The 121896-nt window shown below is 44.2% G+C and overlaps 2 protein-coding genes across 4 annotated transcripts in view; one reads left to right on the forward strand and one right to left on the reverse strand.

The window, feature by feature from the left end:
• The window catches only part of LETM2 (leucine zipper and EF-hand containing transmembrane protein 2), a 26209-nt gene extending 8177 nt beyond the window's left edge, over nucleotides 1-18032 (reverse strand). Inside the window, exons 1-8 of the mRNA XM_066639461.1 lie at nucleotides 18002-18032; nucleotides 14749-14838; nucleotides 12129-12564; nucleotides 8601-8744; nucleotides 7872-8006; nucleotides 6333-6536; nucleotides 4251-4370; nucleotides 3171-3281 (exon numbers count right to left, since the gene is read on the reverse strand). Of these exons, the coding sequence (XP_066495558.1) occupies nucleotides 3171-3281; nucleotides 4251-4370; nucleotides 6333-6536; nucleotides 7872-8006; nucleotides 8601-8744; nucleotides 12129-12564; nucleotides 14749-14795 (1197 nt within the window). The 5' untranslated portion in view covers nucleotides 14796-14838; nucleotides 18002-18032. The remainder of the gene's footprint in view (nucleotides 1-3170; nucleotides 3282-4250; nucleotides 4371-6332; nucleotides 6537-7871; nucleotides 8007-8600; nucleotides 8745-12128; nucleotides 12565-14748; nucleotides 14839-18001) is intronic.
• Nucleotides 18033-24886: 6854 nt separating this feature from the next.
• Nucleotides 24887-120928, forward strand: NSD3 (nuclear receptor binding SET domain protein 3). Of its 3 annotated transcripts, XM_066639210.1 has the most exons (24): nucleotides 24887-25199; nucleotides 45301-46022; nucleotides 49650-49721; nucleotides 51705-51864; nucleotides 52630-52781; nucleotides 57697-58221; nucleotides 62460-62583; nucleotides 66679-66779; nucleotides 69212-69257; nucleotides 71201-71331; nucleotides 72407-72535; nucleotides 74727-74853; nucleotides 75187-75384; nucleotides 77559-77732; nucleotides 85206-85355; nucleotides 89498-89654; nucleotides 93828-94030; nucleotides 94767-94879; nucleotides 105048-105317; nucleotides 110126-110242; nucleotides 111461-111602; nucleotides 113244-113350; nucleotides 113695-113899; nucleotides 115770-120928. In XM_066639210.1, the coding sequence occupies exons 2-24, from the start codon at nucleotides 45345-45347 to the stop codon at nucleotides 116009-116011; spliced, it is 4323 nt and encodes a 1440-aa protein (XP_066495307.1). In that variant the 5' UTR covers nucleotides 24887-25199; nucleotides 45301-45344; the 3' UTR covers nucleotides 116012-120928. The 3 variants fall into 3 exon arrangements, with proteins under 3 accessions (XP_066495307.1, XP_066495308.1, XP_066495309.1); XM_066639211.1 differs by lacking the exon at nucleotides 85206-85355 and having other exon boundaries at nucleotides 115770-120927; XM_066639212.1 differs by lacking the exons at nucleotides 85206-85355; nucleotides 89498-89654; nucleotides 93828-94030; ... (5 more) ...; nucleotides 113695-113899; nucleotides 115770-120928 and adding an exon at nucleotides 81346-81419.
• The last annotated feature ends 968 nt before the right edge of the window (nucleotides 120929-121896 follow it).

Here is a 121896-nt window from a genome sequence, read left to right on the forward strand (position 1 = left end):
AAGGAGACTTAGAGATGGCAGAGAAATTGAATGAATTCTTTGCATCTGTCCTCACGGCAGAAGACCTCAGGCAGAAACCGCTGCCCGAACAGCTCCTCCTGACCGAGGAATTAAGTCAGACAGAGGTTGAAAGAGAAGATGTTTCAGACCTTATTGATAAATTAAAGATCAATAAGTCACCGGGCCCTGATGGCATCCACCCAAGAGTTAATAAGGAATTAAAGAATGAAGTTGCTGATCTCTTGAATAAAATATGCAACTTGTCCCTCAAAACGGCCACAGTGCCAGAGGATTGGAGGATAGCAAATGTCACGCCAATCTTTAAAAAGGGAAAGAGGGGGGACCCAGGAAACTATAGGCCAGTCGGCCTAACATCTATACCAGGTAAGATGGTGGAATGCCTCATCAAAGATAGAAACTCAAAACACATAGACGAACAGGCCTTGCTGAGGGAGAATCAGCATGGCTTCTGTAAGGGTAAGTCTTGCCTCACAAACTTTATAGAATTCTTTGAAAAGGTCAACAGGCATGTGGATGCAGCAGAATCCATGGACATTATATATCTGGACTTTCAGAAGGCGTTCGACGTGGTCCCTCACCAAAGGCTACTGAAAAAACTCCACAGTCAGGGAATTAGAGGACAGGTCCTCTCCTGGATTGAGACCCAGTTGAAGACCAGGAAACAGAGAGTGGGTGTTAATGGGCAATTTTCACAATGGAGAGAGGTGAAAAGCAGTGTGCCCCAAGGATCTGTCCTGGGACCAGAGCTCTTCAACCTCTTCATAAATGACCTGGAGACAGGGTTGAGCGATGGTATCAAATAATCGATGGTAAGGCCACACCTGGAGTATTGTGTCTAGTTCTGGCTGCGACATCCAGAGATAGTGGAAATGGAAAAGGTGCAAAAGAGAGCGACTAAGTTGATTACGGTGCTGGGGCACCTTCCTTATGAGGAAAGGCTATGGCGTTTGGGCCTCTTCAGCCTAGAAAAGAGGTGCCTGAGGGGGGGCATGATTGAGACATACAAAATTATGCATGGGAAGGATAAAGTGGATAGAGAGATGCTCTTTACACTCTCATGTAACACCAGTACCAGGGGACATCCACTAAAATTGAGTGTTGGGAGGGTTAGGACAGACAAAAGAAAATATTTCTTTAGTCGGCGTGTGGTTGGTCTGTGGAACTCCTTGCCACAGGATGTGGCGATGGCATCTAGCCTAGATGCCTTTAAAAGGGGATTGGACAAGTTTCTGGAGGAAAAATCCATTATGGGTTACAAGCCATGATGTGTATGCGCAACCTCCTGATTTTAGAAATGGGCATGTCAGATGCAAGAGAGGGCACCAGGATGAGGTCTCTTGTTATCTGGTGTGCTCCCCGGGGCATTTGGTGGGCCGCTGTGAGATACAGGAAGCTGGACTAGATGGGCCAATTTCCTGATCCAGTGGGGCTGTTCTTATGTTCTTAACAAAGAGTTTGGTGTCACTATCAAGCTCGCAGATCCTGCAGAAATTAAGTAGTTTCACCCCAGTATCTGGGGAAAACGGCTGAGCTCTACAGCCACGCTAATCTGGGTTTGCAGCATCACCCTCTAAGGTCTTGGACACAAGTGGGGACTGTGTGGCTTTGTGCAATGTGCACCTATCATCAAGGAGGACCAGATCAGGGAAGCATTTATGCATGCCTAGGTTAGGAAAGGCAGCAGCATCTCAGCTGCTACAGTAACAGGTATATGTTACTGGGGGGATCTTCGATTCTTGGGGGTACTGGGAAAATTGCAAAGCAGCCTGCATTCTCTAGATAAGTGTCATTTCAGACTGAGGGGGAATACACAGCAAGATACAAAGAACTGTTGTTTGATATATTTAGCATTAGGGTTTCAATCTTATGTATGCTTCCCACATTGAATTTAATGAGTCACTTTTAAAGCCCTTTTTTGGGGACCTCCATTCATGAGGCCAGGCAAGGGAATTGGTATGGACACCTCATCCTGAGAACACCTCCCCAAACAGATGAAGAAGGCACTTTCACTGATGACATCTAAGCACCAGGTTAAAACCTGTCCTTGTAATCAGGTTTTCAGTTGCCTGGTCTGCCATTTTAATGATTTTAAGGCATTTTTGCTGCTCTTCCAATGTTGAATTTTAGTATTTCAAACTGTTGACATTTACTGGTCTGCTGTTTGAGAATGTCAGTTTGGGCACTAGTACAGAAAAGCAGACATGTCATACAGACATCAATTAATGTCTTGGCCTGCAATCTTACACACACCTGAAGGTAAGTCTCATTGAATTCAATGAGACTTAGTAGACATGCATAGGATTGTGCTATTGAAAACACAGGAAGCTGCCCTATACTGAGTCAGCCCCTTGACCCATACAGTTCAATGTTGTCAACACTGATTGGCAACCAGATTTTCAGGCAAGGAACTGTTCTCTGCCCTACTGGAGACTGAACCTGGGACCTGCTGCATACAAAGCAGGAGCTCTACCCCAGTCCCTGGAGGGACTGAGGCTACAATCCTATGCACACTTTCTTGGGAGTAGGCCCCTTTGAAAACAATGGGACTTACTTCTGAGCAGATCTGCATGGGATTGGGCTGTAAGTCTAGAAGGGAACTTAGAACTAAGGACGCATGTATAAGAGTGAGCTGCATATGGCAAGATAAATGTTTTAAAAATATACTGTGTTGTGGTTACAACTTCAGACCTTTCATGGTAGCCAGAAATCGAAGTGTTCCTGAGTGCGGGGAGGGGTAGACGTGAGCCAACCTTCCTTAAATGGTGGCCTTGCTCCTTGGATAAGAGCTGCTGTAGTACAGTGGGTCCCCCTTATCCTTAGGGGCCTGTGCCAAGCCTGTGGTTGGAGGCCTTCAGGATGTGACCAGAAGTTGCTGGTGCAAATTGGAAATGACTTTCAGTGAAGGCCTGAAGCCTTCTGAGGAAGCCTCAGGGGGACTGGGTGTGGCCCCCAGATAAGTAATTGCAGTGCTCCTCCCCTGGCAGATTTCGGAGTGGGGGGGGGGACAGACCTGGAATGGATGCCCCACAGATACTGAGGGCCCACCGTATTTCTAATATATCCCTCTTGGTCTTCCAATATTGCTTTCCTATTCGGAAACCAGACAGGGTTGGATCAGTTTCAAAGTTCCTGCTATGGTTCTCACTCACCTCAGCTGGAGTCACTGGTATCGGTTTGGGTTTCATCTCTGTCAAATATAAGGCACGAGAAAGCAGCAAGAGGGAAGGAGGAACATTTTCTTTTAAGTGAAGGTCCAGCCACTGTGCAAGAGAGAAGAAGGGGAGAGAGACGGGCTAGGGAATCGGAGACTTTGACTTCTGAGAAATCCTGATGCAGTGCTGGAACTTGACTACCATTCTGCTTAAGCAACCCTCATCCTTTACAAGCCTCTATCCTTGTGCACTAGCTGCCCGTTCCTGCTTGACAGCCTGATCTATTCCCCCCCCCCCCGAAGATTCTTGGTCAGTTTAAGTTGAAAAGCACACCCTACTTCATTGCCAACTTCTGATCTCGAAATGCCTTGGAGAGCAGCAGTGAGACAGAGGATAACCCTGCTGATGCAAGACAGCAGAAACTTGCCCCAGCTGAAGACCAGTCCACGGAGAAGTGCTCTGCAAGGCAGCTGGTTGGGACACCTGACCCTACTCTTGTGGCCAGGTGTTTGGCCTTTTCACATGAGGAACCGGAACCCACAGCTCCACCCACTCAAGACTCCTCACTCTTAAGGAGGCTCCCAGCAGAGAAGACACTGGGCACATCTGGAGACCATCCAGCAATGCTCCAAGCGTAGCACTCTAAATTCCTGCTAGATCTCAGCTAAGAGGTGGGCCTTCAACAGGTCTGCTTTGCTTTGACCGCAGCCTGAGCTCAATCAAGCACCTCTTAAATAGCAATGCCCATCCTGCATGGAGGTGTCCTCAGAGCCTTTGGAATGCAGCCTGCTACTTGCTGTTCCCACTCAAGCCTTGCTCAGTGCTCCTTGAAGCAGTTTCAATACTCTGACCTCCTGTAACCAACAAGGCGGGATGCATTGATAAAACAAAACCAGTCCTAGCTGGGATTTGGTGCCACCATCAAATCTGAAGGCAGAGAGGAAGAGAAAAGCTTGAGAGTGCTAAGCCCCTTTGTCTTTTGCACAGAACTATGAAAAGGGGAAACTGTCCAGGGTAACGAATGCCTTCGGCTCTCAACAGACCTGTTTTCAAGGGCCCCTCCTGTCTGCAACTTGCCTGACTCAGTTGCTCTTTCAGCTGTTCCTCCGTGAGGCCCAGTGACCTCATTCCTCTCGTCCGGCTTGCACCTTGCAGCTCTGATACGCTCAAGCCATTAACACCTTCCTTGGCAATCATCTGTGTGCAAGCAAACAGTGATCAAATGAACATCGCCTTGTTTTTTGGGCAATCAAATGCCCTCATCCCATTCAAGCAAGCATTGTGCATTCCTGAAGGAAGTGAAACTACATAACAGAGGCGTCACGAGAGGGGGGCTGTGCACTACGTTTTGCAGAGAGCCTCCCTGCAGCGTGCAAGGGACTCCCCCCCTCCCTTTTGGAGCCATGTGAGGGGGGTGGGGGAAACGGAGGCGAATGGCTCCCGAGGGGAGGGGGAGGAGCTGCTTGCAAGCTGCAGGGAGGCTCTCTGCAAAACTTAGTGCACCGCCCCCCTCTAGCTGCTACATATATAAAATAACAGAGAGAGAGAGAGAGAGAGAGATGCTAAGAATGCAAAAAATAGCTTTTTCTGGCTATATCATTGCTTGACTGGATCTTTGGCCTTCCTCAATGCAGCTTGCTTAGGTTGAACCCAAATCTGCCCTAAATGTTGCATACAAAGAACTCACATAAGAAGAACCCTACTGGATCAGGCCAAAGGCCCATCTAGTCCAGCTCACAGTAGCCCATACCAAATGCCACAGAGAGCACAAAAGACACCTGCATCCTGTTGTCATTCCCTTGAATCTGGCATTCTGCTTACTTTTAAAACCAAGAAGTTGCACATAACCATTATGGCTTGTAACCTGTGATGAACTTTTCCTCCAGGAATATCTCCAATTCCCTTTTTAAAGGCATCTAGGCCAGATATCACCACATCCTGAGGCAAAGAGTTCCACCGGCTAATTACACGCTGGGTAAAGAAATATTTTCTTTTCTCTGTTCTATCTCTCCCAACCCTCAATTTAAGTGGCTGTCCCCTGGTTCTGGTTTATCTGGTGACAATATCAACATTTTTAGGGCAGCAAACTCTCATCAATAGATCTGTCAGTGCTTGCAGCTGAATAGTAGGCAAGGAGTGATTTTAATGGGTGGTCCGAGAGTTAGCAGGCTGGTTTAGTTTTTGCTTTGTTATGTTAGTTATGCATTTCTGATCCATTACTGTACTGGAGAAAGACAGAATTTTTACAGGTGACCTAACCATGAGTAGTAGCTTGTGTTTGTTAAGCTTTAAAAGTCTCTCAAAAAGTCAAAAGTGTCAGACATTTTAATACTATGGAAGTCCAAATCAATGAACTGGTTGCAAGCCTGCAATTAATGCATTAAATATTCTTCAGGCTGTTGACGGACTTAGCTTTAATTTTAAATGTTTAATCCCCAAAAGAAGCAGCATGAAAACTGAATCTGCACAAGTTCACACACAAGCTTGAGCAGCCAGGGACTGAGGGAGGATGTGTGACCCAAGCGGTTAGACAAAATCCATTCCCGAGACAGACACGGGCAGACTATGGCTGCAATCCTAAACATCCTTACTTAAAGAATAACCCTCACTGACCTCAATAGGACTTGCTTCTGAGTATACCTGCATAGAATTACACTGGTAATTTTGTCCTCGTGTAAATTCTTTGTCTTGACATTAGACATTCTTGCAAGATCCTCCTGGACCTTGAACCTCTGCCTGGCCTGCCTCTTAAAGCCACTGTCTGATCTGCCTGCTCTTACAGAGGACAGGGGGAAGTTTCAGGAAAATGACCAGTCAAGCTGTGTCACCAGGTCTTTCAGGAATGGCAATGAATTCAAGGATTCTCAGAGAAGCAACTCTTCCAGCAGGATTCTCACGGGTATTTTTTGAGATGCTGAGGCATCACAGGAGGCTCCAAAATAGGGGGAAAATAATCAGCAATTTTCACCACAATTATCCTCGCAACAGCGCTATGAAGCACACAATCTAGCAGTCAAAAGCACTATGTCTCCATCCCTGAGACTTGAGCAGAGCTATACCTCTTAAACCAGGGGAGTACATGGCAGATCAGAAGAAGAGAACTGGTGCAATCAGAGCCATGGCACTAGCCAATCCACACCAAGCCAACATGTTCCTTACCTCATCATCAGCTTTGATAGACCGGAGCTTCATCAAAAGCTGGAAGCGAAGGAGGTTGTTGGTGCCAATGGGCTGAAGCTCAAGCAGTTTGCAGAGGATGACCAGCTGTGGCCGCTCCAAGTGCTCAAGGGTCAGCTCATCCTCAAACAGCTTGGAAAACCGCACAATCTCCTTGGTGCTGGGCTGCTGTCCGCTGTGCCGCACCTGTATCGAGCAATGCGCAGGATTCCCATGAGAAGACCCTCACCTCCCTACCCTTGACAAGCAATACAGCAAGAAAGATGCCTCTGAAGCACACCAGAGGCCCACCTAGCCCAGTATCCTGTCCCACACCAGCCCACTAGTTGCCCCCGTGTTCTCTGCAAGCAAGAGATGAAAGCAGACCCAGCCAGAGTTTCCAGGAAATTTTTGGAACCTCCTTACACAAGTGACTCAGAGGCCTTGCTAGCACTAACCTCTATGGCAGTGGTTCCCAAACCTTTCTGACTGGTGGCTCCCTTGACCTTTTGGGCCATTGGCCACAGCTCCCCATTAGGGCTATAGCTGTATAGGGCAGTGTTTCCCAAACTGTGGGTTGGGACTCACTAGGTGGGCTGCGAGCCAATTTCAGGTGGGTTGCATTGCATCTAACTCAGCCACCATTGAAAAGATAGAGCTGAAAATACAGAGCTGCTAGGCAGAGGAGGCTTCCAGTGGGAGAGAGGCATGTGCTTTGCCATGAATAGGTGGGAAGATGAGACACTGGAAAGGGGGAGGGCTGTGTGATTGGAGAAGGATCCGAGACCGTGTTCAGTTTTGACTTTTGAGGCTGAATGTTTGAATTCTGAGCTATGCAAAATAACAGCACGAGCGCAGTGTAATGAGACCTTTGGCTGATGGCGGCTTAGGTTTGAAGCCTAAACTGATGACATCGCTTCCAGGTTAAGAACATAAGAACAGCCCCACTGGATCAGGCCATAGGCCCATCTAGTCCAGCTTCCTGTATCTCACAGCGGCCCACCAAATGCCCCAGGGAGCACACCAGATAACAAGAGACCTCATCCTGGTGCCCTCCCTTGCATCTGGCATTCTGACATAGCCCATTTCTAAAATCAGGAGGTTGCGCATACACATCATGGCTTGGACCCCATAATGGATTTTTCCTCCAGAAACTTGTCCAATCCCCTCTTAAAGGCATCTAGGGTAGACGCCAGCACCACATCCTGCGGCAAGGAGTTCCACAGACCGACCACATGCTGAGTAAAGAAATATTTTCTTTTGTCTGTCCTAACCCGCCCAACACTCAATTTTAGTGGATGTCCCCTGGTTCTGGTATTATGTGAGAGTGTAAAGAGCATCAAGGTTAATGACATCGCTCGAAGTAGGTTCCAACACACTGTCATTCTAAAAAGTGGGTCCTGGTGCTAAAACTTTTGAGAACCACTGGTCTAGTGCAGTGGGTTGTTCATGCGGATTCCATTGCTCCGCTGGCTGGTTTCCACGGCTCCCTGGAGAGCCATGGCCTACAGTTTGGGAACCACTGCATTACGCGGTTTATACCTGTTGAACATACGAAGAGAACTTGGTGGCTTCTCCAGCGCTGGCTTTATTCCTTCTGGCCAGCTCTGCAATGGTCTCTTGCAAGAATTTGGCCAGTTCCAACTTGGCACTCAGCTTTTTTCTCTGCTTTTCTTCCTGAAAAGGACAACAGCACAATATTAAGTGTTTGTCTGGTGCTCTCTCTCAGTAAGTGAACAGTGCAATCCTGTGTGTCTACTCAGAAGAAAGAACCTTTGTGTTCACTGGGGCTTGCACCCAGGGAATACTTTCTTGGGAGTAAGTCCCATTGAAGAGAGTGGGGTTTATTTCTGAGTCAAAAAGGCATAGGATTCTGCCACAAATCATATTCTCCCCTTATCTCTTGCAGCTAGTCAGTTTCATCACATCCTTTCAGTCATGAAGGTTATTTTGCATACTCTGAATTTACAGGAAATCTGTCTCTGATGTTCCCAAAAGGCACTCCTGTTGGCCTTGATTAGCTTGAACCCTTGCACTGGAAAAGCCCAGTTCCTGTGCTGAAACAACAACCCATATCTAGCTACTGTTCTTGTCAATTTCCACAACCATCCCTCCCCATGCAGCTTAGGAAAACAAATCACCCTGATCATAAATGCTTTCGATGCAGCCTAGGCAGACAATCCCTGGCAGCATATGTTGGCCCTGTTGTGGTTTGCTATGTCCTGGGGGCAGCAAAGCTCAAGACTGGCTTCCATCATTTTCAATACTGACCTTTTTAGATTCTGTTTCAAAGGTCGAGGGCAGCATATCAGGAAACAGTTTCAAAAATACAGGCAGGAGAAATTCCATGAAGGGTACAATGATGAACACCAAGAAAGGAACCAGTCGGAAGAGATCAGCACACGTTCTCAACAGCTGCAGGGGCAGGAGACACAAAGCAAATGTTACGTGGCTTTTCCACCTGTTAAGAGAGTCGGGCAAGGCCCTGCTCCAAAGCACTGACTTGCAGGGAAGCTACATCGGCAGACGTGAGGAGCAGGGCCTTTACGCAGGTGGCTCCGGCGTGCTGGAATTCTGTTTCCAGATGAGCTTGCCAGTGTGCATTCCTGCTTGTTTTAAGGACACCAGTAATATGTTGTTGTGCCAGGCTCTTGATCTCCTATAGCTGCGGTTTTCAAACTCTCCGGGAGTTTGAAACCCACGGTAAGTCTTTCTGGGGCAGGGGGGGAGGCAGCTCAGGGGGCTGCAGGGACTGGGGTGCACGATCGCTCCACTCTCCATTTCCCTGACCTGGGGCGCCCTGCAGGCGCTCACGCAGGGTTCCCCGCACACAGGGACGGCTGCTGCAGGGACTGGAGGGTGCACCCCAGTCCCTGCAGAAGGGAAAGCGGAGCAATCATGCTACGCTTCCGGTTTTGCGGAGCGGGGCACGATTGCTCCGCTTTCACTTTTCCTGACCTGGGGAGCCCTGCCGAAGATTGCGCAGGGCTCCCCGCACCCCCGGGAGGCTGCAGGAGGCTTGGGCAAGTGCACCCAAGCCCCTGCAGCCCCCCCCCGCTGCCTTCCCCCTGTTTCCTGGCTGCCCCCGCCCCTTAAGGGGACAGAGGCCAGGACCCACAGGCTGGGGCATTGCGATGCCCCAGTTTAAATACCACTGTCCTATAGGACTGGAGGGTTTTAACTGGTTTTCCTGTTTTCTCGAATATGAAGTGCCTGGTCTTATTAATTTCTGCATATTGTGTTGGAAACTGGCCTGATTCTGCAACGAAATCATTTCTGCAATTAGATAGATAAGATTGGGGGAAAAGCAAATCTGAGACAAAAATAAGCATCTAACAGTAATATCCTATACTTGTCTACTCAAAAGTCCTAATGCAGTGGTTCTAAAACTGTGGGTTGGGACTGGATTTTGGGGGGGTCTCATTGCAGCTGAACAGAGCCTCCAATAAAAAACGGGTGATGTAAAGATCAGATAACTAATTGTCCCAAGCCCTGAGGCTATTCAAAAATCATATAGCTGCTGATTGCCTTGCAGAGAGCTCAGCTCCTCGCAGACTGAGCTCCTGCAATTTACAAGCATGCGTAAATATAGGGAGATAAATGTTTGAGCATCTTTTTTGGGGTTATTGTTAAATAAATAACGTCTTTCTAGATCTCCTTTTTTAAAAGTCTCATAAACCTAGATGGGCCCCGATAGAGTGTCGCTTTAAAAAGTGAGTCCTGGTGCTAAAAAGTTTGGGAACCACTGTCCTACTGTGTTCAGCGAGGGACTGAAGCCTAAAACATTATCTCCATATTATGGACTTCCCAAATGTGATTGAATGAAAGTGTGGAATACAGAAAACACTTTCTCTCAGGGCTTTATGGAAGGAGAAACGGTTGATAAGTAATGGCCCAATCCTATCCAATTTTCCAGTGCCGGTACAGCTGTGCCAAGGGGTCACGCATTGCATCTTGTGGTGGGGCAGCAGTCACAGAGGCCCCCTAAAAATATGGGAACATTTGTTCCCTTACCTTGGGGCTGCATTGCGGCTACACCGCAATGTGCTGGAAAATTGGATAGGATTGGGCCCTAAGGTGTTCACAGTGAATAATTGATAGCACTGCATGTAACAGTAGACATATTCTTGTGACATCACACTTATTGATCTTTCTATGGGTGGGGGGAAACCTGATTTAATATAAGGTATGAAGTTACAAAGAGAACAGCCTGATGAACAAGTATGATGGAATTTTTCATTAGTGGTTTTCTACAAAAAGCTATTATCAGACCTGCAGGGCAGAAGGACAAACTTCTGTTGTTCATGGTTGATAAGCTTTTCCAGAACCACCATTCAGAGCGGGATACCATAGTCTTTTGAGACTGAAGGTTGCCAACACACAGTGCTTTTCATTGTTCCGTTTTAAAGAATGGGGTTTTGCTTGGAAGCAGGTGTCAGTGCTTTGGTCATTCACATCCAACTTTTGGAAAATGTTAGGGGAGTTTGGTAGAAACAGATGACCATGCATTTTAGCAGCTAATTTTGCACGCTCTGCTGTGAGGTGCAATGGCATCATAGTGCACTGGGGGTAGGGCTACATAGCTGGACTGTCTGAAAAGCCTTCTTCTTAGCAGAAAACAGAACAAAGACACTGCCTTGGGATTCTTTACACGACAATGAATATTCTGCATGCACACACACGCGCCCCCAAAGCGGCATCAGTGTTTTGCTGACCATCTGAGAATCTACCCATCTCTCACGTTTCATAGCAGATAAACTTTTTCCTTAGATACATGTGCGTCAAGAAAGGGCTACATTGCCACTGAAAGGGCAGGGGGCAATGACAAGGCAAGGTTGCCCAAGGGTCCCATTGCATCTTGGAACTAGCAGCAAACACTAACTGCTAGAAATGGCTAAAGAGTGACTGTACCCATCATGACCTGCTTACAAGGCAGCAGCCAGGCCATGATGAGAAACAGACTGCTGGACCATCCCACCCAATCCAGCATGACTTCATCACAGAGGTGTCAAACATAAGGCCCGTGGGCCAAATGTGGCCCCTAGGAGCTCTTTAGCTGCCCCTGTGATAATTGGGATGTCCCAGCACTGCCATTTCAGCAGCAATGCTTCTGCTGAGGCTCTGGGGAGGGAAAGAGAGACAGAAGGAGGCCTCAAAAGGTGAGGAACACGATGGGGGTGGGGGAAAGGCAGACCAAGAGGGGTGAGAGAAGGAGATGCTGCCAAAGTGCTGAGAGAGCCCAATTATCACAAGGGGTGCCCTTTCAGCAGCGCCACTTCTACTTTGGTGTCACTTTGCAGGCCACCTTTCAGCTACTGAACCGCGAAGTGATGTTGTGGCAGAAGCAGCGCTGCTGAAAGAGTGGCCCTGCATCATAATTGGCTCTCCCGTATCTTGAAAATATGATCAAGATGTGCACATTTTCTCTTCTGTCATTTGCAGCTAATGAGTTTCTATGTGCAAGCAAAGTGCTTCTTTCTGGTCATCATCTGCCTAATGACATGATTTCCTGTTTAATCATGTCACTTTTGGCCCTCTGCAGGTGGTGTGAATGCTATTTGGCCCATGATACGAAAGACGTTTGACCCCTGCTTTATCAGACTAGTGAGCGAGACCTGGTGAGAGCCTGAAATTGGGATGTTCGGGGGGATGAGTCCCTCCTGCTGAAGAAGACTCCAGAAAACCATCTGCCTGCTTTGTTCACCATCCAGGGATGAAGAGGGTCCGTTAAGGAGGGAGGAACTGGCCTGATGTGCTGGTTACTGCGCTTGCCTTCCCCAAAAGCCAGCCTATGCTCACCCTTCGCCTTTCCCTCCTGGTGAGGACCTGTCCATGCAACAGTCTCCACACCATCCTAGCAGCAACTTGTGTATCAATCCAAAGCAAGTGGAATCCATTGTAATAGTGTCTCAATTCATCCACAATCCTCTGGCGTAACGATTTCTTGGCCTCTGTAACTGGGGCTGCCGGAACTTTGGTCAGTTTTGTGTCCGTTTTTACAGTACTTTGGTCAGGAAGAGGTTTGTCCTTCAGCTCCTGGTGCCAGCAAGCTGACGTGTGAAGCATGCGTAGGGGCTTTGTTTGCGAGTGAGGTAGTCCAATGCCCTGCTGCAGGCCAAAGGGCAGTTGCTGGCTTTCAGAGTCCTTCAGGTACGTTCGGTTAAGGTGGGAATCCATCAGCTGGACAAATGCAACTGACGGGGAGCAGCTGGAGTGTACAAGCAGATGAGGTCCCCTGGAAGAGGGAAAGAGACAACAGTTACTGCTGCAACAAAATAAAGGTGCTCGAGTTAAAAGGATGCATATCTCAATTGGTCTAGGTAATTGGCCAACATTTGCCAGTTGGCCAATATTTGCAATTGGCACTGAATTTGCCCTCACTCTGTTTCAGCAGTTGGGCTCCTGCCTGCGATGCTGTTTTGTTAGACTTTAGAGAAGTGTTTCTCAAACTGTGGGTTGGGACCCACTAGGTGAGTCGTGACCAATTTCAGGTGGGTCCCCATTCATATCAATATTTCATTTTTAATCTATTAGACTTGATCCTATCATGGGATGTGACTGCATTTGGGGATATGTTACAGACCTGTATTTTTAACAAGTTACTATGTATAATCTTTTAACAATGATAGTCAATGGGACTTACTCCTGGTAAGTGTGGGTAGGATTGTTAACAATTTTGTCTGCTTGATGATGTCACTTCCGGTCATGACATCACTTCCAGTGGGTCCTGACGGATTCTTATGCTAAAAAGTGGGTCTCAGTGCCAAAAGTTTGAGAACCACTGGTTTAGAGAGCAGGGATTTCCAGCCTTTAGGAACTCGTGGACCACTAAGGCAAAAAAAGGAATTGTTGTGGATACATGCAACCCCCACCCACAAACAAAAAATACCATTAAATTTGTAAATAATTAGATAATATTTATTAGAGATTTATTGATATATTATTTATAGAGATTTTGTTGCCAGCTATGGCTGAGAGCGGTCTGTTCAAAGCCCTCTCTGGTGGTCTTTGGGAAAGTGCCCCCCAAGCAAGTAGTCCCCTATGGACTACCAAAGAGGGCAAAGAACAGAATGACCACAGCCGCAGCCATGATATTTCAGAACTCTCTGGTGGTCCAAGGAGGAACGCTTGCTTGATGACACGCTGGTCATGACAGAAGATAATCTTTTTTTTCCTGAGACCTCACAGATCACTTCTCAGGAACTCACGGACCACAGTTTGGGAACCAGTGCTTTAGAGCAGGGGTGCTCAAACTTTCAACTTTAGGGATGCTGGACCTTTAACAAGTGTATAGAAGAGAGAATTTCAGCAGGTGCAACTTGTCATCCCACAGATGACAAGTTGCACCTGCTGAAATTCTCTCTTCTATACACTTGTTAAAGGTCCAGCATCCCTAAAGTTGAAAGTTTGAGCACCCCTGCTTTAGAGACACTCAGAAGCCTTGAGGCTCTCGTGTGTTTTGGAACACCAACACAACTGCAGAGATGGGATCCTACCCTTGTCCAATGTCTGGGAGAAGCACGGAGGCTTATTTCAGAAGTTCTGCTGGGCTACACTGAACATGGAAGCCTGCTTACTGAAGTTAGGTATATACAGCACAGGTCACGAACCCTGGCACATAGTTGAACTCTGGCAGGCAAGCATGGGGTTAAAACCTAGGCTTTGAGCAGTGGATGTGCTGCACAGCTGCAGCTAGTAGAGGTAGCCAGGTCATTACAGGGATAAAAGCAGCACCTGGAGCAGTGAGTGTGTGGGTATAAATAGAAGGAAGTTGGCAAGTGGAAGGAAGGAGTTTGGAGGAAAGAGGATGGACTGAATGAACAGAGACTGGTGTGTGGCTGCCATGCCCAGGAGCTGCTGGGAGCCAAGGTATTGCTGCAGTGGGCAGAAGAGTGGAGGAAGGAGGAACTCTGCAGGTTGAACAGGTGAGCTACCCTAGAGGTGGTGTCCAGCAGAGCTTTCTGAAGGATCAGGGCTATTTTGAGGGAAGAGGGGAACTAATTAGTTTAAAGTGGGCATACATTCTCTAGACCAAGTTTAGAAGGAGAATTTGGCAAATTGCCTTTCTGCTTCAACACTGTTAACAGTGATGGGCTCTAGAATTTCAGAGGAGAATCTTTCCCTACTGTACCCTACCCACAGATGCCAGAGACTGAACCTGGGACTTCCAGCACACAAGGTATATGTTCTACCACTGACCTACAACCCCTTCCCCAACAAATTCCATCTCTGTGAGTGGGATATAAATATACTGAATAAATAAAATTAATGCTAGTCTTCCATAAGGCTGATGGTTGATTTTTAAAGCTGAATCCCTTGCTATGATGCTATTTTCATTGCCGGAGTAGGAAAATACTGCTTCTCTAAGCCTTCAATGACTGAAAACTGGGCCATGCTATAATCCAAGTCTTTTTCTTACCTGGACCTGGCCACTGCAAGGAGAATGTTACAGCTGTAGAAGGCCATGTTGTTGCCTTGGAGATGAGTGAGTCTGTTTGGTGTCTATGGCCTGACACAGAGAAACACAGCGTTTTAAACACACATTCCCTTGAGAAAAAATAATCCACACAATTTAAGAGAGCAATAAACAATGTATATAGAAGATTGTTAAACAGATCTGTACCTCTGTAGTCTTCAGCTATAAATATCACAGTAAAACATAATTTAAAGGATGACTTAAGTGTTGTAAGCATTTTGGATACAGCTGGATAAACTTTTTTAAAATAAACCAAACAATAATTCAATTACAGATACGGTTTTTGTCTGCTGGTGTCCTTGTACATAGAATTAAAAGCCACCAGACACTATACAGCAGCAAATACTCAAGATACACATCTCAAAAACATAACATGCAAAAGGTCCTTAAGTAACCTTCCTGATCAATGAGCTTCTATTCATTGAAATATTTTGATTTTCATCCACTTGACTTTCATCTGCTTTGCTCTTTCAGCCATTTTAAATTATGAACACATTTCAAATTTCATCCATGTGTTTTCCTCTTTCATGCAGCTTCCCATGAGGATTATTGACGTTCTGGTGTTCCCCATTTTGGTTTATTTGGGTTTCACATGTATTTGCTTGTTTATATAGTAATTTACTTTTCGCTGGCCAAAATAAATTTGCAAGCTAAAGAAGGTTAAATTTTGATAGTCATCCATATTTGACTTGCACCCATGCTCTGGTTTCTAACCAGATGGAACTGCAAGGCTCTGCACCCAGAAATTCAGCTCATAACGACCAATTTCTGCCTTTCCTTGAAGGACCCAAAGGCTGCTTACAAAGGTAAGCTAAATCTTAGCAATGCTCTTGGCATCAGTGTTTTGCGCTGTTAAATGCATTTTCTCTAGCATCTGGACTAGACTGCTATAGTAGGCAGTCTACATAGTAATTTCTGTGCTACTACCTGGCCCCATGCTGTACAAAGCGCGGCTAGAGGGGGTGCAAAGCACTAAGTTTTGCAGGGAGCCTCACTGCATTGTGCAAGTGGCCCCTTCAGAGACTTGAAGGGGAGTCATGAGGGGTCAGTAGGTGTCACCAGAGGTAGTATAAGAGCCTCCTGACAAATAGCTTGTTGTTGTCCCCCCTTGCTGGACTTTTATGGTTAATTGAAGGAAAAGAACTTTTTGCATAACAGCGCAATACTATGCATGTTTGCTCAGAAGTAGGTCCCACTGTATTCAATGGGACAAACACCCAGGTAAGTGCATATGGGATTGCAGCATCAGAATGCTTTTTCTTTGTCAACAATTCCATTATTAATCACTATCCAGAGACATACTTATTCTGCCAGAACCTGGAAATTGTAAGAGGAAAATTAAATGACAGCCCTAAATCATGATGACTTGAGAGTTAAGCCCAGCAAAATAATGGAACCTCCCTTAGAGAAGATATATTTTGAGAGCTTCCCTCTCAAAATATATCTTCTCTAAGGAAAGTTCTGTTCATTTGGCTGGACAGCTCCATAACAAAGCACCTTCTCTGCTCATAGATTCAATACCTAGCAGTACCTCCAAGTAGGGCAGAGGAAAAGAGTGCTATCTGAAAATGGGGAGAGGGGTCCTTGCAGTGCTTTTGTCCTGGGGCCCTCCCATAATTAAAATCACCAGTGGTTATGCCTAGAAGTGGTTTTTTCAGTTATAGCGAAATAAAAACATGACACTGCTTTTGTCACTTCTCATTTTTGTTTTTTAAAAAACTGCAATATATAAAACCATTTTCTAACATCTCTACATGCAAGTGGTTGCATCTGCTGACACTATACCACCTATATCACCTACCTGGTACACTTTTAAAGCCACTATAATTTCTAAAAACGCATTCTTGGAATAAAAACACAACACTGTTTTCTACACTTCTAACTCTGGAAAACACCAAAATCCACGAAAAAATAAAACTGCCTTCACCCCCCTCTCTGTTTGGAATGGAAAACAAACTTGCTGCCCTAGGCATGCTGGGGTTGCCATTTTTTTTCTTAAACCACCCTTTGCTGCCTTGTCTTCTCCAACTGCAAACATCAGCAGGCAAGTATGCACAGAACAATGTTGTGGAGAATATAGCCTTCTCCTATTAGCTTCTCTTTGATCCAACTTTAAAGACCCAAGAGCACACCTTTTTGGGTCATCTGGCAACCCCAGTTATCACTGGAGCAGCACCAGCACTTAGAACAAAATTAAAGTGGCATTATACCAGGCAAGGAAGAACCCCTAGTCTTAAACCCCTGGAGAGCAGCTGGCAATCACAAGAACATAAGAACCCACCCACCCCACTGGATCAGGCCCAAAGCCCATCCAATCCAGCTTCCTGTATCTCATGGTGGCCCACCAGGTGCCCCAGGGAGCACACAAGACATCAAGAGACCTGCACCCTGGTGCCACCCTTTGCACCTGGCATTCTGAGGCAGCCTACTTCTAGAACCAAGAGGTCCCACATACCCATCATGACTTATAACCTGTGCTGATGGACATTTTCCCCCAGCCCAGTGCACTAACTCAGTGCAGTAGTGGCAGGTAGGCAGTGTGGAGTAGTGGTTAAGGTGACCAGATACAATGGAAGGCAGAGTACCTGTCCCTTTAGCCATCCTATAGAAAAGACAATGCTGACAGGTGCAGCTTTTAAAACCTTCCCTGTTGAGCTGCACCTGCCAACCTCCCTCTTCTATGCAAGGGTTGAAGGCAGAGGTACTCTGCCCCCCCCCTTTGTACCTGGGCTTCCTAACCACTGCCCACCTGCCCCCTTTTGTACCTGGGCTCCCTAACCACTACCCCACACTGCCTCCCTTTGTGCCTGGGCTCCCTAACCACTACCCCACAATGCCTCCCTTTGTACCTGGGCTCCCTAACCACTGCCCCCCTTTGTACCTGGGCTCCCTAAGCACTACCCCACACTGCCTCCCTTTGTACCTGGGCTCCCTAAGCACTACCCCACACTGCCTCCCTTTGTACCTGGGCTCCCTAACCACTACCCCACACTGCCTCCCTTTGTACCTGGGCTCCCTAACCACTACCCCACACTGCCTCCCTTTGTACCTGGGCTCCCTAACCACTACCCCACACTGCCCACCTGCCAATACCCCCAGGCACACCTACCCCTCCCTCTGCGCACTGCAGACAGACCCAGTCCCTTCGAGGAGTCGCGCTGGGGGAGGATCGAGGCGGATTCAGGCTCTCGCTCACCTTCTGCCCGGAGCTCAGCCGAGCCGCCCCTCGCTCGCCCGCCCTCCCCCCACAACAGGCCGCTTCAGCCCCCCACCCAGACTCTGTCCGGACTACAGGCCCTTCCCATCGGCCCCTGCGTCCTTAGGAAACTCAGCCGCCGCTCCGCCTTCCCAAAGCTTCAACTCTATCGTCTGCCCTGCCCGCTGTCCCACCTCTCTCCAAGGCTGCGAGAGAGAGACTTGGAACGCAATCTAGAGTGAAACGCGCAGACGGAGCTTCCGGGATGAAGGTTGAAAAGGCTGAACAGGTCATGATTTCCTTTGGGTGCTTCTGTGCGTGTGAGAATATACCATATCCTATTAATAACAATTTATTGTTACTAATTATTAATTTATTGCAATATATTATATTAATTTAACTCTTTATTATTATTTATCAATAATGTTAGTAATACAGTGATTATTAATATACTGTTAATATAGTTATAAATATAGTATATTGTCACTATAGTAATAAGTATATAATACTATGTTATTGTTGTTGGCATCCTTCAGTCTTGGAAGACTCTGGTGTCACGCTCTGAATGGTGGTTCTGGAACAGAGTGTCCTCTCCAGTGCGCGAAGCCTGGGTAAAGTAGGTTTGGAGGATATACTGTTTCCCGTGCAGCAAATCCCCCCTCTCCACGTTGCTGAAATGGTCCAATGGAAAGGCAGAGGCCAATACGGGTGGTTCCAGCGGCATCGCAGGAGTTGCCAGAAGGTGACTGTGTTCAGCCACGAACTGCCGCAGGGACTCCGGCTCCGGATTTTGCCTCGAGGTTGACTCCTGAAGCCTTTTCCATAACTGGATGTAGCCACAAGGCAGTGGAGGTTTGGGATCAGAGTTGTCCTTCTCTTCCCAGGCTGACTAGTCCCATCTACCCGGTGGCTGTTTAGTCACCTCTTACGACAAGTACAGCCAAACCGAGGGTCTATTCTTATCCCCAGCCCCCAGGGGTTAAAATATATAATATTATAATTATAATATAGTTATAATATTATATTATAGAAGATATTATATTATAGTTATAATATAGTTAATAAAATGCTATTATATTTTATTAATATTAATATAATATTAATAATTACCAATACCAATATATCATTAATATTAATTATTTATTGATATGATGTTGATATATTAATATTAATGGCAGTGATATTGGTTAATATTAGTGGTATTAATATTAATATAAATATTGGTATTAATCAATCAATTAATTAATATATTTTATATATAATATAAACTGTATATTATACGATATATTAATCCCAGGTATACTAACATCCATTGGTTTCTATGCGTAGTAAAGGGACTTCCGGTTTGGATGATTTGTCGTGACCCAGAAGCGTCCTATCCAGATTATCAGATTAATCACTCTAGTCTTTTTACGTCTGTGTTACACATCCACTCAATCACCTTTAACCATCGCGCGCGAGGGTTGGAAGATGGATTTTTTTAGATGCGAACCAATCAAATACGCATGAGGAGGGAAGTGGGCGGAGCCTGGGCTTCGAGGCTGGCGAATGGAAACGGGAGACAAAAAAATGCCAGCCACGAATGGGCGAGGCGCGACCCTCCAGAGAGGTCTTAAAAGGAGGGGTGTGATTGGTTCGCTACGTTGTCGACTCTGATAGATAGGAGAGAGGCGGAGAAGAAGAGGGGCGTGGCGTGTCAGGTTTGCCACGCCCCCAAGATGTAAGACTTCTTTTTGCGGGGGTGGGACATGCTGTTGTCATGGAAACTTGGGCGGAGCAACGATTCTGTCTAAAAGGTATTAAAACAAATGCAGCCTAAGGGCACTGGGTTCCTGAGCATGTGCAGAGTGTTATATGTATTTTTATTTTTTATTATTTTTATATTTATTTATGTTATTTATATATAAATTATTTCTTTATTATTTATTGAATGAATTTTTTCCCACCTTTCTACCACCCACTGGTGCATCCGAGGCAACTTAGAACACAATGCAATAAAACAGTGTTTCACAAGCTGTGGGTCAGGACCCACTAGGTGGGTCGCGAGACAATTTCAGATGGGTTTCAGATTCGTTACAATGTGTATTTTATTTTTTATATTAGGCTTGATGCCACCACGGGATGTGACTGCATTTGGGGAAATGTTACAGACCTGTACTTTGAACAAGCTGCTATGTATATTCTTTTAACAATGCTAGTCAATGGGACTTACTCCTGGGTTTGGGTAGGATTGCAGCCTAGGATTGTTAAAAATTTCCTGCTTGAAGATGTCACTTCTGGTCATGACGTCACTTCCTGTGGGTCCTGACAGATTCTCATTCTAAAAAGTGAGTCCCGTGCTAAATGTGTGAGAACCACTGGCACAGAGAAAAAGGGAGCATCTGCAAGTTGGTTGGTTGTATTTGTATATTTCATGAAGACATTAATTTTTTTTTGCACTTTTTTGCAGTGCAGTGCTGGGGAAGAGGAAACCCACTCTTCACTTCCTCTTTCACAGATGGTAGGCAAGGGTTGCCCAGAATGTTAAGAGTAAGTGGGTTACCTCAGGCTGCTTTCAGCCTGGAGCCTGCTGGTGCAGACTGTAGTAGTTGGCAACCTTCAGTCTCGAAAGACTCTGGTATCGCGCTCTGAAAGGTGGTTCTGGAACAGCGTCTAGTGTGGCTGAAAAGGCCAATCCGGGAGTGACAATCCCTTCCACACTGGGAGCAAGTGCAGTCTGTCCCTGGTCTGTCTCCCTGGCTATGGGCCTTCCTTCTTTGCCTCTTAGCCTCAGACTGTTGGCCAAGTGTCTCTTCAAACTGGGAAAGGCCATGTTGCACAGCCTGCCTCCAAGCGGGCCGCTCAGAGGCCAGGGTTTCCCACTTGTTGAGGTCCACTCCTAAGGCCTTCAGATCCCTCTTGTAGATGTCCTTGTATCACAGCTGTGGTCTACCTGTAGGGCGCTTTCCTTGCACGAGTTCTCCATAGAGGAGATCCTTTGGGATCCGGCCATCATCCATTCTCACCACATGACCGAGCCAACGCAGGCGTCTCTGTTTCAGTAGTGCATACATGCTAGGGATTCCAGCACGTTCCAGGACTGTGTTGTTTGGAACTTTGTCCTGCCAGGTGATGCCGAGAATACGTCGGAGGCAGCGCATGTGGAAAGCATTCAGTTTCCTCTCCTGTTGTGAGTGAAGAGTCCATGACTCGCTGCAGTACAGAAGTGTACTCAGGACGCAAGCTCTGTAGACCTGGATCTTGGTATGTTCTGTCAGCTTCTTGTTGGACCAGACTCTCTTTGTGAGTCTGGAAAACGTGGTAGCTGCTTTACCAATGTGTTTGTTTAGCTCGGTATCGAGAGAAAGAGTGTCGGAGATCGTTGAGCCAAGGTACACACAGAGCCCATTCCAGAAGACTGCATAACCTCTTCATTTGTACACACTGCATGGACCCATGATGCAGCCCCCATCCCCTTAAGCATGAGGCACTCTTGGAATGACTGCATGAATTGCGATCGCATGGGGTGTTGCTGCAGTGTGGCAAACTGTTGCAGAATTGAACCACTCTTTCAAAATATAGAATGAGAAATTGCAGGGCCAAGCTAATGCGACGTGGGATGCAAGCTAAACTGTGGTGTGGAAATTAGACCATACAAGCTGCAAACGGAAGGATATCATTGCTTCAGATAAGAGATGGTCTGAAGCAAGCAGGAGGCCATTAGAAGGCCCCCCCGAAGCAAGGGGAGCAAGCAGATCAAGACTGCAATCCCTGTTGCCCCTCTTGCAAAAACCGCCATTTTTCCAGCACTTTTTGCAAGAGGAACAAATGACTATTGCGGCGGGGGGGGGGGGTTAGACTGTCCTGAGGCAAAGGGGGACACACATTTGGCTTGCCACTTTGGGCACTGGGACATCTTGGGATAACCTGATTCTTTTTCTCCACAACTAATATAAACCTTTTTATACCCAAGAGGTGGCACGGCAATCCCACAATATTGGCTTGTACCTCCAGGACAGTATAAAAACCCCTCGTACATATTTCTGCCCCATTTCCTACAGAGTACGGAATCTCTGAAGGGAAAGTAGAGCAAGCCCTGGCTTGTTCACAATTATCATCCTGCAATATCTTGGCTGAACCCTGAACTGAAAAAGATAATGCACAAATATTAACATATGCAATAGACCTACTCCTGTACTGTACATTCCCATTATATAATTGTTAGCGTTATGCTTTGTCTTTCCGTCTTGCACTAAAATGCATCCCATCACCACCTTGGCTCAGAAGAACTACAGTCTGAGAACACACTGTGCTTGTAATCCAATAATGTAGTCTTTAGATTAGATACCTATTGCGACATACTTACAGCCCAATCCTGAGCTGCCAGGAGCTGTGGGACTTGGTGGCTCCCTGGCAGGCTCCTGCCGGATCCAGAACCTCCCGTGTTACCGCAGGGGGCTCCTCCAGAGAAGGGGACTTTTGTCCCCTTCCCCCGGGTAAGGGAAGCAGCCCCGCAATGGGGCTACACACTTTAGCGGCGACTGTTTGGTCGCCACTAAAGTGAAGGGGCTTGTGTAGGGCGCGCAGCCCTCCAGGAGCGCCTAGGATCCTGTGGAGCTTGGCTCCGCGGATCCGCCTCCCCCAGCCCCCTGGAAAGCCCCCAACCGCACCTCCCCCCTCCCCAGAATGCCTCCCCCACGCCCCCAACCACGCCCCCATTCCACAGCCTGGTGGTCACAAGCACCGCCGAGCTGCGGAATGTGGGTGACCACTGGGCAGTGGTAAGCCCACTGTGGACCGCTGGACCGCTGGAGCCCGGTGGTAAGCCCCATAAACGTGCCTTATGGCATGCTTGCGACTGTGGTCCATGCCGCGGAGGCACAGTGTGGACCACAGGATTCGGCTCTGAGTTATTTAAGACCTTTTGTTGAAAAGCAGGCTGAGCTTGTTTCAGGTGGGCCTTATGATAACAGACCTCTACACCTATGCTGTGCTCAGTGGCGTCACTAGGGTTGCAGACCACACCAGGTGACACACTCGGGGGGGGAGGGGTGACATCACTACTGCCCCAAATTGTGAAATCTTGGTATTTTTAAATAATACCATCATGTTATATATCATTTGATGTATAATTTAATGCACAGTGCAGTGAAACAAGCCACACTGAAATATCTGCATTCTACCAAATGTTATAGCCTAACACCAGAAAAGAAAAGCATAGCTGCCTTTTGTAACAAAAGTAGATTTCCTCAACTCAAAACTGATCAATAAGACCGAGGGCACAAGCCTAACCAGGTCTACTCAGAAGTAAGTCCTATTTTGTTCAAAGGGGTTTACTCTCAGCAAAGTGTGGTTAGGATTGCAGCCTGATTGTTCTGAGAGCCAATGAGGAGTTAGGATGACACAGCAGGGAACCAATAAAGTGTTGGTATGAGTCAGCTCTCATTTCCATGTATCAGTGCTCATACTAGAACTCTGATCCAGTTGTGTGAGTGTCATCAAGATCGCCACTGGTTTTTCTTTGTTGGTTAGTGATTTGTTGGGTGACCTGTCCTGTTGTTTATTTAAATAAATTCAGTTAGTTACAACCTTGTGATGCCACTGCATTTGGCTGTGCGAATGAGATTGTAATTTATTCTGTCTGGTCTGGTACAGGAGGAGATTCATCATGGGGGTGACAAAAAGAGCTCTTGTACCGGATGATGTAAACCCTAGTGATGCCTTAGGCTGGGCTGTCAGCAGGGAAACCTCCTGTACTTCATATGCATGTTTAACAGCTAACTTGGCTACAGAACATATCAGTCTTGTATGAGAACACAGAGTCCTTGTGGAGGCTTGTGCCTGGGAGCATGCAACTCCAATTCCGTTATATTTGTGCTGGCTCCTATTTTGTTTCCATGTTCAGCTCACAGTGTTCTTTATTACCCTGCTAATACCCTGTAAGATATCCCTGCTAATTGGATAAGAGGCACTTTTTCAAGTGGGTGCTCCTTTTTTTTTTAGCAGGGGGAGAGTAACTGGCCCACTTCACCCCAGCAGTGTCTGTTCTGGTGGCTGTCTGCTGGTATTCATTTGCATCTTTTTAGATTGTGAGCCCTTTTGGGACAGGAAGCCATTCAGTTATTTGATTTTTCTCTGTAAACCGCTTTGTGAACTTTTAGTTGAAAAGCGGTATATAAATACTGTTAATAATAATAATTACAGTATCTTTAAAGCTCTCAATAGCTTGAGACCAGGATATCTGAGGGACACTTCTTCCCCATACAAAGTGGTCTGCCCACTTCCTGTCCCCCTCTCCCCTTTTTCAGAGGGATGTTTGGGGAAGGAACACTGGACATGATCTTCTCAACTGCAGCCTCCAAATATTAGAATTCCTTGCCCCAGGAGGTCTGCCTGGTTTCCTCTTTGAGTTGTTCTTAGTACCTAGTTAAAACCATTTTTTTTTTCTATCAGGCATTTCAGTTGGTATAACTTCTCACTGAATTGGTGTGTATTTTTCTGCCTTTCTGCTATTAAGATTGTTTTTGTGCTTCATAATAAAGCAATCTCACAGCCCGCTCCTTATGTGCCCTGGAGCTGGCAGGCCTGCCCCACATCCAAAGCAGAGATGAGGCTGAAAGTGGCTCAGCTGGGGGCAAGGAAAATAGCAAAACACTGCATTTGTTACCTATAAGTTCTACAGTGTTTAAATGAGCCACCTGCAGTCAACACACCAGCGTTCTCAGCTCCTGCCTGTCCCGCATTCTCCTCCCCCTGGGGCGCCTGGTCCTCCTGCCACTCACCCTGCCCCCCTCACATCCTGCCTTCTAGCCAGGACTACAACTCCCAGAGAGCCGCGGGGCGTGACGCGGCGCAGCCGGCCAATGGGAAGGCGGCTTTCATCCGGCGCTGACTCGTGTGGGGGAGCTTTGTGTGCGCGAGGAGAAAGGCGGAGGCGGCGCGGGAACGAGCGGGCCGAGGCCGGCCGGGACTGCGCGACGAGCGGAGCGCCAGCGCCCCTTCCCCCCTCACGCCCCGCGGCGCTGGGGCCACCCAGGACAGCGGCGGGCGCGGGGACTGTGCGGAAATCGAGGCCGGGGATCGAGCGCGGCCTACTGCGGGGCCTGGCCGGCCGCCCCCTCCTCGCCCAGGCTGGCCGGCCCGGCTGCTCCCCGCCCCCCGTGTTGCTGCTGCGGTCGGTCCGAGACGGCGGGGGGAGTTAGAATGGAACAGACTGACGGTGAGCAGGAGAGGGAGGGCGCGCCCGAAGGGAGGGCGGGGCCTGACGCCTGGGGGCGGGGCCAAGCCTCTCCGGGAGGCACTGCTGACAAGGCTCCTCCCCTCTCCCAGCCTCTTTCCAAGCAGGGCTGCCAAAGTTTCTAGTCCTCAAGGATCCTGCACCCCATCCTATGCAGGGATGGATCCTATGCAGAAGGAAGTCCCATTGAGTCAAAGGGACTTACTCTCAGGGAAGTGTGGATAGGATTGCAGCCCCATCCTATGCAGGGCTACTCAGAAGGAAGTCCCATTATAGCCAGTGGGGCTTACTCCCAGGAAAGTGTGCATAGGATTTTAGCCCAATCCTATTCAGGTCTACTCAGAAGTCAGTCTCACTGATTTAAATGGATCTTACTCCCAGGTAAGTATGCATAGGATTTTAGCCCTGGCAACCTGCTCTTTCTCTCTTTTTATTTAAATCTATAAGAACTATAAGAGATAGATAGATAGATAGAAGTATAAGAAATCTATATATTTTATCTGTATGATTTCTCTAAATGTATGTAATATTGTTTATGTGTATGTAAACTATATGTAATATATATGGAAATCTGTAACAATTCTGTATATAGAAATTAGAAATTTAATCTATGAATCTATAAGAAAATATTTCTTTATTCAGTATGTAATTAGTCTGTGGAACTCCTTGCCACAAGATGCGATGATGGCATCTGGCCTAAATGTCTTGAAAAGGAGATTGAATAGATTTCTGGGGGGAAAGTCCATCACAGGTTACAAGCCAAGATGGGTATGTGCAGCCTCCTGGTTTAGAAGTAGGCTACCTCAGAATGCCAGATGGAAGGGAGGGCACCAGGATTCAGGTCTCTTGTTGTCTTGTGTGCTTCCTGTGAGATACAGGGAGCTGGACTAGATGAGCATTTGGCCTGATCCAGCTGGGCACTTCTTATGTTCTTATATACCTATGTATTCAAACGTCTCCCATCTCTCACCCTTCTTCCAAGTGAGTCTGCCTGAGTTTCCAGTGATCCCACCAGCCTGCTCTTTTTTCCCCCCTTCAATTTATACCAGTGTTTCTCAACCAGTGATACTGGTACCACTAGTAGTACTTGAAGTGGTGTCTGGTGGCAGTCACAGGACCCCTACTGCCTAGTAGTGAAGTGAGACCAGGAATGAGACACAAACAGTGGTAGAAGGTTCAGCTCAGCAGGCAGAGCTCCAAAGCATGCTTTTCCATGCTCAGAAAAGCCCTCACCTTTCTTCCAAGCAAGTCTGCCAAAGTTTCTAGTCCTCAATGCTCCTACCAGCCTGCTGTTTTGTTTTTTTAAATGTATACCAGTAGTTCCCAAAACTGTGGGTTGCCAAAGGGTGATGGAAAGATCAGATAACTAATTGCCTCAAACCTCTAGGTGATTGGAAAGTCTGATGCTGTAGCTGCTAACTGCCCTTCAAGGAGCTGAGCTCCTGCAGTTTGCAAGCATATGTAAATACAGAGAGATAAAGTCTGACGGTCTTTTTTCCTGGTCGTTATTACTTATAAATAAAAAAATTATTTCTTTCTAGCTCTCCTTTTTATAAAGTCTGGTAAACCTAAGTGGGTCCCAATAGAGTGTCGTTTTAAAAAGTGGGTCATGGTGCTAAAATGTTTGGTAACCACTGATCTATACCAGTGTATTCAAAAGTAACCCAGCAGCACTACAGACAAGGAAGCACTGCACCTCTTAAGGCAGTGGTCCTCAAACTTTTTAGCACTGGGATCCACATTCTTTAGAATGACAGTCTGTCCTGGACCCACTGGAAGTGATGCCATTAACCTGAGGGTGATGTCATGGCGAGAAGTGACATCATTAAGCAGGAAAATGTTTAACACCCCCCATACGGCCAAATCAATCAAGTAAATTACTTATTTTTGTAACTTTACTTATTGTAAACTTATAAATATTAGTTGAAAAATTTGTTTAAAATACAGAAGAACCCTCCTAATTCTAACAAGCAGTTGTTCATCTGTTTAAAATACACTTCCCAAACATCCCAAAGGCTCTAATCCTATCCACACTTACCCAGGAGTAAGCCTTCCATTGATTACCATTTTTAAAAGCATTTATAGTAGTGTGTTAAAAGTATACATCTGTAACATTTCCTCAAATGCAGTCACAGACTGTAGGAATATCAAGTCTAATATATTAAAAATTAAATGCACATTGAAATGAATGGGGACCCACCTGAAATTGGCTCATGACCCACTTAGTTGGTCCCGACCCTCACTTTGAGAAATACTGCTCTAAAGAATTCAGTCAAACATTAAAACAGTAGCATCTTAATTACTAGATATCTTATTTACTAGAATCTTATTTATTTATTTATTATTTAGAGTAGATAGAGGGATGTTCTTTTTCCTTGCACACAGCGCCAAAGCCAGGGGACATCCACTAAAATTAAGTGTCAGGGAGAGTTAGAACAGTCAAAAGGAAACATTTCTTTACCCCGGCACGTAATTAGTTTTTGGAACTCCTTGCTGCAAGATGTCATTATGGCATCTGGTCTAGAAAAAGACCTTGAAAAAGGAGACTGGACAGATTTTTAGAAGAAAAGTTCATCACAGGTTGCAAATGGTATGTGCAACTTCCTGATTTTAGCAGTAGGCTGCCTCTGAATGCTAGGTGCAAGCGACACCACGACACAGGTCTCTTGTTGTCTTGAGTACTCCCTGAGGTATCTGGTGGGCTCACTGTGAAATACAGTGGGCCACTAGACTAGACGGGCCTTTGGCCTGATCCAGCGGGGCTCATCTTATGTTTTTATCTAAATGATTGGTTGACCAAAGAATATTTAAAATTTTTGTGTTAAACATTTCAGTGCTCACCAGTAACATGGTTATAATTCAATGTAAGTCAAGGGGAGTGTGTGTGTTGATGCTACCCATAAATTAGGCAGTCAGTTGGGAACCTTGAATGGTGCTTTAAAAAAAATAAAGGAAAATCTCTTAGTTTGTAAATGCCTTGCTACCATGGAGCAAATTTTACTTACCACTGGCAGTGAGGCACAAGTTGTTATTTTATTAGTTATTTGCAAGCCGGCAGTGCTTTAGAGCAGTGGTTCTCAGATGTTTAGCACTGGGACCCACTTTTTAAGAATGAGAATCTGTCAGGGCCCACCGGAAGTGACATCATCAAGCAAGAAAATTTTTAACAATCCTAGGCTGCAATCCTGCCCACACTTACCCAGGAGTAAGACCCATTTACTATCATTGTTAAAAGCATATAGCCTGTTAAAAGTACAGAGCTGTAACATTTCCCCAGATGCAGTCACATACCATGGTAGCATCAAGTCTAATATATTAAAATAAAATATTTAAATGAATGGGGACCCACCTGAATTTGGCTCGCAACCCACCTAGTGGGTCCCAACCCACAGTTTGAGAAACACTGCTTTAGAGTGCTTGAAGTGTTTCATATGTATCGTTATTGAGACTATTTATATTCCACTTTTCAAGGGAAACAGTATTCCCACTGCAGCTTACATGAGAAACTGAATATATGTGTTTCAATATTCCCTTATAAGTAGTCATCGGTGATGGTGTGGTGGCGCGTTGAATTATGTGGGTTCAAATCCCCACCCAGGCAGAAAGTTCAGTGCGACTGGTCCCAGGTCACAGAATCTGTCAATCTGACCTACCTCGCAGGGTGGTGTGCATCAGTTAAATGGGAAAAAACCTACACTTTTTGGAGGAAAGGCAAGATACAAATGTGTCAAATAGCCCTTTACGCATCATGATCCTAATATGGAGGTGGTGCTGTTATCCCAGTATTGCAGATGCATTGCTGAGGCTTAAGTGAGAATGGCTTCATTAAGACTCTCCTAATGATTTCATGGCAAAGGTAAGATTTGAACCTGGGATTTTTGACTCTCAGCCACTGTTCTGCAGTTCAATATGCCAGGTTGCTACTGGTGGAGGGGAAGATCTGAAGGGTTAGGTGGGTGGTTATGTAGGAGGGAAGGGGTTTGTGTATGTTTGCTGATGGTAAAAGCTCCAAAATTTGACAATGTAGCAGAACAGGATGTGTGTGAATACGTGCCGTAATCCCCTCCCACTGGCTTAATCACTGCCAGTATGTGGTGGGCAGTGCTATGAGAAGGAAAGATTAACACAGGAGTTTGGAGGGCAAGTGGGTTTGATTGAGGCTTTGAAAGAACCCGGATAGGTAGAGATGTAATGTGAATGGGCAGTGTAAGAGAATCTGGAGCAAGTGGAGTGGGGGTGGGATGGTGACAGGTTCAGCAATAGGCAAAAAGCTTCCTGGGGTGTGTTGTGGGAATGCCACAATAAGTGCGAGATTGGAAGGGGGTTGAAGACAAAGAAGACAGTTGATGAATAAGATTGCCATGGCCATACTTTCAGGGTTGGGATGTTCTGAGGTGAGAGGGCCATTAGTGATGAGGTGCACATGGTGACAGAAGCATAGAATTGTTTAATACATAGGGTGGAGTGTTTCCATCTTCTGTTTTGGAACCCCCAAATCCACTGGTAACAGGGTCCAAATTTAAATGCCTTTAAAAACAAAAAAGGTGAGAAAATTGTGGTTCCTATCTTTTTGTGGCTAAACTGTCCCATTTCCAAGCCCAAGGAGCATTTTTAGCACTGAAAGACCCAATTCTGGGTCACAGAGAGAGTCCTTCCTTTTCCCAGGTTTGTCCCAGAATGCATTGCTATAAATTCTGGGGCAAGCCTGGCTGAAGGAAGGAACCTCTGCGTGACCTATAAGTGGAACTTTCAGTGCTTAAAAAAAGTTCCTTGGACTTAGAAACAGCATGGTTTGGCCGTGAAAAGGTAGGAACCCCAATTTTAGTGTCTTTTATTTTGTTTGTTTTTAAAAGCATTTAAACTTGGACCCTGGTATCTGGGGTGAGTCAGATCTGCAGATGCTAGATCTGTGAATACCGGCGTCCGACTCTGTAGACATCTGAGGTTTGTGTGGGGTGACCCATGCACCTATATAAGTTTAGTAGTGTGTGTGGGAATCTGGAGAGATGGTCTCAAGGAAGAGCAGTTTAGTAGAGGAAGTGTGAGATTTTTGACTCTGAATATTGACTAAGATGTGTAGTGTGTCAGGGGTTGGTGTTGACATGACATGTTGAGTGCAGAAAAGTCACGAGACATTGCTGGCCTTAGACTTGGGGAAGTCTAAACTGGAACTGGTGATGAAATCGCCTTTTCCGTATCTCGTTATAGTGTGTTTTCGCATATACCCATTTGCACAAATATTCTACTGTGGCAAGAGCTCAGCATTTTAAAATTTGTTCTGTTGTTGCCATTGGGAGAGGCTTCCTCTGTTTTTCCGAAGAGGGGATGAGGGATAATTGAGGAAAGATCATAGTTTTCAATGTGATGGAGGAGGAAGAGGAGGGCCATTCTGATTTAAAGGGGCAGAGGCAGCCATGTTTGCTGCTAGATACTGCAGTGCAAATCTCTTTCCCACCACCCACCAACCTCTTCTCCCCCCACCAAAAGAAACCAGCTCTTGTTGGGGATAACAAATGATGTTTCAGTTCTTTCTCTAGCTCCTTATTCTCGCTCCTTCCATCATAACCATTTTGAAATTTATCACAACCAAGCTGGGGAAGCGACATTTTCCCTTCATCCCCTTTCCTTTCTGCGGCCAGGACTGCTAGGGGACTGCGGTGCAGAAATTAACCCTTTTCAACACAAATCTGCAGAGGGATTATACAGAAACATTTTTTGCCTCTCCATTTTCATGAAGAATTAAACAGACATAGGTAGAGGGCTGTCTGTGTTGTAAATGGCAGAGGGAGCTGCAGTCGTCTTCTGCAATTTCTTTAAGTAAACAAGGAAATTGCATTGCCTGCTGCTGACAAAAGGCACTCTTGTTTGTGCACAGCTAGCTCAAACTTATTTACTGATTATGTTTTAAATTGAATACACAGAGGGATTCCCCCCCCCCAGGTTTTGTCTTTTTAATTGTTTTTCTGGTATGCAAATAACCGGGTTCTCCTGTGTTTTAACCGTCATTGAACTGTGCAAAAGGCTGTTGTTTGAATTTCACGTGCAACAGAGACGTGAGACAAATTGCTGTTCAGGTATCTGATTAGTGGGAAGCAGGTATGCTTGTCTGATGCTTTGATCATATATTTCCTTTTTATAACATTCCAATGTGGAGGGAGGCTCCATGTTCTGAAAGAGTCTTTAATGTTTTCTGTACTTAATTCTGTTTTTACTATGTTGATATGATTGAAACATACATGAGAATGCCTTGTAAATAAGCCACAGCTTTGTATGGGCTTTTGGATCCTGTAGGTTGATAGAAACTGCTCCATTCTGTTTTAAAACCAAAGTTGAATGTTTTGGTATGTTTGCTTCATGTTTTTGCACCAATTTATGGATTTTCCAGTGGTTCTGTTGAAGCCTTTAAAAAAAAATAAAAATAAACTAATAGTCTTTGTTGGTGAAAGATAGAATTTGATATTATGATTGACTGCAATGGTCCAGTTAAATATGATGTTTCTTTAACGTTGTACTGCTCCATCATGTTTTATGTTGGACTGGTAATAACTGAAGCAGTAGTGCCATCTTTCTGGTTACTATTTCTCCTTAAGTGGGTCATAGTAAAATATGATCAATGGATGGCACAAGATGTTCTTGAACTGCTTAAACTGGTGATGTTTGGCTCCAGCGAACAGATATAATGAAAATAAAAACGAGTGGGGAGGGGGAGGGAAGTTTGTTTCAAAATGTTTTGTAGGAATAATAATTTTTTTAGTTTATAGTGTTTACTTTTTTACTTAAGTGCCACATGTATGTAAAGTTGGAAATGACTCATGTTTTTCACAATGGATAATTGTGAAATCATTTTCACACTCGTGGAAAGTAAAGTCAGAATTACCTTTTAACTTCAACATGCAAAACCAGAGTATTGGCAGTTGTGTTGAAATGAGAAACAGCAACCAAGTGAGACATGTCAGGGGATCAGCTAATCTTTAAATTGCAATGAAGTTAACTTCCTGTATTTTGAAAGCCAAGGTGGTCAAGTGAAAACGTAGCTTTCTATGTTTCTCATTATGTGAATATGATGAAGTTCCCCCCCCCCCTTTATTTGTGATGTTTGCAGAAGGGGGAAGAGAAATTGAACCATCGAAGGGTTTTATAAAATGAAAAACCGTGTGCGTGTATGTAAGAATAGTAGCTGGAACAAAGGCCTTAATTCTCTGTGTGGTTGCATGTGTGTTGTTGACAGAAGGCTAACACAAAACATGCTTCGTTTAGGTCGTCATGGATTTTGTATACAACTGAGTGTGCTTACTGTCGAAGCCTACCATAGCATCCAGTCTTCTGGTCGTTCTTCCTGATTATTGTACTATATACATTAATTTTTTGCTTCTCGGTAAGCATATGCTCAACGTGTTGTGCAGAGTGAAAGAATACAAAATATGATAAAGTGGTGCAATGAAAGAACAATATCGAAAAGGGTTAAAAAGAGCAGTAGCGTAACTGGAATTCAATAAACAAGTCAGCCAATACCTGGGAAGGCTTTTGGATATGAAAATTTTTTCACCTGTTTGTAGAAGGTCTGCAAAGAGGTTGCCAGATGCATGTTCCCAGGCAGGGACCTCAAAGAATAGGGCCGTTCTAAGAGGAAAGGAAAAAAGCCATATTCTGTGTCTGCCTGAGCTTACCTCTGTAAATAGAGAGAGCAAGACACCTCCTGATCAGGGAAGTCAGGGAGAAAGATGGTACTTCCTGAGGTACATAAGGCCCAGGCAATTTAGAATTGGAAGCCAGAGCAAGTCTGAAATAGGAGCAATAAGCTCATTGCTTCTTGTTCTTGCTGATAAAACACGCTGCATCATTCTGAGCTAGCTGAAGGTTCCAAACCATCTTTTTTCAAATGTGACTTTAGGGTGAGATTTAGGGCGCAATCCTAACCAACTTTCTAGCACTGGCATAGCTGTGTTGAGGGGCAGTCACGGAGGCCTCCTCAAGGTAAGGCAATGTTTGTTCCCTTACCTCAGAGTTGTATTGCCTTATGTCTGTGCTAGAAAGTTGGTTAGGATTGCAGCCTTAGAAGTACTTGAGTGGATCTGAATGGGATCTTTTTTTTTGCTATAGAAACATCTTCATTTTTGCCTTTGGTTTTGTGCTTTATTGAAAGCTACTAATGATTCATACCTGTTCTATTTCTACCCTCAGATATTGCATCTGATTGAGCCCAAGATAATCACTTTTAAGTCTTACTGAGTTTAGTAGGAGAGTTAAGCACATGCTGGGGCTTAAAAGTGCTTAGCTGAGACTGCAATCTGTAAATTTCTGTTTGGAAGTAGGTCCCATTGAGGTCAATGAGACTTCAAAATGAGTGTGCAAAGGATTGCAGACTTTGCCCAGTGATGATAGATTAAAGATCTCAGAAGTGTTGTGCTTATTTTTGGGATAATATGAATTGCATTCATGTGGTAGTAACACCTTCTCCAGCAAAAGCAAACATCTAACTTTTTTTCCCCCTTTTCGCCAGAGATTAAAATTGTAGACTGAAGTAGCATCGTGATGATCAGCTTAGGAAATTATATTATTTTGAAAGTTCAAATGTTTTGGTAATGAATTTTAGCATGCGTGTATCTGTTGTGATTATAAAGAATGTTACTAAAGGAAGGATGTAAAACTGTTGGCTGCATCTAAGACTTTGGCTGCATTCAAACGTTACATTCCTGATCTTCCAAGCCATGGGCTTTCTCTCCTTCCTTCACATGCTTTTTAATAGAGCAGTTCCTGGTTTAATCAAACCATATTTTGCTATCACATCTGAACCAGCAAACTGGTTTGAAGAAGCCCTCGGGTGCAGGACTGCAAATCATATCCTTGTATGGGCTTGTTCACAATGATTGGAAACATGGTGTCTGAATGCAGTGCTTGGGTAGATTGGTATTCTCAGGCTGCAATTCTGTGCACACTTTCCTGGAATTACATCCCATTGAACACAGTGGGACTTACTTTTGGGTAGATATGCATAGGATTGTGCTCTCGACCATCTTTGTTTCATTCCTACTCAAGGATCAAGTACCATCTATAAAACACTGGATGTTATCTCACTGTCACAAAATAGGAGTCTAGGGTTCATGTAACAGCTAGTTAATGCAGCATAATCAACAGTGTGAGAGTTTTTATTTAAACCATTTACTTTGATGCTTTGCTTCTTGCAGACTGTTTCTTTGCCATTCCATTCCAATTCTGTGCAGAGATCAGTTCATACAGAGATTGGTTCATACAGAACATGTTTGCTGTTGTATATAGCTAGTTATGCTTGTCTGTCACTATATATGTTGCAGTAAAATCTTCTATTGTGATTTCATAATACGTTTCTTTGAAGTTAGAGGGGTCCTGTTCTTTCTTTTTCTTAAATTGGAGTAATAATATGCTTGGCACAGCTGCCTGCAAATTGAGTCACCAGTGGCAACAATAAATTCATTCTGGCAACTGGAAGGGAAGGCTTCTATTATACATCACTACAGAAACTGCACATTTTTTTAAAGCCATTGGTAGCAGAGAGTGGTAGAGAGCACCCTTGCAAAATATCACCAGTGCTGGACCTCAACATCAGAGATTAGAGATTGAAACACACATACCTCATCTTCCCCATAGACCCCCTTTTGCATCTTGTACAAAATGGGACTTGCTTGTTTTGTCTCTTTGGAGCAGGAAACTGGAAATCTGAACTTTGCAGGCTACAAGGAAACAGTGATTGGCTAACATTTCTTTTGTGGTCCCCTCGTTTGGCAATGATTATAATATAAACTATGTGTCTTTCACAGTATTTTATTTTGCATAGTTGCAAAACAGTTCCTCAGCATCATTCTCCCTTTTATTTATTTTGGTAAAACATTGTGATTAACAGACATTAAGGGTAGTCGCCAGCTTGGTGGAGTGTTCTGATAGTAACCTATTTCTGTACAAATCAGACTGCATTGTCAAAATACTGCTCAAAATAGTACACATGAAGGGTAAAAAGAATCTTGTGTGCACACGCACATGCGAGTACACTTGTGTATGTACATATGTACACAGCCTGTGACAGGGTCTTCTCGCCACCCCTTAATGACAGCTCCAATTGGGTAGTAGCTGGGAGATGGAGCTGTGATTCAGAAAGTCCTTGGTTTGATCATGAATCATCTGGAAACTTATTCAAGAAGCCACATGCAAATCACTGTTTCCTCCCACCCCTGCAACGTGTGACAAGCAATGTTAACCTACTCCATAAGGTTATGGTGATTACTGAGATGTGTCCTGTGAAAGGTGTTGGCACCACTGTCAGCAGCGTTTTGGATTTTTTGGGGAGACTATTCCTCGAATCCCCCCTTTTTTCCTCTTTCATCAACTAGTTGAGTAAGGACGCAGTTCTAACCAACTTTCCAGCAGTGACATAACTGTACCAATGCGTCATGTGCTGCATCCTGCAGTTGGGTGGCACTCACAGAGGCCTCCTCAAGGTAAGGCAATGTTTGTTCCCTTACCTCAGAGTTGCATTGCCCTTACCTTGGTGCTGAAAAGTTGGTTAGGATTGCGCTCTAAGTGAAACAGGAAGTGAAAGTTGTAGCTCAGCTGGACTAATGATGGTCACTAAAATACATCACAAGAGTTGTGTACTATGGGCTTTAGTCTTCTAGTAGACACTGGTTCCAGGTCCAGTTTTCCAATTCAGCAAGGATTGACACTGAAACTTGGAAGCAAAATTCAAAGTCACTTGGAAGCATATCTGTTTATATGATATACTAGAAAGAGATTGTTTGTAAAAGATCAGAGCTGAGTTGAACACATGATAGGTCAGCTCATGATTCATGAGTTTTTATACTCTAGGAGCCTGCTCTGTGCTTGTTCAGTCCCTCATCTCCTTTCGCACTCTGCTTAGTTACTAGCCTGCCACTGCATTTGAAATGGCCAGGTGTGACCTGGACTTTCCCCCCAAACTAGGATACGATTCTGGTGGGGGGGGGGGAGCACAAACAATACCATATTTATCTGAAAGGAAAAAGGAGGGTTAAACAAAAAAAGGGTTTCATTACATGACTTGATTGATATACAATAAAGATATAAACTTTTCACTATCCTTTTAGTAATGATTTGCTTTTCAGTAATGATAAAGAACACACATTGTTAAGAAAAAAAATAAACTTTGTTAACTTTGCTAAGAACTCACCCCCTTTCTGCCCAAATACTTGCCAAACTGAGTGCCTCATGCTTCAGTGTTTGACCCTCTTCTTCTCCTATCCTTCTTCAGGCTCCCCAACACCCAGTCAGCCTCAGGCTTCTATCCTGCCTGGGGCCTATAAACCCCACCATGTGTGTCACACACATTTGATTCCTGCTCTAGAACTGGCTGCATTTCAGGCAGCTGCCTTGGCAATGCAGAGCCCAACACCCAGATTCCTGATTTGTGCAGCAGGTCACAAATCAAATATGACCCTGATTTTAAAGGTAAAAGGGGTGGGGAACCAACCTCATATGGATCTAGATAGATAGAAGCTGTGTTGTTGTTTGCATTATAATGGCAAACTATAGTTGGTCCCACACTAGGAACCAGCTAGTGGGAGACTTCAAGCTGCGAGCTTGTACCCATAGGACCAAAACATGGTGAACCAACCTACTATTACCTACAGCAAGTCAGTTCCTCTTTATTTGCCATTGTTGCTGAGCACTCCACAGCTCAGTGATAACCAGTGCCTTGTAAGAGCTTCTCCACTGAAATGGGTAGTACCAGTATTGTGGTGGGGTGGCAGAGTGGGTCTCTCAGATGAGTCTCTTGATCCATAGAACATAATCTGCTGGGGCATTCTCCTGTACAAGCCCCATTAACGTGTATGGCAGTGCTTTTTGTGTAGTTTTTATCAGTTTTAATGGGATAGGATGGCTTCAAGAAATTGGCTGGCTGTTATGTGGATTTTTTTTGGGGGGGGCAGTTATTTATGCCGTTCATGATTTTTTAAGATGCAGGTAATCTATGTACAAGGAAACACATACTCCGTCACAAGTGTATATTGTGTAGGAAGTAGAGGCATTGATTTATTTTACTTGCAACTATTCTAGGATGTTTCTGTAGTCCACTCTAGATTGCAGTGCAAGATGTTACAGTCGTACTGAACAGTGAAAGGCCTGACTTGCTCTGCTACCAGGCATCTTGCACACCGAAGGTGTTGTCAGCCTAATCACTGCTGCTTTGCAGATGGCCAGCAGCAGTACTGTAGCCGTGCTTGGCAGGTTTGACTGACTTGAGGAGCCCAGAAAGTCCCTTCGAACCCTGCTGCTCAGTTTGAGTAACTCATTGTTGTGGTCAGGTTGAGCCAAGTTTCATCTGAGCCTGCTGAACTGACCAGCTGCCTTCTGACCCCCAGCTCTAATGTCCAGTTGCAATTTAACGTACTTAATTAAGACTTTCACTTTTCATACTGTGCCGTATTTAGCAATGTGTGTGATCTTGGAAACTGAAAGTCTGGGGGGAAAGGGGGAAAGATGTCCATTTCCATCCCTAGGATCTCCAGTTAAGGACGTCTGGTTTCAAGACTGGGAAAGACCCTATACTGGGCTCAGTGGCCTGACTTTTCAAACCCTGAAAAGTTTGAAATTATTATTTTTCATTAAGTAATTATTGTTGAGACTAGCTTGAAATTATAAAAATTGCATGTGTTTTATGCTATTTACATATTTCACTCGTCTCATTTCACAGTGTTTAAACTGGATTTCCTTCTTAATGTGCTGGACTTAGCCAGATGTTTTATTTATATCTAGATATTTATATCAGCACCTTTCAGCTTTTAAAAGGCCCCCAAGATGGCAGGCAGTAATCAATCATAAAATAGCAGTTTACCACAGTTAAAACTTTGCATCACAACGTTTGGGAGAAGTATTACAACAAAAGTGTTGAGTATATAATCAGCTAGAACAAAAACAAAAATGGGAAAAACTTTAAATCAACTGACATGCCTGGTGGAACAAAATAAATTTTCATCAGGTGTCAGAAACCTGACAGGGAGCTAAAGGCCCAATCCAGTGGGCCAGTAGTGCTGGTGCTCAGTGCCAGCACTAGATGTCAATAACATGCCATAAAGCATGTTTATGGTACCAGGGGAGTAGGGAGTGCCAGTGCTGGACCATTGCCAGTCGGCGCTGGGCCCAGCTCCAGGAGGATGCTGGCTGGGGTAAGTAGCACTGCTAGGCAGTGGTGTGGCTTTTTTTGGGGGGGGAGGCATTCTGGTGTTGGGGGATCCTATCATCCTTGTCAGGCTGAAAAGCCCAACATGAAGCTTGTCCAGTCTGTGCTGGCAAAGTAGCCCGATTGCAGGACCTGAGCCCTTACTTGGGGGGAGGAGATGAACGTTCTCTACCCTTGAGGAGACCTCCTGCAGCCTGCATGGGACTGCTGGATGCAGTGGTAGCTCTTGGTGCCGCTGGACCTGGTGGCGCCAGGACTGTTAGGATTGGGCTTAGCATTGGGCAGTGTTAAGTGGTCTTCTGGTGGTAAAGAATTCCATAACCTGGGTGTGGCAATCAAGAAGGCTTGCACCGGAACCTGGAAACCCAGAATGAGAATACAGTATTGCTATATGTATGATTAAATTAGCAAAGTGCCAGTCACTATGTGTCTGAAAGAGGACATGCTAAATACTGAGGAGAGAAGATACATTGCCTTCTTCATGGGGTTCTGGTAGGCAGTGGTGGGGTGGGCGAGTTCTGTCCCAAACTGCTGTACTGTTTTCCCCTATATAAGTGAATGCCAGCCACTTAATCATAGATCGTTAAGAGTTGGCAGGGATCTTGGAGGTCATCTGTCCAACTCCCTGCTAATTATAGGACAGACATGAAAGACAGACATGAGCCAGTAGATTGTGGACTAAACTTGACTTCCACTTCCAATGGATTCAATGTCTGGCTTTCAGACTCCGAGAATCAGGCTTTCAGTTCTTGCCAGATTGCAGCCTCTTGACTTTGTGACCAACAACTCATTGGGAGCCATTCAGACCTGCACTGTCACCTGTCTGCATAGCCCAAGCAAATCCACCTGCCTCACTCTCCCTTGGAATGCTTTTTAAAATCATTATAAGTAACAGCATGCACATACACACAAATCAAAGAAAAGCAGGTGAATTAATTGGTGGTTTTCTCCTTTAAGAAAAGTGTATTCAAGGAAAAGAACAGTTGCAAAGTTAGTTTGAAGGTGATTGCTGGGGGCTTGAATATGCCAGTAACCTGTGCTTAAGGTAATCATCTGCTTGGCAACTATCAAACAGTGTCTTTATTCTTTCCATAGCTTAATAAGAAAATGTAGCTTTGTAAAACATTGCCTGGGCAGAGTGTTTGGCATCTCCCTTAATTTCTGAGCTGTTTTTATTAGACTGTTGTTCAAGGTGTATAAACTTCATCCCTGTTCATTTGACCAGTTTCTTGTAAGCTGGTGTTGTGCAGCTGCTTAAGAGACAGAGTTGTGAATCAGAGCTCCCCTGGTTTGAATCTTGCTGCCACCATGACCTCACAAAGTGGCCCTCCCCTTGACCAAAACTGTCCAGGATGTCCCCAGTCTATGGGGATAATACTACTGACATACTATTACAGAGTTGTTGTAAGGCTTACAAAGTAATATGTGTAAAGCATTTTGTATACTCATCAGCTGCTATCCAAAAGTTGCGTACTGACTGACTTGGGAACTCTTAGTTTTGAAGGGGATTTGTATATGAGAGGGAAGGGTTGGGAGTGAGTGTGGGTGCAAAACTAATGGAGTCAGGAGCATGGCATCTATATTGGCCAGTGAAGTGTGGTGAGGAGATGTTGAGAGAACAAAACTCACCATTTATGTAAAGCTCATTTTGGGCACAGAGTCAGAGGAAATCTTGGGGTGAGAGCATACTTACTCAGGGTTTCCACTACGCTTTTGCTGATGCTGTTTTCTTCACTTCCTCGTGTATTTCTATAGTTACTATAGAGTACTAGTTTAAAAAAAAAAGGCTACAGAAATGTTTTTGTGGCAAAGGCAGGAAACTGCAACAAGGATTAACCACACTGTGTGCCATTTTGTGAAACCTTACGTATGTTGACCTTAAAAGTTCTTAGGAGCCTCTGTGTCTCACCTTTCCTGTGCTCAAGTGGCCACCTAACCAGGTTAACCCATTTTTGCCTGGCCTACAGGTGTACACATTTGGTCCCAGTTGTATATATGCAACTTTGGGCAGAAGTGGCTTTAAAATGTGTGAATGTAAACAGTAGCACTGCTCTTCCCCCCAGCAGCAAGGCCAGACTTTCTATCAGTTGCAAGCAGGATGTTGTTGTTAATATCAGTATTTATCTACTGCTTTTCAACAAACAAGTTCACAAAGCAATTTACAAAGAAAATGAAATAACTAAATGGCTCCCTGTCCCGAAAGGGCTCACAATTTAAAAAGATGCAGAACACCAGCCAATAGCCACTAGAAAAGACATTATCCTGGGGTGATGACAAGAATTGTTGCATTTTTTATGCAATTCATGTCAATCTTATCCAGTGTTCTAGAGTTGATGCAGCTGAGCCAATGGGGTGTATGCTGCATCCTGCTGTGGGGGAGCAGTCACAGAGGCCTCCTTAAAGTAAGGGAAAGTTTGTTCCCTTACTCTGGGGCAGCATTGTGGCTGCATTGGTGTTGGAAAGTTAGATAGGATTGGGCCCTGTGTCTTTCAGCACCACTTAAAAGTAGAGTTAACAGGCAATTATTCCCTGTAATGTAAAGACATTTCATATTTGTAGTCATCTTCAGCACATATACAAGATAGTGACACACATCTTGACTGTTTACTGTCATTTATAAAAGCATCCAGCACCTAATGACTAATCCAGTGCCTGTAGACGAAATTTAGATTGGTTTTGCAGGGAAAATAGTTTCACGCTTGTCTCTGAACCCCTGCCAAGTTTTGGTGTCATTGGACCTTGAACTGGTAGACTTTTCCACATGTCAACTTGTAGAAACAAAACCAACAGCATTGTCCTGCTTGAGTTGAATTTGTTTCAATACCGTCTTCAAGTAGTTTAGGCACTTCTAATTGAAAACCAGAATTACTCAGCAGAGTCTGTAGGTTCTCTGAAGTTCAGGGGAAATTACTGTATTCCTGTTATGTAAGACGTTACTTATATTGCCATTGAAATATCCTGGAAAGTAGAGCCTCTCAATATCGGATGATTTTGAAGGAGCACCGCTGGGTAAGAATTTTGAGTGCCTGGATTGTATGGATTGCTCCCTCCCTCCTCCCTATTTGTTTAGAGAGCCGAAATCTCAGAGCACAATAGCTGTACAACTCCCTCTCTTCTGCTGCATGTCCACAGCTGTCTTTGCAGGGGGAAGAGCTGTCTGCAGCTGTGGCTTTTCTTTGCTAAGAGCCTCCATTCCCGCCTCCATCTTTTCCTTCTTGTAACAGAACTGAAAATGGAGGAGACACTCATCCTCTCTTCCAGTTCTTTACTTGTGCTAGATACGTATAAAGGGGTTCTGAAGGGCTTGGAATTGAGTCAGCTGGGTTTTGTTGGGCCCGGCTAAACTAAAAACACCATGCATGAAGTGATCACACATATCTCGAGGTGGATTTCTGAGGTGCAATGCCACAGAAACTGTATTTGAGAATGCAACTAAACCATCCAAAATATTGTGTGAATTCTTAACTCACTACAAGGATTTAGACTGGGTCACAATCCTTTGTTCTGAAGGTTTTGCACTTAACAATAGTTGAATCTGGTTTCAGAACTTTGATTAATGGTAAACCCTGGTTTGTCAGCATAAACTTCAACCATTGTTAAAACCATGAATGAGTCATTCATCCCAAAGATAGCTTAATCATGATGTCTCATCCCTTAACCAGGGATCTATGAACACTGTATGCTTCAGCTTTTTTCCTTATTTTAGCTTTATATTAATTTGTAAGAGTTATAGTTCTCTTCTTTTTGACTACCCTTTCCCATTTTAAAAAGAGTATGTTTTGCCTTCTATGCCCTTCTTGACTTTAATTAACTGTGCTGGAATTATTTGGTCATGTTTGTTCCTTCAGTTCTGTTTCTAATGTGTTTTAGTACATCAATTCCTCGTTTACAACTTAATCCATTCCATGAAAACTGCTCACATGGCGAAACCTCATATGCTGAAAATTGTTTTTCCCATAGGACCCTATGTTATGATCTCTGGTTGGTTCCTGAGCCCAAAAATTAACCTCCTGTCCCGTCCAAAAAATGTTCCATCTCCCAATGCCAACTTTTTTTGGCTAATTAACACGTCCTTATCTCTAGAAACAACAGCTGTGGTATGCAAAGGAATGAACACAGAACTCCTTATCTATAGCAATTAACCAACTTTATTGCTGCAAACACTTATTCCCTGCAAGTCCTCTTGTCCAGAGGCTTTCCCTCTCCCCAAAACTCCACTTAACTCAGTGGGTAAAGGTCCAAAGCCTCCAGTCCAAGTCCACTCCAGTCTCCAAAGCACAGTCCAGTCTTCCCAGTCCAGTCTTCTGCAGCAGAGTCCCTCCACTGTGTCCTCTCCAGCAGAGTGTCTCCTTCAGCAGGGTCCTGGCAGTCCTCTCTTCTGTGTCCTTCAGCAGAGTTCTGGCAGTCCCCTTCTCCTGTAGGTACTGGTCCGTCCATGTCTCATAGGTCTGGGTCCAGGGTGCTCTGGGCTTTGCTCCTTTTGAAACTGCCTTTTGTCCTGCAGCCCCCTTATTAAGTCCAAATTAGGCTCAGGTGAGCCATCCCTTCAGTCTATGTCCATTCAAAGTCCCATCAAGGTCAAATGAAGCTCAGGTGTCCATCAGATTCTCCATTGGCCTTGATGGATTACAGCTGTGGAGCTAGCCCTTCCCAGAGCTGTCAACAAGCTGTCAAAACATGGGAATCGCTGTCAACTGTGGCACATTCCTGCCTGTCTGTGTGGAGAGGTGCTAGGCAGATGAACCACTCCAAGGGAGAAGAGGGGTAGAAGGAGGAACTGGTTGCACGAGAGAGGGTGTGTGTACACATGTGCCATGAGATTGCAGCAACCCAGGCAAGGCATTGTTACTGGGAAAAATGCCTGCCCCTTGTGGTCAAAAACCACACTTGCCCCTGTTGTATCTTCTCCAGCATGAGTTCCAACAGTGCTTTACAAACAGAAATCTTGTATAAGTAAAAATGGGCTTGTATACCAAATTTAAAGGTATGAATTTATATGCTTTGTTACAACAAAATCTTGTAAAGCAGTTGCTCGTATAATAAGGGATAAATGCATTTTGAAAGGCAATAAATATTTTGTATTTTTCCTAAGAGTAAAATGATAGTCTGTGTTAACATACCAAATGAAACTTATCCATGTGAGGTGCACAATTTTTAAAGCAAAGTTAGGTTTCTTAATATGACTTGCAGTGCAGCTATATGCATATTTACTCAGAAGTAAGCCCTGTTGAGTTCAGGTTAGTTTGTATAGGATTGTAGCCTCAGTGAACACCTGAGCTTAGGTGGTTTTGTGGTCATTGGAATGTGGGATCTCTTCTTTATTTGGGAGATAAAATACTGTTTGAACACTCTTCTAGAGTACAGAAGATCCACATTCAAACAACTGAGAAAGCTCCTGGTTCAAATGTTCTCCCTTACCCCACAGTGCTTCAAGAAAGGTAGGAAGCACACAGGTGGCCCTTGCTCCTGAGTTCTCTCTAGGGACAATTCAAGGTGATGTACAAGTAGCATTTGAACATATCCAAAGAGGATTTCTCTGTGAGAGGCTTCTGGTCAGTTTAGTTCTATTATAAATGCACGGAAAGATTTTGTTTACTTGCAGCTGAGTGATTCTGTAAAACAGTTTGGCTGGTTTCTTACTACAAGTGGTTCCTCAGATTTGTATGTCAAAAATGCAGTTTGTGGAACTACTACAGTTGTACGTACTAAACTAGTTTTTCCTGTCTGTGCTACAAACTGTATTTGTTTTATACAAAAATATAACTATCTCAAGAGATTACGTTTGGAGTATCCTGGAAGCTGTGTATGGTGGAAAGCTCTTGACCGAGGGACGTTGACTCAGTGTTTTAGTGAGGAAATTCCACAAGGGTAGCCATATTTGTCAGCTGCAGTGGAAAGAAGAGTCATATGGTACCTTAAAGACTAACAGATGCATCGTATATGTGTGTATATGTGCGAGAGCACAACTGCAGTGGAAAAAATGTGAATGGTGGATCTCAGAATGTCATGAAATGTAAAAGGCACAGCCTGACATTTCTGGAAATTTCACAGAAATTTAATGGCCTTCTAGAATCTTCTTTACAATCCCCCCCCCCAAAGCTTCTCGGGGTTAAAGATAGCTTTAAAGACCCACTTCTGAGTTTCTTGCATCTGCGTTGTCGCCCCAGAATGTGTTGGTATAGATGCTATATTGCATTCAACCACTAGATGGGGTGAATAATGGAGTCTAATGGAATAATTTCATTTCATTAGATTCCGTTATTCATAGAGATTCTCTTTTTCAAGAACCAACAACATTTTAGAATGGATCTTCCTGGTTTGGTCTCTCTTCTGGCCTCCCACGCAGGCTGACAAGCAGCTCCATCTCTCACATGGAGGGCAGCCAAATTGCCTCTTGCTCACACCAAGAGCAGGTGGAATTGCTCGGCTTGTCAGCTGCTTCAAGGTCTCGCCATTCTCAGCCGTTCAGGGAGCTGCTGGTGTCCTTGAACTGGCAATCTTCTGATGTTATCTTTGGGCTAACGGAGGCTCTACCCTCTAGACCAGACGTCCTGCCCTAGTGGCTGAATGCAGTATAGCATCTATATGATGCATTCTGGGGCAACAATGGAGGAGCAAGAAACCCAGAAGTGAGTCTTTAAAGCTGTTTTTCCACTGCATTGGTATCCACTGGTTGTTTTTTAATCCACTAAGTCACAGCCTCGTTATCCTCGTAACACTTTGTGCATCTCATGAAGTAGACTTTAGTAGTCCATTTAGCCTTTTCAGTAGCTCAGGAACCTTTCTTGTTTTTAGTGGGGAGAGAAATACTTGTTAAATTAACTTCCAACTTCTTAATCTTTACCAGAGAACTTTTACAGACCTTGCACTTTATCAACTCCCTTTTTTCTTTCTTAGGCCCTATGAGAAAAAGGGAAAGCTAAGGATGCTGGAGCAGAACAATGGATTTCTCCTTCTCTTTCATGCAAGGGATCATGGGAAACACAATTCAGCAACCACCTCAACTCATTGACTCGGCTAACAACCGCCAAGAGGATGCTTTTGATGCCAGCAGTGACATCACTGAAGATGGGAGACAGACACCATATGAAGCTGCCCTTGCCTTGCAGCAAGGCTTTCAGTACCCTACGCCAACAACAGAGGATCTTCCACCCCTCATTAATGGATTTCCACCAATCAGCATGTACGAACCCCAAGCCAAATACCAGTCCTATAGCCAGTTTCCCAATGGTTCAGCCAACGGCTTTGGTGCAGTTAGAAACTTTAGTCCCCCAGATTATTATCCAATGGAGAATAATAACGCAAGGTCACATGAAATTCTGGAAAAACCGTCCCCCCCACAACCGCCACCTCCTTCCGCACCCCAAACGGTGATTCCAAAGAAGACCGGCTCCCCCGAAATCAAGTTAAAAATAACCAAAACTATTCAGAACGGCAGGGAATTGTTCGAGTCCTCTCTCTGTGGGGACCTTTTAAATGAAGTACAAGCGAATGAGTACGCGAAGTCGAAACATGAAGGGAGAAAGGAGAAAAGGAAAAAAAGTAGCAAACATGACTCTTCTCATTCAGAAGAGCGCAAATCGCGAAAAATTCCAAAACTGGAGCCAGAGGAACAAACTGTAAGTGAAACAAGAATGTCATAAGTTTTTTTTCTTTTACTTCCATGCATTAAAGACCAGTATTCCTAACTGTGTTTCTTCTCATTCTTTTTTTTTGTTTGTGCTTAGAAAATTATGGATACTTTGACAAACATACAGCAATTAATATGGTCATATTATGGATCCCATTAAAAAAAATTTTTTTTAATATGGCAGGTTGCAAAGGAAATCAAAACTCTGCTTTTATAATAAAGCATGCAGATTGTGGAAGTGATGTCAGGAGCCTGAGATCTTGCCAGATGTATTATTAATGGGACTAATGTCACTCTTAGTGATTTTATTACAGTTGAGTGAAATGACAGCTGTTAAAGGTGCATCAAACTTTTCCTTTAAGAGAGAGTTTGGTATCTTTAGAGAGAATGCAAAAATCACATTACATTTTCTGATTTCTAGCAACTATTCTTATCATTCCTAAAGATGTTATTGAGAAAAGTTTTCAAACATAGACTGACAGTGTAAGAAGGAAGCCTCTTCTAATCTTAAGAAGATATTTTTCCTGTGTAGTTTATGGTTACATATAAATTGGTTGGTGGCTTCCATGCAACAATTAGTAAATGCAGTTTTATGTTCTAAGGCAGGGGTCTCAAACTCATTTCACATAGAGGGCCAAATAGCACTCATGATGCCTGCTGAGGGCCGAAAGTGATATCATTAGGCAGGAAGTGATGTCATTAAACTGGTCATGACCAAAAATAAGCATTTTTTCTCACTTGGGAACTCATTAGCTGCAAATGGTAGAAGAGAAAATATACATATCTTGATCATATTTTCAAGTGAGCTATCTTGAAGCTCAGTTTTCAAGTGAGCTTCCCTTTCAGGAGTAACACCTCAGCACTCTCAGCAGCTGAGAGCCTGAGGGCCAGATAAAAAATTTCCACGAGCCGCATCCGGCTACCGGGCCTTAAGTTTGACACTCCTAAGGGTTTTACAACAATATCGTATAAGATTTTGAGAGAATAAAAAGGGGTGGGCTTTTTGGAGAGCAAGTGACTGAAGGCTAGTTTCTATTGTAGTTTACATGCTGAACCCTGTTTATTTGGTGGGGACTGTCTCATAGTCTTGTTTCAGGACAGTTTTCATTTTTCTGATGCAGGAATATGTGTGGATGTGTGGATAGCCATCCTAAAACATCCATACATTACAAATTTGTGCATATCTCGACAAAAGCTAGGGCAGTGGTAGGACATTCTGTGGCAAGCATGAAGTTACCCACCCCAAGTTTGTGTGATACCTTTCATTGTTATAAGGCATCCTTCACCACCAGTGCAATGTGAGTGCATCTTGCAGCTTAGCTAAAGATGTGGCTGGACAGCTTTTGGTGTTAGGGTGTGGATCCCAAGGCAACCCAAAATGAGGTAGTAGGTTCCTGACTATTTCTTCATCATTTCCTCATGTGATCTCCAGGGATTCAATTTGGCATGCTGTTGTCTGGTGTGTCTAAGACTGCTGGATGAGAGCTAGAGTGGCACACCACAAGTATGCTGATGGGCCTCTTCGGTTCTGCCTGGCTTAGCTTGCTTTGAGAGTTAGACTGAATAGATCAGGGGTGTCAAACACAAGGCCTGTGGGCCTGATGTGGCCCCCTCAAGCTCCTTATCTGGCCCTCAAGCTCTCCCAGCACCACCATATGCTCTCAGCAGCTGTGCTGAGGTGTCACTGATGAAAGGGCTGCCCACATGATACTTGGGATCTCCCATATCTTGAAAATATGATCAAGATTTGTGTATTTTCTCTTCTATCATATGCAGCTAATGCGTTCCTGAGTGAGGAAAAAAGTGCTTACTTCCGGTCATGACTTGCTTAATGACATCACTTTCTGCTTTATGAATGCTATTTGGCCCACTGAATGAAATGAGTTTGACGCCCCTGGAATAGACAGAGAGTTGGATCAGGGAGACCTGGCTTAGCCTCCCACTAATAACATTTGTTTTGTGCCCTTTAGCAAGTTACAGTAGTGCCTTGAAATCCATGGGGTTTGGTTCTGGCCCACCCCGTGGATATCACTATCTGCGGATACTGAAACACCTTTAAAAAACTAAAAACCAGGAAGAAAATAGCCTTCCTGACTGTCACACCACAAAACAGTACCATTTGCAAGGCAGTCTTCTGCACTCCTGTAAGCCACCTCTGGGTTTCACCGCCCCCTCCTGGGCCCTGGCTCACCCCAGAATGCATCAGGCGACCCGGAAGTGACTTACTGGTGTGCAGAAGACAGCCCTGCAGAGCCACAGGAGAGGCTAAGGCTATTTTTTTCATCTTTATCCCTATTCCACTGCATTTGAGAGGAACCCCTACCACTCTCACAAGTCCTCTGAGCATGCCCAAGGTCGTGATGGAGGAAAAAGCATTGGTAGCAAGCATTGGTGGCAACCCCAATTACAGACGTGCCCCCATATCCGCGGGGGTTCTGTTCTTGAGCCTATTGTAGATATCTGAATCTGCAGATAGGAGGGACACCTATCCCCAGCGGAGCATCCTCTGAACCTAACAGGTCCATTTTTATAAGGCACTTAAAATGTCATTTCCAGTTTTGTGAAAAAAACAGAAGTGATTTTTTTCACCTCTAGGGCTCAGTCAGACGTCCCTGTCCTCTGCTGGTCTCAAAAGACCCTCCAGAGGCGAGGGGAGAAGCATTCACCTTGCCTCTGGAGGGAGCGCGTGCGAGGTGGCCCCATGGATCCGATCCGCAGATACGTGGGCCCTCCACTGGCTAGTAAGCTGTGTTAAAATTTGTGGACCTCTGGGTCTTATTTCTCAAATTGCACCAAAGAATCCAGTAGTCTGTGACAATGTATGAAATGTGCAGTGTTGCCATGTGTCCCTGAAAACCTAAATAGAAGCTGTGTCTACCTCATGCTGACCTCTTTCTCAAGAACAAACCTTTCTGTCTTAAACTGCTGGTTGAGCAATCTGTCTGCTAAGAATATTACTTTGCACCAACATCCCCCGATTATGGGTGAAACGCAGGAGGACTTCCATATTCCCAAAGTTCAGGTAATTGCATTTGCCGAACTGGCAAGAAGGCTGCCAAGTCTGGGGCCACATTATTCTGGCTCCATGATGCAAGATGTGATTGTTCTGATAACTAAATATACTTAATTCACGACTTAGAAAGTACCTATGTTGTGAAACTTTGATTTTTAAATTGTGGTGGTATGTTTTTGTTCTTTTAATGGCCTCTCAAATCATGCATACCAGTAACTTCTGTGTTTGCTTTGTTGAATTTCACTGGTGGCGGAACAACCTATTGATCCGAATGAAAGACTGTCTCTAAAGAAGGTTTTTGGTTGTTCCAACTGTAAACAATGCTGCAGACGAGGAGTCAATCCAATAAATTGCATGTCCTTGCTGGTTGCCCTCACCCTTCCTTCCTGCACCTCTTCAGCTTGTATCTTGTCGATGTAAAGCCACAGAGAGGTTTGCTGAGTGTGCTTCAAGCAGAATATTAATGGGACTCTAAAATAGACTGGGATCGCGCGACTAGGGGTGTGAATCAGCCTCTTCAGGTCTGTTTCCTCTGTAATTTTTTCCTGTCCTGGTTTGTTGTTTCCTTTTGACTCTTCCTTCATTGTTTTAAACTCATTTCAGAGACCAAATGAGAAGCTTAGCACGTTGCCTGAAAAGCCAAGGGAAGAAAGAATACTGTTGGACGAAACTCCGGTCAGTACGTGTGGGCTTCTGACTCCAGAAAAGTCATGTGACTTTGTTAAAAGCGAGAGGGTTAGTCATCATCCACAAGGTGTGGGGAGCCTGTTGGACCAAGATGTGGGCGCTGAGGCAGGACAACTGCCTGGTCTTCTTTGATTACCACAGACGTGGCTGCATGATAGTGTCTGTGTTGTGGCCTAGTACAGACTAATCAAAGCCAATTCACATTATTGTGACTGTCAGACCTGTGCCTCTTCCTCCTTTCAGTGCAAAGGAGGAGATAAAAAAAGTTCAACTTGCAGTTGTAAATAAAACTGTTTCTTCTTGCATTCAAACGAAGCAGCGTCAAACAGTCATTTCAGGTCTTTGTTGACTGATGTCAGTTAGAATAACCTACAGGTCGGCCCATGTTATGTGTGGATTCAGGACCTGTGGATTCCTTTATCTGCAGTCTCCCCAAACATGTGGGTGGGCAGACCTGGACCCTCTAGAGGCGAGGGGAGTTGTACTTCCCCGGGCCTCAGAATGCCCTATAAGGAATCAAAACGTCACTTTTGGTTTTCCTTGGGAAACCAGGTAGTAGCCTTTTTTTTCTGAAGAAGCTATTCTGTGACCCATGGTGGCAGCAGGCGGTCACACGCTGCTTCTGCAGGCCTGGAAGACCCTTCAGACGCAGCCAGAGCTCAGCTTTGTTCAGGTTCACAGAGTGGGGGCACAAAAACCACAGGTTTGAAAACCCATGGTTTTTCTTATCCGCGGGGATTCCCAGAACAGAACCCTCATGGATAACACGGGCCTACTTACTATTTCTGAGCTTTAGACATACCACGAAACAATCAAGTTCAGGTAACTCAAAACTGAAAGTTTTCACCCTCTCCCTTCGCTGCAGTTTTCACAATCTAAACTGTTTCTGAGCTTAAAATATTTATTTATATGCAAATGTTACCCCCCCTTTTTTTTTTGAAAGGTGGCAAGTCAAGATGACTGACACAAATTATAAACTATAGATGAGTCAGTCCAATGGAAGGGGGCTTTGTGGTCTTTCCTTCTTTTGGTAGGATATAGCCTTATCTCTGTTCTCTACAATGTCAGTTTTGTTTGTCAACATTTGTTAATTTTTTTTCTCCTTTTGGTTTACTGCCTCCCCCTAGAAGTGCCTCTGGGACTTGGCACTGCAAAGTCCTATTCACTGTTTGGCATACAGTATTTGTAATTATTGTTTTGGGTGTATTTGTGAAATAGTCCATACTTCATAAATTTAGCAAGCAATATTTTTGTGTGTGTGAGAACTGAATTATCATGTATTTCAGTGATAAAGATTAGGTTTGTTAAATCAAGAGTGTGTATATTTCAGTTTTTTTCTCAAAAGGAGGAGCAGGAGAAAAAACCTGGGAGCCTAAAACCTTATCTCATCATACGTAGAGGTAAAAGAATGGCAAATAGTATCTGAACAGCTTTGTGTGTGTTTAGAGAAATATCAAGGGAGGAAGAAGGGAGCTCCACAGGGTTTTATATACTCTCCTTTTTATTTTTTTACTTATTTAATTTTAAGTGTACACTATGCTTTGTGTACACTAAGCAAGGATAGGCTCCCAAGGGAGCTGACATCTTAAATTATGATAAAAATCTACAATAATACTAGGTGTTGTTTATGAGAGTTTAGGGAAGGAGGCAGAAGGCTTGGTGGATAGATGAGAGACTGGCTAATGATAAAGATGTCAGCCCATAGAAGCAGACTTTCTGTTGCTCCGCAGAGTCTTCTGGTCCCTGACAGTTAAAAATGAACACATGCGGGGCCCTAATTGACATTGCAGCGTGTGTATATTTTTGCTATGCTATTCTAGTGAAAGGTCAGCTCACCCCCATACTTGGTGGTCTTTGGTATAAACTTCTCTGTGCAGAAGATCGGCTGGATAGAGAAGTTGTGGCACAGAGAAGAAAAAAGGCTGTTCCTTTATTGTTTATGGATGATACCACTTAGTCTTTTTTGTGTAGGCCCAGCAGGCATCCCCCCATCCTCCAGCGCAAGTAACAAGTGATGTCAAGTTTGAGGTTGGAGATCTGGTCTGGTCCAAGGTGGGCACATATCCTTGGTGGCCCTGCATGGTTTCCAGCGATCCACAGCTTGAAGTTCATACCAAAATTAACACAAGAGGCAAGTAAATAAAACCCCTTGAGTAGGTATGTTGGAAACTCATTGTGAGTGTCTGTTTAATTGATTACAGTCATACCCCTGTTTCCTTGGGGATTCTGTTTCAGAACCCCTTGCAGTTAAGCAAAACCTTGGATACAAGGGAAGACACACACCCCCACCTTTGCCCTCTCTGGGAAGGGAGTTCCTAATCTGTGGCACACCATTGGGAAGGCTCTGCTCCTAGTGCTTGCCCCAACAGGAGACCTGGGAAAAAGGCCTTTGATCAGTCTCTACATCGAGGCAGGTTTCTCAAGGAACAGGTGGTCCCTTGGGTACTCTGGTCCCAGAACTTTGGGGATAAGACTATGCAGAATTGTTCCTTGTTTTCCTTGGGAAAGGAAGCAGAGGGACAGAGTTGGTAACTGTTTGGCCAGATGGAGGCATAGAGCCTGGTGGCCGATTCCAGCATACATTCTCTCAGGCACATTGCAATGTTGATTTACAACCTCACTCCCGTTAATGTGTAGGCTCCGGTGCTGTGCTAGCAGTCCCGTACTCTAGGTTGTACTTAAACAAACCTTTTCCAACAGACCATGGTTAGACCCTCATGCTCAAAGGGCTAGTTATTGCATGGCATGAATATTCAACAAGTCACTTCTTTGATTAAAAGAAGAAGTGGAACATTCTGAGTTCTATTGTCTTGCAGCTTAAAAAGGGAGGGGGAAGAGAGGATATGTGTGCCCCAAATTGACAGACTTGACGCTTCCCCCCTCCCCTCGATTTCAGGTGCACGGGAATATCACGTTCAGTTTTTCAGCAACCAGCCTGAGAGAGCATGGGTGCACGAGAAGCGGGTTCGAGAGTACAAAGGACGCAAGCAGTATGATCAGTTGGTGCTGGAGGCTGCTAAGCAAGCCAACCACTCTGAAAAACAAAAGGTCTGTACAGTCTTAAATGAGGTGCTTTATTTTTCCAGTGGGATGGGAGAACAATGGTTTTAAGTGAAATTAGAGTTATTTGTTTATTGATATTTCTGTCCTGCCAACCAGACTTCTGCAGGGTCCCCCAAGGAGGGTTCCTTGAGAGAGCTGATCCCCCCTTGGGCCTGCAGAGATTGGGGCAAGAGGCCAGTTCTGGAACATGTGGTGTCAAGGCTGTACACATGCAGCTGGTGGCAAAAGTTGTTGACTGAACTTCAAGTTTGCTGTTCATATGATGATAGAGGCAGGGATGTTCCCCCTCCCTGTCCTTATTTCCTCCCACTTGGGTGTTCTGCTGTGGTTGTTCCATGTCGCTGGTGGCCATCAAGCGTGATAAAGTGGTGTTAACCTGTTTTTTGATTTACTGTTTTCTTGACCTTAAGTATTTACTTCTGTGTACTGAGAGAGTCTCCCGAGTATGTAAAATACACTATTCTGGTTGACCTATTTTCCTTTAATCTGATACGCACTCATCCACCTGAATTTTCTGGTAGTATAAACATTGTGTATGTGTGTCTGTGTGTTACTTTGGATACATTTCTCTCTCTCTTCCCTCCCCCCATTTTCTTGTATCTTTTAAAGCTGATTTTAGTGCATTCCATTTTAACTGTTCTCTTTTGTTTCCTTATTGCTTTAAATAATAGTCAAAACAGTCTACTGGTTTCTTTAGATCCTTTTTTTCCCCTCCTGGGGTGGGAATGAGAACTTTCCAGAGAAAACAACAAAGAAAGCCTTGATTTGGGTATAGCTTCAATTGAGCAGCAGCCAGGTAGTGGCATTCCCCAACAAAGCGTAGCTGGAAAGGTGGGAGTTGCCCTCTCCAGACAATAAGAGTTTAGCGTTTTCTTATCTCTATCTGCCACAAACATTCTGGAAGCTCAATGAAGGTCACCCAGCACCTGGAAGCTAACAAAGGTCTGCAGTTTGCTTTTGTTTTAATTTGCTTCTGCATACTTAGGGACTCCTCCAAGTATTTACCACTGCCTTGTCTGTGGGTGGCCCATTTTAATTCAGTATAGCTGATGTAGTCAATCTGTGCCTTGGGGGCTCCCTTGGGAGGCGTGGCTAGCCCCCAGGGTCTTCCTAAGGCATCTTGGGGAGAGAGGTGGCCACAGCTGCTCAGCTCAGCTCTGCTCAACTCAGCTGCACATGCTGCCTCCGGACTTGCTGCTTTTCTGCAGCAAGTGCAGAAAACCTGCTTTTCTGCAACAAGTGCAAGTGCAGCAAGTGCTTTTCTTCTGTGAACAAGGTGGGTGGGGCAGTGTGAGCTGGGGAGGGTGTGTGGAACATGGTGGGGGAAGGTGATGGAGCCTCCCCACCAAACAGAGAGAAGGCTGACTGGGAGGTACGCAGCAGAGAGAAGGCTAACTGGAAGGTGTGGAAAGAGGGCTGACTGGGAGAAGCTGGGAGGTGTGCAGCACTTTCCTCTGCTTGAGAAGGAGGGAGCCCAGTCTGCTCTTAGTGGGGGGAGTGTCCAAATGCCACAGCCTGCATTTCTCTGTCTTGCCTGGGGGGAATAGGGGTGGCATCTGCATATTGGGGTGTATGTGTGTGAGCATGCCCCCATCTACTTTGGGGGTGAGTTGTAATCTTACTCTGTGCGGCTGCAATCCTATCCACACTTTCCTGGGAGTAAGCCCCATTGACTCAAATGGGACTTACTTCTGAGTAGACCTACATGGGCTTGGGGTCTGTGTCAGGTTAAGCAAGGTTCTTCACCTTTCTCTTTTTCCTCCCCCTTCAAAAAAGAAAAAAGAAGCCACTCTTGATGACTTTGTCTCCAAAAATTGATTAAAAAATAAAAATACCCATTCCATCTCAGCCATCCCCCATTTTCCTCCTGCCTCCTGGGTACTTCCCATGTTGGCTGCTATTATAAGACAAAAGGCACAATCCTAGCTAGGTCTACTCAGAAGTAAGTCCTGTTGTGTTCAATGGGACTTACTCCCAGGAAATTGAGGTTAGGATTGTAGCCAAACAGTCTCTAGATTTCAGTTTGCAATTAGCAGATACACACAAAACAAAGTCTTGTGTACAGCAAATTCCCCAGCAAATTCATCACTTCCCCCCTCCCTTTCCAAAACCCTCCAGGTGTGCTGCTAACAAACTCAGGGCACAATCCTAACCAGGTCTACTCAGAAGTAAGTTCTATTTTGTTCAGTGTGGCTTACTCTCAGGTAAGTGTAGTTAGGATTGCAGCCTCAGAGTGCTGGCAGCTGTTTTTTTGTTTCTAGTGTATAATAACAACACCTTATAATTATAACACCTTCATCCCCATTTTGGGGGTAACTGAGGTGAGGTGTTGTAATGGGGAGCCATGGCCAATGGCCACAAGGATCAGGGGAGCCACTGGCTGGTAAAGTTCGAGAACTACTGCAGTATAGGCTTTTAACCACCTGAATTTGATATTGGGGTGTGTGTGTGTGTGTGTGTGTGTGTGTGTGTGAGAGAGAGAGAGAGAGAGAGTGAGAGAGTAAAAATTACAATTTCAGTCTCAGTAAAATCAAATTGGGATAGGTTTATCTGAGCAATTGGAGAAATAACATTTTATATTTTGGAGTTCCTAAATGGCAGTGTCTAAGGGTGTTTTTAGTCGGTCTTGCCATGACAGGACATATAGGGAAGGGCACTTTCTCAGCTAGGTTGGCATCCAGTCTGCCAGAAATGCCTAAAGCTCACTTATCTTGTATGCATCACGGCAGTCCTCTGCCTTTACTGTTCTGGCAGGTGGAAGCCAAACACAACATCTAGTCTTCTTTATTCTTAATGTAAATGGCCTGTTGTCTGCACATAATTGTTTGTCCACACCATCTATGTATCCACTAAAGCAATGTTTCTTAAACTGTGGGTCAGGACCCACTAGGTGGGTCACAAACCCATTTCAGGTGGGTTCCTATTCATTTCAATATTTTATTTTTGATGTATTAGACTTGATGCTACCATGGTATGTGATTGCATTTGGGGAAATGGGACCGATCTGTACTTTTAACAGGCTGCTATGTATATGCATTTAACAATGGTAGTAAATGGGACCTATTCCTGGGTAAGTGTAGGAAGGATTGCAGCCTAGGATTGTTAAAAAATTTTCTGCTCGGTGATGTCACTTCCAGTCATGACATCACTTCTGGTGGGTCCTGACAGATTCTTATTCGGAAAAATGGGTCCCAGTGCTAAAAGTTTGAGAATCACTGCACTAAAGTTACTGGGTAAGAATCCATTGAAATGTTGGGAAGATGGTTAAACAAATATATCAAAAGGTATGTGTACTGTCTGTAAACACAGCTATTTAGTTATTTGGTAAGATTCAGGCCGCAATCCTATCCACACTTTCCTGGGAGTAAGCCCCATTAACTATAATGGGACTTACGTCTGAGTAGATATGCATAGGTTTGGGCTTTTAAACCCCCACCCCAGATTGATTGTTTTTTAAACATATAGTGGTTAGTGTGTTAGACTTGGACCAGGAGTACTCTAATCTCTGCTCACCATAAAGGTCACTTGGTGGCCTTGGTGCCAGTCTTGCACTTTCCACCCTGCCTACCTTACAGAGCTGCTGTAATAGAAAAGGACAGGGGTGGATGCTTGTATGCTGCCCTGAGGAGAAGATAGAGTATAAATACAAAGAACAAGCATGATTATAAAAAAAAATGACCTGCCTACCTATATAGTAGCAATGTATTTGATTACAGGTTTATCAGGTATATTCTTTTTGTGTTTCTACCCTGAAATGATAGCAAAAGATGTAGCATGGTTGATCAGATTCTTGGAACATAAGAACATAAGAACAACCCCACTGGATCAGGCCATAGGCCCATCTAGTCCAGCTTCCTGTATCTCACAGCGGCCCACCAAATGCCCCAGGGAGCACACCAGATAACAAGAGACCTGCAAGGCTTCCTGGGAATTGTAGTTAAGAACATAAGAACAGCCCCACTGGATCAGGCCATAGGCCCATCTAGTCCAGCTTCCTGTATCTCACAGCGGCCCACCAAATGCCCCAGGGAGCACACCTGATAACAAGAGACCAGCAAGGCTTCCTGGGAATTGTAGTTAAGAACATAAGAACAGCCCCACTGGATCAGGCCACAGGCCCATCTAGTCCAGCTTCCTGTATCTCACAGAGGCCCACCAAATGCCCCAGGGAGCACACCAGATAACAAGAGACCTCATCCTGGTGCCCTCCCCTACATCTGGCATTCTGACTTAACCCATTCCTAAAATCAGGAGGTTGCGCATACTCATCATGGCTTGTACCCCATAATGGATTTTTCCTCCAGAAACTCGTCCAATCCCCTTTTAAAGGCGTCTAGGCTAGACACCAGCACCACATCCTGTGGCAAGGAGTTCCACAGACCGACCACGCGCTGAGTAAAGAAATATTTTCTTTTGTCTGTCCTAACCCGCCCAACACTCAATTTTAGTGGATGTCCCTTGGTTCTGGTATTATGTGAGAGTGTAAAGAGCATCTCCCTATCCACTCTGTCCATCCCCTGCATAATTTTGTAAAGTTGTTTTTGGAGTTGTTGGCTAGTTTAAGGTGACACAATGGAAGTTTGGGGGTCTGAATATAGTTTATAAGCAGTAATAAGAGATGCTGACAATTCATTATGGATCTTGGGTTTTCAATATCTTTTGAACTTTGGTGACCTTTCAGTTTTCTTTGTTTTCTTTTTTTCTTCTTTCTTTCCCAACCACAAAATGGTCTTTCCTCCCTGGCAGCCCTGAGAGATTCAGTACCTGTGTTGTGGAGTTGACTTTTTCCAGCAGAATCGTGTTTAAAAAATGGTAGCTGTAACCAGATGTTTACTGCTTGAGCATGATTTATAAGCAGGGATGAATATATACAATAATTCCATCTTCTTTTATTTCAAAGATTCGCAAACCAAGGCCACAGAGAGAGCGTGCTCAGTGGGACATTGGCATTGCCCATGCTGAAAAAGCGTTGAAAATGTCTCGAGAAGAGAGGATAGAACAATATACCTTCATCTACGTAGATAAAGAGCCAGAGGAGGCTTTGTCCAAAGCCAAGAGGACTGGTGTGCCTAAGACAGAGGCTAAGAAGACTCGACGACTTAAATCATCACCCAGCTCTCAGCCAGAACAGACCAGTGAAGTTTCAGCAGTGGCCTCCCAGTCCAGCTCTGAGGTGCGGAGATACAGTCAGAGGAGGCAGTCTAGTGTGGATGAAAAGACTGAAGAAGAGCCACCTCCTGTAAAAATAGCATGGAAAACAGCTGCAGCCAGGAAATCCTTACCAGCATCAATAACCATGCACCAGGGAACTTTGGACCTTCAGAAATGTAATATGTCTCCAGTTGTTAAAATTGAGCAAGTTTTTGCTCTCCAGAATGCTGCTGGGAATGGAAAGTTCATTGATCAGTTTGTTTACACCACCAAGGTAAAGAGATAAATAAAGGGCATGAATACGCAACAAATTGAAAGGCTTTATCCTATATGTTCACCAGAAATTCAGTGTGTGATCTTTGCAAGCTGTCTTGAAATGTTTGGGTGAATTCTTTCGTAAAATGTCAGGGCTTGGACCCATTCAGCCATTCCACATTGGCTAAGCATCCCACCTGACCAAAATCAGGGGCCTCCTCGGGGGTAGCTGTACAATGTGAGCAGGCTGCTGGCATTCAAAAAGCCAGAAGCTTATCTGCCTCACCCACCTGTAAATGTCTATCAAGATGCATCGTTGTCCCCTTGTGGACAAATTTCTGTCATATATCCATTGACCTAAAGGACCTGCAACACAATATCTGACCTGCCACACTATCTGGCAACCAATGAGTTTATCCTTGCTAGAATCGTTAGTGTAACTTGCAAAATCAAGGTAATTTTAGATTCCTGTAGTTTCCTTAATGATACAAAAGAGCCGTTTGCTGATTGTGTAGCTGCCATCTGAAATCAAACTGATTGTTAGGCTGTCTTGGGTTAGATCATGTCACTTCTTTGTCAGTAACTAGCAAACTTCAGATTGTTGTAGTCATAATATTTGAATTTCCTTCACTTCTTTGACCTTCGCTTCTTCTCAGGGAGGGTCGTAGCTCAGTGGTAGAAGCACCTGCTTTGCATGCAGAAGGTTCCAGGTTCAATCCCTGGCAGCATCTCCAGGTAGGGCTAGGAAAGACTCCTGTCTGGAAACCTGCCACCAGTCAGTATAGATTAGGGGTGTCAACCATTAGGCCTGAGGGCCTTATCTGGACCATGGAAGTTCTTTATCTGGTCCACATGGTAATTGGGCTCTCCCAGTGCCACCCTTTCAGCAGTGCTGCTTCTGCTGAGGCTCTGGGAGGGAGAGATGGAAGGAGGCCTCAGAAGTCAAGGAACACTATGGGAGAGGGGGCTGACCAAGAGGGTGAGAGAGGAAAATGCTGCTGAGGCACTGGGAGAGCCCAGTTATCACATGGGCCACCCTTTCAACAGTGCCGCTTCTGCTGAGGTGTTGCTTCGTAGAGCATCCAAGCCACAAAGTGATGCCTGGACAGAAGCAGCATGGCTGAAAGGGTGGCCCACATGGTAATTTGGCTCTCATATCTTGAAGATATGATAAAATTTGCATATTTGCTTTTCTGTCATTTGCAACTAATGAGTTCCTCTGTGAGAACAAAGTGCATATTTTTGGCCATTATCTACTTAATGTTATCACTTCTGGCCCTCAGCAGGTGCCATGAATGCTATTTGGCCCACTTTATGAAATGAGTTTGACACCCAGGTATAGACAATACTGAATTGGTCTAAGGTCTGACTTGGGGAAGGCATCTTCCTGTGATTCTTCAGGTTCCACCAGGATTTGCAAGGTACACAGTGGTCAGTTTAGCCACCATGAATCTTTTCCTCCAAATTATGGTGCGGAGACTCAGGAATGTACTGCTTGTTAATTAATTAAGGGCGCAATCCTAACCCCTTATGTCAGTACTTTCCAGCACTGGCATAGCGGTGCCAATGGAATGTGTGCTGCACCCTGCAGTTGGGTGTCACTCACAGAGGCCTCCTCAAAGTAAGGAAATGTTTGTTCCCTTACCTCAGAACTGCATTGCCCTTAAGTCAGTGCTGGCAAGCACTGACGTAAGGGGTTAGGACTGCACCCTAAATGATTTATAAGCTGCCCGAAAGGAGACTTGCTAAGATAGCATACAACAAGTTAAAAAAGAAAAAGATAAGTACTAAGACATAACAGAGTGAAAATAGCCACAATGAGCCAAAGTAGTTCAACATGGCAGAACAGAAGCTTTGATAGAACACCTGGGCAAGACAACGCCTTATCCTGGCACTGAGATGACATCACAAATAGCGCCGGGGACTGTCACTTGGGAGGGATTTCACAATCTGGGTCCCATGACCAAAAGGCCTGCTCCCCAGTCACAAACAATCTTTCAGTCAGTAGGAGAGTGGAAGGGAAGATCCTGGACGATGCATGCAGTTTCATGTGACCAAAGGCAGTCCTGAAAGCACCTGGGGTGCCCATTTTCTCTATCATTCACTGTGTTATCTGAATTGACATCTTGTGGTTGACACCTTTTCTCGAAACCATAATTTGCAAACCCATTTCAAATAATAGTTTGGAAGCAGGTTGCTAGTTTACAGCCCAATCCTAAACAACATTCCCACTGCTAGAACTAGTGTTCTGGTCACAGAATATGCTTTACAGCATCATGAACATCGATCTGGAAGCACATGTAGCTGTGGAGGATCCCACGCGCAGCAGCAGGGAGGAGAAGGCCCGCCGACTTCGGTAAGTCGGCGGGGTGGGCATAATGGGGTAGAGGGTGGGAAGATTTGGGCAGAATGGGGGGGGAGGGCCAGGAGTAAGTCAGAATGGGATGGCATCTAGTAGACTTGCATTGGATACTATCCCTTCCAGAGCAAGCTGACACGCCCCCTTTCTCTCCTTGGTGTTGAGGCTGCTAAAGAGCTGGCGCAGGTCCAAGGAGACCCATTGGCACTTGAGGGGCTTACAAAGGTAAGGGAAAATATTTTCCCTTTCCCCTTCAGATCACCACCACCACCACCATAATATGCAGTGCAGCCCATTTTGCTGTGGCTGCATGCTATGGTGGGGGAAAAGATGGAATTGGGCCCTTTAGTTTTCTCGTTCCTTTGTTGTGATGTCCAATGGTTAAAAGAAACAAATGAGTGGAGGAGGAAAATGCATGCTAGAAGGATGAGTGGTGGCAGAGAAGCTGGGATTCATGTGGACCTGTGGTACGTCTCTGAGCCTTCAAACCATGACTTGGAGCATCAGGTTCATGGCATCTGAACTATGCCACAGTGGAAAATAAAGCTGTGGGTTACTCCTATGCAGCTAGTGCTTGGTACTGAGGGTAAGCAAGTTAAGAGTAAATCCCTCAAAAATTAATATGCTGTTCCTCCCGGTGGAATAGTCACTACCTTCATAAACAAAGGCAGTATGATCCAAAATATTGGATGTTGAGGAAAAACAGACGGTGGCCTTCATGACCTGTGTATGAACTTGCCACACACATCAGGCTGGCTTCTGCTGGAAGCAGAATGCTGGGCTGGAAGATTGGTCTGATCCTGGCAAGGCAATTCTCATGGACCTGGTTCTCACAAACAGCTGATGAGATTTAGACTGCAGGTGCTGGCTGATATGACGGAATGTTACTCAAAGCTCCCTACATGCAGAAAACAAGTATACTGGGGAGAGGGCAAGACTAGAAACCTTAGTTGTCTCTATTCAGGGAGTTCACGTTTGTAAGGACAAGCATGCATGCGTTCATTCAGTCATTCATTTGAGTCCCAGCCTGCAATCTGAAGTGGTACAGCCAAGACACATGTTTACCGCATTGTCTGTTTGTGTAAACGAGGCCATGGGTATGAGTGCTTCCCAGGAAGGAAGATGTTTCAGAAGTGAAGAATATCCATATAGAGACCTATAAATGCTGGTAGTCAGTAGAGGAGGCTGAGCACAAGGAGAGTGGAGACTGCGTATACTCACACATATCTACATGTACCATTTTGTCAAAGTTCTACCTGCCCATTCTTTTACCCATTTGTATGTACACATGTACCAGTTTACAGTGGGTGGAGGCAAAGGACAGAGGGAAGAAGGGTGTTCCTCAAATTCCCCCTCTCCCCCTTGACCCCACACCTGTGAACACTCTCCTTTTCTCAAGTCTCTCCTCCATTTTTTTTCTCTTTCCCTTTTCTCTCCTCCTGTCTCATTGCCATCTGCCTCTTTCCTCCCTTACACTTCAAGACGTTTGTGGCCTTCTCAGAATCACAGATAAAGACCAGCTCAGGAAAAGTCTGAGATGGGCTTGCAGTACCAGCAACTTATAGGATATAGGACAACAACACCTCACATTGTTGGCATACCAGGCCCGGGGTGGGGGGGTCAGTCTTGGGGAAGTGAGGCAGCAGTATGGAAGAAAGGGGTTGCCTGGTTCCTTCCCAGTACTGTTGGTAGACTTTTGCATCTTGACTATGGAAAGTCAACCCACCCCCAAAAGGGAGGATTATCCGCACTTGGGGGGGGGGGATGCTTCTATTTTTTTATTTATAATTGCATATATATGTAAATTGAGTTTTTGAGAGTGCTCCTCTCATAGATAATGGACCTGAAAGGCCTGCCTATTAATTGCTGACTCAGTTCTTTTCTTAAATTTACAACAGGGTCTGGGAAACAAACCAGAAATAATCATCAAGGGGCAAGAAAAGCTCACTTCTGTCTCCAGTCAGCGAAATGAGAGGGCCTCCTCGCAAAGCACAGCCTCTCCTGAAACATCTGGGTTGGCAAGTAGGTAAAGTTTTCAACTCTTGGGTTAAGCCCAAGTAAATCAGCCCTTCTCACAGGGCGCAAAACTGGAAGACTTTGCAGCGCAAAAGTCATTGTTTGGCTGCATATGATCTGTCATTTAAGCACCTGTAGAGAGCTGCAGCAGAAACATTTTTGGGGGGTAAATGGGCTTTGTGGCCCCTATGCTGGCAGAAATTTAAAGAGTATAGGAATTTCATTCCAATCACCAACCCTGAAACTGACAGAGCACAGTCTTTAAAAAATAATAATCGTAATGATTTCATTCCATGTTAATATCTCGTCCTTCCTCCAAGGAACTTGGGTCAGCATACATGAGACCATCCCATATGTACACCTTTAAAAAATTTTTTTAGAACAACCCTAAAGGGTAGGTTGAGAGTATCTGGCTGACTTGGAGCCCGATCCGGACCCTTTTATGCCAGCTTACTGCCAGTACGCACTGTCGCAAACGTGCCATAAGGCATGTCTACCGAGTCCTTACCACAGGCCCAGCGCTGAAGCTAGCCTGCTTCAGTGCTGGGCCGACATCCCGCCACCCAGAGGTCTCCTAGATCACCTGGCGGCAGAGTGGTGAGTGAGGGTGTGGAGTGAGGTGGGGAGAGGGTGGGGGAAGGCATGGAGGGGGAGGGGCCGGAGGAGGGCAAGACTGGTGGAACTGGGCTCCACTGAATCCTGAGTCCTGTGTCGAGCCACACAGCCTGACATGGGAGTCCAGAGCCACCACAGGATCAAGTAGCCCCATTGCGGGGCTACTTCCCTTACCCAGGGAATGGGATGAAAGACCCCTTCCTCCAAGGAGCCACTGCGGGCTGCCTGGTTGCACTCAGGTTGCCACAGTAGTCATTTTGGCTCCGTGGCAGCCCCACACTTTGAGCAGTTCAGGATTGGGCTGTTGATCACACTGTCCGTTTCATGACTAAGGCTGCATACCTATACACACATACCTGGGAGTAATTCCTTTTGATGTTAATGGGACTTACTTCTGAGTAGACATGAATAGCATTGCACTATAGGCAGGAATGCGCACTCGTTCTTCATACTCCATTGCACCTGTACAGTGGCTCTCCTTTTAGGCTCCTCTTGCAGTCTGGTATTAGCTTCTGCTGGACCTTAAAAGTTTTTCACAAGAATGCAGCTGTGTGTTTAAAATCTGCTTTATGTTTTCAGTTCTTGACTTTATTTGAATGGGTGGCTGCAGGATTCTAAATAAGAGGTTTTTTTTTTGGCTGCTAGAAGTAAATTAAACCTGGTTCTGTTCAAGTTTAAACAGTTTGTTGGTCTTTTTCTTTTTTTCTTTTTTAATTAAAAATATTAATTTTTTTTTTCTATACTATTAGAAAAATAGTGTAATTTCTATACTAATCATAGGTTTGATCCTGATCTTAAAGAGGTTTCCAGAATAAGCATATCCATGAGTTGAAGCAAATAAGCATATCCAAGAGTTAAGATTTGGACATATGATAATCTCTGTTGGTAGAAAAACTAGTACCATGAATTGAGAGGATTAGTCTTTGAATAAACATAGAGTCTTGGTGACTTCTGTATAGTCAGATTCTGACTATGGCAGAGATGTCCACCCCCTGAGATCCCTGTGCGTGACATGTTGGAGGTTGAACTTAGGACTTATGGTTCACAAATCCTACACTTTGCTATTCCTGGCCCATGTGCCTTCCTAGGAGAAGAGAGAAGAATTAATGTTTCTTAGAATGTACCAGTGTTTCTGAACCCCTCTGTGCATCAAGGCAGGGGAGGAAATAACCTTGTAATGTACTACAACAGGGGTCTCCAAACTTTCTGGCCAGGGGGCCGCATCAAATGTCTGGCACAGTTCTGAGGGCCGAAAAAGCATTTAAATATAAAATTTATATCAATAAATTAGAGATGGAAATTAGCTGTGTGAATAAATGAATGAATGGGCTCTTTCATTCAACCTCTCTGGCCCTTAGAACACCCTCCAGATGCAACCAGAGCATAGTTCCAGTCATGTTAGGCAAAGTGGGCCAGGGGCTTTCGGGGAACAAGAGGCAGGCCGTGGGCTGGATAGAGGCTCGCCGTGAGCCGCATCTGGCCCCCGGGCCGAGGTTTGGAGACCCCTGTACTACAATAACAAGTAGACTGATGGAATCAAGGCTCAGATGTGGTTATATGTTTAATGTCTTGTCTTAAGCATCTGATTTCATATGGTCTTATAGACAAGTAAGGCTTGAAGACTGAATAAGACTTAATTCATTTTCAATCACAATCAAGCTGTTGACTTCTCTGAAATGGATGGGAACTGCACAGATGTGCATCCATTTTCGTGCACCATTCCTGTTAGTGTCAGTAGGAATTCTGCGGGAAGATATGTATGTTCCCAGTGAATTGTATGTGACACAGCAGTATTTGCAACTGCTTAATTGCGTGAAAAAAGCCCCTCTGGCCCCCCACCCCAGTGTGCTCTGGTCATGCTACTAAGAAGATTCTGCTGAGTGATGTTATTGAGAATTGCTTATTTCCAGGACACCTTGTTCTCCCTACTTGCTGCCGTCCAGGGGGTGTTCTCTCTGTCCACTGATGAGCAGGCCTTTTTGAAGGATTCTGCCCTGAAGCTAAACTCAGGAAGTGCCTCTTACATTCTCCCCAGGAAAAAGGGGGCAGCACCCAACCTAGCAGGAGGAAGGGAAGGAGGCAAACTCCCAACAAGATGCATAGAAGTTTTTATCAAAAACATCTCTGCAGACTAAATGTGTTTTGACGAAAGCCGCATTCTGGGGCCCAAAGAAAACCCCTTCCAACAATGTGGATTCCCATAAGCCTCAAAAGTGGTGTATTAATATTTTTAATAACAATAACGTGGGCTATTCTTACAAATCAGTCAAGTCTAAGTTAAGGGAAAACATGTTTTTTTTAAATAATATTTTCTTTGTGCCACCAAAGAAGGCATTTGCTGAAACACATGCTTACGCAGACGCTTTAATTTAATTTCATTTTTCTGCTCCTTCTCAGTCTGCTGCCTCCTTGATGCACTACTTTTTGAGAGTCGGTTGTTCTCCTACCTGTGTAGCGGTCATAGACCACGGTCTGGCAAATAGGTAGAAGGAGAATTCACAGGCAGGCAAAATCATAAATAACCATGGGGAGAGGCAGCAGGAGAGCCACTCTCCAGTCCTCTACTTCTGTGCTGCCAACCTTGTGAATTCCATCCTCCTCCACCCTGTTCTTTGCCCTGGAAAGAAAGCTGACATTTGCACCAATCGCAGCATAACTGCCTGGGGCAAATAGCAGCTGCAGGAGGGGATGTTTTCTTTGGCACTGCAGCATGGGTAAAAAGGTTTAAAACAACCCCCTTGCATCATGGTCCCAATCCATGTCCAGGCCACCTGGCGGTGGCTCTTTAAAAAAACTGAACTAAACCCAGAAGGGCAAGCGATGTGTTTAAAATCCCCCCTGTACTTCTGTTTTTCAACTCATTTTACAGTGTCCTGAGATGTTGCACCAGAATATTATCTGTTGCAGCAATTATTAAGGGCCCAATCTGATCCAACTTTCCTGCACTGATGCAGCCATGCTAATGAGGCATGCACTGCATCTTGCAGTGGGCGGGGAGTCACTGAGGCCTGTGAATGTTTGTCCCCTTACCCTGGGGCTGCACAGTGCTGGAAAGTTAGATAGGATAGGGCCCTAAATCCCTACAACTTAGGGGTTGTCTGCAGGAGCACTTCAAGTAGATGAATGTGTGGGAATTATATATCTGCGTTGTTGGTGCAGCAGGTAACCCTCAAAATTTAAAGTTCAGAGTTTTTAAAGGATTTTGAATGTGAAATGTCACCCCCCCCCCCACCAAAAAAAGAGAAAGATTTGAATTCTGGTCTTCCCCTTTTATCTTCATATTAAAGCTGGTCTTTCCCCAAACTCGGGACTCTCTCTGAAGCACTGATATATTGCCTGCAGCCAGAACACCAGCTGGCAGATTAAAGTCTATGCCCTCAAAGAAGAATGTAGAGAAATCAGGACTTTGCTATTGAACATCATCCCTCATTGAGGGAAGAGAGAGAGAGAGAGACTCCTGTAATGGAAACCCTTCTCTTCCCTCAGGTTCGGTAGAAAAGAAGCAGCAGAGAAGATCAATACGAACTCGCTCAGAGTCTGAGAAATCCACAGAAGTTGTGCCAAAGAAGAAGATCAAAAAGGAGCAGGTTGGCTTCCTCCATGTAGAGAGTTAAAGTATACTGTATTCATACTTGTTGTGGCTTCATATTGGTGCCTTTTTAATATTGTCCCTCCCCATTTTCCCCATTGGGTTTGTCTTCAGGCTGTCCCTCCTGAGATTCATTCCCCCCCCCCCCCACAGTAAGCATTGGTGTTCCCGATATCCCTTTGCAGCATCAGACATGCTTTGGATAAGTGGGAACTTGGTGGCTCAAAAACCTCCCAGTGAAGCTGACACCTTTGCTTTTGCTGTTGCTGTTATGATTTTTATGTTTCAGTGGACTCTCTTTGATGGAAATGCTACCAACTTCCTCCTCCTCCTCTTGTTCTTGATTTAGCTGCTGGTTTGTATTGAGGTTTTGATTTGTTTTTTGTTTTCCCAAAGCAAAGTTAGATAGATTTGTCTGGTTACTCTTGAAAATTGACTTTCAAACATGATAATTCTTTTAAAGGCAATAGCTGTTTCCTTTGGCAGTAAGCAGGAAAGAGCATCTTCTTGGGTTGATCTTGTCTTTAAGGGGAGCCAACGTGGACCTCAGGCAGATATTGCTTTTTTAAAGTAGCCAGTTGTAAATGAAGAAGAACAGGCAGTTGGCATGGGGCGGCACATGGATGCAATCTATGGATTTTGCAAACTTCAATACTGTTATCACAATTGTTGATTCTTTCCCTTCAGCAGTATCAGTTTTCTCAAATTTAAAACCCAAGGAGAATCCACCTTGAAACATAGACACTTTTGTAGGAAATATTTCCAAACACAGTTCGTTCAAGAGCCAAGTCATGTTGGAAAGGCTGAGTTTCATAAAATGAAGAATACAATTCTAATGAGCCTTGCACATGGTTTCCTGTTTTGATTGGGAGGCTGAAAGTCCACCTTCACTTTTTTCTATTTGAAGCACAGTTCTTTTAAAAAGAATCATAGCTTCTTTTTTGCTGTACGTGCAGAGTACCTTCCCTGATTGGATTTCAAAACTATGGAGGAAGAGTAATGAAGGTATACAATTTCAGCACAACTCTTCACAAATTCAGATATTGAACACGCGGCAAGATCATGCAGATATATTTTTAAAACCTCTTGGCAGCAGTTGTTGCAGTTTCCCTTTTTAATGATAAACCTTTAGCAATTTTTTTTTTTAATTTAACCATGATACAAGAAGCACCAATACATGGGCAATACATTCCCAAGTAGCCTTGCTTGCTTTATGCTATGTAGTTAGTGGAAACAACATAGTATATTGTACTGTGTTTTTTTCAGGAGAAAGCATACAGCCAGGAAAGCTTTTCTTTTTTCTGTAATGCACAATCTTGGATATGTTACGTGTTCAGAAAGGCATACCAGTATTGTAGGGTTCCATGACCATATTTGTTTCCCCAAATCAAACTTTGCTGCAGTGAATCCCCAAATTTATTCTGCCTTTTGGTTTTGAAAATTATAGCTGGAATTTTCATTTCAAATGAGAGACAAAAATGTTAACTCTGTTGCAGTGGGTGGTAGCGCAATACAAGTGATTGTCTACATTTTATATTTGTACTATCAATTGTATCCTATACAAATCCTTCTATTGTATGTTTCTATCCATTGTACAACGAAATAAAATATTTTTAAAAAATTATAGAATAATCCTTAATATATATTTATGACACGTGTTTCTTACATATGTAACCACATTGTGGAGACATTTTTTTTTCCTCCAAATTGCAGTTTTTAACTTAAAAAGCAAGACTTCAGCAAAAAGAAGCTGCTTGCAACCACCAAATTCACAACATGGGTTGTACCTTGGCAGGAGGTCGCCTTCCAGTATAGGATCCAAGACACTGTTCACAAGGGCCACGAAGTGCTTTCGCAAGGTCACCAACTTATCTTCCTCAGTGCTTACAGATGTTACATTTCCAACTGTATAGAGGACTGCAATGCATTATCTCTGCCTCCTGCTCCCCTCCTACCTTTGCAGCACTCTATACAGAGGAACAGTCCATGGCCTCAGAAGCTCAAGTGCTTGCTGGGTGGAAGCGCCATTTTATAAGCGGGACAGTAAGTTAAATGTCACATGGTATCTCTGTTTCCTGCTTCTCTCTACTTTCCTTGGCTGTGCTCAGGTTTTTTGGTAGCCAGGGGCTTGGCTACTAACCCCCCACTCCACCTGTTGCTTGAACCAAAGATAAAACCATCCCTTCACTTTAAGCACAAAAGGAATGCTTTGAAGGATATACCATTGTGCCTTTTCACCTGGCATTCAGGGAAGGCAGCTGCAATTAAATCATAACAGGTGAAACAGAAGCATCTTGATGGGCTGGGGCTGGCAGATGGGCCAACAACAAGTGTTGCCCCTTCCCCATATGTTAATTACATTTAATTTCCTCTTTTATAGTAGGGCACAGGAAATTCCCCTATTAACTGCTCATTTTCCTGTCCAAACAGGTAGAAACAGTTCCACAGACAGCAGTGAAGACTGGATTACAGAAAGGTGAGTTTGGCTGCTTATAAACTAACATTCTTGGGAGTACAGCCCATTCATTTCAACGCTTCTGTGCCTTTTTCATGTTGCATAAGTAAGTAAAAGGTGTTCACATGCTTTTGTCACAACCGCTCCCCCTGTTTTGACAACTGCCTGCCCAGTCAGTGAAGAAAATGCCTCGAATCATCTTGGTTCACCTTGTTTTGTGCGACTTCAGAGGTAGCAGGAGTCCTGACAAAGCAGAAGCCCTGAGAAATCACAGCTGAAGTTCACAAATTTAGTCACTGTTTAAAACAGGGGTGCTCACACTTTTTTGGCTCGAGAGCTACTTTGAAACCCAGCAAGATCTACCAGAGTTTTTTTTTACAATGTTCGCGCCATCATAACATATAACATTTATGTGTACAATGTATGTTGGTGTACCTTGAGCCCCACTGAGTATAACAGGACTTACTCCTGAGTAGACATGCCTAGGATTAGGCTGTGAGGCTGCAATCCTAGCCACACTTACCTGGGAGTAAGCCCCATTGAGTACAATGGGCCTTACTCCCAGAGTTTCCTCTCAGAGGCACCTGAAGGGGGGGGTCGGCACTCCGCGATCTACTCATTTTGCCTCACGATCTACCGGTAGATCGCGATCCACCTATTGAGCACCCCTGGTTTAAAACATTGGTAGCCCAATTCTAACTAGTGCTGGCACAGCCAGGCCACATGGGGTGTGCTGTATCGGCGCTAGTTGGGAGCCAGCTGCAGATCTCCTCGGGATAAGTGGATATTTTTTCCCTTACCCCAAGTAATGCCTCAGCCAGCTCTATGGGGCTGCTTAGATCTCCATCAGCTAATTAGCTGGAAGTCCAGGCGGCCCTGTGCAGGGCTTCCTGGCCCAGGAAGGGGGCCAGGGTATGGTGAGGGAGACTTCTGTCAATCCTGTCCCCCTCCCGGGTCAGATCTACCCCCATTCTGCCCTCCCCCACCCTGAAATGCCCCCTCCCCCCATCCTCCCCAAGCCCCTGCACTGATTGGCACAAGTCCTACTTCTGCTGGCAGCCCTGCATTGGGATGCAGCATCGGCAGGGCAGTGCAGGCCTCCCCACCTGCGCTGCTGACTTAAGTTGTTGCACAAATGTGCCTTATGGCATGTTTGTGGCACTCTACGCTGGCGCAACAGCCATTGTGCTGACAGAGCGCTATGTGTCTCATATGATTGTGCTCTGAGTCTCTTATGAAGGCAATTTTCTAGCTACCTCTTGGCCCACAACCCAGCGACAAGCAGATCAAACCAAAAAGTAAGTGCACAGACATCACTGGACGCATGGAGTTACAGCATACATTCTAGGTTCTTTTGAAAAATGTGCAGAAAACTCCATCAGTAACACTTAATGCAGTGAACTGTAGCCTCTTTTAGATGGCAGTGACCTGGAAAAGGTGTTGGTTCTTGCTGGGCTCTAAAGAGTCATGCAACTTACTCTGCGTGTCCCAGAAGGCTACAGGCTTGTGTTTCTCCCAGGTGGCAAGCAGTTTTTGAAACTTGGAAGACTGTCCAGAGCAGTTCACAGTAACATGGAGATCTTATTTCAAAGAGAGAGAAAGCCAAACATTTCTGCTGGTCATGCTGAAACCTTTTTGCATGCTTAAAGTAGGTATTTCAATTTCAGCCTCTGTCTTCTGTTCCTCTTAAGATGCACAGGCAACGAAGGGCAATTGGAGGCTATAATTCAGTACGTCCCTGGTCTACTGTGTGTATTTGTGGTGATGCTGCAGTAAATCTGTCCAACACAATTTTCAGAACTGTCAGTTGGCTTATTTTGATAAAGAATTGGAAATAGTTTAATATGATAGTTGCAATTTGACAACCGTTGGAGCAGGAATGAAGTCTTGCGAACTCCCCTCTCCCTGGATGGCTGGATATATTTGAATGATCATGAAGATTAATTCCAGTGTGTTGTATTAAGGTGCCAGTGAGATTTCAGATTCTTGTAAGCCTCTAAAGAAAAGGAGTCGTGCCTCAACAGATGTAGAACTGACTAGCTCCGCATACAGAGATACATCTGACTCTGATTCAAGAGGACTTAATGACCTACAGGTAAATGTTTGACATCTCTATGTGGTGTACAGTTTTGAAAGTGGGCAGATAAGTCATACCAGTAGTAGCCAATTGCACATATTTGCTGCTTGATTTGAAAATCAGAAAGCCTTTTGAAACTGGGTAAAATTGGCAGATAATTTTGGTAAAAGTGCAGAGGATTATAAGCAAGATGCAGGTTTTGGGGAATGCAGAACCTGCTGGTTGCAGAATTCAGTCTACTGACAACCTCAGCTCTCTAAAACAAAAAAGGGGGAAGCACATTTCTAGCTCACAGGCCTCTGAAAGTATATTTGAAACTGGTGAGCAATCTCTGATGGAATCTCAGAATCCAGAGGGGTGACTGAATGAGGCTTCCAGGGGTCAGAGAATGCCATCCTTCAGCACTCTCTCTCTCCCCAACTAGCAGAATAAATTATGTAGAATAAGAGAGATCAGGCATATTTGCATAATTTATACAAGGGGGCTTTGTAGCCACGGAACCCATAACTGCAGATTCACTTATCCACGGATTAGATCAGTAGGACCCCCCATGCATGCCCCCTCTAGGGCGTCTTCTGAGCAGTGGATCCTCCACAGACGGTCCTCTGAGGCCAGCGGTGTCTGAAGTCAGATGTCCACAGCCTCTACCGGGCTCAGACTGAGCCCTAGATGTGAAAAAAATGCTCCGTACCCTTTGCCTCTGGACGTTGGGGGTAGGTGTCCCCTCTTAACCACAGGGGTTTCCAGAACAGAACCTTCGTGGATATGGGGCACGCCTAAACACGTTGCAGAATCCAGTTGTTTTCACTGAATGTGGTTTGGCTTAGTGCAGATTTTTTTTTTTTAATGGCACAGCCTGGGACTTTCTTCCCTTTCCTCATTATATTCCTGTTTTTAAAAAGAGAGAAAGTGCAAAGCATACTTTGCTGAGTTGTTATTAGAATGAGAGCAAGAAGACTTCATGAAGAATTCAAAGCATATCAGTAGAGTTTTCTTTTTCTTGTTTTTATCAACATTTGCATTACTCTTTTATTTGTAGCTGCCACCTTAAAAAGTTGGCAGTATGAATATGGTTATGGATTTTCTCTTTTAGAGTAGCTTTGGAAAGCAGTCAGACAGCCCTTCTGCCACAGCCGACGCTGATGCCTCAGATGTACAGTCTGTGGATTCCAGTTTATCAAGAAGAGGTTCTGGCATAAGTAAGAGAGACACTGTTTGTCAGGTAGGTGAGAAGTTTGAATGGGCCGTAGAGATCAAGGCTGCAGTCCCCCATGCACACCTTCCAAGGAGCAAGTCTCATTTAAGTGACCAGGACTTGCCTCAGAATAGAAATGCATTAGAATTAAACTGCACAACTTACAAATAACCTAATCTGAGCTAAACATATTTTATCACAATTAGAAGCAGTGTTTAAGTACTAATGTGTGTCTGAAAACTCTTTAACTGGCATAGATACATTCTCATTAAGAAAGTCTTCCCTACCCCCTTCTTAGATTCCAGCTGATGCCTCTCATGGTTTTAGACAGCAGATACCATCACATGTTTCTCTGCATTTGTAGTGCTTGTTAAGTCAGGATTTGCGTTCTTTTTTGTTCAAATGTATGATGTGACTGCCCAAAATTAGTTCCTTCCTGCTTTGCAAAAGACCAGGGACCTCTTTGCAAAAGATCAGACTCTGCTTGCATCTCATAGTGAGCAAATTATACCAAAAGCAACTACTTTCACATTAATATTGGTGACAAGGACACTGGGTTTTGTCATTTCCTATGTACTTGACCATAATATGAATTATCAGACTGTTGGATTATCTTTGATGTGGCAGATTTCACTGTATTGGTTTAGGCGTTTTTACTCTATCTAATAATACTCTCATGTTACTATTGGATCAGTACTGGACTACCTGTTTTTTTCAATGTGCTGAGTGTTTTGTACTGTTCCTACTCAGTTCAGAGTGTTTGTGCTTCTTTTAATTTTTCTTCTGGCCTATGGCTGCAAAAGTGAACTCTTACTAGATAAAAGTGGTAGAATTCCAGAGTTCATGCTCTTAGGTTTTGTGGATTTGCAGAAGCCTGAAATAATAGTAATTTATAATTTGCTGCATATATGTCATTTTTGAATAAGGAATGTTCCCTTTAAAAATGGAGTCGTTGGGTAATCCCTGGCATTCTGCTGCAGAACATGGTCTGAAAAGATAATTTTCAGAATTTCCCTGGGTCGGTATGTCTTCTTTTGGTCTAGTGGCCAAGGTTTGTCTTTTGTATAGAATTCACAAAGTGCCCATTGTTTGCTTGTTTTTATTTATTAGATTTCTAAGGGCCCAATCCTATCCAGCTTTCCAGCCCCGGTGCAGCTGCAGTGCAGACCCTAGGCAAGGGAACAAATGTTCCCTTATCTTGTGGAGGCCTCCATAACTACCCTCCCACCCCTGGATGCAGCACAAACGCCATTGGCATGGCTACACCAGGGCTAGGAAGTTGGATAGGATTTGGCCCTAAATCACCTTTTCCTTGATAACAATACCTGCTACTCAAGGCGATCATTATGAGAGAAGTGTGTGTGGGAAGTCTGGGCTTGTACATTGCAGGAATCCTTGTGGGATACGGTACACATCATACATGCATTGTGCTCTGTTAGAGGACCCCTGAGATGAGGGCTAAGCCACCTACAACCGGCTATGGAGGACAGTTTTTCCCAGCTTTCATCCAGTGATTCACTTTTGTGGAAGATGGTAAAGGAAACCATGCAGATATTGGAGGGGACGGCTAGCTCTGCTCTCCTGCCTGGATTGAAAACCAGTCGTTTGTAATTAGTCTTATTCCTATCTTCATAATTCTGCTTCTGCATCTGAATATCCCATTTTGGGTTGTATTTCTTGATCGCACTAAAGCATGGGTGTCCAAAATAAGGCTCACTGACCAGAACTGGCCCGTGGAAGCTCTTTATCCAGCCCTCATGATAACTGGGCTGTCCCAACACTGCCCTTTTGGCAGTGCTGCTTCTGCCGAGGCGTCACTTCGTAGAGCACCTAAGCCTCAAAGTGGTGTCTTGGCAGAAGTGGCGCAGCTGACAGGGCAGCCCCTGTGATAACGGTGCTCTCCCAATATAATAATTCGGCTCTCCCATATCTTGAAAATATTGTCAAAATTTGCATATCTTCTCTTCTGTCATTTGCAGCTAATGAGTTCCTTTGTGAGAACAGTGCTTATATCTGGCCATCGTTTGCTTAATGACGTCACTTCCGGTCCTTAGCTAGCACCATTAAAACTGTTTGGCCCACTATACGAAATGGGTTTGACACCCCTGCGTTGTGCAGTGTCCTCTTGAAGAATCTTTAGTTTTGGTATTCTCTGCTGGCTTACATTTAAAACATCTGCAAGCTGTTTTGTTTGCTCAGATGGTTTGTTTTCTTCCAGATCTGTGAAAGCTCTGGCGAGTCTCTGGTATCCTGTGAAGGAGAGTGTTACCGGGTCTTCCACATGGAATGCCTGGGTTTGAGTTCGCAGCCTGACGGGAAGTTCCTCTGCCTGGAGTGCAAAAACGGTAAATGTTGAGCAAGCCTAGTTGGAGCATTCTTATCCTGATGTGTCCACCAGCCACTAATATTGACTGTTCTCTTTTCGTTTCTGATCAATATCCATTATCCCTGCTGTCTCCCATTCCTTCTCGCTGAGTAACTGGAGAAAGTGGCCTTGACGGACTGTCAGCTACCTCGGCCTCAGCGCTGAATTCAGCAAACCGGCAGGAATACGCAATTGGTTCTCTTCCTGCCAACTCTGTCAGAGGAAGTCTGCAGTGAACTAAGACAGCTACTGCTTGGTTACATGCTCTCCATTTCAAATTCAGACTGATCCTCTTTATTTCTCCTCTCTTAAGGACAGCATACGTGTTTTTCCTGCAAGCTCCCAGGCAAAGATGTGAAGCGCTGCTCCGTCAATGCATGTGGCAAATTCTACCACGAGGCCTGTGTCCGCAAGTTTGCCACAGTGGTGTTCGAGTCCCGAGGATTCCGTTGCCCACAGCACTGCTGTACAGCCTGCTCCATGGATAAGGATATTCATAAAGCAAGCAAAGGTGAGAACATGACTTTTCTTCTCTGCGCTGTAGACCAGAACAAGCTGTGTGCAAGCCATCAGAGATGTGATAGTTGCAGTCCCAAGGTCTGTAGGCTGCAGTGTTTGCCGCTTATCTGGGTGAGCTACCCTGGAATGAGCAGTAGGAGTAGGAACCTACTACTGAGGAGTAGGAGTCGGGTGAGGTGCCCATACGTGAAACTTTTCACAGCTGCCATTAGAGAATACCCCACCATTGCAGCCTGATCTGACACAAGCATCCAGGTATGGGGCTTCCCTACTATCAGAATGTGCTGTTTTGTTCCCCCATGTTATCAAGGCAGCTTGATGGTGGTGGTAGTGTCAGCCTTGAACGGAGGCTGTCACCTCCTGCAGCTGCATAGTAGGGGGATCTCATCACCAGGATCTGAGAGTAGATTTGTGTCAACTCTTACCAAGCAGAGTTGCTTTTGGCCTTGTTCTTGGCTAAATGGTGTGGAACAGAATCTGGTGACTGTCCAATACAGATATACATGAAGGACTAGACCACTGTAGTAGGAGCTGAGGTTTGCTTCAGATACTGCAGTTCTTGCAGGAGTAAAACCATAATGTTTGTTGCATTTGCCTGAGGCTTTCAATTGGGCACATACGTACAGATATGTAACTGCCATTACAAATTCATTCTCAAGGAGTGGAAAGTCAGTAATCTGTGGAACTGCCCTGAGCATCTTTTAAAAATGAGAAACCATTTTCATACTGAGAAAGGTTAAGGCAGCCCACAAGTAGAATAGTGTTTTCTCTTATTTTCTCTGTGATCTTGCAGAGGTTACTGTTCTTTTGGTGCAGTGAGGACTGGGTGTCTGGGTATGAAGGGGAAGGAGATGTGTGCATTTCTAAGCAATGTCCTATTTTGCTTGGTTATTTAAACCTCATATGTTAAAGAGTTGTTATGTTCAGGAACACGGGACTTGCCCTTGGGTAGCTACAGGCCTCCTGCTTTGGAAACAAAGTGCAGAAGCAGCCGTGAGAAACTTATGCAAAGCACTTCTAAAAGCATTTAATCTTTTGGGAACATGAATGAGTGACCTCCTGCTTAGCTGGCAGGCTCTTGAAATTAGCTATCAGCAATGGAGGGTTATGTGTACGGGACTAGAATTTTCTCAAGATCCTTGGGCTTTCAAACTTTGACTTCATGAGGCCCTCCAGTTCAAAGAGAGGCAGAATTTTGAGCCTCCTCAAAGTGGGTCAAGACAAGGAGAAAGCAGGCATTTCAGCGTTCACTTGCCTTGCAGTGGTGGAGACATGCAAACCAAAAGGGAAGAAGCACAGGGAACAAAGTTTCAGTGGGCTTTAGGGTGCTTTGGATGTGCAGATGAAAGAGAGACTCCGTGGAAAACATAGGAGGGATTTTTTGTCTCCTCAGTTCCTTCTATCCTTATTAAACCAGGTGAGCTGACTACAGCCCAAACACCCCCCCCTTTGGTCCACTCAAACTGCAGACTGGACCAAGCGTTCATGCCATGCGTTGGGGAAGCCCGCCTTGCGCTTTCAGAATTGTCACTTTTGAATGTATGTGAACTTATCATCTGCCTTTCTTTGGCAATCCAACCCAAGAATAACAGATCACCAGGAGAGGGCTGGTTTTTGCAGTGACCATAAGTAATAAGTATTAACCCACTGGTTTACAATACAAGGTGTCTGTTGCCAGGGCCGTGTGTGCTCTGTGCATTCAGAAAAAAAAAAAATGAAAATCTATATCCTGTACAACATACATATGTGGAAGAAATTGTTATGGTTTGTCTTAGCTTTCTTTTTTAAAAAAAATGGAAAATATCTTGTGTAATTGATTGTGGTCTTGCTAATCATGGGGAGAGCCAAAGGTACTCCACTCCTGCCCCCCCACCACTGGAGATCTTCAGGCACCTTTCTGCCACCTGAGAACTAAGCAGTTGTTGTAAGTTCTTCATCTTTCCAGCATTTCTGTGGAACAATCGCAGTCACCATGAGAATTATCCACCTTCTCTTCAGAGGGAAGCGGCACCCTTCTGGGTGTGAAAATGTCAATCCTGTTGCTCACAATAACATTTGATCAGATGTGTCCTTACTCAAATTTAAAAGCCAAGTGTTGTCGTAGGCTTTGAAGTCTGACTGTGTATGTTAAATGGACTGTCATCTGGTGCATTTTATATTGAACAGGTCGCATGGTGAGATGTTTGAGATGCCCCATTGCCTATCACTCGGGAGATGGCTGTATTGCTGCGGGAAGTTTGTTTGTGTCATCCCACATTCTCATCTGTAGTAACCATTCCAAAAGGAGCAATCACTCTTCATCAGCTGTAAATGTAGGCTTTTGTTTCGTTTGTGCAAGAGGTGAGCTCTGTTTTTCTTTGTCTTCCTCTGTTTTTATATCTCTGGCGTTCAGACCTTGATTTTGTGAAAACACTGAACTGTTAATTCCCCAGGAGGGGAAGAAGTTGCTTTTGTTCTCAAGCTGCCTCCTTGGCTATTGGGCATACCAGCTCTTCCCGCCACTGTCTGGATGTTGCCATTGCCTTTTAGCTGTCAGCATCCATTCTTAAGACATGGTAGGAAGAATATTGAAGAGGCTGCAACTGCTGCCACCAGTGTCAGCAGGAGATGGGGTGGGGATGGGGAGGAGGTTGCTGTTCAGGCCCTTATACCAAGTGGTGGAATCTGAGAACATTTTCCTTAGTCATGCTCCGCAAGCACAAACAGATTCACTTGTGTAAATGGAATCTTCTGTTCACATTGACATTTATGGAAGTAGGAGCTCAGGAGTGGGATTTACTAAGTACTCAGGCCCTTTTTGTGTTCAGTGGGTACACGCAGTGACTTGTGCAGGGCCAGCCCCTCCATGAGACCACCTCAGGCAGCAAATTGCTCGGTCACCTCAGGCAGCAAATTGCTTGGGCACTTCCATTTCTGTCCACCTACTTGCCTGCACTGATCATCCATCTTCCACTCACTAGATTGGAGAGTATGAAGAGCAGAGGCTGGTGCATCACTGAATAATGATAGCATTAGCATTTGGTGTGCCACCTCAGGAGATCTTGGGCCAGCCCTGGACTTGGGGTGGAATCTCTCAGGCACTGATGATCCCCAACCTTCACCTCATGGCAGCTGTGCTGCTGTGAGAAGAGTGCATGCAGTTGCAGTGCCTGCTGGGTTATGTCTCCTACTCCCAAGCAAGTGGATTTTTAAAAATTCTGATTCTGCTTGGTGAAGAGCTCAAGAAAGTGCCATTTCTAGAAGTAGTAGTAGAGTAGGTCTGGCTTAAAAACATGTTCATGTATTGTGTTTGTCAGAACAGAATAGGTACAAGGTTAAAGGTTAAAGACAAACAGAATAGATAGTGGGGGGGGGACTGTTTCCCTCCTCAGGAACAGCCTCCTCAGGAACAGGGCATAAGAACAGCCCTGCTGGATCAGGCCAAAGGCCCATCTAGTCCAGCTTCCTGTATCTCACTGTGGCCCACCAAATGCCTCAGGGAGCACAAAAAACAGCAAGGCACAGCTTGCATCCTGGTGTCCTCTCCTGCATCTGGCAATCCAAGGCAGTCTACTTCTAAAATCAGGAGATTGCACATACTTGTAACCCGTGGCTTGTAACCCGTGATGGACCTTTCCTCCAGAAATCTGTCCAATTCCCTTTTTAAGGCATCTAGGCCAAGTGCCATCACCACATCCTGTGGCAAGGAGTTCCACAGCATAAATTATATAAAGGTGAGGAAATGCCACCAACAGAGCTTTGAGGTAAACAGAAGGCACGGTTTTTTTCTCTTTAAATAAATTTAATTTTTTCCAGAGGAATAGCGTCCGAAGGCTCAGAGGGAAACAGTAAGTTTTAGAGTTCTGAGTTTGAGACGGTCACTTGGAGCAGTGGGAGAGCAAATGGTTCCCAACATGGTTCAGTGGTGTGGGGCTTTGTGGGGGGGGGGGCTTCTAAATCCCTTTTAGTGCTTCGACACAGTCTTAACCTAGATTAACAGCAGCTGAGTCACAGTTGTCTACACAGGTATTTGCACATGCAGGTAGACCTCTGGGTGTCATTTGTTTCAGGGTTTAGGTTGCTTCTAGCCACCTTTTTTCCTCCCACTTTAATTTTGACTTCATTTTCATGTTTACAAATGCAATTTTTTTTTCCGTCTTTTTCTTTTTTGGAAAATTTTTAAAATGTAAGATACCACTACTAGGCCTCTGAATTGAAATTAGCCAGAAATATCTACTATAGGTGAATACTTCTTAACTGGCCAGAATATGAGCTTTATTTTTTTTAGCCACAGTGCTTAGATTCTAGTTCTTTTAGTGTTCAGAGCTGTTGTATTAGGTGGTGAGCCCACAGAGAAAAGTGGCTTACCTTTGAGTCTTCTATACCGCAGTCCTAAATACATTACAGGAGAATAAATACCACTGCTTTTCATCTTAATGCTGTGATCTGGGTTGCATAAATTCTGCTTTAGGTAGTATGAATGAATGGCTGTAAAAAAAATTTTTTTTTACTGCTTTTGGGTTTTAATTCTTACATCAAAGAGGCTGACCTTAGAGCTTGTGCTTTTAACCCATGAAGAATGTGCTGCTAATTCCTGAAATAAACCACTTGACGTTAATAGGATTGTGTGGATAGCCAGATTAGAAGATGTCTCTGCAACAGATATCTTGGTAGCTTGAGGACCGTTCTCAGACGTCAGCTCCTCTATGAGAAGGGACCAGAAAGACTTTATACGTGGCTGCCTTCACAGGGCAGCCATGCAGCTTATCACATGGATCTGCCCAATTACAGAAAGAATCTCCATGCCACAAACAGCACAATCCCATGCGTGTCTACTCAGGAGGACTTGCTTGGGAATAAGTGTGGATATGATTGCTGGACCAGTCCATGCAGGTGAACCAGCATCCCAGTTAAGCGACTTCCATCATTTTCATTTCTGTGCAGTACTGCTGACGCAAGGGAGTTTCTAACAGCTTCCCACCTGGAAGTGGTGACACGAGAATTAACCCTGAAAAATTAAATCTGGGCTCCCAGGTTTTGTTAAAATTGGCTGTGTTTCAATACCAGTGCAGTCCAGGGCAGCTTGCAGATTTCTTCTGGTTGCTTGAGACCTCCTTGCATATTTAAGATGCACAGTTTCTGTGGTGCTTTGTTGAATTTTTTTTTTTTGGGGGGGGGGGGAGATAGAGAGAACTGCAGGCAAGGTCTGGAGGAGGAGTTGAGAGCTGCTGGAGAAATATTAGCAATATTAGAAGGTTGCTACAGACAGAGCAGCCTATTATTAGAACTGTGTATCATAGCAACACTTCTTGAATTCTGCCCAAAAAACTCATTTAATTCTTAAATCTGTACAATGGCCCTTACAACTAAGTTGCTTGCCTTGCTCAAATACCAATTATTTCTAGACAAGTTCCCTGTCAGCCACATTGTTTAAGTTGTCCTTTGAAACCTAGGCAGGCGCAAGTGGGTGTGCTGGTGAATTTCCCTTTTTCTCTCTCTTTCGCTTTATACTTTTAAAAGTTTTTTCCCCCCGAACTAGCTAGTTTTGGCATTGAACTGTACTCTTCCAAAAGCACATTGATGTGGGTTGCTTTTCAAAGAGTCTGTCTGCTAGAGCAGCCAAGCCTATAGATTGAAAGTGTTAGATGTGCACCTCTTTCAAGAAGAGAAGCTTTGCTTTCCAAAGGTTTGTTAGTTCAGAAATCTTGGGTACAAACTTGACATTTCTCATTGTTTCTTGTAAATATCCTTTCCTGTAAGTCGACCAAGTAGGTCTAGGTCAGTGTTTCCCAAACTGTGGGTTGGGACCCACCAGTGGGTCGTGAAATGTTTTTTGAAAACTCTGGGGAAAAACCTTTGCAAATACCCTTGCCCAGTTTGCAAAAGAAAATTGTTGACTGGAAAGTTAATCTGTGTTATGAGGTCATCTTCATACCCCCCAAATTAAAATGTTACATTTTCTGATTTTCTCTAGCTATTGGTGTGCTGTAGATCACATGTGACTCCAGCTTTAGCCTTTTGTCTGGTCTGGAAATCCCTAACAGCACATCTTGGTCTCCAGCCTCCTGGATACCCTGGAATGACTATAAAGGTTTGGGGCAGCAGTCCAATTTCTAGGGAGAGTCTTACAAATGTTTACACACACATACTATATACAAGGCCTCTAGCAGCCATGGGAGCCCAGGATCCCAATTATCAATTAATAATTTACTACTACTACTAACTACTACTAATAATAATAATCAATACAATATTTCTTTCTAGATCTTTTTTTTGTCTAGTGGGTCATGATAGACTGCCGTATTTAAAGTGGATCTTGGTGCTAAAAAGTTTGGGAAGCAATGGTCTAAGTTTTTTGCAGTTTAAAAGGATACAACTTTATTTGTTAGGCATATAGTCCAGTGAAAGGCTTGGGATAGAAAACAAATCTCCCATTCCTTCAGAAAAAAAACAGAATAAAATACCATCAGATTCCTTGTCATTTCACTACCCCTTTCTGACTTAGCCCCAAAGACCAGCCCAAACAGATCTTACTTATGCTTAAAGAAGGTATTCAGACTTTGGCAAGTCTGCAATGGAAAGGAATTATTTGTTTTGTTTCAGAGGTTAGGGGTTGGCACGAATAATGCCTTGTATTGTGCTTTTGCAGTCTGAACCCTATGCAGATAGAAAGATCGCAGATTTCAGTTTCTCACTTTTTGTTTTTAATTGTAAAGATACTTTCATTACTATGCTTCTAAATCAAGACATATGTATTTATTTGAGAGGTTTTGGCTCCTAGTGGGAGCATTTGTTAGATGATTGTGTCAGTGACCACCAACGTAGGAGTGGCCTGAAGACAGGTGGGGAAGATTTAAGTGAGCTTGGGTGTAGTTAGTGATGTAGATGCAGAAGACAGAAGTAGAGCTCTTGCCTCAATTATGAGCAACTGAGAAGATTTCTTGGCTCCTGTGTTTGAAAATTAAGTTCCCTAAAGTGTTCTGTTATCATGTATAGCTATTGTGCATTGTAGTCAAGGGTTCACGCTGTAAGCCCAGTGTATTCTCTAAACAGCTAGCACAGGGGTGTCCAAAGTTTTTGGCAGGAGGGCCACATCATCTCTCCGACACTGTCAGGGACCTGGGGAAAAAAGAATTAATTTACGTTTAAAATTTGAATAAATTTACAAACATTTACATAAATGTATATATTAAAGATGAGCTTATATGAATGAATGAAGGTCTTGCAATAGCTCAAGGCCTATAAAAGGCCTGGCACAAAGCAAGGCTGGCCTTTCCTTTGCTGCCTCTACTGCATCACAGATGTGAAACAGCAAGCAGTGGAGGGAGCCCTCATCCCACAGCTCATGCAAGAGGTCAAACAGTTGCCCTCACACTAAGAGCAATTGCGTCGGACCAATGTGGGCTCCAACAAATCTCCGGAGGGTCAGAAGCTCATTGAAAACTGGGGGCTCCCTGAGGGCTGCATTGGGAGTCTTCAAGGGCTGCAAGTGGCCCCAGGGCTGGGGTTTGGGCACCCCTGAGCTAGAAAGTACTTATGGCTTTCAAATAGTGGGCTCAGTCAGATGCACGACCAAACCATCATCCTTACAGCTGTGAACTACTTCATTGTGGAGGTTGATAGGCCCTAAAAATCTGCTCTTACTAGGCTGATCTCTTTTCGCCTGCCTGCCTACACACACTCCTAACCCCATACTCAGCTCCAGCTTCGAGTAAGCTAGTGACTGCATTATTAACTTGGTGCATAGGTTTATTTATTCACAACTATAGTGATATACCATTTTCTTCTGCCCATGCGTTCAGATCAATTTACTAGTTAAAAGCGTAGCACACTTAACATACTCAATTACCAATTATTATATTATATACAATAGGATAAATCTGTTTAGTTATTGGATGTATATCCCACCTTTCCACAATTAGGTCTTCAAAGCAGTTTAAGGTGTTTCAGTCAAGCGGTGTTCATTCTCAGAGGGGGGAGGCCCCCCACATATGGATTTTCCACCAGGTGATTCCTTTGCTGTTCACCTGATGCCTTCTCTGGAGGGCTTTTCCAGTGGGTCAGTACCCTCTGGTATCCTCTATGCCTCAGCAATGGCAGCAAGACAAAGAGCAAGGCTTCCTTGAAACACCTGCCTCCAGGCCGTTCCAAGTGTTGGAATCCTGGCGTAGTCATAGAAAGGGGTTGGATGAAATTGTCATGAGATAGTTTGGGGGAAAGAGGGGCCAAATAGCAGTTTGTCCCCGTTGGGCTGATGAAGGGGGTCTTGCTGTCTCACCCCTCCCTTGGATGCAGCCAGGTAGAATGGCAGCAGATGGAGGCAGTTCTGGGAGGAGGGAAAGAGACCATATAATTTCTTTCCACCTGTTGGACCTGTTTTGAGCCTTCTCCAAGGAATCCATCTGCCTCCTAGCACTGTTGGCCACAGCTCCATTTCCCAAAGCCCTGGATACTGGGGCCCTGGAGAACAATACCAGGCAGGCCTTTCATTTGTGTGTACCTTGTCAGAGAAATATGTTCCAAGCTTATGTCAAGGAACACAAATTAAAATTGAAAATGTATTACACACTTTATCATTATAGTAAACTTTAGAATTTTGGCTGGTTCAGCATTTCTTGGAAGGGCCTATGTTGGCAGAAAGGGAGGGAAAAGAAAGCAAGCCACGTTTCAGAGAGGTGGACTGAAGGATCAAACAGCTTTGCTTTCAGAACAGTGTAAATTCCAACTTACAGGCAAGTTGTACAGGCTCAGGAAGTTGGGAGGAGTTTCCAGATCTCTGGCCACAAGTTTTCCAAACCCACGAAGCTTTGCATGAGGCAACAAACTAAAATAAAGGAAGAGCTGTGGGTTGGCTTCCTACAATTGTTTCAGAATCACTCTGGAAAGCTCCTCTTATTACTTCATGTCTCCTTTTGTATTTGAGGGGCTTCCCTTCAATCACCGGAGACTGGTGAGGTTTAAGGAAGGGAAGCTGTGTTCAGATGTTCACTTGCTGAGCAGAAATCTCAGCCTTCTGAGAGATGAGGGCAGCAGGCTCTAAAGTCTTGGGTAAACCACTGGGAGAAAAGAATACCTGATCTAGGCTGCACTGCATTTATTTGAACATCACGTCTTCCTGCTGCCATCACCTCTGTCACCCAGCCGTTCTTTCCGTGGCTGAATGGTGGTCGGGGAGAAGGATTCCTGAAGATGACCTGTACCTTGTTTGTCTGAATAGCTTTGATCAGGTTTCCTTCTCACAGTGAAGGGCATGGGAGAGACCAACGATTTGATCAGGCTGAGAATTTTCCCTGGTAAGTAACATCTGAACAAGCCATTTGATTCAATGAGTCGTATAACGGAAGGTGCAATTCTATGGTGGTCATTGCAGGGCCTGGCAAGCTCTGAGTGGGTGATGCTTTACATTTCTGAAGTCCATGCAACCATATAGCTTTAAATTCCCAGCCCCTGTTGATGGATGTCCTGTTTCACAGCTAGCTACATTTCTTATTGCAGACAAAGTATAGGTGATTTTTTTTGTTCCTGAAAGTGAGCAGATGTTGAAGTAGTACACAGAAAAAATCCAGTTTGGGCCTAGCTCTAATTTTTGCTCTGCTCCACATACACGTGGCTGCCACTTGTTCAACATAACAACCTGTCAGTAGTCTTAGGATCCTTTTTTCCCTGTCACTTTTTCTTCTTTTTTTTCCCATCACATCACTTTCCTTTCCATACTTAAAGCATAAGTAATATATGCATAGTAGGTGTCTTTAATTTGGTTTTATTTTATTTTCCTCCTTATGGAATCATGGGTAGTTTCATTGCAACTCATTTCTTTCTGTTTGTTTCGTATAGGGCTGATAGTGCAGGATCATTCAGACCCCCTGTTCAGTTCATATGCCTATAAGTCCCACTATCTACTGAATGAATCAAATCGTGCTGAGTTGATGAAATTACCTATGATTCCTCCTTCTTCGTCAGCTTCCAAAAAGAAAAGTGAGAAAGGTAACCAAAATAGCTTCTTTCTCTTTTTTTAATTTTCTTTTCACTTTTCCTGCCTTTTCTTTTTTTCTTTTCTTTTTGCTTTGCTTCTTAAATTTATTATTAAATTAAAGCAAGCTCTGTATTCTCATCCAGCACCTCCGTGTTGCGCTTGGTAAACTCCACTCATTGCTTCTTGTGAGTTTGCATTCATGTTGGCAAAATATTGCAAAAGGGCTTAAAATAATTGCTGAATTCCGCTCAAGGGCTGAGTCGCATTTTTATTGGCCCGTCAGACAGACTCCCCAAAGTTGTGAAACGGAGCTGCATCTCTCTGTAGTGTCCTTGTGTTGCGTGTGTGTGATACCTGAGAGCCAAACTCAAGGAAGTGAACAGCATTTGGTCCTAGTTTAGGCTCTTGGCAGTCCCTCTCTATGAGACCAGGAGCAACCAAGCATGTGATCTACCATCTCCAAATGGGGGCTATACATGCAACTGCCATGATTTATGTGCTCCCAATGGAGCTTTCGAACAGGAGGTCTTGGGGGGAGTGGGGGACTGCTGAGTCTTTGAGCTGGCTCTTGGCATTCCAGTTCATTGGTGGCTGTTGCCTGGGGGCTTACATTTCTCAACTGCCTTTATCCTTGAAAAGATGTCCAGCCCTCATTATTGCAATCAAGGCGGGCCTTAAGAACATAAAAACAGCGCCACTGGATCAGGCCATAGGCCCATCTAGTCCAGCTTCCTGTATCTCACAGCGGCCCACCAAATGCCCCTGGGAGCACACCAGATAACAAGAGACCTGCATCCTGGTGCCCTCCCTTGCATCTGGCATTCTGACATAACCCATTTCTAAAATCAGGAGGTTGCGCATACACATCATGGCTTGTACCCCGTAATGGATTTTTCCTCCAGAAACGTGTCCAATCCCCTTTTAAAGGCGTCCAGGCCAGACGCCATCACCACATCCTGTGGCAAGATTTCCACAGACCAACCACATGCTAGGTAAAGAAATATTTTCTTTTGTCTGTTCTAACTCTCCCAACACTCAATTTTAGTGGATGTCCCCTGGTTCTGGTGTTATGTGAGAGTGTAAAGAGCATCTCCCTATCCACTCTGTCCATCCCCTGCATAATTTTGTATGTCTCAATCATTTCCCCCCTCAGGCGTCTCTTTTCTAGGCCGAAGAGGCCCAAACGCCATAGCCTTTCCTCATAAGGAAGGTGCCCCAGCCCCGTAATCATCTTAGAGTCGCTCTCTTTTGCACCTTTTCCATTTCCACTATGTCTTTTTTGAGATGCGGCGACCAGAACTGGACACAATACTCCAGGTGTGGCCTTACCATAGATTTGTACAAACCTTGGCAGCTGCAGGGCCCAATGCAAAACATTCTTGCAAGCCCCCTCCATCCCATAGGGCTCCCCTACTCACCAGGATGAACAGCAGAGGTGAGGCGCCTGGCACTGGCATCACCACCAGCTGCTTTGGAAGGGGGAAGTTTCAAGCCAGTCGGACCCAGGGGAGGGTGGGAAGGAGGGCTGTCCAATGGCAGTGCTCTGCTCACCACAGTCTTGCTGTGACACCTTGGCATGGAAGATTCCATGCCCGAGCGTTAGCTACAGAACAAGTTGCCGGCTGTGACTGCGGGCACTCTGCTCATTGCCCCAATGCAGGGCGCCTCCAGGTGTATGGCTTAATTTGGTCAAATTGCCCTAAAGCCAGCCCTGATTGCAATATGTGACTTACTTAGCCTATTCTAAGAGGGAAGAGGCCCTTGAGTGTTTTATTGTTGTGTTTCTTCAGAGAAAGAGTAAAGGCCTAGGGAGGCAATAACTTTTGGCTAGGGACTTCCTCCCAACCCTTGGCAGGCCCCTCCCCACCTGCTTTCATAAATGTGATATAACCATGAATAGGTATCTTCCACAGGTCTGATTTCCCTCTGCACCCTCACTCCATGCTTCTAGTGGCTAATTCTGAACTGTCCCAGTTACTAATTCCTTAAGAACAACATTGGAAGGAAGTGTCTTTTATCATTCAAGTGGCAGGACAGGGAATTCTAGTCATCTAGCTTCACTATATAATGTACTAGGGTTGTCACCAAGTGTGTGTGTGTGTGTGTATGTACGTATGTGATGGCCGTTGTTCATTGCAAATGTTTGATTAAATCTATGCAAATTCAAAAGGTGTCTTGCCTAATTCCGGGGGTCGGCCAACTTCTGCTACTTGAAAACCAGGTGGCTTTCCTATACAGCGATCTTTTTGCTCAAGTGATCTCAAGGAAAAGGTACAAGCTTCACAACCGTTCAGACAAGTGCTAAGTGTATGCAGTCTTTGCATAGTGGGGAATATCCCTGCCTCATTTCCAAGGCAGGCTCATAGGATGTTCATATGTTGAATGTCATATTTGTATCAGAGCTCTGTGTGAAGACCTGTACAGTTGTTTAAACCACATTTAAATTCAGGAAATGTTCATGTAGTTAAGTGTATATGCTTTGGACTTGACACAGGTAGAATCCCTACAAAGATGACATCTCAACATGTGACCTTCTGGCGGTCATGTGTCCGTCCCGTCCTCCCCCAACTGCATGTAGGCTTTATGCATTAGGGCCTCATTCAAACCAGCCCTTTTGTCTGTGGAGTTTGGAAAAGAACTGTACCATCTTTTGAGAATTTTGAACTCTCAAAATGTGTGTAGAACTGGAACCTTTCTTAGTCTACATATCGTACATGATTAGTCACATTGCTGTGCTTGGATGCGTCTCCATCACCAAGAGACTTGAGACAATCAAAATTATTTTGAGCCCTCTTTCTGCTTAGCTTCAGCAAAAACTAATGCATCATAAAGAGTCAAGTTTCCTTGCTTAGCACTGAAAGTTATGCGTGGGGTTGGTTTTCGTTTGGTTTCGTTTCTTTGTGTTTTGCTTTAGTTTTCCCCGTCTTCTGGCATTTTATCATGCTTGGGCATTGTTTCAATGACTGGGGCTGTATTTCCTCTGAAATAGTGTTTACGCTTAAATTAATTACGGGATTTATGAAACGAGAAGGGAAATCCAAACATTCAAGATTTGCCACACTTAAAGCAGAGGAAATACAGTAATGATTTTGGTGTTGTTTCTAATGAGCTCTTTTTTTTTTTTAATAACAATCAGTGCAATGACAGTTTTGAAAGTCTATAGGTGGACAAGATTTTCTGACAGTCTTTTGGAAAGAAATACAGTAATCCAATTTGCTCTGATACTTAATTTAAATATCCACATTTCCTCATTCTTCTCCATAAACATTTTCTCCACTGTGAGATTCCTGTCTGAATGCAAATGGCAGGTGGCTGGTGCAGATGTAATTGTCCATATCTTTTAACTCGGGCTTGTAACTTGCCATGGTTAGAACAAACACTGGTGCTGCCATACTGTGGCTAGCTCCCGAAAGGGGAAGGTGGTGGTAGAAGTGGTGTGCAAGAAAGGGGAGGCAGCTTCATAAGAGACTGTGACCCACACCATGGTTAATAGATGGACGCTTTACATCTACACCATATTAGCTATTATTTATTTCTTGCATTTCTCTCCACCTTTTATCAAACTGTCAAGATCTTGTGCATGTGATACCGGAAACCTTCATTTTTGAAGAGCTAGCAAAGATTTGCCATTAAAAAAAAAAAGATTGGAATTTTCTCTTGATGTGATTTTTGGAACAGAAAAAAAATGGATCAACCTATAGGCTGCTTTTATGCACTAACTGATTGCTGAGGGATCCAGTCACGGCAATGCAGGTTTAAAACAGATTTGCATGGAATTCAGACATGTCCTTGAAACATTGGCAACTGTTCAGACTATCGGGGAAGCCGAAAATCCCACACAGTTTTGACATTCAAATACCACTTTCTTAGAAGGTAGTTCTGATTGCCAAGTTGGCCACGGAACCTAAAAATCAGGAAGCCTTTTAGTGTTAATTACTTGGCTTGGGGATGCAGTGTTTAATTAGTCTCATACACGCATTCTGTGTGTTTTAATCCGGCATTGTGGCTTTGACTTGATCCTTTGTTTTGCCATTTGTATTGTGTAAGATGGTGATACCAGCCAAGCATATGGCATTGAACGATGCGAGCAGGGGCAACATGTGTCCCACCGGATGCCTTTAACTACCAAGTGAGCAATGTTGTTTGTTTCAAGGTGGAAAATTGTTGTGCTGTGAATCGTGCCCTGCATCCTTCCACCCGGAATGTCTTCACATCGAGATGCCAGTCGGCTCCTGGAACTGCAATGACTGTAAAGCTGGCAAGAAACTGCGGTACAAGCAGATTGTTTGGGTTAAGCTTGGGAATTACAGGCAAGTCAAGGCTACCAAAAATCCCTTCTGGTTATCCTACCAGAACCGGCAGTCATATTCATAACTTTTAAATTCTTTTGTTATCCAAAACGTTTTGCCTGACATTTGTTATCCTTCCTTTTCTCAAGGGAGCTCAGCGCATGTATGTTGGGGGTTCCCTAGGGTTGACAATTCTGACTGAAGTTCTTTCTCTAGTGTCTCTTCACCCCCCCCCCCCCCACCCAAAACCAAGATTTAATGTTGGAAATTCCTGGAGCCCCTGTTAAAACCTCCAGGGTAACTTTCAGTAGTCACCTGGAGATTGATGCTGATTCCTGGAGACTCCAGACAACTGTTGCCTGGAGGGCTGGCAAGAGTAGGATTTCATTTCTCTCCCCTCCCCGCTGCTTTATCTCTGCAACAACCTTATCACTAGACACAGAGAAATTTTTTGAAAAAAGTGTACTGTATTTTTTCCCCTGTGACTAGTGATCATGTACAGTAACTGCACAAACACATGTGGATATTCCAAAGAAGGTAACACAAGCCTACTTGCTACCCCGAAGAAGCACGTTGCCATCTCAAGATAATTTATTTACATACAAATATAAAAGTTCATCTAATCCAGGGCTGTGTTTCCTACTGAGGCCCACCCACTGCCTCTGGATAGGCCACTAGTAGGAAATAATAATAATAATAATAACAACAGGGTATTTATATACTGGAAATGAAGGCATACCTGTTTCCCATCATTATGTCCCTGCAACTGTGGTTCAGAGGCACCCTGTTTCTGATCCTGGAAATTGCATAGAGTCATTGTGACCAGTAAGTCCTAGCTAGACCCCTCCTCTTACTTGCTGAAAAACATTTTTCAATGAACAGAGCACATCCCCCTGTATATCATGGGTATTTTAAAGGAGTACTTCTTCCCTTTTGCAGCCTTGAAACAATTCTCTTTTTCATTGTATTTTAATGGGTAGCATAGTGGCTGAGCAAATGAGAGCCCAATCCTATTCAACTTTCCATCATTGATGCAGACATACTATCCAGCCATGACCTGCATCCTTCGTGGGGGGGGGGGGCACTCACAGAGGCTTCCTCAAGGTAAGAGAATGTCCCCTTACCTTGGGACTGCATCGGCACGGGGAAGTTGGTTAGGATTGGGCTCTGAGTTGTGAATCAGGACTTCCCTGGTTTGGATTTTCCCTCTTCTATGAACTCACTAGCCTTAGGCAAACTCCTTTCTGTCAATCTCAGTTGCGCTGTAAGGGATGGTTATACTCATGTATGTTAGTGGGCTGTTGTAAGGATTCCATCAAGATAATACTTATGAAATGGCTTTGCACCCTCAGAACAGGCTAAAGCAGTGGTGCTCAAACTTTTTAGCACTGGGATATACTTTTTAGAATGACAGTTTGTGGGAACTTACCAGAAGTGATGTCATTAACCTGGGTGTGATGTCATGGCCTGAAGTGGCATCGTCAATTTAGGCTTCATACCTAGGTCATGATCAGCCAAAAGTCCCATTACCACAGCATGCTCGTGTTGTTGCTTTGCAGAGCTCAGAATTCAAACATTTCAGCTTGGAAGTCAGAGTAGAATGTAGTCTTGGATCCTTCTCCAACCACACAGCCCTCCCCCCTTTCCAGCACCCCATCTTCCCTCTTATTCAGGGCAAAGCACCAAGCGTTACTCCCTCTGGGAGCTCACCCTGCCTAGTACCCTGTGTTATCAGCTCTGTATTTTCAGTGGTGGCTGAGCTAAGTGCTATGCAACTCACCTGAAATTGGCTTTGCAACCCACCTAGTGAGTTCCAGTCCACAGTTTGAGAAATGCTGTGCTAAAGAATTATTATTATTAGTGCTGCATAGGAAGAAATCACTCCATTTGCTCCACAAAGATGGAGGGTCAGAGGGAGCCCATCCCCTTGGAAAATAACCCTTGAATCCATCCCAGGATTGTCTTAATCGAAGTCAAGATGAAAATCAAGAATTTGCCTGCCCAGCCCTTTCTTTAAAAATCTTTTAGAGTGATTCCATAACCTACCTAGCAATGTTTCATTAATTGCATTGATTTAAATCAGCAGTTCCCAAACCTTTTGGTGCTGTGACACACCTTGTCCTCCCCGGCAGGTCACAACATGCTGTTCCATCTTGCGAGGCCCCGGAGGCCTCTTCTGGACCACGACCCATCCTATTGGCCTCTGAATGGCCCGCAGAAACCTTTATGCTTTCCAGCTTTTGGAAGTCACTTCTGGGTTAGCCAATTACTTCCAGTTCTACCAGAAGTAACTTTTGGAGTCCTCTGTACCCTCCGGGGCCTCCTAATGCTTCCAGAATAGCTCCAATTTGAAGCTATCAAGAAGCAAGCGTGGGTGAGAGGGCCCCGGTCATGACCTGCCAGGCATGGGCTTACAACCCATTGGTGGGTCACAACCCCCACTTTGGGAAATGCTAAATGATGAGGAAGTTTTTTTTTTCCTCCTAAATGTCTAAGCTAAATTTGTTGTCTTGTAATCTTGTGAATTATCTTCAACAATTACTTTCGCCCTTCCCTGTCTTTTGTCTATGATACTACTTAAACATTTGAAAACTGTGGCACATATCCGCCTGTCCGCATCTTTTTTCATCACCTTAAAGATCCTTAGTTCCTTCATCCTCCTCTTATATAATTGGTCCTCTACATCTTTATCATTAAAAGTGATATCCAGTCCTTCCCAGCTTGTCAACAACTGCCTTCCACTGTGGTTCCCAGCACTGGATGCAATTAAGTGTTGACAGGACTGAATTAAATGTAACTGCATGTTTTTGAGACTAGAATCTATTCTCCTGCTAGTACAGCCTAAAATGGCCTCTGGTTTGTGCCAAAGCAATATATTAACACGCATTCATTTCATTATAGCTCTAGATGTTTTTTCATGTGTTGCCTAATCATTGTCAGATTTTATGCTTTGTCCGTAAATTCATTTTGTGACTATCTTTCTACATCTCTGTTTTATTGAGAGAATTCTGACTGTTCCCATCCCCCCTCCAAAAGTGTTTTTATTTCTTCAAGGGTTTGCATCATCTGCAAACTTGATAATGTCCTCACCTGTCCTTAATGAATGAAAACCTCATCTGCCTTTAGTGAATATCTTGAATGCTAGACTTAACATTTGTGAGTGTGCAGGCATTCGTGGATGCACGTAGTACTTCCTTTTCAGTTTGATGAGGATTCATTTATTACTGAAACTTGGATCCAGTTTTGGACATAATATCTGGAAGCTTCTTCTAGACCCAGAAGGTGTTTTTAAATGAAAATGGAATGGGGTCATTCTCTCTTTGATTTGTTCTGTTCAAGCTGTCCCTGTAAGACAAACTGTTAAAAGAAATGTATTAAACCTCAGAAAACGATGTGGGCCCACGAACATCTGTGAACTTGTGTGCAAGGCTAAACTATAGGTTTTTACATTTGTAAAAGACTACAGTCCCTTCCAGATTGAACCACGTATGTGTGGTTCCTGCAGAAGCTCCACTAAAATTAATGGTGATAGCATAGCACTAATGCTTGTGTTTTAGCTCCCAGGGGCAGCTGCAGGCCTGGCCAGTGTGCCACCCTGGGGCATAGGATCGCAACGTGTCTCCCCCTCCCCACTAAGAGGAGATTTACCCGCAGCACAGAGCTTTGCAAGACAGCCACTGGCGCTTTGAAAGTTTTCCGAGGCCTCTGGAGAGCCGTTAAACAGGAACGACTGAAGCCCTTCTGCGGACCAGGGAGGCCCCACACCGTGTCCACCGCTGCTCCGAAAGCATTTCCGAGGCCTCAGGAGAGCCGTTAAACAGTACGTCTGGTTTTCAGAAAACCGGAAGTACTGTTTAACGGCTCTCGGAAATGCTTTTTGTGCAGCAGTGGACACAACATAGGGCCTCCCTGGTCCGCAGAAGGGCTCCAGAAGGCAGGCAGAGGTGACGTGGCAGTTGCACCCCACATGCATTTGCCCCCCCAACCTTCCCTCGGGCCCCTACTGCCCAGGTAATGGGGAGTATATGTATGAGGCGTATACTGAGGGTACTCTCCTACTAGATGTCATCCTGCGGAAATTTAATCAGAGCTTTGCTAAGTAGATTCAGAGCTGAAAGCTACACAAGTGGTCTCTAATTCACCTGCCTCCCTCTTTATTTTTTTCTCTTCCCTCTCTCTCCTTATGTGTGTTAGGTGGTGGCCGGCTGAGATCTGCAATCCCAGGTCTGTTCCTCTCAACATTCAGGGCCTCAAACATGATATCGGGGACTTCCCAGTATTTTTCTTTGGTTCACATGACTACTATTGGGTACACCAGGGCAGAGTATTCCCTTATGTTGAAGGAGACAAAAGTTTTGCCGAGGGGCAAACTAGTATTAACAAGACCTTCAAGAAAGGTAAAATTAAACACAATTTCTAGTGGTTTAATGACAAAAAGTTCCACATTTTTGTGTCTCCACCACCACTGGGTTGCATGGAAATAGTGTTTTGTGTCCTGTGTGAAATGCCGTTTAATTCCCTTGAGTATTGGTTAAAATGCTTTATTTCTCCTGTCCTAAATATAAGCCAGTCCTGGAATAATTTCCGATTTCATCTGGAGTGATTCCATAGTCTATTTGGTACAATAATAGGTATTGCAATTAGTGTGGCAGTTGCTAAATCAGTTTGATTGATAATTAAAACTCTTTTGATGATTTAAGAAAGTGTCCCTGATTATTGGGCAGCTGATTTCGTTTGTATTTATTTTTAATACACAAGTCCTTTACGAAAGCTGTGGATGGGTAGGTGCCACCCTAGAAGAGGCACTCCCCTTTCTCACAAGAGAGCATACCTCATCTAAGAAGTTGCCTGCTGGGAAATGTGCGTCTATTGTGCAAACAGCAAGAAAGGATTGTTGTTGTTTTTCTCCTTTAGAACCATAGTTTTTACTTGTGCAGGTTTATGCAGAATTAATAGAAAGACTCTTGAGATGAATTGACGTAAGATTTCTTTAATTGGGTGACACCCTAGATATAATGCAATTGTTTGAAACCATTTTGTTATAGATTACCAAATCTCAGCTATTTCTGAAGTGTCCCTCTGCACCAGCTGCTAACACTAACTCCCTCCCCCATTTTGGGCTCCTTCACACAGCACTTGAAGAAGCAGCAAAACGCTTCCAGGAACTGAAAGCACAAAGAGAAAGCAAAGAAGCACTTGAGATTGAGCGGAATTCAAGAAAACCACCGCCCTACAAACACATTAAAGTGAGTCCCCCGTCTTCTCTTTGTGCTTGATAAGTTAGGCATGCATCGCACCAGCCTTTGCACAAAGGGCTGCTCAATGAATCATTGTGCCATTCTTGGTTAATTTTAAGGCCTGTTCCCATGATGACTTGGGGTGACTTTAGTCATGACGATGAGTCAGCTTGCCTAGCATGTTAAGGTATTGCAGTCTTGCAGTGACAGACCTGTCTCTTTGAAAAACTTTTCCCAAAACCACAGAAGAAAGACAGTCTCGTTTTTTGTTGCGTTGAAAAAGTTTTTTTTTTTCTCCTCTCCCTGAGCATATTAGTTGTGTTTACCATCTCTTCTGGGAAGTGAGAAGTTTGTTATGGTTACAATACTTTGTTTGAGTTACCAACATTAATAATAGAATTAAACTAAAAGGCTGCTTGTTGAGCTTTTTGCATAAAGGAGTATACAGATATCTGGTGGCAAATTAAGATAACTACTTGTGAAGTGTTACAGATTGGAACACCTGTGGAAATTTAAGATCATTACCTGAGGATTGTGAAAGACTGAGATTTTTAAAGGGAAAATGTCCACCAGGAGACGTAATACGTTGGAACAGATACATAAAGAGAAATCCCCACCAAGATCATCAGGGAAAGAGTTGAATCTGGAAGCTATTCAAGACTTACTAATGAAGATGGAAAATTATTTGCAGAAAAAAAATAGAAGGGATGGATGGGAGATTCGAAACATTACGTCAAAAAATGCAGGAGATGAATTTACAGATGCAAACAAACATGTCACTTTGGGATAAAATGTGGGAAGAAACAGAGATAAAAGGGATAAATGATACAATGAAAGTTCATGAGACAAAATTTGAGGATTTAGAAATCAGAGATGATAGGAATCAGGATATGTTGGCATTGATGGAACAGGCACAAAAAGAAAATATTTTAAGATTCAGAGCTATACCAGAACAGGAAGGAGAGGAGATAAGAGCCAGGATGAGAGAAATCTTGGCAATTTGCTTGAAAAGTGATCCTAATGAGATGGAGTTGGAGATAGAGTCTACAGAGTAAATACAAGGATTGCAAGGTTGAGAAAGCTTCCAAGAGATATATTAGTGCATTTCATAAGAAAAAGGACAAGAGATAGGGTTTTACAGCAACATGCAAAGATGAAGCGTACAGTAGAAGGAGTACAGATTATTATGATGAAGGAGGTTCCACTTAGAATTCTAAAGAAAAGGAAAGAATATGGCTTTCTGGTAGATGTTTTGAAACAGAAGAAAATTATCTTTAGATGGTGTGAATTGGAAGGAGTTATCTTTAGATTTCAGAGTAGAATGTATAGAATAGATACAGTTCAGAAAGCTAAAGATTTTATGAAGGAATTCGAAGGAGGAGGAGAAAGAAGAGAACAGGAAAATCTAAAGGATATGCAACAAACCCAAATAGACTTTCAAATAATTAGTTCAGAAGATTAGCTATGGAGTATAAGTTTTTATCTTGGAACATTAATGGAGCTAATGCTCCAAATAAGAGGAAAAAATTTTTTATTATTTGAAGAAACTTAAAAAAGATGTGATTTGCCTTTTAGAGATGCATATTTAAAAAGGTCATACAAACTACTTAATACAGAGAAAGTTAGGACAAGAATTTTTTTCAACAAATTCAAAGAAGAAAAATGAAGTGGTTATGTATGTTAAAGATTATTTAAAACCAAAACTTGTGTTTGCAGATGAAAAGGGCAGGTGATTGGCTGTGGAAGTTATAATTTCGGGAGTAAGAACTTTACTTTTGGGTTTGTATGCTCCAAATCAAGAAAGAGGAGTTGTTTTTTTTTAGGCAATTATTGGATGTACTCTTAAATTACTCATATTCAAGTTATTGTTTGATGGGAGATTGGAATGCAGTTGTGTCACCACAAAGGGATAAAAAATCTGAGGAGATTAAGATTTCTCAAGGGAAATTACCAAAAACTTTTTTTGATTTGGTAGAAGCTTTAGGGGTTGTAGATATTTGGCGACAAATGAATGGAAATATAAAAGAGTTTACCTATTATTCAGAAAGACACAGATCATTTTCAAGAATAGATATGTTCTGGGTGACGAAGGATATTGCAATAAAAACTTCTAAAACAGAAATTCTATCAAAGACTCTTTCAGATCATAATCCAATAACTATGACTATTAAGAAGAAACCTACAACATATAGATGGAGATTGAATGAATTGTTGTTACAAAAAGAGGTTATAATAAAGGATACTAAACAGAAATTAAGGGAATTTTTTAATTTGAATTTAAATAAGGGGACAGAAATGAGGATAGTTTGGGACACTAGTAAAGCCTTTATGAGAGGATACTTTATTCAGAAAAGTATAGAATGGAAAAAAGAGAGACAAATTAAGTTTCAGAAAATTGAGGAGGAAATTAAAAAGAAGGAATATGAGTTAATAGAAGTCCCAGGAGATAAAAAAAAATAGTACAACAAATAAAAGATTTACAGCATCAATTATCTTTGATGATGGTGAATCAAATGGAAATTAAATTAAAGTTTGTGAAGCAAAGATATTTTGAGCATGCCAATAAACCAGGGAAATGGTTGGCCTACAAATTGAGGAAGCAGAGACAGAAGAGAGTAATTTTAAAATTGCAGGAGGCGGGAAAAATGTATACCGATCAGGAGGATATAAAAAAAATAATTACAAATTATTATGCTAATTTATACAAAAGTCAAAAAATAGATCAAGTAGAAGTAAAGAACTACTTGGATAAACAAAATTTACCAAAAGTGTCTGAAGAACAAAGGGAAATTTTAAAATAATAGAATAACTCTGTGTGAAATTGTAGAGGCAATAAAGAAGATTAATATAGATAAATCTCCGGGTCCAGATGGTTTAACAGGTAGATTTTATAAATGTTTAGAAGAAGAAGTAAGTTTACCATTGCTTAACACGATGAATGATATTTTGCAGACTGGGAAAATGCCAGATTCATGGAAGGCAGCAAATATTACTTTGATTCCTAAAGAAGGACAGGATTTGATGGATATAAAAAATTACAGACCTATTTCCTTGTTGAATAATGATTGTAAAATATTTACAGCAATTTTAGCAAACAGAATGAAGAAGATATTACAAAATCTTATACATGAAGATCAATGTGGTTTTTTACTGAAAAGACACATGAGTGATAATATTAGAATAGTATTGGATTTGCTGGAATATTATGATAAAAGGATAGAGAAACAATTAGCATTGATTTTTTTGTACTTTGAGAAGGCGTTTGACAATTTGAGTTGGACTTTCTTGATTCCTGTCTTAGAGAAGATGAACTTTGGAGAGAACTTTATTCAATGGATAAAGTCAATTTATACATCACAAACTGTGCAGGTAGTGGTAAATGGAGAATTATCAACAATGTTTGAGATTCAAAAGGAAACACGACAAGGATGTCCATTGTCGCCACTTTTATTTATACTTGCCTTAGAAGTGTTATGTAGAGATATTAGACAAGATGAAAGACTACATGGTGCAAAGATTAAAAATGAATGTTTTAAATTAAGAGCATTTGCAGATGATATGGTTTTGATCTTAGAAAAACCTTTAAAAGACATAGAGTTGTTGATGGTTAAGTTGAAGCATGGCTTGAACTTGGCATGGCTAACCAGCCAAGTTAGAGAGGCTGTGAAGGGCAAGGAAGCTTCCTTTCGTAAATGGAAGTCTTGCCCTAATGAGGAGAATAAAAGGGAACATAAACTGTGGCAAAAGAAATGTAAGAAGGTGATACTGGAGGCCAAGCGAGACTATGAGGAACGCATGGCCAGCAACATTAAGGGGAATAATAAAAGCTTCTTCAAATATGTTAGAAGCTGGAAACCCGCCAGAGAAGCGGTTGGCCCTCTGGATGGTGAGGGAGGGAAAGGGGAGATAAAAGGAGACTTAGAGATGGCAGAGAAATTAAATGAGTTCTTTGCATCTGTCTTCACGCCAGAAGACCTCGGGCAGATACCGCTGCCCGAACGGCCCCACCTGACCGAGGAGTTAAGTCAGATAGAGGTTAAAAGAGGTTTCAGACCTCATTGATAAATTAAAGATCAATAAGTCACCGGGCCCTGATGGCATCCACCCAAGAGTTATTAAGGAATTGAAGAATGAAGTTGCTGATCTCTTGACTAAGGTATGCAACTTGTCCCTCAAAACGGCCATGGTGCCAGAAGATTGGAGGATAGCAAATGTCATGCCAATCTTTAAAAAGGGAAAGAGGGGGGACCCAGGAAACTATAGGCCGGTCAGCCTAACATCCATACCGGATAAGATGGTGGAATGCCTCATGAAAGATAGGATCTCAAAACACAAAGATGAACAGGCCTTGCTGAGGGAGAGTCAGCATGGCTTCTGTAAGGGTACGTCTTGCCTCACGAACCTTATAGAATTCTTTGAAAAGGTCAACAGGCATGTGGATGTGGGAGAACCCGTGGACATTATATATCTGGACTTTCGGAAGGCGTTTGACACAGTCCCTCACCAAACGCTACTGAAAAAACTCCACAGTCAGGGAATTAGAGGACAGGTCCTCTCGTGGATTGAGAACTGGTTGGAGGGCAGGAAGCAGAGAGTGGGTGTCAATGGGCAATTTTCACAATGGAGAGAGGTGAAGAGCGGTGTGCCCCAAGGATCTGTCCTGGGACCGGTGCTTTTCAACCTCTTCATAAATGACCTGGAGACAGGGTTGAGCAGTGAAGTGGCTAAGTTTGCAGACGACACCAAACTTTTCCGAGTGGTGAAGACCAGAAGTGATTGTGAGGAGCTCCAGAAGGATCTCTCCAGACTGGCAGAATGGGCAGCAAAATGGCAGATGCGCTTCAATGTCAGTAAGTGTAAAGTCATGCACATTGGGGCAAAAAATCAAAACTTTAGATATAGGCTGATGGGTTCTGAGCTGTCTGTGACAGATCAGGAGAGAGATCTTGGGGTGGTGGTGGACAGGTCGATGAAAGTGTCGACCCAATGTGCGGCGGCAGTGAAGAAGGCCAATTCTATGGTTGAGATCATTAGGAAGGGTATTGAGAACAAAACGGCTAGTATTATAATGCCGTTGTACAAATCTATGGTAAGGCCACACCTGGAGTATTGTGTCCAGTTCTGGTCGCCGCATCTCAAAAAGGACATAGTGGAAATGGAAAAGGTGCAAAAGAGAGCGACTAAGTTGATTACAGTGCTGGGGCACCTTCCTTATGAGGAAAGGCTACGGCGTTTGGGCCTCTTCAGCCTAGAAAAGAGACGCCTGAGGGGGGACATGATTGAGACATACAAAATGATGCAGGGGATGGACAGAGTGGATAGGGAGATGCTCTTTACACTCTCACATAATACCAGAACCAGGGGAAATCCACTAAAATTGAGTGTTGGGGGGGTTAGGACAGACAAAAGAAAATATTTCTTTACTCAGTGTGTGGTCGGTCTGTGGAACTCCTTGCCACAGGATGTGGTGCTGGCGTCTAGCCTAGACGCCTTTAAAAGGGGATTGGACAAGTTTCTGGAGGAAAAATCCATTATGGGGTACAAGCCAGGATGTGTATGCGCAACCTCCTGATTTTAGAAATGGGTTATGTCAGAATGCCAGATGCAAGGGAGGGCACCAGGATGAGGTCTCTTGTTATCTGGTGTGCTCCCTGGGGCATTTGGTGGGCCGCTGTGAGATACAGGAAGCTGGACTAGATGGGCCTATGGCCTGATCCAGTGGGGCTGTTCTTATGTTCTTATGAAGAAGTTTGAATCATTAGCAGGATTTAAGATAAATAAACAGAAAACTAAAATTTTATCTAAAAATAAAAACGAACAAGACCAATCGAAGTTGATGAATAAGACTGGGTTCAAAGTGGAGAAGAAGATTAAGTATTTAGGTATTATTTTGACAAACACGAATTGTATGTTATTTCAAAATAATTATGTTAAAGTTTGGGGTGAAATCAAAAAAGATTTTGCAAGATGGGAAAGGTTGAAATTATCTTTTTTGGGAAGAATATCTGTAATTAAAATGAGTGTACTACCAAAAATGCTTTTTCTTTTCCAGAATATACCAATATTACTTTCTGATAAACCTTTTAAAGAGTGGCAGAAAGATGTGACAGGTTTTATATGACAAGGGAAAAAACCAAGAGTGAAATTTAAGATTTTGCAAGATGCAAAAGAAAGAGGAGGTTTAGGACTGCCTGATCTGAAGACTTATTATGCATCATGTTGTTTTCTGTGGCTTAAAGAATGGATATTGTTGCAAAACAAAAAATTGTTGAAGTTAGAAGGATATGATTTAAGATTTGGTTGGCATGGATATCTTTGGTATGATAAGTTGAAAGTGAATATGGAATTCAAGAATCATTATGTTAGACATGCATTGTGGAAGATATGGAATCGTTATAAGAAAAGGTTTTACAACAAAATTCCACTCTTAGCTTCACCACAAGAAGCACATTTTGGTGTGGGAACTGTACCAGGAGATAAATGGTTATTGTATAAGAACTTATTGAAATGTAATCAAGGTCAATGTATTTTGAAGTCTAGAGAGGAATTGATTGTAGAGGGTTTTGACTGCCAATGGTTTATGTATTTACAATTATTAGAAAGATTTAAAATTGATAAAAAATTATATGGTTTTGAAGAGGGAGAGACAATATTGGAGAAACAATTAAGATCAGATGAGCAGGTAATATCTAAAATATATAAATTGCTTTTGAAGTTTGAAACAGAAGATGAACAGGTTAAGGAATGCATGATCCAGTGGACAAAAAATGTGGGCTATGAACTTTCAATGGACAGATGGAAGAAATTATGGATAAAACAGACAAAATTTACTTTGAATGTTAACATTAAGGAAAATATATATAAGATGATTTATCGTTGGTATGTGACACCAAGTAAATTAGCCAAAATGTATGAAACTATGTCCAATAGTTGTTGGAAATGTAAGAAACAAGAGGGAACATTTTACCACATGTGGTGGACGTGTTCAAAAGTTAAAAAATATTGGTCAAAAATTCACGCACAGATACAGTTGATCTTAAAAACAAATATACAATTGAAGCCAGAAGTATTTTTATTAGGTATGACAGATGAGTATGTGGAAAGAAAAAATGAAGTTTTATTTTTGTATATGATAAGCGCTGCCAGAATACTTTATGCTCAAAATTGGAAGACTATGAATATACCTTTGGTGGAGGAATGGTGGATAAGACTTATGGATTATGCGGAGATGGATAAATTAACAATTTTGCTTAGGGAGAATTCAACAGAAAACTTTTTGAAGAATTGGAGTCCAGTTATTGATTTTTTGAATCAGAGAGAGGATGGGGATTTGAGGTATTTTGGATTTGAAGATTGATTTTGAAGTATTAGTGGTATAGATTAATATTTGTTAATGTTTGGACTGTATGTATTTGGATTATAAGTATGGGAATGTTTTGGCTTCCCTCATGCTGCTTTATTAGAATTTTGTTTATGTATGTATTTGTTTTTCTATTTTATGTTTATTATAGTTAAATAAATAAATAAACAGAGAAAAAAAAAGAAAAACTTTTCCCAAAACCAAGCTATTGTATGATAAAACAAGATCATGTAAAATGGTTGCTAATCTTTCTCCATTTAGCAGCTTTGAATGTCTGTAATAATTTAATCCCTACATTAAGGAAAATACATGTGTCAACAGGAATTCTAGAATGATGTTGCAGTCAAGTTGGTCTGTGGAACTCCTTGCCACAGGATGTGGTGATGGCATCTGGCCTAGATGCCTTTAAAAGGGGATTGGACCAATTTCTGGAGGAAAAATCCTTTATGGGTTACAAGCCATGATGTGTATGTGCAACCTCCTGATTTTAGAAATGGGCTATGTCAGAATGCCAATGCAAGGGAGGGCACCAGGATGAGGTCTCTTGTTATCAGGTGTGCTCCCTGGGGCATTTGGTGGGCCGCTGTGCGATACAGGAAGCTGGGCTAGATGGGCCTTTGGCCTGATCCAGCAGAGCTGTTCTTATGCCAGCCTAAGAACATCCATGTGAGCACAAGTAGCTTACTCCCACCACCACCCCATGATCATTGAAAGGAAAAGCATTTAAAGTACTTTTCATCATTGTTGTTGATCAGTATGTATCAGAACTACCAATATATATATATATAGAGAGAGAGAGAGAGAGAGAGATTCCTTATGAGCTCACATCACAGTATGTCTAGGATGCATACATTTACACGGACTACACTGTCATAAGAACATAAGGAAAGTCCCGCTGGATCAGGCCAAAGGCCCATCCTGCTTCCTATATCTCTCAGTGGTCCACACGCACATGCACATCATGGCTTGAAACCTGTGAAGGACTTTTCCTCCAGAAATTTGTCCAGTCCCCTTTTAAAGGCATCCAGGCCAGATGCCATCACCACACCCTATGGCAAGGAGCTCCACAGACTAAGTGCACATTGGGTAAAGAAATATTTTCTTTCGTCTGCCCTAAACTTTCGCCAACACTTAATTTTAGTGGGTGTCCCCTGGTTCTGGTATTGTGTGAGAGAAAAAAGAACATCCCCCTGTCCACTCACCTCTCTCCTGCATAATTCTTTCCAAAATCTAACATGTGGAAGCAAGAGCAGCATGATCTCAGATGCTGCCTGATGCAGCCTCTGCTGCCTGTGCCACAGCATGCATGGAAGAAAAAGCCCCTAACTGTACTCCTTGCACAGTTTCCTCAAACTCAGGAGTGCTGCACTTCTGGTTTTATTTAAAGCGACTGCTCAAACAAAGGAGCTCCTCGGTGTGCACTGTCCCTGTAAATAAAACTGGAAATCCAGTCCTTGCAGGCTTGAGGGGAAATCGCACAGGGAACGTGGTAAGGAGGTGGGTGATCTGCTTCCTTCTTGGGCAAGTGAGAAGTGGGTCAGCACAGCTGGTATCAGCAGTGATCTGGAGGGAGGTGGTGACAGAGTTGGGGTGAAGGATACCGGAATCTACCACCTCCTCACAATCCACCAATGGTGCAAGCCTAATCAGGTTGCCTCATGGTTGGATAGCCTCTATGTGAGACAGATTCCCCCACTCCATCCCCAGAAATGCACTTTGCCCCTTTGATACTCCCCCCGTGTATTTTTTTGTGTGTGTCACCACAGATATCGTTATATGCATTCTCCTAACTTAAAGTGCAGCGCATTGCTAAAATTGCACTGGAACAGGCAGGCCAGTGCAAGGTTCGGGCGCTTCCTGGCTCAGCCTGGGGCAAGAGGAATCGCTTCCCCTTACCGCAGGGAGAGCCACTGCAGACCCAATGGGGCTACTCCGATCTGCGCCACCGAAATCAGTGGCACAAATCTGAGCAGCCAGGAGCTGGCCCAGGCTGCCCTGGAACAGGGTTAGTATCCGGCATAACCGCCAGATCCTGACCCCGCCTCCTGCTCCCTGCCCACCCCAGGAACATCTACCACCCGCCTTCTCCTGCCCCGAAACACCTCCCTTCCACCTCCTCCCTTCCCTCCCCAGACCCCTACGTCGGCTGAGCTTGGTTAACGCAAACTCACCTTCCCGCGACGGTGTAGGGAGGTCAGCACAAGTACTTTGCCTCCAGAGTGGCGCGAAAGTGCTTTACGGCCCATGGACTTGCGCCGGCCTAACTGCCGGTTTGGATTGTACCCCTAGTCATTTATGAAGTACAAATGCATGGGTGTATATTATACTTGAGGGTGAAAGATTGCAAATGTGTTGACTTTGAACTATGTGTGAAAAAGAAAACTGGTTGGATAGGCATAGGCAGGGAGAGGGAGAAATATGACTTTTGGAAGCTGAATAGTGTAACAAGAAACAAGTCTCAGTTTTTACAGTGAAGAATATCCTTATTGTAGGAAAGCCATTGTAGGGAAGCCATACTTTCTCATCTTCTGTCTTAAAGCCTGCCTCAGGTACCCTAATTGCGCTCTTGTGGTATGGTCCCTTTTTACAGAAGAACATTCATTGGTTGATGACTGTAACATCAGGTGATGATTTGTACGCATGAAAGAGCTAGGATTTTTGTGGTTTTTTGCTTCAAGTATGGTTCTTTCCAGTCAACAGACATTTGGCTGCTAGTCCTCAAGTGATGAGACCACAAGTGCTATCAACGTGCCTGTATTTTTGTGTGTGGGTGCCAGAAATCCAGGTTTTATCCCTTCTTTGTTCTCTGTTCCGCAGTCCAACAAAGTGGTCGGGAAGGTTCAGATCCAAGTTGCAGACTTGTCGGAAATTCCCCGCTGTAACTGCAAGCCAACCGACGAGAATCCCTGTGGCCTGGAGTCAGAGTGTCTTAATCGAATGCTGCAGTATGAGTGCCATCCCCAAGTTTGCCCAGCAGGAGAGTGCTGCCAGAATCAGTGCTTCACCAAAAGACTCTATCCAGAAGCAGAAATAATAAAAACTGACCGGCGCGGTTGGGGACTCACAACAAAACGGAACATTAAAAAGGTACCATTTCAGACGACTGTATTTGAGCTTCTGCAGTGTCTGCTTTCTCTTGTCTTTGCTTGCCATGAAGATCACGCAAAGGAAGTTTGAGACAGAGCAGGTGAAAAAATTACTGCACAGTTCTTCAGGGTTGAAAACTTATGTGCAAAGGCATATGAATTCTGTTGTGGCCCTAAGATATAGTTGGCAACACCAGGCTAATTGCATATCTTCACTCATAGATTTTTCAGAGCAAGCACAAAATGCTAGAAAAGGTTCTTGCATGTTGTTGGTTAAGGCTGCTGGTCATCTGGGTAGTTCTAGGGTAGAACTAGTGACATGCAGTCAACAAAGAGTTGGACTTGAACCGGGAGATCTGGGTTTATGTTCTCACTCAGTTATGTTACTTTGGTGCCGGAGCTGTATCTTAGCTGGCCCTGCTTCACAGGGTTGTTGCAAAGATAAAATCCAAGCACTCACGATCTCTCTCTCTCTCTCTCATTCCTTGGTCCAGCATAGCCCATAATGTCCTGAATAAGATTTACCAATTTCAATAGAATGAATATCAAAAAAAGGTGTTTTTTTTTTTCCTTTGGGTTTCAGAAAACCTGAAGCCACCTCCTCCTCTTGGCAGATTGTAAATATCTTTGGGCACAATTCAAACCTGCGCTGGAACAGACAAGCCAGGAAACTTGCGCTGTATCCAGCGCAGGATTGTGGCCAGAAGCAGCTTAGCCAGAAGCAACGGGAAACACTTCCCCTTACCCTTGGGTAAGGGCTGCTGGCCCCAATGGGTCTCCTCGGTCTTGTGCCACCTCCTGAGCCGCTGCCATAACTGCCGGATCCCAGCCCCACCTCCGGCTCCCTGTGCACCCGCCCCTGGGGCTGCCCACTGCCCTCCGTCCCCCTGCCCAGGAACAGCTCCCTCCCTCCTCCTACCCCATGCTTACCTTTGCCGCTTGTCTCGGCACAGGTGAGCCAACACAAGCGGCTGCGGGGAAGCCGGTGCAGAGGATTATGTCAGCCTCCGTGCGTCGGCACATTTGGATGCACCGACATGGCTTCCTCGTAAGGAGGAACGTGCTTTACGGCACGTTTGCGACCCTCCTGGGTCGGCCCAACAGACTTAGGCCGGCCCAAGTCCAGGTTTGGATTACGCCCTTAGTCATACATTCCACTGGAAGGAAGATAGACTCTCTTTCTCTTTATAAATTCTGGCTGTACATTGAATTCATATCAATTTTTGAGTGATAGGAAGACATAGTTTTGTTGGAGGAAATTAAAAATAGCTTCCTCGTTGAAGTTTTTTTTTCCCTTTGGGTTTCAGAAAAGCAGGGGGGGGAAGCAGAGTAGCTTAAGCAGCGCACCCCCCCCTTTTTGGGTATCACCCAAGGGAACCTTCCTCAGCTGGCTGACTCCTATTCAATAAAAAGACAAAGAGGCAATCGCTTGTTAAAGTTGCAAAAAAGTTATTTACTTACAGTTCCATTGAGTGTATATTTACAGCATCTGATTAGGATCAGAGGTTCAGCTAACACTTAGAGATAGCAAGGCCCTGGAGCTGCCTCGCCCTGCATGCCTTGTTCTCAAGATGGCCTGGGCATCAGAGCCTTGGTGTGTGCATCTTAACAGGCCGGTGGCCAGAGGACGAGGAAGTGCTCAGAGGAGAAGGGAAGGATAAAGGGTTAGGGCCACACTCCACAAGGATCACAGGGAGAACAGGTAGAAAGGTCAGAATCACTGGGCCATAGCTTGACCTCCTTTGGATAGTAACCTGCCCCCTCTGGACAACAGATGGAGTTGTACCAACTCTGACAAGTTTTAGGTATTTTGAGAAGCTGTTTTAGCCATAAGTGGATACCGATCTTGCTCAGTTTTAGCAAGAAGCAGTTTAAATACTCGTTGCATTTTTTGCTACAAAACCTGATTTGATTTTGTTTTGTTCAAAATAGGGAGCTTCTCCCCACATGTATAATTTAACAAAAATGGCTGCAGTGATCACAGATCCAGAGCTCACAATTATTGTTAAGAATATTTTATATACCGCTTTTCAGTGAAATGTGGTTCACAACATGGTTTGCACAGTAAAATTAAGTCGTTCCCTGTCCCCAAAGGGCTTATAGTCTAAAAAGAGGAGCAGAACAAACATCAGCAACAGCCACTGGAAAAGAACATAAGAACAGCCCCACTGGATCAGGCCATAGGCCCATCTAGTCCAGCTTCCTGTATCTCACAGCGGCCCACCAAATGCCCCAGGGAGCACACCAGGTAACAAGAGACCTCATCCTGGTGCCCTCCCCTGCATCTGGCATTCTGACATAACCCATTTCTAAAATCAGGAGGTTGCGCATACACATCCTGGCTTGTACCCCATAATGGATTTTTCCTCCAGAAACTTGTCCAATCCCCTTTTAAAGGCGTCTAGGCTAGACGCCAGCACCACATCCTGTGGCAAGGAGTTCCACAGACCGACCACACACTGAGTAAAGAAATATTTTCTTTTGTCTGTCCTAACCCGCCCAACACTCAATTTTAGTGGATGTCCCCTGGTTCTAGTATTATGTGAGAGTGTAAAGAGCATCTCCCTATCCACTCTGTCCATCCCCTGCATCATTTTGTATGTCTCAATCATGTCCCCCCTCAGGCGTCTCTTTTCTAGGCTGAAGAGGCCCAAACGCCGTAGCCTTTCCTCATAAGGAAGGTGCCCCAGCACCGTAATCAACTTAGTCGCTCTCTTTTGCACCTTTTCCATTTCCACTATGTCTTTTTTGAGATGCGGCGACCAGAACTGGACACAATACTCCAGGTGTGGCCTTACCATAGATTTGTACAACAGCATTATAATATTAGCCATTTTGTTCTCAATACCCTTCCTAATGATCCCAAGCATAGAATTGGCCTTCTTCACTGCCGCCGCACATTGGGTTGACACTTTCATCGACCTGTCCACCACCACCCCAAGATCTCTCTCCTGATCTGTCACAGACAGCTCAGAACCCATCAGCCTATATCTAAAGTTTTGATTTTTTGCCCCAATGTGCATGACTTTACACTTACTGACATTGAAGCGCATCTGTCATTTTGCTGCCCAGTCTGCCAGTCTGGAGAGATCCTTCTGGAGCTCCTCACAATCACTTCTGGTCTTCACCACTCGGAAAAGTTTGGTGTCATCTGCAAACTTAGCCACTTCACTGCTCAACCCTGTCTCCAGGTCATTTATGAAGAGGTTGAAAAGCACCGGTCCCAGGACAGATCCTTGGGGCACACCACTTTTCACCTCTCTCCATTGTGAAAATTGCCCATTGACACCCACTCTCTGCTTCCTGGCCTCCAACCAGTTCTCAATCCACGAGAGGACCTGTCCTCTAATTCCCTGACTGTGGAGTTTTTTCAGTAGCCTTTGGTGAGGGACCAAAGGCATCATGCTGGGATGAAGAGGGGAGTTGCTTTCCCCTTGCGAAATATAAACCTCTTGTAAAAGCACCCCTTTGGCCCAGTTAGCAGTCCAACAGAGAGGTCAGCACGCTTAAGCCCCTTAAAATAATTGGGCTTAAGCACGTACACTTTCCTTTGGATTATGGCCACAGTCTCATGGAACGAGGAATCAGAAAGGACCATAAAGATTAAGTTGGAAAGATCTGTGATTCCATTTCTCTTCTAATGCAGGCATGTGCCTGAGGCAGGCTTTAGCCACTCCAGGGGTTTTCTTGATCCCATTTGCTTCTCTAGAACTTGTCAGAGATAGATAGCAAAGCTTCTTGCTGATCCCTTGTGATGCTCAGTGGCTGAAGCCACGCATAGCAGCAGCAGGGCAAGGCATCTGGATTCGAGGCTCAGTGATAAAAATCATGACCAAGCCTGGGAGCCTCATGAGAAGGTGTCAGCTGGGCAGTCAATGGTGATACTTATTGGGGCAAGTGCAGAGAGTGAGGAGGCTTAAAAGGATGCAGAAGAGCGGGGCAGGGGAGAGACCGAGAAGTGAACAGGCCAGGAGAAGGAAGAGAAAGCAGAGAGAAAGACAGAGGAGTGGGGCAAAGGGGGTGCATAGGATGGGGAAGAGGCCCTAGGGAGAGAAGGCAAGGGGAGGACCAAGAAGACACACCAGAGGAGGAGTAGGAAAGAGAAGGTACTGGAGAGAGTAGACAGAGAAGAAGAGCTCTGGAGAAAGGGAGGAAAGGTGACAGATGTTGGGAAGGCGAAGGGAGGCGCCTGACCCAGCATCTGTATGGTGTATCGCCCCAGACAAGAGCTGTGGGTTGCAAGGCAGAGCTCCCTGTTAAGGGGCGAGCCTCAGGGCTAAAGAGCATCACTTGAAGGGGCAATGCCTCTCTTCCCTTCCACCTGTGTGACACTCATGTCAGAGGAGGGAAAAGGTTCTGAACGGAACATGTGGACTTTCCTGTGCTAACTGCACCCCTTCCCCTTTATGTACCCCATTTCCTCAATAAGCAAGCTCCAGAGAAGGGCAGCACAAGGATTCCAAGACTCTCTGTGTCAAAAGTGCTGTGAGCGATTTTCCCCCCCTGCCGTTTGACCTTCCCCCGTGGGATGAGCAAGAGGGGGAGGGAAACCCACACCCCTACACAGTGCTTCAGTTGCCAGCATTTTAATAACTTCTGCCGGGTGTGCTTTCACAGCTTCTCTGTGGTTACCTTTGGCAGCTGAATGATCCAAGGCCACACAGCTCAGCACAAGGAAAGAGATGAGCACCAGTCAGGTCTCCCAGATTGAAGTCTCTGCACTGCACTACATGCGCCATCTCTTAACAGGGGCTTCCCTTTTTTACGCCGCAGCAGTGTCACCGATTGCACATGTGCGTTTTCTTTCAGGGCGAATTCGTCAACGAGTATGTTGGTGAGCTGATTGACGAGGAAGAGTGCAGATTGCGAATCAAACGTGCCCACGAGAACAGCGTGACCAATTTTTATATGTTAACTGTTACAAAGGTAAAAGAGCTCTCTTGGTCTCCGAGTCTGCATACAGTATTATTTCACTGAATTAGTGGCGTAGCTGGAGGGAGTGCAAAGCACTAAGTTTTGCAGGGAGCCTCGCCGCAGCAGGCATGCGGCCCCTCCCCTTTGGAGCCGTTCCTGGTAGAGGGAGCTAAACAGAAGTGCATGCCCAGAACGACTCCAAAGGGGAAGAGCCGCTTGCACACTGTGTTGAGGCTCCCTGCGCTTTGCATTCCTTCTAGCTATGCCACTGCACTGAATAACTGGCAGGCTATTATGGGTGAGGCATGTAATGCCATATTCTGCCTGAAATATGTCACACTCCTGAGTGTCAGTCGAAGAGATGCACTAACCTGAGCCAGCTGCCATTGGCAACATTGCGGTGGGCGGTCACAGTGAATCTGTTTGTCCACAAGGAGCAGCAAGTCCCCTTAGTTGTTGAGCTGCAACAGAGAAATATGGCTGCCCATCTGGACCCTTAAAACCTTCAGACGTAGGGCCCAATCCTATTCCCTGGAAGTGCCAGAAGCTGCCGCGCTTCTATTCCTATTCCCTGGAAGTGCCAGGGAACCATCGTCGCAAAAATGCGACGATTCCTATTCCCTGGAAGTGCCAGAAGCTGCCGCGCTTCTAATCCTATTCCCTGGAAGTGCCAGGGAACCATCGTCGCAAAAATGCTGTAAGGTACTTCTGCGCTGGCAGTGAGGACGTGGCGCTGGCACAGAGGCCTGCACTAGTCAGCACCGGGCCTCAGCACTGAGAACCCTGCAGACCAGCCAGCAATAAGTGTTCCTGCCAGCCGGTGGAGAGGCTTTTTGGGGCGGGGGAAGGCAGGGAGGGGGCAGGACTGGGCTGGAAGAGGGCGGGCCAGAGGGAGGATTGGGCCCTCAAGGGGGGCAGAGATGGCTGCAGACTCTGCCGCTGAATGCTATGCCCCCTCCTGGCCTGTGGAGCCTACACAGGCATCCTTGGTTCTGTGCCAGCAAAATAGCTGGTGAAGCTCCAAGGAGACTCATTGGGGCCACTGGGGCTTTACCCATGGTAAGGTAACACTTGTTCCCTTATTGTGAGGAGACTGGCGGCAGCCCCGGCCCCATGGGACACAGCAGCAGCCACATTAGCGTCTCTTCTCGTGGCTGCCAGCGGGCATAGGATGGGGCTGTTAGATTTTTAGCATGACATTGACTCTGTATTTTTTGGGTCTTGTTGAAGGACCGCATAATAGATGCTGGCCCAAAAGGGAACTACTCTCGTTTTATGAACCACAGCTGCAACCCCAACTGTGAAACCCAGAAGTGGACGGTGAATGGGGATGTCCGAGTTGGGCTCTTTGCTCTTTGCGATATTCCTGCAGGTAAGACCGTTCTCTGTCCTGCGCGGTCCATTTCCTTCTGAAGAAAATCTGTAGTGTTGACTTTCCTTGCTGCCCTTTTGTTTGTTTGATTTCCCTGAAAGCCCTTGGTTGCTCATAATCCTAGCAAAAACTTCTGGATCCTGTATGAATAGCCAAAATACTGCTTTTTCCTTCTGCCTGTAAATTAGGACAGCAACATTTTGTGGATTAATCAAATTAATTATAAACCTTTTGATTCACTGTGAAAAGGAGCCTCCCACTTAATCAGGTTGCAACTTAAATTTTTTTTTTAAATATAAGCATTTGCAAAACTTAATGAATTGACTAAGATTTATTTGAAAGTCCTAATGTAAATATAAATAATCCTGGTGGCTTTTTTTCCCTTTCTTCCCAAATACCAATATAAGCAGCATTTTCTGCAGTGGAAGCACAGACAGAAGATTTACACATGGTGAAGTGTCTCTGGGTGGTTTTCTGCACTGTTTGAAAGCTGTTTTTGACTTTATTATCACATAGATAGAGGTGGGGTTTTTTAGGTGATAACAAAATAAAAATACATAGCATCACTTTCTGCACTTCTCATTTTTGTGTAAAAAGAAAAAAATGTCCTGAAAACTGTGAAAAAAATCAGCCATTCTCTAACACCTCTACATGCATGTGGTTGCATCTACTGATACTATAATTTATAATATTTATAAAAATGTACCCTTGGAGTAAAAGCACATACAGGTTGTGCCTCACTATCCACTGGGTTTCTATTCCAGAACCCCTAGTGGATAAAAAAAAAAACCAATGGATACCAAATCAGTGGAAAAATAGCTTTAAAGACCCACTTCCCAGTTTCTTGTTCCTCCATTGTTGCCCCAGAATACATTAGTATAGACACTCTACTGCATTCAGCCACTAGATGGGGTGAATAATGGAGTCTGATGGAATGAAATTATAATTATTTAACAGAGCGAAGGTAGGAAACGGGATTTTGTTGTTTTTGTTCCCTGTAACAAGGCATTTAAAGGTGGACTCCTATATCAGTGGTGAGTCAAATCAGTGAATGCCAAGTCAGTTGATGCAGAGGTCCCGTCTCTAACACCACTTTCTGTACTTTTAACTTTGGAAAGCACTTAAATCTGTGAAAAGAAAACCATTTTCATCCACCTCTGCACATAGATACTGGGTGTACACATAATGTACATAAGAGTAACTCATGACTTCCTATAGCATATGTGCACAGTAGACACACAAATTAAAAAAAAAAAGTAAGGTGCAAGTATGACGTGCACTTTGTAGGAAACACTACAGGTTTATGGAGTACCTTGCTTTCCTTATTCCTATAAAATGTGGAGTGACCCTGAGACACAGTGCCAATGGAGAGGAATGGAAGGGAGGTTCTCATGATGGCAAGCAGGGAAAGAGTTGCCATGTGATCTCTCAAGCCATGAGGTCAAGAGGGATTAGAAATCCCTCACCTGGAGAATGATCTTGATGAAGGGGACTTCCTGGGCCAACCTGTTCTAAGATTCTTAACCTGCACTCGTGCACCAGTCTTTTCTGATGTGTAAAAGCCAAGCCCTGGCAGGTTTCATGGTGACCTTCTGTCTCAAACATCCAGTGTTTAAACAACTTTTGTTTTTGAACTTCCAGGAATGGAGTTAACTTTTAACTATAATTTGGATTGCCTGGGAAATGGCAGGACTGAATGCCACTGTGGAGCAGACAACTGCAGTGGGTTCCTAGGAGTACGGCCAAAGGTTAGTTGTGCATTTTGGGGAAACCCTCTGGGACAAAAGCAGGAAATTACAGATCTGCCCCCCCCCCCCCCACACACACACACATCTCCTCAAAGGCTGTAGATTGTTAAATTCATTGATGGGAAGATAAATTTGTCCCTGTTTATCTTGTTGTTAACATCTGTTGCCTTCCTGGACTAATTTGGGCAATACACTGCCAGGTTATTGGATGGTTGTATCTTCAGGTGTCCATGAGCTTAGAAACAGCTGGGAGGGGAGGGAGGGAGTTGGGGGGGTTGATGTTTGACTTGTCTTTCCAGTAGTGGCACTTCTGTAATGCTGTGGCTTTTCCTTCTGTCTACCAGACGGCATGTGCAACAGCAAATGAAGAGAAGGCAAAGAATGCAAAATTAAAGCAAAAGAAGCGGAAGATAAAAACTGAGCAGAAGCAGATGCATGAGGACAACTGTTTCCAGTGTGGAGATGGGGGTGAACTGGTCATGTGTGACAAAAAAGACTGTCCCAAAGCATACCACCTCCTCTGCCTTAACTTGACACAGCCGCCCTTTGGTAGGTGCCTTCTGGGACCCATTTACAAGTTCTGTCCTTGGCAGCCCCGCACACCAGTTCAGTTAGTAAGTTCCTCTGCAGTGTGGGTCATAGTGTGCTGTTACATCTGACCTGGTAAACCATGATTGCTCTTGCTTTCCAAACCAGAACTTCCATATGTTCCATCCTGTCCCCTAAGGTCATCTGATGAGCCCTGCTTTGAGAGCCACCTCTTGTGGAATTTGGGGTTGGCAGGAAAGAAGTAGGACTTTTTCTGTGGTAGCACTATATTTGTGGAACTCCTTCCCACATGAGCTAAGAATAGCCCCCTCTTTACAGATATTCTGGTAGGGGCTGTTTTTATTTAGGTTGGTCTTTTGAGAGTAGGCGGGATTGGGTGGGTGAGTTCTACTTTTACTGTCTGCTCTTTTTATGATATTTTGCTGCCTGGCTTTTATTTGTGTTTCCTTGATTGAATTTATATTGCTACCTTAATTTGTGACTGTCTGTACTGCTGTGAGTCTTGAGTGTGGTTGGGTCAGGTCTATGCTCTGGTCACACTGAGACCCACTCATGTAACAGCAAACTGTGGGCAGCCAGGTTACAGTATACAGACTTGCCCCGCTATCCGTTCCGGAACCCTCCAGGGTTAACTGAAACCACGGATACCAGGGAATGCCCTCCCCCCCGCCATCTGGAGGTGAGGGGAACACACCTCTGAAGGGTCTTCTGAGCCCAGCAGAGGCCACAGACATCATCTTTCCATGGCCTCTGTCAGGCTCAGACTGAGCCTGGGGTAAAAAAAAATAAACCCTACTTCTGGTTTCTCTGTGAAACTGGAAGTGACATTTTTAATGCCTTATAAGGCATTAGGAGGCCCAGGGAAGCCGCAGACGTCTTTGGCCTCTGCTAGGCTCAGAGGACCCTCCAGTGGTGAGGAAGGCGCGCATGGGGGGGACCACAGACCCAATCTGTGAATGAGATAATACGTGGATACAGGATCCACATTTATGGGGGGGGGGAACCTTGTCATGAATATGTACAGTTTAGGCCTAGTAGCATTGCAAAGCCTGAACCAAGCTAAAACAGTAACACAGAAGTGGCTTGCATTTCCTAGCTGCTAGGAATTTACAACTCAATGGAAGGTGATGTAGCACCTAGGCAGCCAGAAAGATGCCCATCAAGGATGGAATGCAGCTGTAGATCTCCAGGGGGGAGGGAAGAGCTGAGAGGGCGAGCATCCAGCCCCACTTCCTGAGGACAGGGTCTTTGGTTTTTGTCTCTTGGTGAAATAGGTGGTGGGTGCACATCCTGCCCCGCCAGGACCATGTGGCCTCTTAGGTAACTGACCTGAGGATCTACAAAAGAAGCTGACCCAGGTGAGGGTTAGAGAATAATAGAGTTAGCCAGTTAGCTTTGTTGTTTTATGCTGATATGTTTCCTAGAAGTTTTTATGCCTCTAGCATTTGCTGACTTTTGTAACTTTTGTAACCCCATGTACTTAAAAAAATCTTTTTACCATGTTGGTTCATTGTCTGTTGGGGACAAAGGTTCAGAATCCTGCCTAGCCGTTCAGCAAGCTAACTAAAATCCTCATTGTGGACTAGTAACTTGAGGACTGAGACTTTAAGTAAAGAAAGTGCTCAGTGCCTACAAGGGATATAGTTAAGCCTAGAGGGTCTCGGTGTCCCTGGACTGAGACACTGGCTCTTACAGGGTGGTGGCAGTACTACCAAACAGGGATCTTTGAGGGCTCTAGGGTTCAGAACCAACAACTCTGAGCACCCCAAAACCCTGGGAGTGAGACCAAGTATACAACACCCCTGTATTTGCTTCCTCATGCCTGTGCTAACATATTATCTCTTCTCTCACTCTGTCCTGCTGGGTTTAGGGAAGTGGGACTGTCCGTGGCACCAGTGCACCATCTGTGGCAGTCCTGCGGCTTCATTCTGCGAGTTCTGCCCTCATTCTTACTGCAAGGATCATGAGAAAGGGGCACTTGTGGCCTCAGCCTTGGATGGGCGTCTGTGCTGCTCTGAACACAACCCTAAGGCTCCCGTGGCACCAGAGTATTGGAGCAAGATCAAACGCCGATTGGAACAGCAGAGTCCCGAGGAAGAGTCACAGGAATAAACTTGCGCTTTGAAACAAAACACACACCGACCCACACCGGCGGATTGTTGTGAATTTGGATAAAGTGCCATGGGCGCCACATTCTTTTGTCTTCGGAACGGCCTCCGCGGAATTCAAACAGGGACCGTCCGTTCTCCAGTTGTGGTTAGCGGCCTGTGGCATCTGTGGTCCAATCCGTTTGCCCTTGAGCATGTTCTTCAAGCTCTTGCAAAATGGAAGGAGGAATCTTGGCCACCTTTTTTTTTTGTTGTTGTCGTCGTTGTCGTTAAGAAGAGGAAACCTTCTGACACTGGGGGGAAAAGACAACATGTTTAAATAAGTTCTTTGAGTGTAGAAACCAAACATAGCAAGATATTTATTTATTTAATTTTTAATGGACTCTTGAGGCTTTCTGGTCCTATTACACAGTCAGTGTGTCTGAAAGGAGTAGCAACTCCAGCCCCGGTATCTATTGATATATGTATCTGTAACATTATTTTCTTCTGTCTAGTTTGTTGAGAAACAAGCTCCCTTACCACACTAGTGGCCTTTCGGATAAATCTGTTAGGGGGTGGAACAAAAGCTTACTGTGGCACTTGACAGCAAGATGCCTTCATTCCAATAAGGCTACCAGGACAAGAGTGTTGAGACAGGAGGTTGGGGGTGTGTGTGTGTGTGTGTGTGTGTGTGTCATTTTTAACGTTCCAGTGAGTGAATGATGATCATGGTGCCAGAGGTTCTCCCACAGGAAACTAGATGTGAGCCGCTTGTTCCTGAAACATGTTCTGTTTGATGCTACACATTCAACAACTTCCAAAAAGCACAAATCCACCAGGAGCTTCCGCTGTGCAGGTGTTTAGAACCCCACTTCATTTCAACAATGCTTGTGCAAGAGAAGTTTCTGGTGGCTCGTGCCCATAAATAATCCACTAACGTGTGTTGAAGGGCTGCAGGCAGTCTGTGGGAGCCTCACATTTTGTCCAGCCTTCAGGCTAATTATGTACAGGTCATATTTTTTTTTTCCCCACTGCACTTGAATTTTGGAGATTGGAACAGTGTGATCCTTGTCTGTTGCAAGTCTGCCATGCTATGGAGATCAAAATGGGGGTCTCTTGTCTACGCAGTTTGGGCTCCAAGGCTGATCTGTAGCCAGGCTACCACAGATTCTTGCTGTTGGGTCTTATACAGGGCTTGTAGCCTGACCCTGTAGGGGTATCCACTAAAATTATGCTTTATGAGATGAGTTTCAGAGGCAGAATTTGGCCTCTAGAGTGTGTATTTTAAATGGCAACTCTGCTAATTTCATGGCACTTGTCTGGGATCCAATAACCTTTTCCCTTGGTTCAACCTTCATCTCTTTTTGGAGGAACTAGAAAGTTGGGAATGCTGTATCATTCATACTAGGTCTCTGGAGTTGACTTGGATGTGTGGCTTGGTCAAATGGTATCTCTTCATTGAATAAGGATGGTCACCTGGTTTTAATCCAATACTGCATTCTTATAAAAGCACCTCCTTAACTATACATGGTCTAAAATGACCCATGCTGGCATACTCAGTCATACAAAGCAGTATGTATATCTCAGAACTTTGCTTGTTTGTAGCTCTTAACAAGACATTGGTATAGCACTGAAATGGCCAACATTGTACTCCTACTTGCTCTCTAAAAGTCTCCTGAAAGGAATTATTTTTCAATTGTGCAGGCGCTTAGCTGGCTTATAACACTTCATACACTGACTGGCCAGGCCAGAAAATGGACTGTGGGCAGGTATCTCCTTTTGAGGCCTGGATTACATTGCTCTTAGACTTTCTGATAGTCTTTATATTCTCCTTAAAAAAAAAAAAATCTGTAATCTAAGGTTAAAGAAACTTCTGTTTTCCTTATTTGTGAAGGCATAGAATAACACTATATAACTTTAAAGCACTGAAATATCCTTTAGCTTCAAATGAGTTTTCAATTGCTGTGTCATTGTCATCGTCCCCCAGAAGACAATGTGGTTTTGTTTGTGTGTCCCTGAAGATCTTTGTGGCTTAGTTGAATGGCACAGAGAACTGGAAGATGATGCCAAGCCTCTTGATTACACTAAAGGACGATGCTAAAAAAAAATGAATACACTACAGTTTTGTTTTTGTGTACTAAAAAAGTTAGATTTTAGTTTTCTGGATGTTGCATTTGACACCTTGGAGGCAGGGGGGGGAAGGTGTCAGAAGCTCTGTGGGAGAGGATTTTGCTTTCATCCAAAACTCAATGCTTTCCTTGTCACAATTATTACAGAGCTGCTCTGCCCACTTGATGAAGTCTGGTGGGCACAGAATGTTGCAGGCACCATATATATATATATATACCTATTCCTTTTTGCTCTCTTCCGTACACTGCCTTGTCACTTGACAGAAAGAGAATGGCTCGGCAGTGCCCAAATCCCTGACAGTGCATTTTGAGAGGACAAGTAACTAGTCCCAGAAGAGTTAATTGTTGTAGGCAGTGGGTGTCATGAAGGTTTTGCAATGTAGGAAGCTACTAACCATGGAGCTTCCTACCACATCCAAATGGGTAAAGCAGTGAGCATTACCACATCCAAATGGGCTGGATTCACACACAACCATTTTGGTGCCTCACACTGTATCTTTCTTTCTTTCCCCTTCCCTTGCAGCTTCCCCTGCCTCTCCCAGCTGTCTTTCAGAGTTTCAGCCCTGGCCTTTTGGTCTGGTTTTAAATAGGAGGGAAAGCCTTTTGCAGTTGACTAAGAAACCTTCAACCACAAATGGTGGCACCCAGGAGAATTGTTCTGGTTTGAATGTTGGCTTGAGTGCAGTTTCCTTGGGGAAAGGTGGCTTTAAAAAATAGTATAAATCAAAAGTATAAACTGTGGGGTCATTGGAAGGTTGGTTGCTAGCCAGTCCCTACAGCAAATATTCCATTTAACCCAAGGGGAAGCATGCTCTAACCCTAGAATAAATAGATACTCTACTGCTATGTCACTTTAAATTGTTTCTGGCACCCTCCACTGAAAGCTGCATAAAATAGGTGAAGATACCTTTTTTTTTTTTTAATAAACATTGGATGGTAGCTTTTGTTTTTATTTAGGATAAAAGAGACTTTTGAACCCCATTAAGGTTTGCATCCAACTGAGATTAACTTGGATCTTAAACTGGGCAGACCATGAGTGTTTTAAAAATCTCATTATTATTAGTGAATTGAGGTTTTAGCACTTGGGTTTTAAAGAAGCAAAATATACAATTGAAAAGCAGCCGAAAGACTTAACAAAGCAGAGTTACAGTATCCTATATGATTTTTTTTTTTTAAAATAGTGTTATAAAATATACTAATCACGGTATAAAAGAGTATTTCAGCATGATAAATGGCAGCATTCTCTTGAATTTTCAAATGTTTCTGTGGGTTTTTTTTTAAATAACTTAGTTGACTTTTGGGGGGGAGCTCTTGAAACAAAGCCATTTATTGGAAATGGGGTTGAGCCGATTAGAGATCTGCACATTTGAAGGCTGGTTGCCTAATAAACAGGCATTGCCTTCCACTTGTGTGTGCTTGTCTGGTAACTCTTTGGCAGGGAGGTGGACTAAGCACAATTACTTTATCCGTTGCAGTCTATTTTTTTTTTTTTCATTTCTACCAAATGACTTGTGAAGGTGAGGTGCGAAATTTTTGACAGGCGGTTACTACAGATGGCTAGAATTCTGTATGCACAAGTGATAACCTGGGCTGCGTCTAGAGCTGTTTAGGGTTTACATTACTGGGACGTTCCCCGTAGATCATGCACCTTACTTTAAGAGCAGAATGTCTGCTGATTTGCTCCATAGTGGGGCAGACGCTAGAATACTGCGGCTTTCTGGTCTCGTAATCTTAGCTGTTCAAAGAGTGGAGTATGCTTGCATCTCAGGATTGCTAATTGTAGTATTAAGGAGGCTTTATGGCTCAATTATCATGTTAATGTTCACCAGGGACTCAGGATGGCTTCTCGCATTGCAGTCATGGTGGCGCAGGTGCACTGTCCCAAGCGACGCTTTTCGTCAGCGGGCACGTGAAAAGAGCAAAAACAGCAATATGTGCAACCATCTCCCAAAGGCCTTTGCTGTTCAAGGCCACACTCTACATTGTAGATACATTCTCTAATGTCCACCATGTGTCTCATGTCATGTTTTGAAGGAGTGACATGTCAGTGCACATGCACCAGGGAAATGGCAGGTGGATGCAACATACACAACCCCACCCCCGTGTGTCACCCACATATTTGCAGTGTCTCTTAAAACATTACAGGGTTCAGAAACTGCGCAAATGTTGAACAGTTAGGAAACACGTCTGCGGTGAGGAGTAGCCCTTAAACTAATTTGTATAATAATGAATAATTTGAATATTAATTAATAATAATAATGAAGAATTTGTGACCAGCTTTGGGTTTTGTTTTAGGATAAGGTGGTAAGAACATAATGTGTAACATGTACTGGAGATTTCCACCTACAGTGTTGTCTTGGCAGTTACATGAAAAAGTATCTGTTGACATGAATGTGACTTGGGTTGTATCGTTTGAAGGCAAACATTGGCTGATACGGGCAACGTCACAACTCTGTGCGCATGTATCCATGTCAAGTATGTGTTTTAAAACAAGTCTTTGTAAGCACTACATAGATGATCTCTTTAGTATATGCAATGCAGAGACAAGCTTCATACGTTGTTTTTATGCCCTCAAGTGCGCATCTCTGCACTTAAGATGTGGTGTGAGAAATAGCCCTTTGGAAAGTCCACTTACATGAAGTAAAAAAGGGGGAGCTGGGTGTTTCATTGGTCTTTCCACCTCAGCTCTTACCTCTAACCTGTGCCGGTGGTGTTGGGAAGATGTCATTATTAGAAAATCATTGACAGTGAGCTTCTAACCATAGTGACTGTATATACTAAGACGTTATGGGTCGGGTTGGGGAGGGAGGGGGATGTCTGCCGCTGGTACGAATTTAGTCACTTTAACAGTGGAACTTCTGCCTCATTGAATTCAGGGTTTAACGTACTTGAAAAAATGTTCATGTTCTTACCTTACAGTTGGTGTTTTTTATTTATGCATTTTATCTATGGTATTGTAAAAGCCTCTTTTTCCCGCCTTAATGTTTGAGTTTAAATTTGATTTCTGCTCCTGTTGCACGGTATGGGCACAAAGCAAATGGAAAGGATTTGGAAAGTGGGTTTTTCTATGTTTCCTATGCTCTTAAAAGAGAGAGAGAGAGAGAGAACAGTTGTATTGAGACATCAGCCGCTTTACAAATTGCCAACATGTTTACTTTTTCAATGAAGTGCCCCTGCACTTATCAAAACACTCCTTGGATGTATTGTAGATAGCTTTTGCAGGGATGGAGTTGGGAGAAGTCCTCTTCCTTTGGTATTCTGTTTTTGTGGGAAGCTGTGGTGCAGATGTGACGGGGCGATGGGGAGATCTCCCTGGTTTTTGAGAGAGGGTTGGAGGTAATGAAGCAAACTCTTGATGCAGCTGCGTTTTTTTTTTTTGCTGAAGCTTTGGAGTACAGTCTGCCAAGCAATACTTTTTGTGCGCGCACGGCGCATGCAGGCGCATACTGAGTGGATGTATGCCCTGTATCCGTATGTAACTTCATTTCAGATTAAAGAAGGAATTTGCCACTTTGCCAAAGCTGTTCTTCCATTTCACTGCTTTATCTGTGGGTACTGAGGGCAGCTGTGTGCAAATATAAGTGCATTGCCCATTTTTTACTGGGTTTCCAGCTTTGGGAAGGAGGCAGCATGTTGAATCCTCTCCCACCCGACGGTCTCACGGTCCAAGCACTGGACCATACAGTACTTCAGGAATTTATTTTTCAGTAAGAACTAACTGGATAAAAGCTCTTTATGTCATAATTCATTTGTGCATTTTTTAACTTTGTGTCATTTCCTT

The sequence above is a fragment of the Tiliqua scincoides genome, chromosome 11 (genome assembly GCF_035046505.1).
Source record: "Tiliqua scincoides isolate rTilSci1 chromosome 11, rTilSci1.hap2, whole genome shotgun sequence".
Lineage (NCBI taxonomy): Eukaryota > Metazoa > Chordata > Lepidosauria > Squamata > Scincidae > Tiliqua > Tiliqua scincoides.

Excerpts from the sequence above, each read along its gene's own strand:
- NSD3 (XM_066639210.1), top strand. The coding sequence starts at position 45,345 with ATGGATTTCTCCTTCTCTTTCATGCAAGGGATCATGGGAAACACAATT. Across the intron at positions 46,023-49,649 it reads TGGAGCCAGAGGAACAAACT|AGACCAAATGAGAAGCTTAG; the intron begins GTAAGTGAAACA and ends AACTCATTTCAG. Across the intron at positions 72,536-74,726 it reads AGAGAGACACTGTTTGTCAG|ATCTGTGAAAGCTCTGGCGA; the intron begins GTAGGTGAGAAG and ends GTTTTCTTCCAG.